General features: G+C 36.8%; 4 protein-coding genes across 5 annotated transcripts; 1 reads left to right on the top strand and 3 right to left on the bottom strand.

Annotated features, from left to right (window-relative positions):
- Positions 1–28,454: 28,454 nt before the first annotated feature.
- Positions 28,455–68,271, bottom strand: LOC127137842 (uncharacterized). The gene is made up of 14 exons (XM_051064264.1): positions 68,146–68,271; positions 31,749–31,922; positions 31,367–31,651; positions 30,975–31,280; positions 30,767–30,883; positions 30,326–30,631; positions 29,974–30,231; positions 29,813–29,884; positions 29,485–29,732; positions 29,205–29,393; positions 29,004–29,114; positions 28,838–28,919; positions 28,654–28,749; positions 28,455–28,554 (listed from the first exon to the last, which is right to left on the bottom strand). Exons 1-14 carry the CDS (start codon positions 68,269–68,271, stop codon positions 28,456–28,458), a joined length of 2,469 nt encoding a protein of 822 aa, XP_050920221.1. The 3' UTR covers position 28,455.
- Positions 68,272–68,984: 713 nt separating this feature from the next.
- On the top strand, positions 68,985–79,363 carry LOC127075904 (uncharacterized). 2 transcript variants are annotated; one of them, XR_007786700.1, is made up of 5 exons: positions 68,985–69,785; positions 70,005–70,138; positions 72,741–72,842; positions 78,513–78,654; positions 79,040–79,363. XR_007786700.1 is itself a non-coding variant. In XM_051017412.1 (4 exons), the coding sequence occupies exons 1-4, from the start codon at positions 70,744–70,746 to the stop codon at positions 79,135–79,137; spliced, it is 420 nt and encodes a 139-aa protein (XP_050873369.1). In that variant the 5' UTR covers positions 70,326–70,743; the 3' UTR covers positions 79,138–79,363. The 2 variants fall into 2 exon arrangements, 1 of the variants encoding a protein (XP_050873369.1); XM_051017412.1 differs by lacking the exons at positions 68,985–69,785; positions 70,005–70,138 and adding an exon at positions 70,326–70,821.
- On the bottom strand, positions 79,355–80,890 carry LOC127075902 (16 kDa phloem protein 2). The gene is made up of 5 exons (XM_051017409.1): positions 80,638–80,890; positions 80,181–80,246; positions 79,968–80,094; positions 79,739–79,853; positions 79,355–79,647 (listed from the first exon to the last, which is right to left on the bottom strand). Exons 1-5 carry the CDS (start codon positions 80,702–80,704, stop codon positions 79,579–79,581), a joined length of 444 nt encoding a protein of 147 aa, XP_050873366.1. The 5' UTR covers positions 80,705–80,890; the 3' UTR covers positions 79,355–79,578.
- Positions 80,891–107,979: 27,089 nt separating this feature from the next.
- Positions 107,980–109,562, bottom strand: LOC127075901 (16 kDa phloem protein 2). Its single transcript, XM_051017408.1, has 5 exons — positions 109,294–109,562; positions 109,077–109,142; positions 108,860–108,986; positions 108,391–108,505; positions 107,980–108,299 (listed from the first exon to the last, which is right to left on the bottom strand). The coding sequence occupies exons 1-5, from the start codon at positions 109,358–109,360 to the stop codon at positions 108,228–108,230; spliced, it is 447 nt and encodes a 148-aa protein (XP_050873365.1). The 5' UTR covers positions 109,361–109,562; the 3' UTR covers positions 107,980–108,227.
- Positions 109,563–144,179: the final 34,617 nt, after the last annotated feature.

Below are 144,179 nucleotides of genomic sequence, written 5' to 3'. Positions count from 1 at the left end.
TGGAAAACCTTGAGAGACTGGGTTTTCCCCTCGGAAAGGAACTTGCGACTTATTTGATCTTGCAATCGTTTCCAGATAGATTCAGTCAATTTGTCCTAAATTTCAATATGAATGATATGGACGAATCACTTCCTGAACTACTAGCCATGTTAAGAACGGCCGAGCAGAATCTGAAGTCAAAAGGGAAGTCCATTCTGATGATCGGAAATGGAAAGAGACAGAACAAAAGGCCCACCAAGCAGGGTGATAAAGGGAAAGGCAAGGAAGTTGCCAAACCCAAACCCGTCGTTGCTGCTTTGAAGCCTAATGGAGGCATAGCAAAAGAAGGCACCTGCTTCCATTGCGGTAAGACCGGGCACTGGAAGAGAAACTGCCCAAAGTACCTGGAAGATAAGAAGAATGGAGTAGAGACTTCAACTTCATGTATTTTTGTTATTAAAATTAATTTATCTACTTCTGCATCATGGGTATTAGATATTGGATGCGGTTCTCACATTTGTACAAATGTGCAGGGGCTGAAAAGGAGTAGAGATTTGGCGAAAGGTGAAGTTGACCTACGAGTTGGCAATGGAGCAAAGGTTGCTGCTTTAGCTGTGAGAACTTATGTGTTGACTTTACCTAGTGGTTTAATAATTCAGTTAGAGAACTGTTATTATGTACCTGCAATTAGCACGAATAGTATTTCCAATTCTTGTTTGGACAAGTTTTGTTTTTCATTTATAATAGAGAACAATTATTGCTCAGTTTATTTGAATGATAGATTCTATGCTACTGCACAAATGAGCAATGGACTATATGTCCTTGATCTCGAAATGCCCATTAATAATATTAATACTAAAGGGTGAAACCTAACGAGTTAAAACCAACTAGGTAAGAATATTAAAACTCTTCGATCAGATCGAGATGGTGAGTATTTAAGCCTAGAGTTTGATGACCATCTAAAAGAGTGTGGGATCCTATCCCAACTTACTCCTCCTGGAACACCCCAATGGAATGGTGTATCTGAGAGAAGAAATCGAACCCTGTTAGACATGGTCCGATCCATGATGAGTCATGTCGATCTTCCAAACTCCTTTTGGGGGCGTGTACTATTGACAGCAGCTTACACACTTAACTGTGTTCCATCCAAAAAGGTTGAGAAGACACCATATGAGATATGGAGTGGTAAGAAACCACATGTCTTACATGAAGATTTAGGGTTGCGAAGTTTATGTGAAACGACAAATTTCAACTAAGCTTGAGCCCAAATCTGATAAATGCTTATTTGTGGGGTATCTTAAAGAAACAAGAGGGTATTACTTCTACAATCCTTCTGAGGGAAAAGTGTTTGTCGCTCGAACTGGAGTTTTCCTAGAAAAGGATTTTATTTCCAAAGGAATCAGTGGGAGGAAAGTAGAGCTTGAAGAAATTCAAGAATCACAAAGCATCGATACACCTATGGAGGAATTAGAGCAGGAAACACAATTAGTTGTGGAAGAGCAACCTGCTCAAGTAGAACAAGACTAGCGTAGGTCAAGTAGGAGACGTCACATACCTGAAAGATATGGATATCTCATAACAGATCAAGGTGATGTATTACTTATGGATCAAGATGAGCATGTGACCTACCAAGAGGCCATAACTGGTCCCGAGTCTGAGAAGTGGCTAGAAGCCATGAAATCTGAAATGGATTCCATGTACACAAACCAAGTTTGGACCTTGGTAGAGCCTCCTGTAGGAGTTAATCCTATAGGATGCAAGTGGGTCTTCAAGAAGAAGACTGGCATGGATGGTAAGGTACATACCTATAAAGCAAGACTGGTTGCAAAAGGATATAAATAAATTCATGGGGTTGACTATGATGAAACCTTTTCACCAGTTGCAATGCTTAAATCTGTTCGGATTTTACTTGCTATCGCTGCATATCATGATTATGAAATATGGAAGATGGATGTCAAAACTGCTTTCCTTAATGGAAATCTTCTTGAGGATGTGTACATGACACAGCCTGAAGGATTTGACATACCAGAAGAAGCCCAAAAGATATGTAAGCAACAGAGATCAATCTATGGATTGAAGCAAGCTTCCAGAAGCTGGAATCTTCGTTTTGATGAAACAGTAAAACAATATGGATTCATCAAGAACAAAGATGAGCCTTGTGTCTACAAGAAGGTTAGTGGGAGCATGATCGTTTTCCTGGCAAACTTCTCTCTTGTGTCAACTCTCACTACTTCATGATCTTAGCCATATCCTTACTACAATATTGGATTAACGTTTAACTTTGCTCCCACTTAATTCATCTGATATACCACTCAACATTAGTTGGTCACTTTCCTCCCGGAAACCATGACTTTCCTTCCTTGCACTAAGTTACACAAAACATAATTATGACATCTTATCTTTATTTGGTTAATCAATGCTCATTAATTATTCATAAGAAAACTTATTGATTCCTTGACAACAAACAACATTGTATACTCTTTTCTTATTATTCCTTCAACAAGTGTGACAAATTTTGTAATTCATCTATTGATAATCTCATAAACTTCACTTGATCTGATATTGTATGCGGCAAGCCTTTGCTTCTACTATTTCACTTCTCTCGTACTACTCCAATAGGATAGCACCATTAGCACGAGATTGTCTTACTCCCATTCTTATGAGTTACTATCTCTCTAATTCCCATAATCTTGATTGACCCCTTACTTCCATCACCTTCCATTGTGATACTCTGATTCCAACAGTGGAACACTTGGGATTCCTAAACACCACTTGTTAGCTAACAGTCTACATAAAAGATCATGCCTATCCTCCAGAGTGCCCACCACCCAAAGCAGTACTAGGACCTCACTGACATCCATTAGTAGAATAAATTTCTCGCTGACACACAAAGGTTTAAAATATGACCAACATCCTCCATAATATATATATATATATATATATATATATATATATATATATATATATATATATATATATATATATATTATATATATATATATATATATATATATATATATATATATATATATATATATATATATATATATATATATATATATATATATATATATAGGAGCCACGTGACTACAACCATAAAGGTGTATGACATCCAGATTCATCATGTGTTCGAAGCAGCTAAACCAAATTAGTTTGACAATCTTCGGTTCTGGTTACTATATTCCATATCAAATCCTCTTATAAGATTCTTATTCATTTAAGATTTCTACCGACACATGATCTCGACCAATAACAAAGTAACACCGTCAAAGAACTTTAAATCATCAACAACACACCATTTCTAAGGAACTTAAGCAATCTAGAACGTAACTATGAGTGTCCATACACCTCATAGAGTCACACACATCTAGAGATAACATTTCACTTCGTATCCAAAATCATTCATCTCAATCGTCATGTCTCATCTTCCATGATCTTAGCTCATGCTCTTACTAATATATAATCCGAGTAACATGTTTAACTTCAGGAGTATCTGATTCATGTTCCTCCTGGGAAGTATAATTCATGAATCCTTCAAATAGGGTAAAGTATCATCGTACACATACATTACCAATCTCAGGGAGTCTACATCTAAGGCTATGAATTCGAATGAATTAATCAATGTCATACCATGACCAACCACTTCACACTTTACCAATATATACAATATACCTAACTAATCTCTTCCAGATCACCACTTAGTAGGTCTCTTCCAACTCTGTTCCTTATAGTTATTCATAATCATAATAGTGGTACTTCTAAGACTTACTTAAACTGAGCATGGTTCACTAGGTTGGTTTCCCCAAACGTCTGACTTCCATGATATCTCTACAGGTGACCAACTACACATTACACCTTTAGAAATCCCAATTTCAAAACTACCAATCTGACTTGTGGTGACTTGTAACTCCATCCTCAATTTGTACATCCACAATGGTACACTTATGACCTTTAAGACACCCTTAGCTCCAACACAGTGTGAATGTTTATACTCCGTGATCAACCAACCAAACACTCCTAAAGAAGATAAATAACAACCAGACTTCCAATAAGCCACTATTACTCTTGCAATTCAAATAAAATGCAGTTAAGATAAACCTTATCATTTCCACACACTTATGACTGGAATTTTTCTTCTAACCCAATACCTACTACACACTTCATAATACTGGGGTTACTTGTCTAGATGACTTGCCACGGACAATCCTCATTGTCTCCCCATAAGCTTTTACAACATAACATATTTCACATCCTACACCTAGTCCCCATGCTACAGCTTGACTTATCTTTCATTGTCTATCATCAACTCAACTTCTTAGAATACAAGACTCACTACTCAACAAAATGTATGTTACTTTACATCCATCTCAAGACAAGGAATCCATTAAACTTACTTGTGACCATAATGCTGGTATCACATACTTCTCTTAATACCAAGGTTTAACTTCTTCCATTCCACTACATACTCTAGAAATCCTCGATGCGAACAATCATCAACTACACGCCCATAACTTCGTCTTGATGAATCTTAATGGTCCCATTGTTCCTTTATCTAAAATGTACCCCATTACAACAATTGTATTGCAACATTCATACTACTTTCACACTCGGTGTTCACTTGTCTTCCTATGGTAATTCTCTCAGTTCTAATTACATAACCATTCTACTAGAATTCCTTAAATCCAACTTACTTGCTCTTCTCCTCAACCAGATCTACTACAACCAAAACTCACTGGAGCTTCCATTACTATATAATGTGCGTTCTCTCTCTCCACACAAACTCTTATAATTGATCCTTAGGTAACTCAACATTCCATAATGGTCTCTTACTAACACTGAACTGCTGACGAGCTATCCCAAATCTGATCTCCCTTATAAGACTGAACATACTTGGTTTATCTACTAGCTTCCATTTGGCCCATACCTGTTTCACTTGAAATAGGTAGGCATGTCCTTGAGTCTCTCCTTAAACTTCACCATTACCTTAGGCTCCCAACAAAACTGAACGTCCTTATCCCTCAAGTCCTTAACCACTTGCAAGATACCATTCCAAATATATACTCCATGAGGTACTCTCGTTCTTCCAAAATATTTTAGTGGCCTTAGAAACTAAAACACGGATACACTACCTCACTTCCAGACCTTCTGGCATATGTGTAACATAACCATCCTTTCTCCTTCACCATACAGAATTACTCGCAATACTTATTCCATATCAGTGTGTATATCTTACTCCACTAGTAATTCACACCTTTCTCAAAGCTCTGACAATTTATCCAATAGAGATCCTCAACTTCTCAACTCCGTTAGCACTGTAGAATCGCTTGAACAATACACTACTCTTCAATTCCATAATACCCAAATCACAACTCCTCTGAAACTTTAATTGGGTTATCTAGTTCTCCTTACTTTCTAACTCTTGGCTTGAGCCTATCCTCAAAGCACAAGTTCAACTCACACTTTGGAGTACTCGTGGTCTCTCAACCATGACCCTACCTACCATGCACATAACACTAGGTTGATCAGGCCCAATACTACATATAGTGATAGTAAGAATCATGTTGGCTAAACACACATATGAGGCATGAATAGATTTACTTATGATGTTTCAAGGTTAGGTCGAGAACCGACCTACTCTGATACCAACTGTAACAACCCGTATAATATATATCTAGAATAATATCATACAAGTATTAATAATTGGTATTGATCCAACATAAGTGCCTAATGACATCAATATATATACATGTCCAAACTAAAAACATCAATGGAACATTGTAATACCCCAAAATTTACCCTTCATTTTTTCTGGAAGCATACGCTTTACACCTCATGCATGCATTCATTTTTAGGTCATTCAGCATTTGCATTTCATCATGGCAATCGGAATCGGATCCAAGAAGCTTTATTAAAAAAATGAAAAAAAGAAAAGAAAAAAAAACGAGAAAAAAAAACGAATAAATAAATAAATAAATAAATAAATAAATAAAAGAAAAAATCTCAGACTTGGACCTCTCTCAAAAGCCCACTAAGCTACCAATATTAGGCTATAAATACTAGAGTTTCAGTGAAACAAATACATTCTATTCCTATTACCCTGGCAAGGAAAAAGATAGTGAGAGAAGAGCTAACAGAGCTCAGAGCAGCCTCCAAACCCTGAAGGGAACTCAACTATACAGAATCACCTCTGCCTCACATAAACCCTAAAGATTGTTTTGTAAACCTCACGGGTGCAACTCAATTTCAATCAAGCTCTCCAATCAGGTTTGCCTTATTCCCATTATTTTACGCCTTCAATTTGAATGTTCTAAATGTGTGATGTATTATGTATGAATGTATAAATAATACCTTGAATGCTTAATCGTTTAATTTCTAAAGTGTATGCCACAGGGTTTGAGGTTTCTGAAACCATACTGTTATCCATGAAAAAAACCATATTGTTTTGCTCTAATCCGACTTACGTTTGTCATAGCATGTTTTCTCCCAATCTTTATCTTGTTTCACTAACCCTTTTGTTGAGTTTTTGTGAAGGCTCACATGACTTTTGCAGGGATAGCTCGTTGGATATTCCACTTTGCTTGTGGGATACCATTTGGGAGATTTATTCTGATTACCCTGTTGGCACATTTACTTTATACATGTTTGTATCATACATGTTCGTATCCCCGCAGGTAGCGCGGTTCCTTCGTCAATGACTGCCTTTTTGCATGAGCATCCCAAACCCTAACCCTTCATTGATTTTTCTTCTCCTAAACACACGTTTAATCCTTCTACTACAGGTGAGTAAGTCTCCAAAGGTCGAGCATCCGGTAGATTGCGTAGTAACGTCGTTCGTCCAAAACCCAATCCATAACCCCGTAGTCAGCCGAACTACGACCTGCTCTTATTCTCATTCCAGATGAGATACGTAGGCATAAGACGCGATGTCTTAGCGAGCACACATCCCCCCAACCCATAGGTCAGCCGAGCTACGAAGACTCTGATTCTCATATTTAGATGAGATACGTATGCAGTGGATGCGACATCCGCGCGAGTCATTTTCATTTAACCCCTTTTTTGGTAAACAGCACAAGATAAACTCACACCCTTTAGACAAGAACTACCAAAGTGGATCCCGTAGAGTACTACGGATGCGTAGGGGTGCTAATACCTTCCATTTGCATAACCGACTCCCGAACCCAAGATTTGGTTGCGAGACCTTGTCTTTTCCTTTCCTCTTTTCAGGTTTACTTCGAGCGTTTCCTTTCCCTCCTTTGGGATAAATAACGCACGGTGGCGACTGTTCTGTCATTTTCTTTCGTCGGTTGTTTTTTTCGCACACTGTATTTTTCAGGTTGCGCCAGCTGGCGACTCTGCTGGGGACCCGGTTTCCCTAAGCGAGTCCCTCCTAGCTTTTGTAATTTGTTTGTTTATTGGGTGTTCATGCTTTTTACAGTTATTTATTTACCTGCTTTACCTTATTGCATTGTGTACATATCATTGCTGTATCTGTATGCTGGTTATGGCTGCTTGGTGATCTTTGTGAGATGAGTTCTATACCCGAACTCGAGTGCACTTAGGATAGGAGAATGGCATAGTCTTGTCGACTTGTGTGGAGTTATTCCTTAGCAAGTTGACTTGCAAGCCCATTCACTTGGTGGAGGTCATGTTGAGATCAATAATGTCACACAAGTAAGTTGTGGTTAGACATTACTTTTTCCAATATAGACCTTAGAAGCCGAGGACCTTAGTTAACCAAACCCATCTTGGCCTATTCGTAGGACGTAGTGCGAAAGTCGTTCAAGTGTAAGATTTGATACGATTGTTACGCGATATTACACTCATAAGAGTCTCTCTTAAGAATATTTTTGGAATACGAGTAGTCGTTCCTCCGATAATATCCGAAAGATGGGATTATGACTATGGGAACCTTTTGTAGAACATGTTTGGCAGGTTTAGACCTTAGTACACTCCTTTTGGGTGGTTCTTAACCTAAACTCCATGCTCGTGACTTGCAACAAACCCTTGATTCATGGTTGATCCGATCAGGTATCCTTAATATCAATGAAACTTGGGTGTTGATAAGGTGTAAACCATAATCCACCAAAATGGGTGGTTGATATTAAGGATAACATGATCCATCCCATGACCTTTGTTTGGTGTGCTCTTAATTTCTCTCCAGACAGTGCAACCTGACAGATGTTCAAGCAAATACAGCGATCCTGATTCCTATGCCACTGCACTGCATTCACATCATTTTGCATCACATCATTTTGCATTCATAATCATTCACACATGTTTATCCATTTCTGTGGGGTTTATATCTTCTACTTGATTCTAGTCGGAATTTCCTTGGTTCTCATCAACGGCTTAGTCTTTTTTTTACATCGTTTAGAGACTGGAATCAAGGGGGTAGAATACCTTTGGAATTGATAAACATGTCATGGCATTTACATATTCATTAGCATGTCTTGCATAACAGGTCCCGCCACAGTGTTCTCAGTTTGTTTGGTGTTCAATCAGCAGGATAGTTGACCCAGGCATTCACCGGTACGGTACCCGCAGAAACCAACAGAGAGTAATGGAAAGCCTACAGGCAGAGTTCGGCGAGATGAAAATCCACATGAATCAATTCATGGATGCGGTTCAAGGGGTGGCTCAGGGACAGCAAGAGCTCAGGCAGATGATATAGAGGAATCCCCCTGCTCAACCAGAGACGGTGACTGATCCTCCAGCTGGAGAGGCTAATGGACCCAATGGACCGGGGCCTATCCCAATCCTACATGTCACCTCCGGTCAACATCCCGTTCATGATGATCAGGACGATCAGTTCCCCCTGCTGCAGGAAGACTTTGGTATGGGTCATAGTGTGGACCCCATGTTTAGAAGATTGGAAGAGAGGTTGAAGGCAGTGGAAGGACAGAATCCTCTGGGAGTAGATGTTGTTGACTTGGGGCTGGTCCCAGGTGTGAGAGCGCCACCTAAATTCAAGGTCCCGATATTTGACAAATACAATGGCAACTCTTGCCCGAAGACCCATGTGTAAGCCTATTTCCGTAAAATGGTTGCATACTCCGATGACGAAAAGTTGCTTATGTACTTTTTCCAGGACAGCCTAGCTGGGGCATCCCTGGAATGGTATATGAGGCTGGACAGAGCCCACATCCGTTGCTGGAGGGATTTGGCTGAGGCTTTCGTGAAGCAATATCAGTATAATGCAGACATGGCTCCGGACAGAACTCAACTTCAGAATCTGTCTCTTAAAGGCAATGAGTGCTTTAGGGAATACGCTCAACACTGGAGGGAGACAGCTTCCCGTGTTCAACCTCCTATGTTGGAGAAGGAAATGGCTAACATGTTCATGAACACTCTGTCCGAACCTTACTTGGAGCGCCTGGTGGGTTGCAATGCCTCCAATTTTGCTGATGTAGTCTCTACCGGAGAGAGGGTGGAGAATTACCTGAGGACATACAAGACCCAGAGTGGAGGTGGATCCTCATCAGGGGTGAAGAAGCCGTTCATTCAGGGACAAAAGAGGAGAGAAGGGGATGCAAGTTCCATATCTTCTTATCAGAACAGGGATAACCGGAGGAATAACTTTCAGAACTATCATCAGCAACCGTATGTTGCGGCTGTGACCATTCCAGCTGCAACACCACTACAACAACATCAACCAGCTCAGTACCAACCACAACAACCGGGTAACAGACCCACCTATCAACCGAGGCCAAGGACGATGGACCGGCGTTTCGACATTCTTTCAATGTCGTACGCTCAGTTGCTTTCTAGTCTTCAACAACTACAACTTGTGCAGTTGTGCACTCTGGCTCCTCCCGTTGGTAGGCTTCCGGTGGGTTATGACGCCAACGCTAGGTGTAGCTTCCACTCTGGGGCACCTGGCCACAATATTGAGAACTGCAAAGCTTTTAAGCACGTAGTTCAGGACCTCATTGATTCAAAGGCCGTTAACTTTGCACCAGCTCATAATGTCGTCAACAATCCCATGCCCCAGCATGGTGGAGCCAACGTTAACATGGTTGAAGGAGAAGTCAAATTAGTCTCTGCGGTCAACAATGAAGATGGGGATAGTGATTGCGACATCAATAACTGGGTGCGTCCGAGGGTCACGGGTGAAGTTCTCAACAATTGGTCTTCTGAGGAGATTGTCCAAGCCACTTGTCTGGAGGAGTAATTTTCTTTGTTTATTCATGTATATCCAAGTCTTACGTTCCGTCAGGGCGTAATGACTCATTGTAGGGCTCATCTATGTGACACTTGCATTTTTTATCATAAATAAAGGACGTCTTTTTGCATTCAAATATTTCGTTCCATGTCTTTCTATTTTTGCAGTTTTTCAAAAAAAATGGCAATGTTTTGTTTAGTTTCAACTTCTTTTTTTTTCTCACACTCATAATCACATACCATCACTCATGCAGATGCACATCACCGGATCCTATTGATAACGGTTCTGCTATGGCTCGCTTCGACTTTGAAAATCCAATGTTTCAAGCTGAAGAAGAGGGTGATGAAGACTGTGAACTCTCTGAAGAACTTACCAGGTTATTAAAACAAGAGGAAAGGGTCATTCAACCGCACCAAGAGTCTGTTGAAGTGATTAATCTCGGCACCGAGGACGCCAAGAGAGAAATCAAGATAGGGGCTGCTTTGGAAGATAATGTGAAGAAGGGGCTGATTGAATTGCTGCAAAAGTATGTTGACATCTTCGCCTGGTCTTATCAGAACATGCCCGGACTTGACACAGATATCGTGGTACACCGTTTGCCTCTCAAAGAGGATTGTCCTCCGGTCAAGTAGAAGCTCAGAAGAACAAGACCAGAGATGGTTGTCAAGATAAAGGAAGAAGTGCAAAAACAGTTGGATGCAGGGTTTCTAGCAGTCACAAATTATCCTCCATGGGTTGCAAATATCATTCCAGTACCTAAGAAGGATGGAAAGGTACGGATGTGTGTTGACTACCGGGATCTGAACAGAGCTAGTCCTAAAGATGATTTCCCATTACCTCACATTGACATTTTGGTGGATAACACGGCTCAGTTCTCGGTATTCTCCTTCATGGATGGCTTTTCTGGCTATAATCAAATTAAGATGGCACCAGAAGACATGGATAAGACAACATTCATAACCCAATGGGGCACCTTCTGTTACAAGGTGATGCCGTTTGGTCTGAAAAATGTCGGAGCAACATATCAGCGAGCGATGGTGACTCTGTTCCATGATATGATTCATCATGAAATCGAGGTTTATGTTGATGATATGATTGCCAAATCTCAGACAGAAGAAGAACATTTGGTGAATTTGCAAAAACTGTTTGAGCATTTGAGGAAATTCAAGCTGAGGCTTAATCCGAACAAGTGTACTTTCGGGGTGAGATCCGGGAAACTGCTGGGTTTTATTGTTAGTGAAAAAGGGATTGAGGTGGATCCGGTCAAAGTGAAAGCGATACAGGAAATGCCTGAGCCAAGAATAGAGAAACAAGTCCGTGGTTTCTTAGGGAGGTTGAACTACATTGCAAGGTTCATCTCTCACCTAACAGCCACGTGTGAGCCAATATTCAAATTGTTGAGAAAAGATCAGGCTATCAGATGGAATGATGATTGTCAAAGGGCGTTCGAGAAGATAAAAGAGTATTTGCAAAATCCTCCTATCCTTGTGCCTCCGGTCCCAGGGAGACCGCTGATTATGTATTTGATAGTACTAGACAATTCCATGGGTTATGTTCTCGGTCAACACGACGAGACAGGTAGGAAAGAGCATGCCATCTACTACCTGAGTAAGAAATTCACAGATTGCGAGTCGAGATACTCAATACTTGAAAAAACATGTTGTGCACTTGCATGGGCTGCTAAGCGATTGAGACAATACATGCTGTCTCACACAACTTTACTGATCTCCAAAATGGATCCAGTCAAGTATATATTGGAGAAGCCGGCTCTCACCGGAAGAGTTGCTCGTTGGCAAATGGCACTGATAGAGTACGACATCCAGCATACTTCCCAGAAAGCCATCAAGGGGAGTATTCTGTCAGACTATCTTGCTCAACAGCCTGTTGAAGATTATGAGCTGATGAAGTTTGATTTTCCAGATGAAGACATCATGTTCCTCAAGATGAAAGACCGTGAAGAGCCAGTTGTTAAAGAGGGACCTCATCCAGACGAAAAGTGGACTTTAATGTTTGATGGGGCCGTCAACGCCAGAGGAAGTGGAATTGGTGTCGTCATTACAACTCCGAAAGGTGCCCACATGCCTTTCACCGCTCGTCTGACTTTTGAGTGCACCAATAATGAAGCTGAGTATGAAGCCTGTATCTTGGGTATTGAGCAAGCCATTGATTTGAGAATCAAGACTTTGGACATCTTCGGAGATTCAGCTCTGGTAATCAATCAAGTGAATGGTGATTGGAACACTCTCCAGCCTACTCTAGTCCCCTACAGAGATTACACGAGAAGACTGTTGACTTTCTTCACAACAGTAAAGCTGTACCATATACCTCGTGATGAGAACCAGATGGCAGATGCTCTTGCTACTCTATCCTCCATGATCACGGTGATCCATTGGAACCACGCTCCCATGATCGATGTGATGCGCCTCGACAGGGCCGTGTATGTGTTTGCTGCTGAACTGGTAGTTGATGACAAGCCCTGGTATCACGACATCAAGTGCTTTCTGAAGAATCAAGAGTACCCTGCAGGGGCATCCAACAATGATAGAAAGACTTTGAGAAGATTGGCAGGCAGTTTCTTCTTGAACAAAGACGATGTGTTGTATAAGAGGAACTTCGACATGGTTTTGCTCAGATGCGTGGACAGACACGAAGTAGACATTTTAATGCAGGAAGTTCATGAAGGCTCCTTCGGTACTCATGCCGGCGGACATGCAATGGCTAAGAAATTGTTGAGAGCAGGTTATTACTGGATGACCATGGAATCTGATTGTTTCAAATATGCTCGGAAGTGCCATAAATGCCAGATTTATGCTGATAAGGTGCATGTGCCGCCAAATCCTCTGAATGTGATGTCTTCGTCGTGGCCTTTTGCTATGTGGGGCATTGATATGATTGGAAAGATTGAGCCGACTTCCTCCAATGGGCACCGCTTCATCCTTGTTGCCATCGACTATTTCACCAAGTGGGTCGAAGCAGCATCGTTCGCGAATGTCACTAGACATGTGGTTGCCCGTTTCATCAAGAAAGAAATCATCTGTCGCTATGGGATTCCCGAAAGAATCATTATTGATAATGGTTCTAATCTCAACAACAAAATGATGAAGGAGTTGTGCCAGAACTTCAACATTCAGCATCACAATTCTTCCCCTTACCGTCTTAAGATGAACGACGCTGTTGAGGCAGCAAATAAGAACATAAAGAAGATTGTGCAGAAGATGGTCGTTACGTACAGAGATTGGCATGAGATGCTACCCTTCGCCTTGCATGGGTATCGTACTTCAGTACGTACATCGACCGGGGCAACCCCTTACTCCCTTGTGTATGGTATGGAAGCAGTCCTACCTGTTGAAGTGGAGATTCCTTCTATAAGAGTCCTGTTGGATGTCAAGTTAGACGAAGCTGAATGGATTCGGACAAGGTTCAATGAGTTGAGTCTTATCGAGGAGAAGCGAATGGCAGCCAATTGTCATGAGCAGTTGTATCAAAGTCGGATGAAGAGAGCCTTTGATCAGAAAGTGCGTCCTCGATGCTTCTAGGTCGGAGATTTGGTGTTGAAAAGGATCCTTCCTCCTCAGACAGATCACAGGGGCAAGTGGACTCCTAACTATGATGGACCGTATATTGTCACCAAGGTTTTTGATGGTGGGGCCTTAATGCTTGCAACGATGGATGGTGAAAACTTCACTTCCCCGGTGAACTCAGACGCAGTTAAAAAATACTTCGCATGAAATAGACCCGCTGGACAATAAAAAGAGTAGTCCAGGCAAAAATGGGCATCCCGGCGAACCAAGAAAATGAAAAAGGTTCGGGCAAAAATTAGGGATTAAAAGTGAAAAGATTGTACACCCGGTAAGTTGAAAACCTGAAAAGGCAACTTAGGCAAAGATGGGTATCATGGTGGATTGAAAACCCGAAAAGGGCGATCCAGGCAAAAGTTAGGGATTAAGCGAATGACTGTGTTCTGAGTAGTTCTGAATCTCATCTCGTGTCAATGACTGGAAACTTTTGAAGGATAGGAAACTGTCCAATCACTCTTTTCAGAAAGCTGATCATCTGGAGGATCTTGAAGACGAGCAAGTCATAGCAGAATTGGAACCCAATAGAAATCCATTTCACATTGCCATTAGATTAATGTCTGTTTTTATCTGTTGTGCGATTACCTCTTTCCAGGGATTGCTTCCTGATATAAATGCCTATTCAGAGGTCGTTCAATCAATAAAATCATGTTATTCAGTATATCTCTGTTTTCATTTTCATTTTTCTGTTTTGTTTGCAAAAATGATGTCCGAGTTTTTTGATAAACATTGCATCATGACACATAAGAGCTTTACAGGTACATGCTTAATAAACATTTAAAATTGCTGTAAATTTTAAGTGCTTTGGATCGTCTATTTAGAACAGGTACCCTCGGGGCATTTCCTTAAAATCCCCTGCAGATGATCATGAATGTTTTTTCGCCAACAGACGAATTCGGTATCTTATCCCTGCAGAGCTGATCAGAGCGTTGGATTCTTCAATCCCCAGCAGGTTCTCACCACTGTACCTCCCCCTAAGCGGTGGTTTCAGATTATACACTCCCTAGTAGAGTTGACAGTGTCAGACTATATACCCCCAGCGGAGTTGACAGTGCCAGATTGTATCTTCCCAGCAGAAGCGGCTGCTCCTCAGAGTTCGAGGCCAGATCGATAATCCCAATGCCAGATCCATGGTTTCTTTCCTTGAAGCAGAACCTCGGTACCGTATCGGTGCTTGCTTCCCCTGCTGAGTCATCTCTCACAGATCGTGGTTGCTAGAACCACTATCGCTTTCCCCAACAGCAGGTTTTCAGTGTCGTTCTCTCCCCAGTCAGAATCTCGGTATTTTGTCATTGCTAGAACACCATGTGGCGGGTCATTTCCCCACAGAATTCTTTGCGCTGTGCATCTCTAGCAGCCTTGCCAGGGTCCAGAAGATGGTGATCATTTCCCCAGCAGATCCCCTTGCCTCAGCTTGGCATTTTACCCAGCATTTCGCATCCATGCATGTAGAATCATATTGCATTGCAAATCGCGTAGCATTTCCATTTTCATGGAGCATTACGCCATTGAAAAATTCAAACATACGCATGTAAGCATAAAACATTCTCGGTATCCCAAGTGATAAGCCAGAAGTTGTTTCCAGTACTCAGACTGAAGATTGTTCATGACTTACCTTTGTTATCCCCAGCAAGTGTCATTGGCTCATGTGCCGCCTCTATTATCGTTCCCTATTTCTGCCGATGCTGACAGGCATGAAGTTTCCGGTATTCAGACCGAAGTGGCGTTCAAGCCAGTTTTCCGATGTTCAGATCGAAGAAGTTTCCGACGTTCAGGTTGATGCAACTTGTGGCGTTCAGGCCAGTTTTCTGATGTTCAGATCGAAGAAGTTTCCGACGTTCAGGTCGATGCAACTTGTGGCGTTCAGGTCAGTTTTCCGATGTTCAGATCGAAGAAGTTTCCGACGTTCAGGTCGATGCAACTTGTGGCGTTCAGGCCAGTTTTCCGATGTTCAGATCGAAGAAGTTTCCGACGTTCAGGTCGAAACAACTTGTGGCGTTCAGGCCAGTTTTCCGATGTTCAAATCGGAGAAGTTTCCGACGTTCAGGTCGATGCAACTTCTGACGTTCAGGCCAGTTTTCTGATGTTCAGATTGAAGAAGTTTCCGACGTTCAGGTCGATGCAACTTGTGGCGTTCAGGCCAGTTTTCTGATGTTCAGATCGAAGAAGTTTCCGACGTTCAGGTCGATGCAACTTGTGGCGTTCAGGCCAATTTTCCGATGTTCAGATCAAAGAAGTTCCCAACGTTCAGGTCGACGCAACTTGTGGCATTCAAGCCAGCCTCTCGATGTTCGGACCGATATCAATAATCTCATATCTCCCGATGTTCAGATCGAAGTTATTTCCAGTATTCAGACTGATGAGCAGCATTCAGGCCATGGTTATTTCTGTGTTACCATTTATTTTGGTATCCAAGTTAGTATTCTTTTTCGGTATTCAGACTGACTCTCACCGTACCAGACGGATTCTTCTTTCAAGACCACCTCTTTGCCGATTCTGACAGGCATTGTTACTTCACTTCACTTCAGTGCAAATTTTCGGGCTTTTATTGGATTCAATCCCTTGATACCTCGAAAGCACGAAAGTCGCTGCTATCTTCTTTCCAGGTCTCCAGTTGATTGAATAGGGACAGCTGTAATACCCCAAAATTTACCCTTCATTTTTTCTGGAAGCATACGCTTTACACCTCATGCATTCATTTTTAGGTCATTCAACATTTGCATTTCATCATGGCAATCAGAATCGGATCCAAGAAGCTTTATTAAAAAAATGAAGGAAAAAAAAAAGAAAAAAAAAAGAAATAAATAAATAAATAAGTAAAAGAAAAAATCTCAGACTTGGACCTCTCTCAAAAGCCCACTAAGCTACAAATATTAGGCTATAAATACTAGAGTTTCAGTGAAACAAATACATTCTATTCCTATTACCCTGGCAAGGAAAAAGATAGTGAGAGAAGAGCTAACAGAGCTCAAAGCAGCCTCCAAACCCTGAAGGAAACTCAACTATACAGAATCATCTCTGCCTCACATAAACCATATAGATTGTTTTGTAAACCTCACGGGTTCAACTCAATTTCAATCAAGCTCTCCAATCAGGTTTGCCCTATTCCCATTATTTTACGCCTTCAATTTGAATGTTCTAAATGTGTGATGTATTATGTATGAATGTATAAATAATACCTTGAATGCTTAATCGTTTAATTTCTAAAGTGTATGCCACAGGGTTTGAGGTTTCTGAAACCATAATGTTATCCATGAAAAAAACCATACTGTTTTGCTCTAATCTGACTTACGTTTGTCATAGCATGTTTTCTCCCAATCTTTATCTTGTTTCACTAACCCTTTTGTTGAGTTTTTGTGAAGGCTCACATGACTTTTGCAGGGATAGCTCGCTGGATATTCCACTTTGCTTGTGGGATACCATTTGGGAGATTTATTCTGATTGCCCTGTTGGCACATTTACTTTATACATGTTTGTTTTGTATGTGTTCGTATCCCCGCAGGTAGCGCGGTTCCTTCGTCAAGGACTGCCTTTTTGCATGAGCATCCCAAACCCTAACCCTTCATTGATTTTTCTTCTCCTAAACACACGTTTACTCCTTCTGCTACAGGTGAGTAAGTCTCCAAAGGTCGAGCATCCGGTAGATTGCATAGTAACTTCGTTCGTCCAAAACCCAATCCATAACCCCGTAGTCAGCCGAACTACGACCTGCTCTGATTCTCATTCCAGATGAGATACGTAGGCATAAGACGCGATGTCTTAGCGAGCACACATCCCCCCAACCCATAGGTCAACCGAGCTACGAAGACTCTGATTCTCATATTCATTTGAGATACGTATGCAATGGATGCGACATCCGCGCGAGTCATTTTCATTTAACCCCTTTTTTGGTAAACAACACAACATAAACTCACACCCTTTAGACAAGAACTACAAAAGTGGATCCCGTAGAGTACTACAGATGCGTAGGGGTGCTAATACCTTCCCTTCGCATAACCGACTCCCGAACCCAAGATTTGGTTGCGAGACCTTGTCTTTTCCTTTCCTTTTTTCAGGTTTACTTCGAGCGTTTCCTTTCCCTCCTTTGGGATAAATAACGCACGATGGCGACTCTTCTGTCATTTTCTTTCGCCGGTTGTTTTTTTCGCACACTGTATTTTTCAGGTTGCACCAAACATGTTATACAATAGTGCCTAAACAATAAAAATCTAAGAACTATGTGCAATATCTTCATTGCACACAACTCCACAGCGGAAGATCATGATAAGCAACATCCCTTGAAACATCCATAAACGACTTTTCTTAGATTCAACCTGCAGCGATTACCTGAAAAATAACAACAATAATGGGATGAGATAATAATATTGTCGCTCCCTGAGGATTTCCCGAATCCAGGTACTAACGCGAAAAGAGTGGAGTCTCCAGCTATGTACTTTTATCCCAAGAGGAGGGAAAGGTAGTACTGCATAACCAAAAGGGAACAAATAAAACAAAGTCTCGAACCAAAGAAAACTGAGTAAACGGGTCGGTTACGTGAAGGGAAGGTTATCGCACCCCTTCACTTTTGTGGTACTCCACAGGATCCACACTTGCTATTTATGTCTAAAGTGTGTGTATAAAAAGTCCTATATGCGATGCGAAAGAGAGAAAATCAAAGTAGGGAAAAGAAAGAGTTATTGCTCGCACAGGCCCTACCCTGCTGCATACGTATCTCAAGAAGGATTGAGAATCAGAGCACCGTAGCTCGGCTAACATATTTTTGTTTGTTTTGTGTTTTTTAGATGAACGATGTTACTACGCAATCTACCGGATGCTCGACCTTTGGAGACTTACTCGCCTGTAGTAGAAGGAGTTAACGTGTTCTTAGGAGAAGAAAAATCAATGAGTTTTTTTGTGTTTTAGGAATGCTCATGCAAAAAGGAAGTCCTAGATGAAGGAACCGTGCTACCTTAATTGACATGCAAATGAGAGACTATACGAAGCCTAGTAATCTTATGGGGAAAACGATCACACCACACAAAACATATAGCATAAAATGAACACACCAACAAGGAAGCTCCAACATACATGGGTAGGGCTTTAGTCAAGAGGGGTCATATCAACCTCGACAAACAAGCCATGGAAAGGTAATCAAATGGGCTCTTAACCACTGACATTGAACGTCAGGGTGAGCAGATCAAAAGGGTAATGAGGATAAGACCTCATAGCTCTTAACCCTGGACAGGGTGAGCTCATGACAAAGCGTGGGGGTTCAGAAGGATGGAACCCTCTCCACTGACTGACCGGACAAAAGATCTTGGGCTTTTGTTCTGGAGCATCGACACGTAGTGCGGGCATAAAGAACGACACACTGAATAACGGGGGATTGGCTACTAATCCCTTTTATCCGTCAATTGCCTCTTCATGGAGGTCTTTAGCACTGGTGCCTCTTCTTGGAGGTCTTTGGGGCACAAAAGTAAACACACAAAAACATTGCCTCCTATCGAGGTCTTTCAGCTAAGAAAGCGGTAAAATGCGGGAAAATGTAAAAGGGATCAAAAGATCTACCACACGGATAAAGATCCGGAGTAACAGCAACTCAAGAGACAAGAAACCCAGAGATCTCTCAAGCTAGCACCATCAAAGAAAGCAAGTCAGCAAAGCAATCAGAATAAATCTCCAAGTGGTATCCTACAAATAAAGTGGAATACCAAGCAAGCTATCTCTTCAAGAGTCATGTGAGCCCTCACAAAAACTGATTGGAGAGATCGATTGAAATTGAGTTGCACCCGTGGGGTTTGAAAAGCAATCTTAGGGTTTATGGGAAAGGGAATTGGTAGAGGTGATTTTGTGCAAATGAGTCCTTTCTTCCCTGTCTGGAGACTGCTCTGATTAGTTAGGCTAGGGTTTTGTTCCAAGGAAAAATCAGAATTTATACTCTGATTTTCGTGGCTTGGTGGGCTCAGAATGAAGGCAATTCAAGCCCGTGACTTTTGTTATATATTAGTATTATTTATTTATTTTTTTAAAAACACGTGAGCTTCGCCTAGCGAGCATGACAGTTTGGGACTCGCTAGGCGAACCATCCTGCTCGCCTAGCGAGCATGACAGCTCAGGAACGAACTTTTGCTGAAATGCAATATGAGATGTTAAATGAACTAAAAATGAATGTATGAATGAGGAGGGCAAATTTGAGGTGCTACAAATATCAATTGTCGCAACGCGAAAAACAACCGGCGGAAAAAATAAAGATTTTACTGAGCCGCCACCGACGTTATTCATCCTATGACGGAAAGGAAGCACTGGACTAACCTAAGAAAAGGGAAAGGAACAGTCATACGACCAGAGATTGCAAGGTATGGGAGTCGGTTACGCAAGGGGAAGGTATTAGCACCCCTCACGTTCGTCGTACTCGACGGGATCCACGCTCAAAAGATAGCTCAAAAGGATAGGAAAAGGGTTGCTAACAAACTGCTCAACAAAACTGCACAAACTAGAATAATAAACAGGTGAAAGAGAGACGGAGGAAATGGACTCGGCAGGATGTCGCATCCTGGTCCTACGTAGTTTATCAGAAACAAACATCAGAGTCGACGTAGTTCGGGGAACGGGATACATGCTCGCTAGGACATCGCATCCTATGCCTACGTATCTTCTCTATCCAGAGAAGAATCAGAGCACTCGTAACTCGGCTAACGCACGCCGAAACAAAACAATAAAAGAGACGCTGAGACGTTAAAAGAAACACACAAAAGGAAACATAATGCCAATACATGGACTTACATCAGACTCCTAACAATAACGAAAAGAGGAAACAGAATTCCAAAACATGGGCTTACATCCGACTCCTACCAAGCCAACGCTAAACAGCGAAAATGAACCCCAAAGTGACTACCAATCGTCACAAATGAACTCTGAAAATAAACCCCAAAGATGATAACAATCATCAAGAATGAACCCCAAATGTGATAACAATCATCAAGAATGAACCCCAAGATATGGACATACAACACTCACCCACGCTAATCAAATGAATACTCACACCACAGAAGGCAAATACTAAAAACAAATAAAAGATTGAACACACCCATACAAAAAGACAAAGGATGATACAACATACAAAAAAAAAGGTTGACCAAACACACGCAAAAAATAAAAAGGGTGCCCGGAGAGATCTCGCACGATCTCCTGCCTACGTATCTCATCTGGTATGAGAATCAGGGCGACGTAGTTCCCCTTAACAGGGGACACACAAAAAAAAAGAAAAGGTTGACCAAACACATGCAAAAAATAAAAAGGGTTGACACAACACACACACAAAAAAGAAAAGGTTGACACAAAACACACACAAACAAGAAAAGGTTGCCCGGAGAGATTTCGTACAATCTCCTGCCTACGTATCTCATCTGGTATGAAAATCAGGGCGACGTAGTTCCCCTTAACAGGGGGAAAAGCACTCTCCTAACCAGAGACCAGGGAAGCAACAAACTAAAAGGGAGACTAGACTCGAGCCTAATAGTTGTCATGCAGTCACTATCCCTAAGTCAAAGTCTCTAACCTAACTCATCCGAGAAGGGAGAATAACACAATCATCACAAGAAAACAAAACATCACACACTATATCCATACAAGGGGCTCAAACAATGTGTGGGCTTTAGTCAAGAGGGGTCATATCAACCTCGACAAACAAGCCAGAATGCAAGGGTAATCGGTAGCTCTTAACCACTAACATTGAGAGTTAGGGTGAAGCTGATCAAATAGGAAATGAGGATGAGACCTCATGCTCTTAACCCTGGCCTGGGTGAGCTCAATGACAAAGAAAGTGTGGGGATCCAGAAAGAGGGACCTTATTCCACTTGACAGACACTATACAAATGATCTTGGGTTCATGTTCAGGAGTATCAGCACGTAGTGCGAGCATACACAGAATAACGGGGGATTGGCTACTAATCCCTTTTATCCGTCAATTGCCTCTTCACTTAGGAGGACTTAACAAGTAACATGCCTCATTTAGAGGTCTTTGGCACAATTGTAAACAAACACACAAAGAGCCTCTTAAGGAGGACTTCAACCAAATGCCTGCCAAAAAGGTGACAGGACTTCCAGACTACATGGAGAAAGAGGCTAACTACCTCAGTGGTGTATCAACCACACTCCAAGGCTTAAGCAAAGCAAAAGCAAGCAGAGCAAAGCAACTAAGGTACCTGTACAAAAGCTAATAAGTTAGTATCTCAGACAACCAATCAGAAAAACAGACAGTGAAACCAAACAACTGTATATACAACTCAATGCACAATGGTCAAGGACTCAAATGAGCTCAAGCCTATCACTTAGAATCCTACAAAACAATCAAAGGTTAGAATTCAAATCATTTGTATCTCACAAAGTGAGACCAAACCAAACATCAATGCCAAATGCCCAAACTTGAAACACAAAGCACAGTTAGTTCATATACAAAACACTAGTGCAAAGACTAGGTTCAAAACCACATCAAATGACCAAAACAGAAGTCAATCTTTCACACAATGCAAGTTCAAACACTCAATGAAATGTCCTCAAAAGGACCAGCATCAAATCACAAGGCAAGTAGCTCAAATGATCAATGTAAAGCAAAGGCAAGCAAATGTGCATATATTGGACATCCAAATTAGAAAATCCAAATCAAAACAGAAAAGCATGCAAAGGCTATGAAATGTTTTATGCAAGCTACTCATGTCACGAACAAACAATGTACAAAAAATCAAATCCAGAAGAGTTCAAATGATAGGTGAACAAAAATGTACAAATGCTATGCTAAAAATGTGACACAAATTGTCACACCATATCTTCATGTGTCAAAAATAGTGATAGCATATGATAAAAAATTCAAACCAGTGCCCAAAAATCCATATCATGAGTGAAGATCAAGCATGCAAAAATTCAGATCAAATGGATCAACACATAGCATTTCACAAAGCAATGAATGTAACATGTCCAATTAGCATGAGGTTCAATCAAAAATTCCAAAATAAAAATCCTGAAATAAACAAATCATGAAATTAATACTAAAAAAACTAGACATTAAAACAAACACATGAAAAAAAATTGGAGTTGATTTGAACCATTTTACTATTTTTTATGATTTTTTAAAGTTGTACAAAATAAAAGGATAATGCATGAAAATAGGAGGCAAATAACAATTCAAATAAAATCAGCCATGTGCATACATCAGAATCGAACTCACGCACGCCAGGGAAATGAGAATATCAAAATTTAATTCAGGAAATGCGCACGCCAGGAATTGAACTCACGCACTGGAGGATAAAAAACGCTTAATGAGTTGCGTGGCGTCCACATCACCAAGTCAGCATACACAAGGCAAGTGAAACAATCCATGGCCAATGGTTCACAGACGCAAGCAGCACAATCAGCACACACATGGAAGCCACATCACTAAATGAAATGATGCGTTTCATTAAATCTAGTCATCACGCCACTCAGCAAGTCAAGGCAAGCGTGGCACGGTCAAACAAGTCTCAGCCAATCAAATGGACAGGCAAGCATACACGTCAGCACACAGCATGGCAAACCCTAGGTAACACGCAGAGACGCCGGAACAGTGGTTCCGGTCGTCTTCTCTGACCAAACCACGGCGGAGCAACAAGAAAAATTTCCAGAATCCATCGTGCCACACATGGTTCGAAAGCTCTTTCCACGTAGAGCTCAAATATGCTAATGGTTTTCTCTAATTCCTCAAGGATTTTGCAAATCGAAGAGAATAAAATCCTAGATCTAAACTTATATTCCACATATCTAACTCAGTTCTTAACCGTTTTCAATTCTAAGCACATACTCGTGCTCTACATCACAAGATCTACACAATTATGGCATGAAAACATCAAAAGGAGAGGATCGATTTGAAGTCACCTTGAACTTGAAGTTTCTGAATTCGTGTCCTTAAGGTCTCATATGCTCCAGATCTTCTCCAATATCCTTGACTTGAAGCTTTGTACACAAAGGATCACTTGAAACAACTTGAATCTTCTTCAATTTTCAACTTCCATTACCATGCTCATGTACATGAACTGCTCCAATCTTGCTTAAATTATCCAAACCAAGGGATGAATCTTGCTCAGAATTGCATGATGAACAATAATTTACAAGAATCTTGAAGAGTTGTGTGAAAAAAAATGAAAATTAAAGAGAGAGAAAATTGGAGGGAAAATGAAATTCTAGATCTAAATTCTGTTATTATGGCAAATGAGGTTAGGGTTTGGCTTATATATGGTGTGTTAATGACATTGAAATTGGGATTAGGCCTTGGCTAAACATGATTAAGGAAATATGAAGCAAAGTGTAAAATTGCAAATGTGAGCTAGCATGCACATGCCACACGTGAACAGTGCCCATGCAAGCTTAAACTTCACTTAAAACTAACCAATAAACATGATGGAAGTGGTATTTTACTTGTAGTTTAAGCCAAATTTGAATTATGAAGTTTCCCTCCAAAATGATCACATGAGGAATGATGATCATATGAACTCCTTCCATGCAAGGCAAGGCTTGATTTGAGAAATATTGGTCATGAGGAGCATTTTGCAAAAAGAATGGACCAAATTGGAGTTTTGGATTAAAAGTTATGACACTTTGAACTTCCATGCACACCTTGTGATCATTTGACCATAACTTCTCAACCATTCATCATATGGATATGAAATAGGACTTTTTGGAAAGGGGAGAGAAAGACCTTCAACCTTCATGTTCAACAAAAATCCATTTGAAACTTATTTGATGTTGTAAAGTCAAGTTGAATGTGGACCAAAAACTTGCCATTTTTGGAAACTTTCAATTACAGGTCATTTTCCATTTTTGGAAACTTTTGACATGACCTCAAAATCTTCAAGATAGATGTTTAAAATACCAAATAGACTTCTTTTGAACATGAATGAGGTGTTTCAAATTACTCCCCCACCTCAAAGTCCTAGTTGACTGCACAGTTGACTTTTTGGTCCTCAAATGACCTTGCAATGCCTTGATCAATTTGAGCCTCTAACACTTGGTGAAATTGATCCAAAATGAAACCCTAGCTCATGTAAGCTCCTTATGATAACCAAATGATCCTCAACCTAAGAAATAACCTCATCTCCTTGAGAAACCCAGATTAGAAGAATGCATTGATTAGGGTTGACCAGAGGTCACAACCCTAATCCATAGGAACTTGAGAATGAATAATGAAACCCTTGATGATGATAAAACCATGATGATGGTGATATATCCTTGTAGACAATATAATGCTCAAGACCTTTGAAAAATCAAGAATCCCTGATGAGATGCAAAACCCTCAGATGGTTAATGATCAATTCAAAGAGACCCTCAGGCTTGAATCACATAACTTCTCCATCTTTTGTAAAGACTTTGGAGGATGACTTTCTTATTTTCATATGAGATGCAAAATGCAATGCTTAATGCTCTAAAATATGAAATGCAATGTCTCAAACTAGTCTCAAGCAAAGGAGGGCAAATTTTGAGGTGTTACATCAGTGAGTTCTCCTATCATATGGGTCCACTCGGCTCTACAGGGTTTTCTAATCAATATTCAACTCATATCCAACTCAAGTCAACAAGGGAACGAAGACTTGAGCGACGGGGAAACTATCTCGCAATTGTATGGCAACATGCATTTGAGTTCTTATAACTCAACCACGATCATTATTCAGATCACGAAACATCAATTCCCGAACGGACTTACGTCTAAGCCAGGCCCGGTTCATGCATGCTCATATGATTCTACTTTCATGGTGGATATCTGGTTCCCCTATGCGACTCAAACCCACTATTAAGAACCATCACTCGTATGGGACTCAACCCACTTTGAGTCTCTTTCACCGTATGGGCCACATCCCACTTTGGTGTCCATCTCTCCCCCATGTCCGTCATGGTTGGGGCTCAAATCCAATTGCGGCTCGAATCATTGGTCCCACATCCCAATTCTTACTCGTATAAGCATACCAATAAAGATGTATACCATCACAGAAAATGCACATTGTGAATACATGATCGGTTCCACAATCATTGGTTCCACAAACCATAACAAAATCCATCAATCACAGGTGACTTCATTCACCACAATACACAAACAATAACATGGCATGTTCCATACAATGCGTCTCATTCTCAATCATGGCAACAATTCGTCCACGACCTCCACATAAGCATCGTACGAATGAATACCGTATTCTCATACTTATATCACACATGTTCCATAACCTAGATTATCTTTCTAAGTTATTAGTCAAGTTGTTCTCCTAGGTTTCCTCACTCACCTTTGTAAGGTTTTTAATCATGTTATTTCACAATCAAACATATCAATAATGTTTAACATTCATCATAATATAATTCATAGAATTTGTAAGACACATAAGATATTATAACATGGTATAATAATGATAGCCTTTTTCGTTATCTTACTAACGCATCTGTCCGCGTCCAAAATGAAGTTATAACACTCAATTAATTCATTAATCTATCTTAATCAAGATTTAGATTAACATTTATTCATTGCATAAGTATTCAACAACAAGATCCTTGCCCTAGTGGTAAGGCTTGTACCATATTAAGGAGGACCCGGTTCAAACCCCATTGGTGACATATTTTAATTCATCAAATAATTAAATCATGTCAATAGATTGATCAAATGAATCAATTGATTGAATGAACTTTGTACTCACAAAATACAAAGGTTCTTCTTTTTTCTTCAAAAATTCATCTGTTAACTCCATTTATACCATCTCTAACCATCTTTAATTCATCCCATCAACCCAACCAACATGAGCATCATGTAAACAAGGAACGACACCTTAATCCATCACAACATAACATCCATTCATATGGCAACATGAAAGATCACAAACAACATACAACTACATGACACCAAAGGGAGTATAAACACAACAACTTCATCACAAATTCTCATAAATCCTAACCCCCAAACATGGATTATTTCCCCCCAAATGCTAAATCTATCTAAGAACTCACCTTGGACACATGGAGATGGTGAAGATGGTGAGTAGAAATAGAAAGTGGTGATGATGATGATGAAGATGACATGATGATGATGGTGGTGGTTTCCTTCCTCTTCTTCCTCTTCCTCTTTTCCTCTTTTCCTCTTTCTTTCTTTTCTTTTCTGATATCTCTCTTTCTCTTTTACCTACTTCTTCTTATCCTTTTCTTCTTCTTTCTCTTATAACCACACAAATATATATATATATATATATATATATATATATATATATATATATATATATATATATATATATATATATATATATATATATATATATATATATATATATATATATATTATAATATTAGGTAGTAATAAAATATCCCAATTGATATTTTATCTTCCAGTACCAATTGACCAATTATTAATGTTATAAAAATTCCTCTCTGTAGCGGTGTATTCGTCACTTTAGATTTATTGATTAAATAAAAAGCAAAGCATACAAGATAGAGTCGCCACTGCACTTCTATTTATCCAAAGGAATGGCTAGAAAGCGAACAAAAGCCTAAGAAGTTTTATGCAAAGAAAACTAATAAAAGGTCAGAGATCTGGGTAAAGGGGGTAATTATGTTGTGGGAAGGTGTTAGGCCCCCACAACATCCTAGGTACTCCTAGGGAACCTCTTTTCACAACTTGTTGCAAAAATATTTGTCTATGAAATTTTTATTGTGCAAACATGATTGAAGAGATGAGAATAGAATGTACAAATTCACTATGCCAAACAAGGGATTAGACAGCGCTTTTTTTGACATTAGACAGCGCTTAAAAGCGCTGGCTATACTGGCGCTGGTATAGGTCTTAGACAGCGCTTAATTTACTAAAAAAGCGCTGGCATAGGGGGGGTTTAGACAGCGCTTTTTCAGTAAAAGCGCTGTCTAAAACCCCCCTATGCCAGCGCTTTTTTAGTTAATTTCATGTTGAAATTAACTAAAAAAGCGCTGGCATAGGGGGGGTTTAGATAGCGCTTTTACTGAAAAAGCGCTGTCTAAACCCCCCCTATGCCAGCGCTTTTTTTAAAAAAGCGCTGGCATAGGTGGTTAATTCAACAAAATATAGTGTAAAAAAGCGCTGGCATAGGGTGGGCTATACCAGCGCTTTTACAGAAAAAGCGCTGGTATAGCCCACCCTATGCCAGCGCTTTTTTACACTATATTTTGTTGAATTAACCACCTATGCCAGCGCTTTTTTGATAAAAGCGCTGTCTAAGGTCAAAATTAAAATGCCTTTACCAGCGCTTTTTGCCTAGAAGCGCTGTCTAAGACTCCAAATTTTGGAGGATCTTTTTATACGTTTTCACCACATTATTTAGCACCTGTAAATTGCAAATTTCAGCAGATTTTCATAAATTGGAGCTTGAATCCAATCTATATGCACCTTATAGTTCAACACATTGTAGTTCTATCTTCTGAATATGCACATATACTTGAAAATCTATATGCATTATAAACACATTATAGTTCAACACAATATACTTCTAATTTCAGCAGTTTTTTGAGTATTTATATATATACTTGAAAATGTTTGCCTTTACAAAAAATCTACACATTTCTAATAACCTCCAAAAATGCTAATCAAAATGTATTTCAACACATTCTAGTTCTATCTTCTAAATATGCTATATAACCTGAAACAACACCAAATAAAGATTGTAGTAAGCAAATGGAATTCACTCAAAGTTATTCAGATCACATTCAAAATTAAAGTAAGAGTTCAATACCTCACAAAACCTGTAGCTCGATAATGAATTGACACAATTCCTCTTTAATTTCATCCAACTGATCTTTTGAGTAATAAGCACATCTATATTCATCAAAGTACTACATAATAATATAACATAGTATGATTTAGTTAAATCTATTTAATTATGAGAAATATGTGTTAAATATGAAAATAACTCATAAGTTAGAAATCCATACATCAGATGGAATATCTGTTCGATCCATAAGAAGAGTTTCTTTCATAAACCTCAACGTGTAATATCCACAATCTATATTATTACGCTGTCGAGGACACTACACATGGAAAAACAATATGGATAAATATCCTAAGTTTTATCATGTGTCATCACTAATATAATCAAAATTGTGATAATTAATATACCTCCACTCTATTCCATGTAATGTTATTGGCTTTTCTCTTTGGTACTTGAATTTTTCTTTGTGCTCGAACAGTTTGTATAATGCTATAATGAAATATAAACGAATATTTAGAACAATTCACATAAATAAATAAGTATACACACGAATATTGGGTTATTTGCACTTACGTGTCAACTATCGTCTTCATAGCAGGGTATGTTGTCCAATCCTTGTGTAAAGAATCCAAATAATACACAATTTCTTTAAAAGGATTTATCGCGACCAACAACCAATGTCCACTGTAATAAAACAAATGTTAGATGGAAACTTTCTACACGACGTCAAAATATGAAAAATTATAACAGATGAATTTAGATTGAAGAACTAACCCGTCGCCGGTATTAAACGGTAAAAAGAACAACTTTTCTCTATCTGTGTCGGCCATAAAGCGCTCGACTACATACGTCCTGACTTCATCTGGTTTTCTTATCATTTCGGTTAAGTTCGTTTTCATGGGATTTAAGAATGAGAATCTTTGCTCCAACCCACGCGGACCCATCAATTTGTCATATAAATACCTTATATAAAAACATCATTAACATTTAGACTATTCATATGAAACGAGTAAATAACTTGTTCAAGAATTTAAACAAAGTAGATCGGATATACCTCATGTATGTGTTGATAACACCAACGCTTAATTGCGTATGATACAAAATTTGATCAAAATCCTCTTTACCCAATGGCTCGGCATACTCAAAACCAAAAATAGCTCCATCCATAGGTATTAAACGAACACATCCATCCGAAATATCTGTCGTTTCTAAATATGTATGGAGGCACGCTCTATACTTGGAAGGATTTTTCTTTTTAGCCCCGGTCCTCTTGGAAATTTCAGTCTTCTTAGCAACAGGAATCTAAATATCATATAATTAGTAAGGTGAAGTGTAAGATGACGAATTAACAGGAATCTAAATAGCATATAATTGTGATGTACCTCTTTTTGCGATGCAACTGACTCGATTTCCCGCGCAATCCCCTTATCTTTTGCTTTGGATTTTGTGGGAGTCTAATTAACATTAACATGTAAAAAATGTGTACGTAAAATGCGCGTAAAAAATTTGAATACCTAAAGGTTCATAATGGTTTTAAGCATACCTCATATCCTACGATAATGAGGTCTGTCGGCCATGCAACAAATGAACCTATGGCATCTCCCAATAAAGTTGCATCCGAAACATCGTCAGGATGTGGTAATAACGCATCCTTCTCCAAAGCAATATCAACCGAGACTTTCAAAGATCCAGTAGGGAGCGGTTTAGTGTGAAGTAATTCACCCAAATTGTTATGAACTTTCCCCTTGCCAACCATCCGATAAGTCGGTCTCGCTAAGTAGAGGTGACAAGGTGAAATGCCCTAAAACCAATAATAAATATGACATTTTTAATGTGTATATATGACAATTAAATAAATTAAGCTAATTTAATTTCATAATAAGATATATAATTACCTCTGGAATAGTCGGTTGAAAATTACAATTGATACTATCTTTGTCACTAGTATCTTTAAAACCCGCTGCTCGATCTCTTTCTCTTTCCTTTCTTAATTCAAGAACTTCAGCTTTTAATGCTTCCAAAGTTTGCTGCAGTTCTTTATTGCTAGGAGTCTTTTGTTTTTTAATATTCAAGGATTTTTGAGTGATCCCAAATCCCTTGCCCCTCACCCGACCAGAATACTCGGGAACATCTAATGCTCGACTCAGTATGCTCCTGCAATCAGTGTCTTCATATGGAACTATAGATTGAGATAGAGTCTCCTGAAAATCATATGAACATACACACAATAGTAATGTTATTGTCTTAAGTAAGTGTCAAAGTCAAAGTGTTCGAAATTGGACGATTCAAAAGTGTCAAAGTCAAAGTGTTATTGTCTTAAATAATGCTATACTTACACATTTCTCAAATATTTGTTGAACGTCTTCTTTAATCTTTCCATCCTTACCGACACGGGCTTCCTTCCACAAAACATGTGCCGGAAGAGATGTTTCAGAACTATTCTCCTTTGTTAACTACACATTAAGCATAATATGATCAAATATAACTCATGACAAAATATGATCAAATATAACAAGTATATCAATGCAATTTATAGATACTTACTATAGACTGCTCTAAGCGTCCATATCCAACACGCCCTTTTCTATAGGGATACGCCGGACTTGATGCTCTTTGCCGGTTTGTTTCACTTACACTCTTAAATTCTTGGGTTTTTCGTTTGGATTTAAACGTTTCCCATTCTTTAGGTGAAATCAAACTTGCATATTTAGATGGAAGCTCTGCATCAACAAAAGTACCTTCCGTATCCCTAAGAAAGGTGGTTGATAAAAAGGTTCTAAACCCTCTTAGTAACTTTCCGGCCAATTTGAGACAATGATCTCTTCTGTTTTCTTCGATGTCGAAACACCTCTACGAAAAACATACACACATTGCGTTAGTACAATTAATTTAAAGACATAATCGTCATTAAAAACAAATAACATCACATATGGTACCTTTATCTCACTCCATATTTTGTCTTTAGCTTCGTTCAATTGTTTATTTCTCCAATTATCACAAGTAATTGGAACTTCATTCCTTACCAATGCACCAATAAAACTTGTCAATGTTGAACCGTTAGGCTCAATTAGTTGTCCACCTTCGTTCCAATGCACTTTTATTAAAACGCCTCGATCTCTATCTCGAATAACTTTCTTCATAACCGTTATTCCACGTTTAATTTCCCTTTCCGCACCACCAACGGTCTCATCACCATGTGGGTGATCCTCGTTACTAGCCATCTGTAATAAAGAAAAACATAAACACAATATTAAGCAAATATGAATACAAATCAAGTAAGTGTCAAAGTCAAAGTGTATTGAATTGGACGAAAATTACATGGTAGCCTACAAACGGGCCAAAGGACTCAAAAATGAACTCGATTCGTCCAAATTCCGAGTGGAAGCATGTTTTTTGTAACAGTACAGCAACAGTAAAATCAGGGAAAAAGTTGTCCGAATCGAAAAACAAAGTATACCATTGGCTCCGGAATCGTGGAGAAAGTCTATTTTCCTAAGATAAACACTTTCGCGTCACAAAAAGAAGATTATTACAAACTAATAAATTATATATATATATATATATATATATATATATATATATATATATATATATATATATATATATATATATATATATATATATATATATATATATATATATATATATATATATATATATATATATATATATATATATATATATATATATATATATATATATATATATATATATATATATATATATATATATATATATATATATATATATATATATATATATATATATATATATATATATATATATATATATATATATATATATATATTCTTCTACTAACTATGAAGTGAAGTAACTATAACTATGTTGTAGTTATGCTATTAAAATCATGACAATTTGGATATTTATTATGATTGAATGTCAAATGATTGGAAATAATTTAGAGGACTAACACCCTATATGAATAAACAACTTATTTCCGCGTTTATCATATAATTGCTTATATTATAAGTCATTTCTATGAAAAAAAGAAGAAGAGGCAATAAGTTACTACCTTTTAATTGTGGATGTCAACAAAGCTTGTTAGCAATAGTCCTCAATTGAGTCCTAAGGAAATGAACACCCTATAAAATAAACAACAGCTTATTAGACATTAAACAGATCAAGCAATGTATCAATCAGTCAGTAAAGTAATCAACTAAAGTACAAGCAATTCAAGTAGGGTAATATGTCAATCCAAAACTAGTTCAGCATTGTCAAAAACCAATTTAATACCAATCCAACTTAGCAAAATATTTTCCAAACCAGTCCAACACATTCAAGCAAATAACAAGTGTAGTTCAAATGTGCAATATAGTTCAGCAGTCCAACATAATTCAAGTTTAATCAGTTCAGTTTCATGGCATCAGAAAAAAAACAATTCAACAAGGTAAAATCACAAGCCAAGTCAATGCAGTTCCATTCAATTAACTTTGACTCACATCATTCCCATTCTAACAAGCTAGCCTTTCTTTAACTGTCTAACAGCTGACCTGCATTTTCTAAACTTGCATTTCAGTTTTTCATTCTAACACTAACCACACTAATTAACTATTTCATTAACACTAACACCATCTCCCTTTAACAGTTCTATCTAATCCTATCCAACTTACACGCCAATGCTAACAATCACATTTAACACTTGCTACAATTCATCATCAGTATAATAGAAACCTAATGGAAGCTAACACAAACCATCTCCCTTTGACATGGTGATTAATATCAAAAATATATACATTTGTTAACATACCACAAAAGAATCAACTGCCCTAACACACAAAAGAATCAACTGCCCTAACACAAGAGAATCAACGGCCCTAACACATGAACCACAAAAGAATCAACCCAGAAGCAAACCTTTATCACTAATAAACTGCCCTAAATAAAGAAAGATGAAACGAACAGAAAATGCACTTACAAAAATGTAAACGGTGATGAACGAAGTGAGTGATGAACGCAGGAATCAAGAATGGAGGTTTTGGGAGAAGCAGTGATGATGAACGCAACGAGTATGAACGCAGTGAGAAGAAGGTTGTGGGAGCGAGGGAAACAAAATGGGTCTTAACGTACTAAATGAATTCATATATTATAATTTACTAAAAAAAAATTTGGTAAATAAGGCCTTAGACAGCGCTTTTATGAAAAGCGCTGGCTAAGCTCACAAATTAAAATGGCCTTAGACAGCGCTTTGAAGGAAAGCGCTGGCACAGGAGGGGTCAATAGCAGCGCTTCTAAAAGCGCTGTATAAGGTAGGCCTTATACAGCGCTTTTTTTAAAAATTTAAAAGGCCTTAGACAGCGCTTTTGGGAGAAGCGCTGTATAAGGTGACCTTCTAAAAAGCGCTGTATAAGGTAGGCCTTAGACAGCGCTTTTGTTGTGATTAATTTAAATAATTTTAAGGCCTTAGACAGCGCTTTTGGGAGAAGCGCTGTATAAGGTGGACCTTCTCAAAAGCGCTGTCTAAGGTAGGCCATTTAGCAGCGCTTTTAAAAAGCGCTGTCTAAGACCATCCATTTAGCAGCGCTTTAAGCCATCTACGTATTCAGTTTCCTTATTTTTATTTTTTTTTACCGTGTAGCAGCGCTTTTGGAGAAAAGCGCTGTCTAAGGGGCGCTGCCAAAAACCTGTTTTGGCGTAGTGATTATTTACAATTTTGTGTTTGGATGGATGATACCCATTGCCTACGTACCTTTTCATGAAAGAATAAGGATCAAAACCCCGTAGTTCGGGTAAAAAAAATTCTAAAAGATGAGTGGATTGATTTTAAACAAAAGCCTTAAGGTCTTTCATTATCAACGGGAGAAAACTCAACCTGAAACAACAATCCACCATGTGAGAACAGCTTCGACACGCTAGTGAGGGATTATGCCATATAATAAGCATGGAAGTCTTACAATTCGATCACTAAGGATGCAGTGAGATTTACATCAACCACTAAGATAATTCAGATCTATGGCTAATGCATGAAAACTTGATTAAGAGAGTGGACAAGGCCACAAAAGCAATTGAGTGAGTGAAATTAGTCAATTATGAGTATTCACAAAGATAGTCAAAGTTGACATTAAAGTTCAATTCAGAAGAAGTATTATGAAAATGAAGTTTGAAAATCAAAGGCCTAAGGCCTAGGTTTATAGTTTTGAAAATAAGTGAGATTGTTTGCACAAACAAAAGATTTTTGGTTTTGGGTTAAAAGATGGAAAAGTTCAAGATTAAGCATGCAAGGTGAAGGTTAAGGGACAAAGCCACAGGCAAGGTTGCTTTCTCAAGATCATAGAAATGATCCAAGTAGGTTCCTTTGGAATGGGCAAGGCACAAAGCAAAATCAATGATAAAGCATGTATCAGAGATAACCAAAATAAATGGAAACCAGATGCCAATCAATGGACTTACACCAGACTCACAAAACAAAACTGGAAACCAGATACCAATCAATGGACTTACACTAGCCTCACAAAAACAAAGAGGAAACAGATAGCCAATCAATGGTCTTACATCTAACTCCACAAAAGAAACAAAATAGGAAACAGATAGCCAATCAATGGTCTTACATCTAGCTCCACAGAATAAAGCAAAATAGGAAATGGAGTGTCAATCAATGGTTTTATATCCAGCTCCCCAAAAGGAACAGGAAACAGATAGCCAATCAATGGTCTTACATCTGACTCCTCAAAAGAACACATAACAAATGCAAAACAAACATATAAATGATGCACAAATAAGCAAACAAGCAATCAATTATCACACGCTATACACAACCAAGAGGCTCATACAAGGTTGGGCTTTAGTCAAGGGGTCATATCGACCTTGACAAACAAGCCAAATATGTAAGGGTGTTTAGGCTTTTAACCACTGACATTGACCGTCAGGGTGAGCAGATGAAATGGGAGATGAGGGCTAGACCTCATAGCTCTTAACCCGACCTGGGTGAGCTTGAATCAAAGAATGTGTGGGAGTCCAGAATGAGGGACTCTATTCCACAATGACTGACTCTATATACAAGATTTTGGGTGTTTATTCAAAATGCATCAGCACTTAGTGCGAGCAAAATGAAAGACTCAACTGATTAGCAGGTTGCACATCCCTTCTATCTGCTAATTGCCTCTTCACTTAGGAGGTATTTACGTGTAACCATGCCTCATTGAGGTCTTTAGCACAAAATTAAACAATCAAGAACATGGCCTCTTAAGGAGGGCTTCAGACAGGTGCCTGCCAAAGATAGCAGGTCTTCCAGACTACATGGAGAAAAGAAATTACCTAAGTGGTATGCCAACCACAAGCAAATCAAAGCTCAAGTAATGAGCTAAAGCGGCTAAAGTACCTGTATGAAAAGCTAAAACAATCAGTATTCACATTCAGACAACCAAACAGAAAACAGACAAAACCAACAGTGGTTTCCAATATGTACACAAAACAAGGTGCAAAGTGCAATCAACTCAAATTGTTTCATCATTCAAGTGACCTACAAAACAGCAAGGTTAGTTAACAAAAGTAACTTGCATCTCAAGTAATGAGATCATATCAATCATTGTGGCTAATTGCTTGAACCTGAAATACAAAGCTCAAAAGATGAGTACAAACCACTAGCACAAAAGCTAGGGTCAAAGGCATAGCAAAAAGTCAAAACAGAAGTGGATATTCAACATGAAGCATCTTTAATCAAGTGTGAACATGTCCTAAAAAGGACCAAGTCTAAATCATCAAGCAAGGTCATCACATGAGCAAGATATGGCAAAGGCAATTTCAAAGCACACAATTGGACATTAAGAATCAAAATTCCATATTAAAATAGAAATGAATCAAACAATCATGAAAAATTTTATGTGCACACAACATGTCAGACACAAGCATCATGCAAAAGATTGGAATCAACAGAGCTCAATTGGCCTAGAAATGAAAATGCACAAGTATGACATCAAATTGTGTGACACACATTGTCACACCATACATTCATGTACCTAAAACAGAGATGAAAAATGATAAAAATGCACAACCAAGCCTCAAAGATCAAGCAACATGTTGGGAATCAGCATACCAAATTTCAAATCAATTGGCCAATGTATGAGCATTTCACAATAGAATGAATGAAGCATGTCACATTTGCATACATGTTCAATCAACAGTCCACAATCAAAAATCCAGAAATGATAAAAATCATAAAATCACATCATAAAATGATAGACACTTCAAGGAACATGTGAGAAAAAATTTGGAATTATTTGGAATCATTTTCAATTTTTAGTGATTTTTTGAATGTGATGAAAATATTTGAAATAAATGTGAAACATGTACATGATAATTGGAGGGAAAGAAGAAATGTGAATTAAATTTGAAAAAGTGTGTGCTGCAGGGATTGAACTAGGTACGGAAATTGGAAATGCGCTAAAACAAAATAAATCCACAGAATGCCATAGCCAAGGATCGAAGCGTGTATATGCTAAAACGTTGTAGTTTCACTAATGAAGTGGCAGGCCACATCATCAGTCAATGCCAAGCAAGCGCGATCAAAAGAAATGGGAGCCAATAGAATGGCCAACAGGAAAAGGCGTGGCAGCATGTGTGGACAAAAACCCTAGCCGGCTCAGCCTGTTACAGACGGCGGCGGCAGTGGTTGTTTCCACCGTCTTCTTCGTGAAGACGGTGGTGCTACAGTAGCTAGCGACAAATTTTTTTCCAGATTCACGCAAATTTTATATCAAACGAAAGCTCATGACATGTACATCACAAATCCAACATTATTTTAACCTAATTCTCCATGGATGATGTGAATCGAACAAAACCATTAATGACTTTCAAAACTTCAATTCCAGATATCTCATGCAATTCTTCACCATTTTTCATGAAATTTATATCAGAATGCTTAGCATGAATAGATCTACAACATTATGTGCATAAAAAGGAGAATTAAGAGGTTCAAATTTCACACCTCTTGAAGAGCAGTCAATGGAAACAAGCGATTCAAGTGTCAAAAGTGTCCAGATCCAATCCTGAGATGATGACTTGAAGTTTGATGTATGAATTGAAGCTTGAGATGGCTTGGGTCTAGCTCAGATTTCAACTTCCATCTTCATGTTCTTGAGCTTCATGTGCTTGATTATGGCTCAAATTCTTCAATCAAGAGCTTGATCTGCACTCAATGATGATCAGAGAACACGAATATCCAATAAAATTCAACTGTTATGTGGAAGAAATTGAAGTTTCAATTGAGAGAAAAAACGGAGGGAAAGAAAAATTTGAGATCTAGAATGTTCAAAAACTCCACAATTCTGTTAGGATTTAGCATTTATACCATGTGTTAATCCTACTGAAAATGTAATTAGGCATTGGTTAATTAGAGATTAGTGAGAATAAGGTGCATGACCAAAATTGGAAAGTGTGGAGGTGCATGGAAAATTGGACGTGAACAGTAACATGTGCATGAGTAATTTCACTTAAAATCATCTCATAAGCATAATGGCAATGGTATTTTGTTCATATGATGCACCAATTTTAAATTTCCAAATTTCCCTCATAAATGTTCATGAATGAGCAAATGGTCATGTAATGAAATTTCATGCAATGTGATGATAGATTTGGAAATTAGAGGTCAAGAGAAGAAATATGCAAAAAGAGGCACTCAAATTGGAGCTTTGGATCAAAAGTTATGGCTTGTTGAAGTTCCATGCACACTTGGCAATCGTTTGATCATAACATCCCAACCATTCATCAGATGCTCATGATCTTGGAACTTTTGGAAATTGGAGAGAAAGATCTTCAACTTTCATGTTGGATAAAATTTCATTTGAAGCTTCTTTGATGTTTGAAAGTTGAGTTGAATTTGAACCAAAAACTCGCTATTTTTGGAAACTTGAAATTATAGGTCACTTTCCATTTTGGGAAACTTTTGACTTGACTTCAAATTCTTCAACATAGATGTTTGACATTATGAATAGACCTTGTTTGAACATGAATGGGATGAAGAAATTCAATTCTCACACTTCAAAGCCCTTAGTTGACTTGCAGTTGACTTGCATTGGTCCTTAGATGACCTGAAAGTGTTCTGATGAACTTGAGCCTCAACCACTTGGGGAATTTGCTCCAAAATGAACCTATAGCTCATATAAGCTCAAAATAATGATCACATGATCCATATCTCAATGGAAACCTCATCTCTTGCACAAAGGATTCACTTGAATTGCCTTGACCTGTTGACTGCTTAAGCTGCAAGACAAATGTTATATGACATATTTTTGTACATTTTTGATTAGTGATTAAAAGAAAAGCAATGATATATAAATGCAAGTGTCGCATCCGCGAAAAACAACCGGCGGGCTGAAACAAAAACAACACAGAGCCGCCACTGCGCGTTATTTATCCCAAGATAGGGAAAGGAAACGCTTAGAGAAACCTGGAAAAAGCATGGTCTCGCGACCAAAGAGAAAGGGTACGGGAGTCGGTTACGCAAGGGGAAGGTATTAGCACCCCTCACGTCCGTCGTACTCGACGGGATCCACGCTCTAAGAAAAGAAAAGGTTGCTAAAACACCACACACACACGCACCGAAGACAACACAGGTGGGGTTAAGAGGAAGAGAGAGCTCGATAGGACGTCGCATCCTATGCCTACGTATCTCGTCGGGAACGAGAATCAGAGCTGCCGTAGTTCGGCTCACGCACGCCAAACAAGCAAACACAAACACAGTCAAACTGGGAGCCTGAATGCCAATCACTGGGCTTACATCAGCATCCGAACCAAAACACACACAAAAGGGCAAACGTGGAGCCGGACCGCCAATCACTGGACTTACGTCGGCATCCGAACCAAACATACACAAGAAGATAACAAGCAAACACACACAAAAAGAAAAAAAGTGCCCGGAGAGACCTCGCACGGTCTCCTGCCTACATACCTCGTCTGGCACGAGGATCAGGGCGATGTAGTTCCCCTGAAAGGGAAAGAAATTCTAGCCAGAAACCAAGGGAAGACACACTACCAGGGAGCTGTACTCGAGCCTAGTGTTGTCATGCATCATTGCCCTACGTTGTGGTTTCTACCTACTTGCACAACTGCAAGCTAATCCTATCCAGGAAAACAAGCATGCAAGCATCAACAGATCAAAACAAGCATTTCAAGCAAATATTCACATAGCACACACTATAACCAGTCAAGTGAGGCTCAAACAATGGGTTTGACTGCCGAAGCAAGTCATCTGTACATGGGTAGTATTCGCTCTTAACCTTGCCATTGCGGGGCTAAGGTGAAGCAGATGAAAGGTGAGTGAAGATTAGACTTCACAGCTCTTATCCCTGATCAGGGAGAGCTTCAGACAAAGGAGCGTGGGTCCAGAATGGAGGGACCCTTCTACGCTCAAGACTCTGACTCGATTGTGCAACAGCACAAGATCTTGGGTTTGTGCCCCAATGCATCTACACAGTGGTGTGAGCAGAGGGACGACTCAACAGAATAGCGGGGGATAGATTGCATATCCCTATGATCCGCCAATTGCCTCATAGAGGTCTTTACCTGCTTGGCGCAAAAGTAAACAATCACAATCATCGCCTCTTAAGGAGGACTTCAGACAGTTGCCTGGCCAGGTAACAGGCCAGGTCTTCCAGACTACATGAAGTATAGAGATTCTACCTCAACTGGTTAAAAAAACCAAGCAACAGCAAGCAAGTTCTTAAAGAACTGTAAGCGACTAAATGTACCTGAAATCAATCAAGTATCATCAGTACTCAGACAAACCAACAATAAACAACAAAAGTCAATCTATACAGACAACACAAGTTAATGCACATAAGTGCAAGCCATGAGCTCAAGCTCAAGCATCAAACCTACAACATAAAGTCAAGTTAGTTTATAAACATCAACCAAACTCAATTCAAATTGCCTTGAAGCAATCTCCTTAAGCATTGTGCATTTCATCCTGAAAATCCAAACCAAATGTGAGAAACTAGACCACTAGGCCAAGCCTAGGGTCCAAAGGGGATAAAAAAATCAAAACAGCAAGTGCAAACCAACCAAAATCACATTCAAACAAATTAAAAGCAAATGCAATTGGTCCCATGCTCATACCATTCACCATTATCATTTCATGCACAATTTAACATCAAACATGCAATTTGCAACTTCAAATGACCAAACAGAACTATCTCACTCAAAAGCATACCAAATCAATTCGATTAATTCCATAAAAATTCACACCTAAACAGGACCCATTCAATGTATAGCATGTCAATTTTCAGCTCAATTGGACAAAAGAAAGTAGGTCAATGAAAATCAAGAAGTCCAGACACAATTATACAAACCAATTCAAGGCATCCACATAAGCATCCACTTCAATAATTCATAAAACAGTGACAACATATTATAAATGAATGGGATCAAAACCATGATGTCCTACAATGTGTCTAGAATACTCACACCAAATTTCATCTTCATCCAATACCATATGAGAATTCCACAAAAGAAATACAAACATGTGTCACACAATGTTGCAAAATAAGCATACAGAGAAGAAAATTACCAATCAAATTGAAAACTCCATCAACAATTCCAGAAAACTTCTCATGTAATCTTGACATATCAATAATCATCCACACAAAATTCCAGCTCAAATCAACATCTCTAGGCATTTTAAATAAAATCAGAAAGTTGACCTAGCTTGGTGTGACACAAATTGTCACACCTCTATTCAAAAAATCATATCTCCATCACCAAGTATCCAAAAATCACAAACTCCACATGAAAATCACCATCAACATGTCCAAAACAAGCACAAAAATTTTCATCCATTTATTTGCAAGCATCACTATTTCATGAAGGTTTTGGTGAGACATACAAAAATGTGACACATTCAACAAACCCTAGGCCAATTATTTTTCTACACATGCAAAAAATCCACAAAAATAACCATTAAATTCTACACATCATCATGAGAATTATGCAAAAAATTGCACTCAATTTGGATGAAACATGAAGCCTTTATGATTTTTCTAAGATCATGTAATTAAATGAAAAACAAATGAAAAAGAAATAGAATAAATCAATTAATTAAAGGCGGAAATGGCAGTTTTGTAATTTTTTGAACAAGTGCCAAAACGGCGCCGTATCAGTAAGTGGCAACGAAATGTTTTGATTGGTGGAAGGTGGCGCCAAACACAATATTCAAACAGCAAGGCAATGGCATGGATCAAACAACACATTTTTCATCGTTCTTCACAAGAAACTTTCCAGAAAACGCAGAAAATTCATGAACATCCAACATCAACCAAAATCAACAAACATATATCCATTGGAACCGTCTTTCAATGCAGATTCCAAATATGTAACTCATTTCTCCTAATTTCTAACACACAATCGGGATCGAGCATTTAAAGTTATGCATCCAAACATTCAAAGCATGATACCTCACTCCACACTCAATTATTTTAAAAACTAAGCACAGCACGATGATCTACGATGAAGGACCTTTCTAAACCCTAGCTCAATTCAAGCAATGGAAGAATTCGAAAACATACCTAATGATGAAAGCAGCGCTTGAATCTGGTGTTTCTGGATGTATCTTGCCAAAACAGATGCAGAAGAAGCTTTAGGAAGATGATTGGAGAAGCTATCTCAACTCAAACACGATCCAGAAGCAAGAACTCTCAAAACTCCATTGTTGAGCAAGGTATAAACAGTCACGATCCAGCAAGGTTACGACAATGATTCTTCAAAACAGTCAAAGCTTATGCTTGTAGAAGATCAACCAAAGAAAAATCGTGCCAAATGATGAAGAATTGATGAAGTTTTGGTGAAAAAAGTTTGATGAAAATTTGGAAAGTTTGAGAGAATTTGATGAAATTCTGTTATGGATCTTGAGAATTGTGATTAACCTTTGCAATTCAGTTACAATTAGGATTAAATACTCATGCCTTAATCACCTCTTAATCACCAATTAGCAAAAAAATGCATTTGATTAGCATAATGTTAAACTTAAGGCAAGGGCAAAAATGACTTTTCACATTAGGCCACATGACAGCAATGTGACAGCTCAGACATCTTCTAATTACCATTTGGAATGTGTTGGCTTTTGTCTCATGTTAATTGGCTTTGTATTTCTCAATTTCACTATGTCATGCCAAAAATGCATTTTAAGTGAAGGTTCAAAAATAGCCTAGCCAAATATTGATCCTTGAAAACTCATGACAGTTCAAACCACTTCTATTTGGCATATGTGATGTGTTGCAAAAACTCCCATTCCAAAATTTCAAGTATTTCTCAAGTTGGACCATTTTGCCCTTGGATTTTCATTAGTACACTTGAAAATTGACCTTTTGCATTGACCATTTTTGATGAATTTTGATTATGCACCATGAAAGTACATGTTAAATGGAGTTTGCTCATAAAAATATCATCCATTTTGGACATTCCATGTGGAAGTTATGCCACTTTGATTATGGGTCTTTTTTGAAATTGAATGGACCATAACTTGTCAACCATACATGGGAATTTCAAGTTCTTGGACTTTTTGAAAAGGTGAGACCAAGATCTACAACTTTCATGTTGAACAAATTTTCATTTGAAGCTTCCTTGGACATGTAATTTTGTGGTCAAAAACTTTCCATTTTTGGAAACTTCCATTACAAGTCACTTTCTATTTTTGGCAATTTTTGTTCTGACTTTATTTTCTCCATTCTTGAGCTTTGACATGTCAAATAACACTTGTTCTAACATGAATGAAGTGTATCCAACTCTCTCCCACCTCCAAATCCATAAAATCAAGCACAGTTGACCACAGTTGACTTTTTCAATTGATAGATGAATTTGGCAATGCACTGATCAATCTGAGCCCCAATTCTCTGATGAAATGGCTCAAGGATGAAACCCTAACCTCAATAAGCTCCATGAGACCACATGATGATCCCCATATCCATTATAGACCCCATCTCTTTGTTATGCCCTGATTGGCCCAATGCAATTGATTAGGGTTGACCAGTGGTCAAAACCCTAATTCCAAGGTATCCTGATCAAACACTTGATGATGACAAACCATGATGATGATGTATCCTTTCCACCAAGATCAAGACCAATCTCCTTTGAGAATCACAAAACCCTAATTTGGACCTCCACATCCTCAGATGATTGATGACCAGTCCAATGAAACCCTAGCTTGCACATGACGTCCTATCTTCTGACCAAGACTTGGGAGAATGGCTTGCACAATGTACCCACATGATATGCAATATGCAATGCCTAATGACCTAAAAATGCAATGCAATATGTTATGCTAGTCCCAAGAGTGGAGGGCAAATTTTGAGGTGTTACAGCAAGCAATGCTTGGTGATCAAGAATCACTCTCAAAAAGATCCCACCCACAAGGAAGGAAACCAAGATGCTCAAAGATCCTTGAGGCTATGCAATGCTATGATATGAAGCCATGAGGGATCTTAGGGACAAAATTGGGGTCTTATAGATGCCCCTATTTAAGGTCATTCTAGCCAGAGAAATGAAGGTTAAAATCTTCGTCTCGACGCGGTAGAATGGGCTTAAATAACAACAATGAGACAAATTTTGGTCCCTAAGAGACCTCATGATGCAAATGTTATGAATGCAAAACAAACCAAACTCTGTGGGGAATATGGGTCCAGAAAGAAAAAAGAAAATCAGGAGAAAAGACAAATCCACAGGAATGATGCACTTCCTAATGGAACAGAGACTCTGACGGGACTCTTATGGGGATAGAAAAGGAAAAGAATGCGTGAGCAGGACACGACTTGAAACTGGAGACTATATTGGGGATAAAAGACTGACACTGGGGAAAAAAGAGTTTCCAAAGGGAACAAATCCATTGGAAAGACTCAAGCTGACTCAAAAATGTGTGTATTGGGGAAAACGCCAACACAGCAAAACTATCCACAAAGGATACTTCGGATAAAAATCCGGACTCAGACTGAGGAAAGAGCTGACAAGACAACTCTGCCGGGAAGATGCATGTATTGGGGAGTTATGCCAATACAGCAAAAAGCGAATGATAACAACAACCCCGCTAGGGAAATCTAACAAAGACTCTCCAGGGGAAGCAAAAGGAGTGAGGTGTTACCGGTTACTGGGTAACAAGCTCAAAGAGACATGTGATCTGAACACCGGTTACTGGGTGAAAGAACAACACGCTCAGGAAGAATGAATATCTAAGACCGGTATACGAGTGAGAGATATCAATCAACCAAACATCTGAGGAAGACCTGAAAAAGGTACATCAACTCAGGAAAATCTGACTCCGCAGGGGACCAAGGTCATAATAGGGAGCAGAAAGGAAGGAACACCAGGGATACCGGTTACTGGGTATATAATAGGTGACCAACCAAAGCGTGAATTGGGGTTTACTTCCAAAACACTCATCATCCAAAAGGAGGGCTTGAAAAAGTAAATCGACTTAAAGGATGCACATTCGACTCCGCCACGGGAAAACGAATCTTACTCAAATGGGGAAGGACGGAAGGCATCAACCAAAGAGCGCATGAGATATATTATCCATTACCGTCAGAACATGGATAGTATACTCGCATGGAAGGAACACCAGGGATACCGGTTACTGGGTATATAATAGGTGACCGACCGACAACGTGAATTGGTTTTTACTGCCAAAACACTAATCATCCTGAAAGAGAGCAAAACGCAAACTTGTTAAAGGATGGACATTCGATTCCACAAGGAATACGAATCTTACTCCGCTGGAGAAACAATCAAAAGATTTTGACCAAGGAGTGCATGAGGTATATTATCTATTACCGTCAGAACGTAGATAATATACTCGCGTGGCAGGAACACTAGGGATATCGGTTACTGGGTATATAATAGGTGACCGACCGAAAAGAGCAACAATCGTTACCAACAACAACAGGGTAGACGAAAGATAACTCGCTGGGGATAAATTGCAAGCATACGGCAATTATCCAGGAGACATATCACCGGTTACTGGGAGATACGCTCAAAAAGGGCAGAAATGAATATTCGATTTCGCAAAGGGAACACGAATCTTACTCAACTGGGGAAACACCAGGCTTCGACTGAAGAGTGCATGAGATATATTATCTATTACCGTTAGAACGTAGATAATATACTCGCATGGAAGATTATCCACAACCGGTTACTGGGTTAATAAAGGATAAATCATCCGAAAAGAAACGCATCAGGATACCAAAACTAGGTATATAATGATGACCGATCAAAGGGAGCAACAAACATTACCAACAAAAAGGGTAGATGAAAGATGACTCACTGAGGATGCATTGATAAAAATCAATGATCCGAGGAACAAATCACTGGCAAATGGTGAAAGAACCCGCTGAGGATAAAATTGCTAGCATACGACAATTATCCACAAGAAGGAGGGAATATCAACATCAAATACTGGTTGAAGATAACCACAAAGAGGGGATTACATCTACCGAATACTGGGTAGAAAACCACGGACGAGTAACCGTCATCGGTTAGGATGAACAACAAGGTTAACTCTGCAAAGGGAATGCAAGTAGGATTTATAACTACCTAATACTGGGTAGTAAACCACAAAGATAGGACTTATAACTACCGATTACTGGGTAGAAGCCACAAACTCTGCGTGGGGAGCGAAAGGATCACTACTCCGCACAGGGAAAAACAAATAGGGTTTATAACTACCAGCTATTGAGTAGAAAACCACAAACTCTGTTAGAGCAAGAAAATAGGATTTACAACTACCGAATACTGGGTAGAAAACCACAAAGGATATGACTTACAACTACCGGTTACTGGGTAGAAGCCACAAACTCTACTAGAGCAAGAAAATAGGATTTACAACTACCGAATACTGGGTAGAAAACCACAAAGGATAGGACTTACAACTACCGGTTACTGGGTAGAAGCCACAAACTCTGCGTGGGGATAAAGTGAATGATTGCCGGTTACTGAGCAAATATTCATTTATTCCCCAGGGAAGCACAAGAGACAGTCACAAAAAGGCCGATTTAGGATCAATCCAAAAAGGCAAACTGAATCAAGACTCATCCTAATGAGGATACAACTCAATAGGGAAAATCATCCCAATATATGTGTTGGGAGGAAACAGAAACAACCGTCATCCACGAGGATATATCTCAGTGGGGAAATGCAGAAGGAAAGACAGACACTTTCTGCTTATGGGGCTGACTCTATATTAAGAGATTAGACACCCGACATCTGCTTTGGGGAAATCTACTGGGGAGATCTACATCACCAATTAGCAGGAGGCAACAAACAAAAGATATATGACAAAAGATGCAACATGAATATCTGAATGTTGAAAGTATGCATGAATATGCGTGATTTATGTTTGATGAATGCTGACAAACACAGACATATCTAACACAAACAGGCCCAGGGAATCAAACGCCTAGTACTACACCACAAGAGAGAAAGCCAGGATCACCGGAGAATAAACCATTCTAACGGGATTAGGAAACAACAAGATCTCTGCAAGGATGAATCATCAGTCTCAGCTGGGAAAGAGGAGCTCACTACACAGGCGAAAACTGCCACGGAAGCAACTCTACTGGGAATCGGAGATATCAGGAAATCACCAAATCTCTACAGGGGAAGATCATCACAAATACAATCCGCCATGCTACCGATCTATTGGGGATCTATCTGAAGAAGAGAAGGAGAGTTGGGGATCAACCACCAAATACTGAACCTTCCACAAGGAAAAACCACAACTGCTGAGGAGGAAAGAATCACTGCTCTACTGAAGGGAGGGGAGGTGAAAACCTCAACAAGCGCTCTGATGGGGAGAGTCCTAACAAAGGCTCTGCTCAACAAAATCTGTTCGGGAGAAATCCCAACAAACACCCTGCTTGGGGGGAAAAACTCAACAGAAGCTCTGCTTGGGGAGAAAACCCCAACAACAATCTGGAGAAAGAGGATACAGCCATGCCAGGAATATGAACGAATGTCTTACCCTGTTGGAAATCATGCCACCCTTGGGAGAGCACTGAGAATTTCTTAAGTATCCTTTTATCATTGTGAATGTTCACTTTGTTTAAAACAATTTTGAAAAATTTGTTTGTTTAAAACAATGACATTTTATCAATTAAAACATGCAAAACATTTGTTGAATTGAAACAAATAAGAGTGCAAGTAATTGGATAAAAGCTCAAATTGATTTGATGGAATGGTAGTCTGCAAATGGCAAGACTCCATAGATCTGTACAAATTTGAAATCGGTGATATATATTGGAAGAGGGCTACATTGAACATAATGACCATTTCTCTACCAATTTGAATCCGATGTATTTGAAGCTTTAGTTGACGATGACTGAGCGAGAATCTCTGACGAAAAGACAGTTGTGAAACAGAAAGTCTTGTCAGGATGCAGTTACTTGCCAAATCCCTAATTTTTGCCTAGATTTCCCCAGGGTGAGGTACTCAATCTAGCGGGATGCAAAATCATTTTTTTTATGTCTCTAATTTTTGCCTGGATCGCCCTTTCGGGTTTTCAATCCACCGAGACGCTCTTTTTTGCCTAAGCCGCCCTTTCGGATTTTCAACTTAGCGAGCTATTCTTTTATTTTTATTTTTTTAGGCAAAGTATTTCTTGACTGCATCTGAATTCACAGGACGAGTGAAATTCTCCCCATCCATAGTTGTAAGCATCAAAGCACCACCTGAAAAGGCTAGCTTGACAACATATGGACCTTCATAGTTTGGAGCCCACTTGCCCTTGGAATCGGGCGCGAAAGACAAAACTTTCTTGAGCACGAGGTCACCTTCTCGGAACACACGAGGCTTGACCTTCTTATCGAATGCTTTCTTCATTCTCTACTGATATAACTGACCATGGCACATGGCAGTCAATCGCTTCTCTTCAATCAAATTCAACTGGTCGTAACGACTCTGAATCCATTCAGCATCAGTCAACTTGGCTTCCATCAAGACTCTCATTGATGGGATCTCGACCTCTACTGGGAGAACAGCCTCCATGCCATAAACAAGAGAGAAAGGGGTTGCCCCTGTTGAAATGCAGACAGATATACGATATCCATGCAAAGCAAATGGCAGCATCTCATGCCAATCTTTGTACGTGACTGTCATCTTCTGGATAATCTTCTTGATATTCTTGTTAGCAGCTTCAACAGCCCCATTCATCTTGGGTCTGTAGGGAGAGGAATTATGGTGTGCAATCTTGAACTCAGCGCACAACTCTTCCATCATCTTATTATTCAGATTAGATCCATTATCAGTAATGATCTTATCTGGCACACCATAACGGCAAATAAGCTGATTTTTGATAAACTTCACGACCACCTGCCTGGTCACATTCGCATATGATGCGGCTTCAACCCATTTGGTGAAGTAATCAATTGCTACGAGAATAAACCTGTGGCCGTTGGACGCTTTCGGTTCAATCATGCCAATCATGTCGATTCCCCACATGGAGAAAGGCCATGGTGATGAAATCACATTCAGAAGTGTCGGAGGAATATGAATCTTGTCCGCATAAATCTGACACTTGTGGCATCTCTTCACATATTTGCAGCAGTCAGACTCCATTGTCAGCCAATAGTAGCCTGCTCTCAGCATCTTTCTAGCCATGGCATGTCCATTGGAATGTGTACCAAATGAACCCGCATGGACCTCAGTCATCAACAGGTCTGCTTCGTGTCTATCCACGCATCTGAGCAGAACCATGTCAAAAATTTCTCTTGTAAAGCACTTCGCCATTGAGGTAGAAACTGCCTGCTAGTCTCCTCAAAGTTTTCCTGTCTTTCACAGATGCCCCAGGCGGGTAAATCTGGCTCCGAAGGAAATTCTTGATATCAAAATACCAAGGCTTATCGTCTTTGACTTCTTCAACTGCAAATATATGCGCTGGTCTGTCCAAGTGCATCACAGGGATATTGGGAACTTCATTCCAATACCTCACCACAATCATGGAAGCAAGCATAGCAAGCGCATCTGCCATCCGATTATCTTCTCGAGGAATATGGTGAAAGTCAACTTCTGTAAAGAACGTTGAAATTCTCCTCGCATAATCTCTGTACGGAATGAGACTTGGCTGATTCATCTCCCATTCACCTTTGATCTAATTGACAACTAAGGCCGAATCACCATACACATCGAGATGCTTGATCCACAGATTGATGCATTCTTCCAATCCCATAATACAGGCTTCGTACTCAGCCATATTATTCGTGCATTTGAAAGTTAGCCTTGCTGTAAAAGGAATATGTGTGCCCTGAGGAGTAATGATTACTGCCCCAATTCCATTTCCGTATTGATTTACAGCACCATCAAACACCATCGTCCATCTGGAACCAGGTTCTGGACCTTCATCAAGTGTAGGCTCATCGCAATCTTTCATTTTCAAATACATAATCTCCTCGTCAGGGAAGTCGTACTGAACAGACTGATGATCTTCAATCGGCTGATGTGCCAAATGGTCAGCCAAGATACTACCTTTGATAGCTTTCTGAGCTCGATACTCGATATCATACTCAGATAACAACATCTGCCAACAGGCAATTCTCCCTGTTAAAGCAGGCTTCTCGAAGATGTACTTGATCGGATCCATTCTGGATATCAACCAAGTTGTATGATTTATCATGTACTGGCATAAACGCTTAGCAGCCCAAGCCAAAGCACAACACGTCTTCTCAAGCATTGAGTATCGAGACTCACAATCAGTGAACTTCTTACTCAGGTAGTAGATAGCAGATTCTTTCTTTCCCGATTCGTCTTGCTGACCGAGTACACAACCCATTGAGTCTTCAAGAACAGTCAGATACATGATCAGAGGTCTTCCTTCTACAGGAGGAGACAAGATCGGAGGTTCAGACAGATACTCTTTGATACTGTCGAAAGCTTTCTGGCAATCCTCAGTCCAATCAAGAGATTGATCTTTCCGAAGGAGCTTGAATATCGGCGCACATGTGGCAGTCATGTGGGATATGAATCTGGAAATATAATTCAAGCGGCCAAGGAAACCTCGGACTTACTTCTCAGTTTTGGGCGCAGGCATCTCTTGTATTGCTTTGACCTTTGCAGGATCAACCTCAATACCTCTCTCGCTGACTATAAAGCCCAATAACTTGCCAGAACGGACTCCAAATGTACACTTGTTCGGATTCAGACGAAGCTTGTACTTCCTCAAACGCTGAAAAAGCATCAACAAGTGCTCAACATGTTCAACTTCTGTTTGTGACTTAGCAATCATATCATCGACATATACCTCTATCTCCTTGTGCATCATATCATGAAACAAGGTAGTCATAGCTCGTTGATACGTGGCTCCGACGTTCTTCAAACCGAAGGGCATCACTCGATAACAGAATGTTCCCCAAGGTGTGATGAATGTTGTCTTCTCCATATCCTCGGGTGCCATCTTGATTTGATTATATCCGAAAAATCCGTCCATAAACGAAAAGACTTTGAATTTAGCTGTATTGTCTACCAACATGTCAATGTGTGGTAGAGGAAAATCATCTTTCGGACTAGCTTTATTCAAATCACGGTAATCCACACACAATCGGACTTTTCCGTCTTTTTTAGGCACATGCACAATATTGGCCACCCATTGAGGATACGTAGAAGTCACCAGAAACCCCGCATCAATTTGCTTCTGAACTTCCTCTTTGATCTTTACTGCCATATCTAGATGAGTTCTTTTGAGCTTCTGCTTCACAGGCACGCACTCAAGCTTCAGAGGCAGGAAATGTTGCATAATATCTGTATCTAGACCTGGCATGTCTTCATATGACCAAGCAAAGATATCGGAATATTCTCGTAGCAAACTGATCAACCCATTCTTGACAGATTCTTCAAGGAGTGCCCCAATCTTCACTATCCGAACATAATCCTCAGACCCCAAGTTGACTGTTTCCAGATTCTCAAGATGCGGCTGAATGATCTTCTCTTCGTGCTCAAGGAGACGGGAAATCTCATCAGGAATCTCTTCAACATCATCTTCCTCTGCCTCAAATACAGGGAATTCAAAATTGGGAGATGACATTGGATCATTATGTTCAATGGGTTTTAGAATCAACCTGCATAATGATTTTGGATAATAAAAAGCTTTAGAATTTAAACAAGCAAATCATTATGCAAATGAAAAAGATTGTTTTATTTGTTTAGGGTTTTTTGTGATCACCGATTTCATGCAAAAAAGCAAAAAGTGAAAACAATTGGGAAAACAAATGTTTAACATGCATTAATTGAATGAAATATCATTGTATATATGATGCCAACAATGTCATCACTCCTCCTTTTGGCATGGGAGAAGGGTTTTCAAACAAAGTGAACACATTACGCTGACTTATGAATGACCGTAGGAACATCTACAGCGACCCAATTGTGGCAGATCCCACCAGGGATGACAAAATTGTCAGAGTCCTCTGCATCCTCTTCCAAGATAGCAGCAGCTTCCTCAGCTTGATCGGCGTGGATGAAACCTCCACTCTTGAACAACCCTTGCTCGTTGAAGACCCCAGAAGAATAGCCAATGCCAGCCCGGGACTTGTTGTCTTCAAGTTCAATCATTTTTCCTAATCCAGCAGTTGCACCATGCTCGATGGCCAGTTTAGCATCTCGATAGGAAGCAAATGAAGGAGTTTTCTTCTCACCAGGCTCGGCTACAGATAAAGCTTAGAAAGGCGTTCCAACTTCATCCTCAGCATCAATGTATGAGAAGGAAGACAAGTGGCTAACCAGGAATAAATCCACCAAAAGCACTTAGTTTGGCAAATTCCTCTTTGATTTCACGGTTCTCTTGTTCGAGATGATCCATCAATCTAGAAGAGTTGGCTCTGGTGTAGTACCGATGAGTCAGCTTGTCTTCAAAATAAATGAAGAGCACAGAGTTAGGCCACAGACAAGAAGACCGGAACAACACCTGCTTATGCGAATGATGCATGCAATGCTCGTGCATATGATTTGTTTTTATATTTCAAGGAACTTTTAGGGTTCTATTTGCAAATTTTGAAATATTAAACATTTTGATCGCATATGGAAAATATCTCATCAAATATATTTGAGAAAAGAAGTACAGCATTGTCAATCATTACAAGAGAAAAGGAAAATAAACATCCTATGGATCCCTAGAAGCTCGGGATGCCGGAAGATAAGCTGCACGAAGCCTCTTAACCTCTCTCTCATATGCTACTTCCATATCCGCTTTCTCTTTGGCGAGTCTGTCATACCTCCTTTTCCAGAACTTGGAAGACTGAGGAAGTAGAGAAGTCCATGCATCGTTCGGATCGTCAATGACCTGATGCTCGAGGAACTCAATCAAAGCATCCTTCTCCTTAAGCTGTTGAAGCAACTCTTCTCTTTCACGGATCCAGGCACGTGAAAGGTCTTCGTCTCTCAACTCCTCTACGCCTTGGTTAGGGAGGGTTGAAGGCCCAGCCACAACCAAAGGTGTAGGTCTCGGATAACCATAAGGCATGAGATACTCAGATGCTCTCTTCCTTACCCAAGTCGTATACGGCTCCAAAGCAATGCAGTTCTTCGGACCCAACTCACTTCTACCCTTCTTGTGAATCTTGCGCCAAGCGTGAACCATCCTGGCTTTCAAGCCTTAGAGATCTTTACCCTCCTGAAAGAACACACCTTCTAACAGAATGTTATGAGGTTTATCCTTTAAGGGGAACCCAAGCTGACGACGTGCTAACACAGGGTTGTAGCTAATTCCACCACATGTACCAAGAAGAGGCACATTGGAGAATTCACCACAAGAGTCAATAATCTGAACTCCATCATACACGCGATCATACCAAGAGATATCATCATTAGTGAGAGACATAAGTCTCGTAGACCACCGTAGACATCCCTTGTTCTCCTTGAAAGCGACCGTCTGAGGTAAGTGAGAAATAAACCACTTATACAACAGAGGCAAACAACACACAATAGCGCTACCCCCCTTTGCATTCCTCAGGTGCAAAGAGAAATAGGTATCACCCAACAGAGTCAGAACGGGATTAAGAGCAGAGAAGATCCTAATAGCATTCACATCCACAAATTTGTCGATGTTGGGGAACAATACCAATCCATAGATGAGAAGCACGAATATGGCTTCAAAGGCATCCTCACTCATGGCCTTCCCATAAACGGTAGCTTGAGCGATGAGGAAATCAGAAGGAAGACCTTGAATTCCACCTTTGGTAGTCATATGAGCTTTAACCAAGGATTCATCTATGTGCAACATGTCAGCTATCTCTTGAGAAATAGGAATACTCTCCAAGCCACTGAACGACAACAGATCCAGAATAGGAATACCCACAAGATGAGCATACTCCTCAAGGGTAGGCAATAGCTGAAAGTCTGGAAAAGTGAAGCAGTGATACAGAGGATCATAGAACTGCGCCAAAGTACTCATCAACCCTTCATCAACCTGAGTAGTCAGAAGAGGCAGAAGCTTCCCATAACGAGCTTTGAAACCCAAGGGATCTAATACATAAGATGTCAGATTCCTTAACTCTTTCAGATCGGGCTGTCGGAAGCTGTACTTCTTTGTATGCCTTTTTTTATCTTTCCATATCTGAAAATTTTGCAAATAAACCCCTTAAGTTCCTTGAAATTTTTCTTTTTATCTGATGATATGAATGCAGATGAATGCATGAATGCAACAATCACACTCAAGGATCAAGCAAAGCACACCAGACAAAGGTCATGGGATGGTTCATATTATCCCTAATATCAATCATCCATTTTGGTGGATTATGGTTTTCGCCTTATTGACACCCAAGTTCCATTTATATTAACGATATATGAACGGTTCAACCATCTTTAATATCAATCATCCATTTTGGTGGATTATAGCTTTCACCTTATCAACACCCAAGTTCCATTGATATTAATGATAGTTGAACGGATCAACCATGAATCACGGGTTTGTTGTGAGTCACGAGCATGAAGTCTCGGTTAAGAACCACCCAAAGGGAGTGTACTATGGTTTAAACCTGCCGAACATGTTCTACCAGAGGTTCCCATAGTCATCATCCCATCTTTCGAATATTATCGGAGGAACGAATACTCGTATTCCAAAAATATTCTCAAGAGAGACTCTTATAAGTGTAGCATCGCGTAACAATCGCATCATATATTACATCTGAACGACCTCCGCACTATGTCCTAAAAATAGGCCAAGATGGGCTTGGTAAACTAAGGTCCTTGGCTTCTAGGGTCTATGTTGAAAGAATAATGTCTAACCACCAATAACTCGTGTGACATTATTAATCCAACATGACCTCCACCAAGTGAATGGACTCGCAAGTCAACTTGCTAAGGAATAACTCCACACAAGTCGACGAGACTATGCCATTCTCCTATCATAAGGTGCACTCGAGTTCGGGTACAGAACTCATCTCACAAGGATCACCAAGCAAACAACAATTGATATATCAAGCAATTCAAGCATTACAATCAATACAGTAATCCCAAATAGCACAAAAATATGTCATAAACAAATAGACAAATATGATACAACAAAGTGTGAAAAGTAGGCAAACCCACTAGGAAAACAGGTCCCCAGCAGAGTCGCCACTTTTCTGTAACGGTGTATTCGTCACTTTAGATTTATTGATTAAATCAAAAGCAAAGCATACAAGATAGAGTCGCCACCGCACTTCTATTTATCCAAAGGAATGGCTAGAAAGCGAACAAAAGCCTAAGAAGTTTTACGCAAAGAAAACTAATAAAAGGTCAGAGATCTGGGTAAAGGGGGTAATTATGTTGTGGGAAGGTGTTTGGCACCCACAACATCCTAGGTACTCCTAGGGAACCTCTTTTCACAACTTGTTGCAAAATTATTTGTCTATGAAATTTTTATTGTGCAAACATGATTGAAGAGATGAGAACATAATGTACAAATTATTTACAATTTTGTGTTTGGATGGATGATACCCATTGCCTACGTACCTTTTCATGAAAGAATAAGGATCAAAACCCCGTAGTTCGGGTAAAAAAATTTCTAAAAGATGAGTGGATTGATTTTAAACAAAAGCCTTAAGGTCTTTCATTATCAACGGGAGAAAACTCAACCTAAAACAACAATCCACCATGTGAGAACAGCTTCGACACGCTAGTGAGGGATTATGCCATATAATAAACATGGAAGTCTTACAATTCGATCACTAAGGATGCGGTGAGATTTACATCAACCACTAAGATAATTCATATTTATGGCTAATGCATGAAAACTTGATTAAGAGAGTGGACAAGGCCACAAAAGCAATTGAGTGAGTGAAATTAGTCAATTATGAGTATTCACAAAGATAGTCAAAGTTGATATTAAAGTTCAATTCAAAAGAAGTATTATGAAAATGAAGTTTGAAAATCAAAGGCCTAAGGCCTAGGTTTATAGTTTTGAAAACAAGTGAGACTGTTTGCACAAACAAAAGATTTTTGGTTTTGGGTTAAAAGATGGAAAAGTTCAAGATTAAGGGACAAAGCCAAAGGCAAGGTTGCTTTCTCAAGATCATAGAAATGATCCAAGTAGGTTCCTTTGGAATGGGCAAGGCACAAAGCAAAAGCAATGATAAAGCATGTATCAGAGATAACCAAAATAAATGGAAACCAGATGCCAATCAATGGACTTACACCAGACTCACAAAACAAAACTGGAAACCAGATGCCAATCAATGGACTTACACTAGCCTCACAAAAACAAAGAGGAAACATATAGCCAATCAATGGTCTTACATCTAACTCCACAAAAGAAACAAAATAGGAAACAAATAGCCAATCAATTGTCTTACATCTAGCTCCACAGAATAAAGCAAAATAGGAAATGGAGTGCCAATAAATGGTTTTATATCCAGCTCCCCAAAAGGAACAGGAAACAGATAGCCAATCAATGTTCTTACATCTGACTCCTCAAAAGAACACATAACAAATGCAAAACAAACATATGAATGATGCACAAATAAGCAAACAAGCAATCAATTATCACACGCTATACACAACCAAGAGGCTCATACAAGGTTGGGCTTTAGTCAAGGGGTCATATCGACCTTGACAAACAAGCCAGATATGTAAGGGTATTTAGGCTCTTAACCACTGACATTGACCGTCAGGGTGAGCAGATGAAATGGGAGATGAGGGCTAGACCTCATAGCTCTTAACCCGGCCTGAGTGAGCTTGAATCAAAGAATGTGTGGGAGTCCATAATGAGGGACTCTATTCTACAATGACTGACTCTATATAAAAGATTTTGGGTGTTTATTCAAAATGCATCAGCACTTAGTGCGAGCAAAATGAAAGACTCAATTGATTAGCAGGGGATGGATTGCACATCCCTTCTATCTGCCAATTGCCTCTTCACTTAGGAGGTGTTTACGTGTAACCATGCCTCATTGAGGTCTTTAGCACAAAATTAAACAATCAAGAACATGGCCTCTTAAGGAGGGCTTCAGACAGGTGCCTGCCAAAGATAGCAGGTCTTCCAGACTACATGGAGAAAAGAAATTACATAAGTGGTATGCCAACCACAAGCAAAGCAAAGCTCAAGTAATGAGCTAAAGCGTCTAAAGTACCTGTATGAAAAGCTAAAACAATCAGTACTCACATTCAGACAACCAAACAGAAAACAGACAAAACCAACAGTGGTTTCCAATATGTACACAAAACAAGGTGCAAAGTGCAATCAACTCAAATTGTTTCATCATTCAAGTGACCTACAAAACAACAAGGTTAGTTAACCAAAGTAACTTGCATCTCAAGTAATGAGATCATATCAATCATTATGGCTAATTGCTTGAACCTGAAATACAAAGCTCAAAAGATGAGTACAAACCACTATCACAAAAGCTAGGGTCAAAGGCATAGCAAAAAGTCAAAATAGAAGTGGATATTCAACATGAAGCATCTTTAATCAAGTGAGAACATGTCCTAAAAAGGACCAAGTCTAAATCATCAAGCAAGGTCATCACATGAGCAAGATATGGCAAAAGCAATTTCAAAGCACACAATTGGACATTAAGAATCAAAATTCCATATTAAAACAGAAATGAATCAAACAATCATGAAAATTTTTATGTGCATACAACATATCAGACACAAGCATCATGCCAAAGATTGGAATCAACAGAGCTCAATTGGCCTAGAAATGAAAATGCACAAGTATGACATCAAATTGTGTGACACACATTGTCACACCATACATTCATGTACCTAAAACAGAGATGAAAAATGATAAAAATGCACAACCAAGCCTCAAAAATCAAGCAACATGTTGGGAATCAGCATACCAAATTTCAAATCAATTGGCCAATGTATGAGCATTTCACAATAGAATGAATGAAGCATGTCACATTTGCATACATGTTCAATCAACAGTCCACAATCAAAAATCCAGAAATGATAAAAATCAGAAAATCACATCATAAAATGATAGACACTTCAAGGAACATGTGAGAAAAAATTTGGAATTATTTGGAATCATTTTCAATTTTTAGTGATTTTTTGAATGTGATGAAAATATTTGAATAAATGTGAAACATGTACATGATAATTCGAGGGAAAGAAGAAATGTGAATTAAATTTGAAAAAGTGTGTGCTGCAGGGATCGAACTAGGTACGAAAATTGGAAATGCGCTGAAACAAAATAAATCCACAGAATGCCATAGCCAAGGATCGAAGCGTGTATATGCCAAAACGCTGTAGTTTCACTAATGAAGTGGCAGGCCACATCATCAGTCAATGCCAAGCAAGCGCGGTCAAAAGAAATGGGAGCCAATAGAATCGCCAACAGGCAAAGGCGTGGCAGCATGTGTGGACAAAAACCCTAGCCAGCTCAGCCTGTTTCAGACGGCGGCGACAGTGGTTGTTTCCACCGTCTTCTTCGTGAAGACGGTGGCGCTACAGTAGCTAGCGACCAAATTTTTTCCAGATTCACGCAAATTTTATATCAAACGAAAGCTCATGACATGTACATCACAAATCCAACATTATTTTAACCTAATTCTCCATGGATGATGCGAATCGAACAAAAACATTAATGACATTCAAAACTTCAATTTCAGATATCTTATGCAATTCTTCACCATTTTTCATGAAATTTATTTCAGAATGCTTAGCATGAATAGATCTACAACATTATGTGCATAAAAAGGAGAATTAAGAGGTTCGAATTTCACACCTCTTGAAGAGCAGTCAATGGAAACAAGCGATTCAAGTGCCAAAAGTGTCCAGATCCAATCCTGAGATGATGACTTGAAGTTTGATGTATGAATTGAAGCTTGAGATGGCTTGGATCTAGCTCAGATTTCAACTTCCATCTTCATGTTCTTGAGCTTCATGTGCTTGATTCTGGCTCAAATTCTTCAATCAAGAGCTTGATCTGCATTCAATGATGATCAGAGAACACGAATATCCAATAAAATTCAACTGTTATGTGGAAGAAATTGAAGTTTCAATTGAGAGAAAAAATGGAGGGAAAGAAAAATTTGAGATCTAGAATGTTCAAAAACTCCACAATTCTGTTAGGATTTAGCATTTATACCATGTGTTAATCCTACTGAACAAGAGGAAACATTATAGGTCATTTGGATCATTACCATTGAACAAGAAACTTTCCTCAACTTGTAAAATGCATATCTCCCTCATTACAAAACAAAATGAGGTCACATTTATGACCAAATTTAATATGATTTAAATAGATACAACTTTGATGAAGGAATGTTTTCCATTTGAAGCTCATAGCAAAAGTTATTCAAGGTGGAAGAAGTGGATATTTGACTTGGTACTTAGAAAATTTTCAAATATATTTGATTTCTCAAACTCCCACCTTAAAATTCGTTATGATCCAAGCTTCAAATGGAAAAATGTTCAACATTAAAGTTGTTCCCCTTGATGTCACCTTTCAAAAAAGTCCAAGATTATTTCATTTGGACAAGATTTGAGGGCCTTGCGCATGGTTACTTTGTTGGGTTTGTTTTGGCAAGATTTGGATTCAAATGATCATTTCCCTTTGCATGCTTCCATGTGATGACCTCAATACTCATTATTCACTAATTGAAGTTGGATTGCATCATTCTTTAGGCCCAAATCATTGCCCATGCATCCATGCACTATGACCCAAATCATTGCCCATGCATCCATGCACCACGACCTAAATCATTGCCCATGCATCTCAAGACACACATTTTTTCACATAGGCCTCAAATAAATTTGTTGATAAACCCTTATTCTGTTAATTTTTAGTTTAGATATGCATCTTCGTATGCTTTAAAGATTAATCCAGAGATGCATCTCCGTGAATACTCTTAGATAAATATTCTGTGAGCTTATTGGAGATGCATCTTCGAAATATGTTCTGTTAGGTCAAACCAAAAACAACCAAAGACAATGGATAAATAATGAAACAACAACATATATTAACTTCAAAATAAACATTACATAGATCAAAGTTAACACTAACATAAATTTAACATTACATTTAATTATAAACTGGTGGTTCAGGACCTTGAAGCATCCTTAGCATATCTTCAGCCGATCTTTCTACCGTTTCCATTTCAATCGAACCCTTTGTTGAGTAATGGTAAAAGGTAATGTAGGACCCCAATTTTGGCCCTAAGATCCCTCATGGCATCATGACATTGCATTTGCAAAGCCTCAAGGATTATGAGCATCTTGGTTCCCCTTGCCCTTGGGTGGGATCCCTTGTGAGTGGTTTGAGATCACCAAGCATGCTTGAATTGTATATTATTGCTTTTCTTATTTTTGTTTACTAACCAAAAGCACAAAAATATGTCACTAACATTTCTTGTTTGTAGCTTGAGTAATCACAAGGACAAAAGCTTCAAGGAGATCCTTTGTGCAATGATAAGGTCATGAGGAGATGAAAGAAAGCATGGTAATGGTTCCCAAATCTCTCATTCATAAAATATGCCTCCCAAGTATCTCAATTCATCATTTTGATCAAAACAAGTCAAAGGGTTTGAAGTTTGTTTCTCAAGGAAACCCTAATTCATCTGTGTACCACAATGCCTTGCTCATGAAGCAACCTCAGCCCATGATCAAATACACTCAAAGGAAGTTATTTAATTTATCATTTCATGCATATTTGAACTTATTTGAGTGTCCTCAATCATCAATTAATCAAGATATGAGTTATGGACTTGAGAAGTTGAGCAGTCAATTCATCTGACTATTTTGAAATACACTGAGACCTAACTTTTTATGTGTTGGTCAAATGGAGATGGTTCCAAAATAAAAAATGTTCTTAAGAACAATATGAACAACTTTCATGTTCATAAAAAATTGATTTGAAGCTTGGAAGGTCATCATCCATTCCAAGACATTATAGGTCATTTTGACTGAAACCCTAATTTTGGGACAACTTCCCAAGAACATAACTCATTTATATTTTATGATTTTGAGGTGGGATCAAATGCATTGGAAAGATTAAGATGTCTACTTAAAATGTTATGTTGAACAAAATTTCAAAATCTCAAAGGAAATACATGTGATAATACAAAACATTATAGGTCACTTTGGGCCAAATGCATTGAAATGTGAAAAGTCCAACTTCAAGTGCCCATAACTTCTTCATAAAAAATCCAAATGATGCAAAATTTAAGTCCATTTTGAGTTTCTTGAAAATATATACAACTTTTATGTTGGAGGTTTTTCCATTTGGAGCTTATATCATCAAAACAAAAGGGTTTAAAGTTGGACCATTTTGACAAAATTCTCAAAAACAATGTTTTGTACTATGAACTTCATGGCCTGTTTTCATAAATTTCCACACTTCAATTGAGTTTTTGCTCAACATAACATTTGTTTCTTACATTAATACCTTTCCAACCATTACCCACATGCTTATGTTTGGATTTGGCAAGTGGCATTTTCGAAGAGGAGAAGTTCTTGGTTCAATTATGCATAACACATCAAAACTTCATACCTAAGTCATTGCCTTGCAAACTACACGTCCATTTCAAATTGTTTGGTCATCAGCATGTAAATGCAATTGAGTTTGGGCCTTCTACATGATCATATCAGCCCATGCAAGGAGGATCCATTTGCCATGCACACACAGATTTCTCATTGCTTGCATCATGCTTGGCTATAAATAGAAGCTCCATTCCTCTTCAAAATCCAACCTGAAGGCGCCTGATATGCTGCACAATTGAATCCCTAGCCATACCTAAAGGAACTAGTTCACATTTCTTCAAAATTTTAGATTTAAAATTCAACTGAATTTGGTTGAATCTTTAGATCTAAAGTTCCTAGACCTTCATCATACGATCCATTGAACTTCTGTTTTGCAAAAGGAAGCAAGGAAGGCAACTCAAATCCTCACAATCCAAAGGTATGGTTCAACTGATTTTTGCTTCGAATCTCTTTGTTCCTTGATCTATTTGCATGGCCATTGTGTTTTCTAAAGTCCTCACTTGAGAGGCAAGCCAGTGGTGGCTTTGATTTTGTGTTTTAATGAACTGCAATTTATGTACCTGAATCTTCCAGCTCAGATTTCTTATTCCATAGAAAGTTTGAGTACAATTCAAGGTTACAGGGGTGATGTACATCACCCCAGCTTCATTTTGGTATAAGGACCGTGCAGTTTGGTTGAGGTTTGAAAACCTGCAACTGGTGGTCGGATTCTGGCTTCTCACCGGAGAAGACGGTGGTTTCCACCACCGTCCACACGTGGATGACTTCATAGCCCTTGGATCCATTGACCACGATCTAATCCCAACCTTTGTTTTATTTGACTTGTTTTAAAACGTTTTGCAACGCGCTTGACTCTTGCCTACCATGGAAGTGCGCTTCTGGACCATCAGATTTTGCCACGTCAATTAATGAGTTCCATCCAACGCTTCCTGATTTTTGCTATTTTCTAATTTCTGTTTTAATTTTTTTTATTTCCTTTATTTTCAAAAATTCATAACTTCTTTATTTTTAATCCAAAAAATATGGGACCAATTGCATTATTTCTCTTTTTAATTCTAGTTTCTGAAAATGATTTTTAATATTTTTTATCTTGTCATTTGATATTTTTTGTGAATTTTCTCTTTTTTGATTATTTTTAATTCATTTTAAATAGTTTTTGATATTCAAAAAATACAAAAATATTTCCCTAACCTATTTGAATGATGATGGATCTATGAAAAATATTCTCATCAATTTTTTAATTGGTTTGAGATTTATTTGAGATTTTAGTTCAATTAGGTTATTTTTATTCATTTTTAATTGATTAAAAATAGTTTCTGACTTTAAAAAATAATGAAATTTTTTGTCAAACTTTGTTTGACCTTGTTGAAGTTAGGATAAATCACTTGGACTTTTCAAAGTTGATTTGAAGTGATTTTGAAGTTTGACCTTTCTTTTTATTTTAATTCAAGTTTATTTTTAATATTAAAAATGCCAAAAATATTTTGTTTATTGCTTGACCTCTAATCTTCATCCCACTTCTGATTTCTCTTGTTTGACTTTGACTTTCAATGTCCTTGGTCAACATCATAGATTGGTACATTCCTTTTCATTTAATGCACTTTCTTTTATTTTTTTCATTATCCATCTTCTTCATCTCCTTCTTCTTATTTTCTTTTTAATCAATGAGTTAAAGGTTGATAAGTTAACACTGATTAGGGAGGTTTAATCTTCCTTGATTCAAATCTAATTCATCTTGATCAATTGATCAAGTGAATGGCTTTGCATTAAGGATAGGTTGCTTTCTAAATCATGCAAAAGGCTTAAACCAATACAAGATCATTTCTCCATTTTCTTTTGGCATGGCAAGTTTTGGGAACTTGGTTCACTAATCAAGACTTCTAACTTGTGTTTGTTGCCTATATTATTATTGACCGGCCTCAGATGGTTGTGACTTCTACATAAGTCCAATTACGATTGCTTAACATAGCGCTAAATTTGCCTTTATGGCACACTAACTATTAACCATTAACATTTAATTCTTGCTCTTTATCTTTATGCAATTTACTATTCTTGCACATATTATTTATTTGCTTTTTGCTTTGCTCACTTGAGCACATGTTTATGTTAATGCCATTTGCCTTTTGCTCACTTGAGCACATAATTGTGTATATATTTTGTGCTCGTGTTTTATTTGTTTGTTGTGAACCAAAAGAATTGGACAAAATGGACTTAGACTTTAGGACTTTACCCAAGCTATTGGAGTTTGAAGAGCAACTAGGCTTCATGCCTTTAGAGTGCTTAAGTGTCAAAGAGCAACTAGGCCTCATGCCTTTAGAATGCTTAATGTTGAAGATGACTTTGAAAGGGCCAAATTCTAAACTCCCTCTTGTCCATTCCTTGTTTGTTTGCTTGAACTTTTTAATGCGTGTGTTCTTGTGCTAGGGATTCCAATATTGAGCCAAATTGAGGAACCATTACCATGAGCTTCTAAGAGAGAGAGATCCAAGATACATTGGGGAATTTTCCAAGAATTCATTGATTGTTGATTGCTTGAGTTTATGCTTATGTGATTTCTTATTCCAAAGGATGAGAGCTACTTGGATCATCAATATGATCTCAAGAGAGGAACTCCATTTGTGGTTTTGTTTCTTATCCCTCACCTCTTGTATGATTAGGACTTTAGCCATTCTTCTTCTTCTCTCCACTCTAACCCAAGCCAAAAATGTTTGTGCAAACATTTAACACTTGTTTTCAACATTAGAAACCTAAGCCTTATGCTTTTGATTTTCAAACTTTCTTTTCATAACACTTATTTTGAATTGAACTTCTAAGTCAACTTTGACCATATTTTGTAAATACTTTTCATTGGTAAATACCACTCATTCAAATACTTTTGTGGTTTCAATGGCCACTTTCTTAATCAAAACTTTTCATAACCTTTAGCTATTAGGTTTGAGTTATCCTTGAGGTAGATGTAATACTCACCTATACCCTTAGTGATGAACAATGAGTCTTCCATGCTTATTATAGGGTTAACCCCTCACTAGCATGTCGAAGCTATACTCACATGGTGGATTTGTGGTTTTAGGTTGAGTTTTCTCCCTTGGATAACAAAAGACCTTAAGGCTTTTGGACCAATCAATTCACCAACTTGTTTTGAATTTTTCTACCCGAACTACGAGGTTTTGATCCTAATCTTTTTTAAGATGGTACGTAGGCAATGGATTCATCCATCCAAACACAAAATGTAAATAAACTTGTATATTCTTTTCTCATCTCTTCAATCATGTTTGCACAAATAAATTTTCACAAAAACACCAACCTTACAACAAATATGAAAAGGGCTCCCTAGGAGTACCTAGGATGTTTTGGGTGCTTAAAACCTTCCCATTGCATAACCAACCCCCTTACCCAGATCTCTGACATTTTTACTATTTTTTGATTCGATAAAACTTTTAGGTTTTTGTTCGCTTTCTAACCATTCCTTTGGATAAATAGAAGTGCGGTGGCGACTCGACTTGTATGGCTTACCTTGGATTTAGTCAATATCTCTAATGGTAACGAATACCCCGCTATAGGTAATCCCCAAAACTTTTAAATTATCAGTAGTCTTCACTTCAAGCATGGTAAATTGTATATTCCCTTCATTGTTAATCGAGGGTGAATGGTACTCGAGCTTGACAACTCTCCAATTTTCTAGATATCGTAGGAGAATATTCAATTTGGATTTCAGATCGACGAGAAGTATGTCATTGAAGATCCTAAAATGAAGTGAGGGATTTCCGCTACTGAAATACACAAATGCAAGATGGGGATATGAATTCATTCTGGTTTTTGTAAAGAAAATGGAATGAGAGACCCTGTTTATAGAAATTATAGATCAACAAGGACCTTACAAACCATATCATATAATCAGGACATAATTCATAAAGCATATTCGGATCCGCCCTTTTATTTCAAAAAATAACGATCTATCCTGATATGAACATCCGAATAATCCCCTGTTTTTTTTAATAATTAAAAGGTGTGTCTGGAGATGCATCTCCATATCCACACAAAAATTATGCAGTTCATAGCTAGTGTGTTTTACGGTGCAGAATTTAAAACACAAAAATTGTCCATAAATTATCATCCAACTTTATAACATTATTCAGTTTATTACTTACAAAAAATGTGTTACATTCTTAGATTAAACTAAAAGCATCAAAACATATGTCACTCCCTAAATGTTCATTCTTCGACCTTTCCATATTTGCTTATCTTTCAATGCCACTCAACTTGGTTAACTTTGCCATCCTTTATAGAAAGTGATTCACAAAGTTTCAACATCTTATGTAAATGTGTCGTCCACTCCAGTGATGTGTTTGGTATAAGACATCCCAATTTCAAATAAACCTGAACAAAGTGTTTTTTTATGGCCAACAAATACACATGATGCATTCAGATAGATTTTGAGGTGACTTACTCCAAAGTGGAAATAATGTTTTTGAGAAACCATAGCGTGTTAAATCAATACACATCCTATCATAAGCACTTTCTATAAGGTATCCCATATCTGGGAAGCACATCCCTTTTTTAAAACAGAGTCGGAGCAGTAAGACAAGGAACTAGAGCATTGAGAATTGCATCGTAATTTTCTTTGTTCCAATATAGCTTTGTGTATAAGTCCTGATGCATCTTCATCTCTTGTATAAGATGACGATGGAAAAATTGGTAGTCGTCATCTCCCTTACCGAGAAAACCAGAAACATATCGAAAAACGCAGTTGTCGTCACCTTCAACATGTACAATATGCTCAATGTATTTGTGCATAAAAAGCAACATCTCTTCAATGTGTTTGATTGTTGGTAACGATAATGGAGGATATGGTTTGCTAGTGCGAGCACCATTGAAAACATTTTTTTTGGAATTTCGGAGTTGGAGAATCCGGAAAATGTGAGTCAGCATGTTCAAAGTATGAAGGAAACAGACTCGTGGAGTTGTCACTTTGTGTCAGTTTGACCTTTTTAGAGGCACCCTTTGCTTTAACCGATTTCGAGAGTGGTTTCAAATCCGTTTATTCTGGATATGCAATATTCCTCAGTTGCTCTTTTATGTGCAATTTCATTATGTCATCAGCTTTCGTAAATCTCTCTTAGATCACTTCCCACTCAGTCATGATAGATATGTTTGATTTATCATCCTTTATCATACCACCACCACCATCATCATCAAAATAGAGCATTTTCCAGTGACTGCAAACTTCATCCATACATATTGGTTTTTTAAGCTTTATCTTCTTTGAAATTAAACAAGCACATAGAAGACCATACATCTTCCTAAGTATACATCCACACTTTGAGCTATCTAAACATGTTTTATCTACTCGTTGGGCTTCGTGATAAATAAAGTTTAATATCATCCGAGATACATTGCCAACCAACTATGAATAAAGGATGTTGTCTTTGAATCGTTGTTCTAACACACTAATGCTCCGACCATTCATAGTATTGGTTTTGGAGCATTTGGTTAACAGCGTCCCAATCTCTACAAAAATCACCTTTATTGTTTCCCAAACAATTCTCTAGTTTAACATGTGTAGATTCAACTCTATTAGTTACTGTATTGCCAAAGTGCCAAAGTGCCAAACCTGATCGGTCTAGGCATAAATAATATTCCCTTTAACCTTATCCAAAATAGTGCTCTTAACATATTTAAGCAAATCTAGATATGTCATATACACACACGCACGCACACGCACATGCACACACATGTAGAACATATTCAACATATAATTCTTTTGTGGAAGAATTCATTATAGAATTCCATGCATCTATTATATGTTCAACCACCACACCAGGTTTGACAATTTTTCCATCTTCACCTATGACTTGTTTTGTGCCAATCACATGTTTTACTTGACTTCTCACATATTTTGTTATGTGATACTTACATAGTAACACAAACGATTTAGGAAGCACTGTTGAAACTGAATTCATCAAGGCGGTATCGCGATAGGTGACTATTACTTGCAACATGTCCTATTAGTCTTTCAACATAGTCTTGCACATTCCCAGAGCCCATGTAACATTGTCCTCTTTTTCAGATTCAAAAAAATGAAAAACTCATTGAATACGTCATCTCCGTAGAAGCAACACCAACAATTTTTAGGAGTGGAAGTATATACTTGTTTGTTGAGTTAATTATGAGCACAATGAGAAACGTGTTGAACAACTCGATGGAATCAGGATGACTCTAAAATATATCTTGAACAATGACTTTATCCTCACAAACTATGTACTTAGAAACATATTTGTCATTCTCCAAAAGCTTTAACAGTTGTTACATCTTAGATCTTGGTCATCTTACCGCCTTGTTGTCTCAAGCGCGCACGTTTTATATTTGCTTGATATTTGAAACATTAAGCAGTCTTTTACGTTTCAAAGATGCGAGTATGTTTTTCGACGCACCATGTTTAATGTCATGTCCGAAACAAGTTCACTCTCCTTCGGAACAAGACGACATACAATGGGATGACAAGATAGCTTGTCGGTCAAGGCATGGTTATGTATCTCGGAAATCATATTAAATTTTCATGTCTCATCCAGCATACAGTATCCGCACAAGTTAAACAGACGCTCACATTTCCTCGTTACAGTGTCATCTCGTTTCAACTTCCTAATCCGTGGTTGATACGTGTCACTTTTTCCGCATCTCATTATTACAAATGTTTGTATTCTATTCTAACCATTGTCATACCTTTCGATTACAACACCAAATCCCAATCTGCGGGTCTCCCTACGAACATATTGTAGCATATGTTCACGAACAATAAACACTTCTTTATTTGTAATTGTGTACGAACATCTACCTCGACAATAATCAGCCGAGCACCTGGTTTAACATCATCATTCACTTCATCTGATTTAACACCATCATTCACTTTATCCAATTTAACATCATCATTCACTTCATCCGATTTAACACCATACTTCATTTCGACGAATTAAACATCCATACTCACAATAGCTTTAAGAAACATATATGGGTGCACCATATCTATTACCACCAACAACAGAAAAATAGTGTTAAAACTCAAACTACCAGGACAATCTGAATATGCACATTCGAACCACACTAAATTTTGTTTGGAGATGTATATTCGAATTCAACGTTCATGTTGTCATCACAAAAATCAGATTAATGTAAGAAACGAGGGATGAAATGAATGTATTTTACCAACAATTTCAACTTGTTTTGTCCATTTTAAAGTGATGAAATACACAAATAATATTTTGGTGTTTAAAAATTGATCGAGAATAAAATATATTTTTAAGGGTTTCAAATAGAGTGTTGTTCACTATGAAAAAGAAAATATGTAAAATGATGTTTTATTCTATTTCTCACTAAACATTTTCAGAAATGCGTAATTAAATCAATTTAGTGAATAAAGAAAGAGATTAATTAAAATACATTTTGAATGTAAAAGGGTTTTACACCACCACTTAATTATAGACGTTGGATATTAAAAGAAGTTTGACTTTTATTTTAAAAATATATAAAGTAATACAAACGGGTGATAGTGATGAATCGACGGTGTAAAACTTTTTAGACACGTAAAACTTTTTAGACACCGATAGTGTATAGTAATTAATATCTTAGAAAAATAATAAATGGTTGTGATTTCGAGTATCTCCCAAAATGGATCTCTATATGGAATGCACCTTAAGCATCCCATTATTTTAGTTTTGTTTTATTTCTCTGAAGAAGCGAATGTCTGGTTAACCATTTGAATTCAACAAAAGGGAGGAAACCTATATGTGAAACCATCATAATATCACCTTTTTACTTCCACCGCGATGAGCGGCCGCCTCCTCTCTCCGATATCGCTGCCTCACAGCTTTTACCACCGCTCCGCTGCCGTCACCATCTCCGCCTCACCTTCCTTTCATTGCCAACCCACCAACGCAGTCCAATATGTTTGTTTTACGTGATTATCTCTCTTTTTTTTTATATGAAAAAATTGATAACTATATCAACTCGATAAGTAGTTCATTGTCATAGATGATACCATTTTTAGCAACTATTTATGCTCATTGTATATTTGTATATCTTGTGTTTCAAATTACTTTGGATAATAAGCAAAATTAGGGTGAATCCTCTATTCTAATTAACCTTTTCATCATTATTAGGGTTCTTTATTTTCAATTTACTATTAATCAATTTCATTAGTTTCTATTTGTCATGATTTGTTAGTTGGAGTTTGAGTGTCTTATAGTTTTATTAAAAAAACAAAAATTTACCAAAAGTTAGTTGGTCCAGTGGTGATTGGCGCTCAACTTGGTATGGAGGAATGCTTTTCGATCCCCCGCAACTGTGATTGGGAGGAGGCTGAAGTCACTTGATGACAAAATTTACCCTGAACCGGATTAGTCGGTCCAGTGGGCCGGATACTGGTGGTGAAAAAAAACAAAAAATTTGGTATACTCATCATGCACATTCCAAAAAAAAGTTAGAACTCACCTGACTCTAGTTATTCCCAAACTAAAATTTGATTCTTAGTTTTACTATTACACTTATTTATCTTTATATTTTGTCACAATATTGTTAAACACTGGCCATTATTGTTGTTATGAGGTTTCTAGTTCTAGGTTAATATGAATGAAATGGTTTCTTGTGTTTCCTTGTGTGTCTCATTTGAAGTAATTTGATTTTGATTTGTTTTGTCAGGGTAGCATGTAGTATTGTAAGAGAAGTATACTAGAATGTCCAAAGAGATATATGGGTTATATGGTGTCTCCGTTGTGATCACATTCGAAATGAGATGACAATCATGCAAAAGGGTTGTTGCTGTCTCTCTAGAGGTAACCTTTTTGATTGCTTAGTGTGTTATGATTTTGAATGATACTAACAACTAAGCACCGTAGTATTTTATTTTTGCCGGAATTTTTCTTGGTGATGTTGGGTTCATTTGCATGTTCTTGATTTTAAAGATTTTTCGCACTCTTTTTTTTGGCTGTTGTAGTGTTACAACAATGTTTTTAAATTTTTTTTTTTTTGGATTACTGAATTTAAGATACTCTGCCTCTTACTTTTGATTTTTTGTGTGGTACTATAATCGATTTGTTAACGTAAATGGTAATATGATCTATTTTGGAATGTATTGCCCTCGGTTCATAAATCTTCCGGCTGATGGTAAATATTTCGTTTAGTACAATGCATATCATAGGTAATCCGAAAATGTTAAGTAAATTGTAAATTGGACCCTGATTCGATCGTTGACGATTGCACGTGCGAGAATGGGAGCACGTGAGAGAATGGGAACACGTGGCTTTGGAGGAGGCACCTTTTTATTTGCGGTCTTTCCCCTTTCCTTGTTGTCTACTTATCACAAATCTAGGTTAAAAACTATTTCAAACAAGGTGGGCGGAGGAATAGACCTTTCACAGTATATCGAGTGAGTCCACCGATGGCAGAGGAAAGTCTAGCAATTCCAACTGGATGGAATGTTAAGTCAGAAGTTCAAAAGAATGGTTCCATAAAAAGGGTACTCAAAATCTACTTTAGATTTTCTGTTTATGTTTAGGGTAAAATTATCGAAATCTAGTAATGATATTCAAGATTTTGATATTTATTGATATCGATTATGGCTCGAATCATCTTTTACGTGATTGCTGATTCTGTTTATTTCATTTTATGAATTCAGATTATGCTGCTGATTTTGATTTGCTTTGAAATCTAGTAATGAGATTCAAGATTTTAATATTTATTGATATCGGTCATGACTCGAATCATCTTTTACGCGATTGCTGATTCAGTTTATTTCATTTTATGAATTCAGATTATGCCGCTGATTTTGATTTGCTTTGAAATCTAGTAATGACATTCAAGATTTTGATATCTATTGATATCAACCATGTCTAGAATCATCTTTTACGTGATTGCTGATTCAGCTTATTTCATTTTAGGAGTTCAGATTATGCTGCTGAATTTGATTTGCTTTGAAATCTAGTAATGACATTCAAGATTTTGATATCTATTGATATCAACCATGTCTCGAATCATCTTTTACGCGATTGCTGATTCAGTTTATTTCATTTTTTGAGTTCAGATTATGCTGCTGATTTTGATTTGCCTTGAAATCTAGTAATGACATTCAAGATTTTGATATTTATTGATATCAATCATGACTCGAATCATCTTTTACACGATTGCTGATTCAGTTTATATTGATTTAAGGAAGGGAATGGAACGGAATTTTTTTAAGTTCTACCGACTTGCAGTTTGATTCTGACAAAATTGTCCTAGATTACCTCTATAGCCTCTGTTCTGTAGTCAATCATTGTTTAATCGTCAGGATACCCTTAATTTTTTTAATATAGTTAAGTTTGTGCTTCAAGCCTTAAACTACTGAATATATTTTTTGGTTTAAAGGACCTTTCTCTGTTTTCCAGTTTTTATGCCTCTAGCACCACTGTTTTCCTTCAATTGAGCAATATATTGCCTTTGCTTAGTTCTTACGAGGCACAGATAGAAACACAAACACCACACAACACTGACACAGAAATACACTGATACAAACAATGTATGCCCGGAACAAGATACATGATTGGCGTGGAGCTGTTAATTGGGAGCATTAGAATAGTTACTCTCAACCATCCATGTATGGTTATCTGAAGTATAAATATAAGTGGGACATGGTGAATACAGAATTTCCATTTCAAATGAAATTTGTTGGAATGACGGGTTGGCTCGGTCATTTAACGAGTTTGAAAACACATGATTTGTCATACTCATTAAATAATATGGTAACACATCATTGAATGCATATATGAAATATTTGTACATGGATAATGTATAAAAATTAAAGTAATTTTAGTTAAGCATTATTTAAAGTTATTTAAAACCAGTTTTTATAAGATTGGTGTGTTCCTTAAGCGTCAAGCCATTTTGTGTCAATTTAGTGTCCAAGAGGTTACTAGGCATGTTTGGTGTGTGTACAGGCCAATGTTGAAAACATGTGCAACATAAAGAGTGCCGGGCATGAGTCTAGAGTGTCGCATAGGTGCCAGTGTTGGAAACATGTGCGACATAATAGTGTATGAAGATATTAGATGTATTTATGCTTCAAAATAGCGTAGTTAAAAAATTGGGAAAGTTGCTCAAGAAGCAAACATAGTGTATGAAAAGTCATTGTATTTGAGATAATGTTTTGGAAGTATACATATCAGCAGACATGGAATTTGTATTTTGAATTATTATTTATTAGCAGACATGAAATTTGTATTTTGAATTATTATTTATTATTCTCATCATGGAAGTAATCATTGGAAGTAAAATGGCCATTTATTTCTATGTGTCTACTAAATAGCATCTATTATTCCTATAATCCATGATACTAACCAATGTTTCTTTTTTGTTTTTATGAATGTCTGTCACTGACTGTGTTGTATTTTTCTGTTGCAGTCTTATTATTGTCCTGACACTGGGCAGCATTTCTACACATATCCTAATCTCATTCGCTATGTGAATTATGCTAAGCGTAATCAGGTTGGCGTCTACAAACTGGTGAGTTGAATTTCATTTTTCCTGAATCATCATATCAACTGAATGTGTTGTTTATTAGAGTATATTAGTAATTGAGTTACTCTTGATGAGTTAGTTAGTTAAGTGTTTGTTACTGAACTGTAACAAACTCTATCCCGAGCTGTCAAATGTAACAAACTCAGTGCATCTGTATTTCTATAAATACTTACTGATGTAACTATCTTCATTAAGGTGTGTTACACTAAATACAACAGATTCACTCATCTCTCTCAATTATGCTCTCTTTATCTTTTCCTAATATGGTATCATGAGCTTGTGATCTACCATAGCCATGGCTTTCACTGAAACCTCTCAGTCCTCTCCATCGCAAGGTGGAACTCCTTTGAAAACTGTTGAAGCTTCTTCTTTGAAGAATGCTTTCAAGACTTTCGCGCAACAAATCAGCATCAAACTCGATAACACGAAATTCCTGTCATGGAAATAGCAGGTTGAAGGTATCATCAGAATTCACAAGTTGCATCGCCATCTCGTGAATCCTTCAATTACTCGCTTTATCTCAACTGAGGATCGCGCATCTGATACAGAAAACGCTGCGTATCTGCTATGGCATCAAGAGGATTCACTTCCCTTTACGTGGCTTCTGACTACGCTTTCAGACTCGGTTCTTCCTCGAGTGGTGAAATGTGTTCATGGGCACAAAGTCTGGTCTGTCATAGATCAATTTCAATGAACTCAGATCTATGTGAAATCACGACAGATGCACTATGAACTTCGCTGCATTGAGAAAGGAGAACGCACCATCGCACAGTACTTAGGTCGAATTCAACAGATTGTTGATATTGTTGAATCAATTGGTGATCCTGTTTCGCACAGAGACCAATTGGAAGCGATTGTGGATGGTTTACCTCCTGAGTATCAAGCCTTGGCCTCTATCATTCAGTATCGTGATCAACCGTGTGAGTTGATTGTTGCTGAAACAACGCTGCTATCACATGAAGCACGCTTGGACAGAGCACCTTGCGCGCCTGTTCAAGATACTCTTTCTGTTAATCTCACTCAAGGTAGTGTTATACCTACTGCTCACTCTACTGTATCCACAACTCAAGATGCACCATCACAGGTGTCAGGTCAAGAGATCATACCATAGTTTGATGGTTCAAGAAGTACTCGTGATGGTAGAGCCTCTAATTTTAGAGGAGGTAGATTTGGCGGCAGAACACGTGTTCAATGCCAAATTTGCTCTAAGGTGGGACATGATGCAAGAGTATGCTATTTTCGCCTTGCTCTTCAATTGCAACTTCAAATCAGTGGAGAAATCCAACTGTCCAACAAATACCTCAATCACACTTCATGGATCCTTGGCATAATGCTAGTCCACAACAACCTTTCAACAATCAGTGGATGGCTCCTCCATCTGTCTCATAGTGGCACACTCCACCTGAATTTGCTCCTACGACCTGCATCATCACCTTACTCATCAGTTTCATCCAAACAGCCTCAGGCCTATGTTAGTGGAACTGATTCCATCAGTGGTCAAACTAATATGTCTCATGGTATCTGTTATTTAAGAGTCCCACGTCGGACAATATATGACCTGGACATGTGTTTATAAGTGGGGGCAGTCCTCACTCTACCAACCGGTTTTGTAGGGTTGAGTTAGGTCAAACCACACATTCTTAACATGGTATCAAAGTCTCGTTTAAAATCCGGTGGGCCACCTACTATGGTTTCCGTTATCGGGCCACCCACCATTTATTTCCACGCTCCAGATGTCCAGTCCTGGGCGTGAGGGTGTGTTAAGAGTCCCATATCGGACAATATATGGCCTGAACATGTGTTTATAAGTGGGGGTAGTCCTCACTCTACCAACCGGTTTTGTAGGGTTGAGTTAGACCCAATCACACATTCTTAACATGGTATCAAGAGCTTCGTTTAAGATCTGGTGGGCCATCTATTATGGTTTCCGCTATCGGACCACCCACCATTTATTTCCACGCTCCAGATGTCCAGTCCTGGACATGAGGAGGTGTGTTAGTTAAGAGTCCCACATCGGACAATATATGGCCTGAACATGTGTTTATAAGTGGGGGCAGTCCTCACTCTACCAACCGGTTTTGTAGGGTTGAGTTAGGTCAAACCACACATTCTTAATAGTATCTGGACTCTGGAGCAATGTATCATGTGACTCTCTTCTGTACCTATGTTAAAACTCAGTTTAACTGTCAAATTAAAACTGTTCAAACTGATGGAGGAGGTGAGTTTCAACCTCTCTCTTCTGTATTCACAAAGCTAGACACTGTTCAACTTGCCCACACACTCACCATCAAAATGGTTCAGTAGAGAGAAAGCATAGTCATGTGATTGAGACTGGCCTCACACTTTTAGCTCAAGCCTCTCTTCCCTTGAAGTTTTGGGATCATGCATTCCAAGCAGCAACTTATCTCATTAACATAATGCCTACTACAATGCTAGGCATGGATTCCCCCTATCTCACTTTGTATCATCTTGAACCAGATTACAAGTTTTTAAAAGTGTTTGGATCCTCATCTTAGACCTTATAACAAACATAAATTTGCCTATCATTCCAAAGAATGCCTATTCTTGGGATACTCCTTTCATCACAAAGGGTACAAGTGTTTGGCTGCTGATGGTAAGATTTACATCTCTAAGGATGTAATCCTCAATGAGATCAGATTTCCCTATCCCTCCATGTTTCCATCAATTTCAGTGACACCTACCTCCTCAACTCACGTGTCCATTATTGTTCCCTTGACCTTCTCTTCTTTCAACACCTCATCTCCTACCTCATTACCTGCTACTCCTAGCTACACTCAACACAACACTCCTCTTAGTCTTCACTCAGGTACCTCTCAAACTCAGAATCTACCTTCAAACTCCTTGCCTAGCCCTGATTCAGTACCTGACAGTTCTGGTTCCAGACCTAACCAACCTACCAGTCCCATGTCCCCCTCCTCTGATAGTCATACTTGTAACACCTCTTCTTCCTCTGCCTCTACTCAGTTATCTTCACCAACAAGTTCTTCTGCTCACATTCATAAGCCTCCTTCACCCAGAGTTCATCCTCATAACACACACTCCATGATTACTAGGGCTAAGGATGGAATAGTCCAACTAAAACTCCACCTTACGCTACTTATCACAGAGCTGGAACCTTCGTCATACAAAACTGCACTCAAAAATCCCAAGTGGCTTGATGCCATGAAAGCTGAACATACCGCTCTACTCAACAATAACACTTGGACATTAACATCTCTTCCACCTAACAGAAGAGCCATTGGCTGCAACTGGGTTTTTAGGATCAAACAAAATCCTGATGTCTCTATCCTAAAATGTGAAGCAAGGCTTGTGGCTAAAGGATTTCATCAAGTGCAAGGCTTTGATTTTCAAGAAACCTTTTCTCCTGTTGTGAAACCTAACAGTCAGGATCATACTAACCCTAGCTATTTCTAAACAATGGCCTATCACTCAACTAGATGTGAATAATACATTTTTGAATGGCTTATTGGCAGAAGAAATATATCTGCAGTAGCCACCAGGATTTACTGCCACTGATTCTTCACTGGTTGGCAAGCTTAACAAGGCCATTTATGGCCTAAAGCAGGCACCTAGGGCCTGGTTTGAAAGGCTAACCTCTACCCTTCACAATTTTGGATTTCACACAAGTAAATCTGATCCATCACTATTTTCATGCACCCGTGACAATATGTTGATGACATAATTGTCACAGGAAACTCTCCAAGTCACATTCAAAAACTGGTTTCTCAAATTCATGAGCAATTTTCCCTCAAGCAGCTAGGTAACCTTGTTCATAGGTATTGAGGTTTCTCATATTTCTAATGGAGGTCTTTTTCTCTCTCTCAAACCAAGTACATTAGAGATCTCTTGGCTAAAACCAACATGAGTGATGCAAAAAGTCTGCCCACTCCTATGGCTCTAACCTCAAATTAAATAGACTTGGTTCTGACTAACTTCAGGATCCAACCTACTAAAGGTCCGTAGTTGGGGCATTACAGTATGCCACATTACTAAACCAGAAATTAGCTACTCAGTCAACAAAGCTTGTCAATTTCTGTCTCAACCTTTGCAGACCCATTGGGTTGCTGTGAAAAGAATTCTGAGATACCTCAGAGGGACCCTGCATCATGGTCTGCAAATCCTGCTACCTCTATGACTATCATTGTCTTTTCTGATGCTGACTGGGGGTCTGACCCAGATGATAGGAAGTCCACATCAGGGTCCTGTATCTATCTTGGTCCCAATTTGGTGTCTTGGTGGTCCAAGAAGCAAACCCTAGTTGCTATATCAAGTACAGAAGCTGAATACATGAGTCTGGCCAGCACAACAGCAGAGGTACTCTGGGTTCAGTCTCTACTTGCTGAGCTCAAAATTCACTCTCTCACACCAGTCCTCTACTGTGACAATTTGAGCACAGTTGCTCTCTCTCATAATCCTGTCCTTCATTCCAAGACTAAGCACATGGAGTTTGATATCTTCTTTCTAAGGGAAAAGCGCATTAATAAGACCTTCTATGTCAAGCATATTCCAGCTCATTTACAGAATGCAGATCTTCTGACCAAACCCTTGTCTGCACTAAGATTTCTAGCACTCAGGGATCATCGTAGAGTTGTAGATAAGTCTACTCTGAATTAAAAGGAGTGTCTTCCTAGGAAGAACTCTCAGTTTGAAGGGAAAATATTAGAGTATATTAGTAATTGAGTTACTCTTGATGAGTTAGTTAGTTAAGTGTTTGTTACTGAACTGTAACAAACTCTATGCTGAGCTGTCAAATGTAACAAACTCAGTGCATCAGTATTTCTATAAATACTGATTGATGTAGCTACATTTGTTCAATTCTGTTACACTAAATACAACAGATTCACTCCTCTCTCTCAATTATGCTCTCTTTATCTTTTCCTAATATTGTTCTTATCAGGCCTGCAATTTCCCATCAATTTTGTGAAAGTTTCTTGCATTTTAGACGTGTAGTATTTTAAATATGCCTCATGAATGTGTCAAATGATTTTGTTGAATGCTTTATTAAGTTTCAATGTGGTTACTGTACTGCTGGAGTCAGAGAGTGGCAAATTCTTGGGAACTTGGATCTCCTGCACTCACTGCAGAAATTCCACTGTAGAAAAAAGAAACAAAAATGTTTTTGTGTCTCTCCCACTAGTAACTAATGTGTTGTATATGACAAATACACTGAAGCATGGACTCCGACACGGACACTAGGACACGATACGTGTTGTATGAGTGTCATATGAGTGTCAGGCACTGATTCAAAGAGTGTCGAATCAAAGAAAAAAACCATTATTTTGGGAACACTTGTCTTACTTTTCCGACACATTGTCGTAGAGTGTCATACAAGTGTCGGACACCGCAACACGCCTACTCCTCGAGGTGTCCGTGCTTCATAGCAAATACATTTTCATTATGAGTTTAATTTTTTCAGTTGGAGTATACAATTACCTTAGTTTTTGTTTGTCTATTAGATTAGATACTAATTTCATTGTTTTTCAACTTGTGTAGTTGATTTCCATTTAGGTTTCGAAGTTCCCTTTGTGTAGATTTGTTCTCTATTCTTGAAATTTCTTCTGTTTATATTCGGTTTTGAGCTAAGTTATCAACGAAAATCTGGAAGATCAATTAATGTATCTTTCTATTTTGCAGTGTGCTAAATCAATTAGAAAAAGGGAAGACGAAGCGCTGAAGAAAAGTACTTCTATTGGTCGTAGGAAGACATCAGCTGCCCTGTCAATTCGTGGGAGACCACCACGTCTGTCAAACTCAGATTCATTAGCTGCTGCCAAGAGTAAGTTTCTGAACAGAACTCTTAAAATTGATAATGTTTGTCTATGATCATAGAAGGGTAGGTAAATCATAGGATTATACACCTGCTAAACAATTCAGAGTTTAATAAAAAGGAGCATTTAAGATGCATAGTTTCATTCAAGGTTTGAAATTGCAGTCACGGTGACGGCTGTGGCCGTGTCACAATATGTTAATATTGAAGAAAACTGCGGCCAAATACACCGCTAATGCAGCTTCAATAACTATCACCGGGACATCAAAAACCTTGATGCTACGACCCTGGTCGTGGTCTCAAACCATTTTTTACAACCTTGGAAGCACACTTCTATCATTTTATGCTTATTCGTAGTCAACAAGGCAATTGATTCAATATATGTTTCTTTCAGATGATGGTTCTAAACCATCCAGCTCAGGTGAAAGTGTTGATAAGGAGAAAGATGAGGATTATATACCCGACCGGTGTTTCTACTCACTTCGCAATTGATGGAGCGAGTGAAGTCCCAAAATAAAGAAAAAAGAAATAGCGACTAATTAATCGGCCATTTGCTGTTAACTGTTCGTCGCTATTATTCTGTTTACTTATGATAAACCATCCTTTTGGCAGTAGCTTTATTTCATATACTCTTATTTCACTGTTTCTGTTTTCGAATTTGAATAAGGTCTTGACAGTGTTTATTTGATTATATCTATACATTCAGAAATTTGTTGAACGTGTTCTGTTATCAGAATAAATTTTAGTGCGTACAATGTTATAACAAGGATAATATAGTTTATATATCAAATTGGTTGAAAGTAAAAACAGAACACTATCATATCATCACACCAGAAAACACATTGATTAAAATTCTTAAAGGGACTGAAGAGATTTTTTTGTAGCAGTAATTTTAGACCTTGGAAATCTGTAAATGCAAATCCTTGATTCACTTCAATATTCACTAGCTGATTCTTTCCATCCACCACTCTCCTCTTCATTGTAACCCTGTTCTTCATTTCTCTGCAACCAACAATTGATAATATGGACTAAAAAATAGGCACAAAACATGAAGAAAAATAGTAGAAGAAAAGTTATATAGCATTATTATTACCTCAGGTGTAAAAGTGAGAGCCACTTTAATCTCACCACAATATTCTTCTTCCTTCACAAGTTTGTAAACACTCTCCGGAATACTACCCTCTTCAAACACAGCATCCAAAGGAATTCTATACATATTGAAATCATATTCATCTTTAGTATATGCCAAAATTGCAGTTACAAAGTAGGTTTATCAGCCAAACCCGAGTTCTCGAATCGGTTTAGAGAAGAATTTAACTCACGTTACTTCTCCGATATTATCATCATTATTATAGTTGTCCTTTTCCATTATCTTTAGATTGAGCTCAGAAGCAGAATCAGAAGCAGTGAAAAGAAAGGTTTCATTCCATTGAGGGTTGGATCCAGCACCTAACATTTTCATAATACAATAATACAATAATCAAGCCACTAAAGAGAAAATTATACAATACTAGTAAGATTTTTCAGAATTTTACCTTCTTGAACATTACTCTTGTGCTCCTGTGCTCTGTAAGTAAGGATCACATAAGGATCTATGCTAGCTGCAATTTGAGAACAAAGATCAAGACTTTACAGAACCATATCTTTATGAATTGGAGAAGTTAACTTGGTAATTCAACATTATAGGATTATAGTGATAACTAATTACTATTAGCAAGGAAATTAGCAAAGAAAAAGTGACCTGAATTCAGTGAATTGATACTCAAGTTCAATTAGCAAAGAAAGATAGACTCAATTAACAAGCTTTTATGAACAACAAATATCTAGATCCATGATTCTAGATTAAATCCATTTTAAGTTATGATGAACTTCAGTTATCCAAAAATTGAAAGTCAAACTCTCGGATCTAATGATTTCAAGCAGAAATTTCAATAAAAAAAGGTGAAATCATTGACATTGCAATATCAAAAATTGAAATCTGCAATAACTTACATAGAAAATCATTGTCTTCAAGGCCTTTGGCACTGATCAAAACAACTTCAAGAGTTCCACGAGGCATGTTTCTTTGCTTTTGGAATTCTAAATGATAGTAAAAGACTTTTGATTATGGATTTTTCTTAAAGTTGAAGTAAAGGTTGATTTATAGTGTACCTTAAAGTATAATATTAAATTGACTTGGAATTTTTCTGGATCCAACTTTTTTCTATTTACGCGACATTTTTTTTTTGTTTTGTAATAAAACAAAATGTTGAGTTTATAATAACAATATAATATAATATATACATCCTAATCATTCGTCATTTTTTCTTCCGAATTTCATTTAAGACTTTAAATATTAACACATCTCTCAACTGAAATTCCAATATTTATTTATTATTATTTTGTAAATAGAATAGTCTAGGGCTCTAAACTCAACTTTTTTTTATGTATTATCTTTGTTGGGTATAACTTATATTAACATAAAGAAAAATATAACATGCGAAAATTAGAAATTAGGCCAAATTATTTATTGTGGGTAGGTGATCGGAAGTGCGAGACAGTTGCTCCTGTATTACTGTTCAAGGGTACTATTGTAAATGGACTCATAATATTATAGGTATTGTTTGTAACAATGTAATCCTGATTATTAGACATAAATTAAAGGAACCGTAGTTGGTATATAGTCATGGAGACATACACCTTTGGCAAATCTACGTTAACAAAGACCAATTATGTTTATTGTCTTTTATTTTTATTTATTTTTAATCATATATCGATTGTTGTTCTAACTAATGATATTAGATGACGATTAACCCTAGTGTGAAATTTGAGGTGAAAAAGTTTAACGGGATGAGTAATTTCAGATTATAGAAAATAAGGGTTAAAGATCTGTTGGCTCAACAAACTTTATATAAGAAATTGCATGAGACGAAACCGACAGACGTTCAGGATATTGATTGAGAAATTTTGAAGGAGAAGGTTGGGAGAATGATCCGCCTATGTGTTTCAGAGAGGGTGATGTATCATATATGGGATCTAATGACACTAAAGGAGGTTTGAAAAAAATTGAAGAGTCAGTATATGTCAAAGACGTTGATGAACAAATTGTTCGCGAAGCAGCGACTATACAGTCTAAAGATGCAAGAAGGATCCGATTTGCAATAACATGTCAACGTGTTCGACAATATAATCATTGATTTGATGAAACTTGTGGTGAAGAATGGTAACAAAGATAAGATAATTATCTTGATGTGCTCATTACTATGTTCTTATGACCACTTGGTGGCTACTCTTACCTATGAGAAATACACTACCAGTCTTGATGTGATTATTGTAACACTTCTTTTCTCATTCTCAAAGGAGACAAAATTAGAGGAAAGAGCTCAAGGCGAAGATTTGTATGTGAGTGAAGGTCAATATTGTACCTACAACAAGGGTAAAGTAAGTTCTGAAAAGAAGAGGTCTAAATCCAAAAATCGGAAAACACTTGAGTGTTATAATTACAAACAGATTGGGCTTTGGAAGACGAGCTTGCAAACAGAAAGCATGACTCATCCAATATTTGCAAATGTGGTTCAAATTAGTGATTTTGGCAATGAAGCACATATACTATGTGTTTCATCTAATAATCGTACATATGCATGGATTTTTTATTTTAGCTATTCTTACCACATGACACTGCACCGAGAATGGTTCATTACATTCAGGTAACATAATTTTGGATTATGTATCAGGGTGATGATAAAACATATACTATCAATATAATAAGTCAAATTAAAATTTCTATGAAAGATGGTTGTCATACCCTGAATTTTCCCCCACCTAAAATCATTCATTTGCATTTCAGTCGTCTGTATTCACTCACTTGTGTCCGTTCATTTGCATTCATGTTCACTAATATCTCATGTTGCATCATTTCTCATGACCATTAAATTTGGTCATAGAAATTTTCCATGCATAAGTTCAATAGTAAAAAACTAAGTAACTCCGGTTTGTGATATTTTTGCTAAGACCAACTCATTCTTATCATGCACCACACGAGTCTCTGGAACATTAAGATAATTCATAACTCTTGTGGATATCACTTTTGGTTGGATAAAGACTTGATTTTTTTTATCACAATTATTTTTAGTCATTTTTGAACATTTGTGATTCACTCATGCATACACCTATCATATATTATGTCATTCGTACATTTGTTTTTCCATAAATTTTCTATCATACATTACATGCCCATAATTGGACTTGTTGCATTACATTGAGTGCTTGAAGGTTTAGATATTTTTTGTCATGGATTTTCATTAAATATTTACTTTAATTAATTAAAGTTATATCTTTGCATTCCATTTCAAAAAAATAAATTATGTCTCAATTGAATTTGCTTTGATAATTCTTGTTGCTAGGATTTACCATGTTTGGAAATAAAAGTAATGAAAATTGTTTTACAAATTTGAGTTGAGAGATAAACTTAAGAAATCAAGAATTAAATCAAGCTTTAAATTTTCTCACCTACATCATGATTTTTTTTTGCATCAAGTTTTGTTTTTTAAAACTTTATTCCTAAAAATAAAATCCTCTCACATCAAGGATAAATAATTACATTTTATTTTTACATTAAAAATCAAACAAAATTACACAAAAAGTTATTTCCAAGTGTGGGGACCCTTCAAGCTTGCAGGCTTCTGTTATTGACCATTTTGCTTGCTTGTATGCATAAGACCATAACAACACCTTTGATTCTTTAAGCACAAGTTTTATCCTGTATATACCTGTATGTGCAGAAATAGTATAATTAGCATGCTATAAGATGATACAAAACAAAGAGTCAAAAGCAAGAGGGTAGACATACTACTGCATCAGTAAAAATCTCAACAGTAGAAAACAATTGTTTCACAAAAATAGGCAAGCTATTTTACACTAAGTTAAAACATTTTTGGTTCCTCCCCTTTCCATCAATAGGCATCTATTTTAAACCCTAAATCCCCATATAAAATCATCAAAAAAACAACACCAATAGCATAAAAATTATAGAGATAGGAAAAACTTAGAAAAAAAACCATAATCGAAAATCACCAAAATTTCAGCAGCCAACATCTTCAAAACACTCATCAGACTAAAAGTTCACATACAACAAAACCTAACCAAAACTTTTATTATCACAAAAGAAAAAAAAACTCAGAGACGCATTAGAAACTCTAACTAGCAATCACCATCATTCATTAATTATAGAAGTGTTACAAACAATAAGCAAAGCAAGGTTACCACAGAAGACATAAGGATGCATGCCTGAGATCGATTAGAGCGAGTTATCTTTGATAGGTACCCCTTCCTGGCTGTTTGTTTCTTATCGTGTTTTTTTCTTGCTCATAATTTGACCTTTCGTTGATGTTCTGCTCCATATGCGCGTGCTTCGGTTGATGTTTCGGCATGTCGTTTTTTTTCTCCTTCCAACTGTAAGACCCCAATTTTTCCCCCAAGATCCCTCATGGCATCATAACATTTGCATTACATAGCCTCAAGGATCTCTGAGCATCTTGGCTTTCTTTCCCTTTGGGTGAGGATCTCTTTTGAGTGTTTCTGATCGCCAGGCATACTTGCATTATATATCATTGCTTTTATCATTTTATACACTAACCAAAAGTACAAAATTATGTCATTAACCTTTGTTACTTGCAGCTTAAGCAATCACAGGTCAAGCACATCAAAGGCATCCTTTGTGCAATAGATGGTTATTTTTCTTGAGATATGGACCACATGATCATTTACAAGAGCTTATATGAGCTATGGTGTCATTTTGAAACAAAATTCCCAAGTGTTGGAGGTTCAAATTCATCAGAACATTTTCAGGTCATCTGAGGACCTAGAAAGTCAACTGTGCAGTCAACTGAGGACTTTGAGGTTAGGGAGATGATTGAGACACTTCATTCATGTTCAAACAAGGTCCATTTGACATTTCAAACATCCATATTGAAGATTTTGAGGTCATATCAAAAGTTTCCCAAAATGGAAAGTGACCTATAATTTTAAGTTTCCCAAAATGGCAAGTTTTTAGTTCACATTCAACTAAACTTTCCAACATCAAAGAAACTTCAAATGAAATTTTGTTGAAAATGAAAATTGTAGATCATTCTCTCCCATTTCCAAAAAATCCAAGATCATGATCATCTGATGAATGGTTGAAGAATTATGGCCAAGGGATCACAAAGTGCACTTGGAAGTTCAACATGACATATCTTTTGCTACAAAACTCCAAATTGGTCCCCTCTTTTTGCATAGTGCTTATCATGACCAATATTTTCCAAATCAAGCATTGCATTGCATGAAATTAACTCATATGATCATTTGTCCATGCATGAACATTTTGGACGGAAAATGGAGAATTCAAATTCTATTGATCATACATGAAAAATACCAATGCCATTGTGTTCCTTGGATGATTTTAAGTGAGTTTGAGCCATGCATGTGCACTGTTCACGTGTAAAATTTTCATGCACCACACACTTGCCAAAATTGGTCATTCACCTTACATTTCATTAATCCCAATTAACCAATACAAATTTTGATTAGCAAGGTGATTAACACATGGTATAAGTAGTAAATCATAACAGAATTTCAGAAAAGAAGCATTCTAGATCTGAAAAATTCACATTCCCTCTCAAATTTCTCTCTCTTCAATTTTCAAATTTCTTGATCCAATTCCACAAAATTCTTGCATATTCTGGTTTATCATGTATCATTGAGTAAGATTTGATCTCTGGTTTGAAGAAATTGGTGAAGAATCGTGCATATCCATAGCTTGAACATGAAGATGGAAGTTGAAGTTTGAGCTAGATCTAAGAGGTTTCCATTGCCAATTCCTACATAAAGCTTCATAACAAGATTGAAGAAGGAGATCTGGAGCTGGAGGAAGCTTGAGGACGAGTATTTTGGTCACTGCACTTCAAGTAAGTGGAAATTCGAATCTCACTATTTGCCAATCCATGAACATAAACATGTAGATCTTGTTGTGCTGATGATTCTGATAGTCTTAGAATTTAAAATGGATGAATTTTGATGAAGTTGTGTTGATTTAAAGTTTGATGTTCAAATATGTTTGTCTTCGATCCGCTCAATCCATGGAGAATTAGGCTTAGCTATTATGATATTTGAGATCTACGTTACAAGACCTTTCGAATGGTGTATAACATGTTAAATTCTGGAAAAAATTTGAAGTTTCTCCGCCTGGACGGCCGGAGAAGACGGTGGAAACCACCGTCCGCCGCCGTCTGCATTAATGCTTAGGGTTTGTGCTATGAATGTCCAGTGCGCGCGTTCGATCCTATCCTGGTGCATTTGTGAAATTTTATTTTCCAGCGCTTTTGATCCTAGCCACTCAGGTTCGATCCTTGGCGTATGTTTGTTTTGTGAATTAATTTTGGTGAGCGCCTTGAGCCTTCAAGTCCTTGGTTCGATTCCCTGCGTGTGGTGTTTTTGATTTTCCAACTGATTTTCATGCTAAGCTCTTGTGACCTAGCCGTCCTAGGTTCGATCCTTGGCCAATGTTGGTTTGTGGATTTAATTTTTCAAGCGCGCCTCATTATCCTGCCTTACCTGGGTTCAATCCCTGAGTTTAACACTTTTCAAAATTGCATTCAACTTTATTTCCCTCATATTTCTTTCATTATTTCATTTATTTTCTTCAACTTTCAAAAATCATAAAAAATACTAAACAAATCCAAATTGTTCCCAATTTTTTTCCACTTGATTATATTGATGTCTATTATTTTTAGATGTCATTTGTGTGAATTGATTGCTTCTGGTTTTTTTAATTGTGAATGTGTGTTTGAACATGTATGCCAAATTACCATGCTTCATTCAATTGATTGTGAAATGATCATTGTTTATCCAATTGCCTTGAAATTTGACATGCTTATTCATAACATGTGACATGATCTTTTGGCTTTTGTTTGACATTTTTACCATTTAATATCACTGTTTTGGACACATGAGCATATGTTGTGACATTTGGTGTAACATTTTGTACTTTGTACTTGTGCATTTTCATTCACACACCATTTGTTTGCTTCTGGACTTAAATTTTGGCATGACGCTTGTTCATAACATGTTAAAGTCATATAAAAAATTTCATGATCATTGGATTCATTTCTGTTTTAATGTGGATTTTCTATGTTTGATGTCCAATTTTGATCACATTGTTGGCCTTTGCCTTATCTTGATTATGTGATGGCTTTGCTTATTGATTTAGTTTTGGTCCTTTTGAGGACTCTTTCTTGTTTGTTTGAATGTGATTCATGTGAAATATTGACTGCTGTTTTGGTCATATGACTTGCCTTTGACCCTAGTCTTTGTACTAGTGGTTTGTACTCACCAATTGAGCTTTGTGTTTCAGGTTCAAGCATTTAGCTCTAATGGTTGATGTGATCTCATTACTTGAGATGCCAATTGCTTTGATCACTAATTCTTGTTGTGTTGTAGGTCCATTGATGTGATGAACTCATTTGAGTGCTTGCACTTATGCTTTGCTTGGTGTAACACTGTTGATTGGTTTTGTCTGTTTTCTGATTGTTTGTCTGAGTTCCTAATTGACTAGCCTTTTGTACAGGTACTTTAGTCGCTTTTAGATCTTTCTTGAGCTTTGCTTTGGTTTGTGGTTGATATACCACTTAGGTAACCACTCTCTTTCTCCATGTAGTCTGGAAGCCCTGTCCTTTATTTTGGCAGGCATTTGGCTGAAGTACTCCTTATGAGGCCATGATTGTGATTGTTTACATTTGTGCCAAAGACCTCCTTGTTGAGGCATTGTTACTTGATAAGTCCTCCTAAGTGAAGAGGAAATTGACAAATAGAAGGGATTAACAATCAATCCCCTGTTAATCGTTGAGTCGTTCATTATGCTCGCACTACATGCTGATGCTCTTGAACCTAACCCAAGATCTTTGTATAGAGTCAGTCAGTGGAATAGGATCCCTCATTTTGGATCCCCACACATTCTTTGTCTTAAGCTCACCCAGGCCAGGGTTAAGAGCATGAGGTCTAATCCTCATTTCCCCATTTCATCTGTTTCACCCTAACTCTCAATGTTAGTGGTTAAGAGCATCAGAACACCCCTACAGTTTTGGCTTGTTTGTCGAGGTTGATATGACCCCTCTTGACTAAAGCCCAACTTTTGTCTGAGCCTCTTGATTGTGTATAGAGTGTGATGCTTGCATACATGTGAACTTGTGTGATGTGTTTGCTTTTGATTGCTTACTTGCTTTGTTGTAAGGAGTGGGCTATAAGACCATTCATTGGCATTCTATTTCTTTTTTGTTTGTGAGTCTGGTGTAAGTCCATTTATTGGCATCTGGTTTCCATTTTGCTGTTGTGAGTCTGGTGTAAGTCCATATATTGGCATCTGGTTTCCATTTTGTTGTGAGTCTGGTGTAAGTCCATAGATTGGCATCTGGTTTCCTTTTTGTTTTGGTTCTCTCTGAGGCCTTGCTTTAATTGCTTTTGCCTTGTGCCTAATTCCAAAGGAACTTACTTGGATCATTTCTATGATATTGAGAAAGGAATTCCTGTTTGTGGCTTTGTCCCTTATCCTCTACCTCTTGCATGCTTAACCTTGATCCCTTTTCATCCAAAACCAAAAATCTTTTGTTTGTGCAAACTTCTGATTCTTTTTCAAATTAGAAACCTAGGCCATATGCCTTTGATCTTTTTCAGACTCTTTTCACTAATACTCATTGTAATTGAACTTTAAGACAACTTTGATCATGTTTTTGTGAATACTCATAATTGGTTAATTCAACCCACTCAATTGTCTTTTGTGGTCCTATATCCACTTTTTAAGCAAATTTTCATGCATTAGCCATAGATCTGAATTATCTTAGTGGTTGATGTAAATCTCACCGCATCCTTAGTGAGTCGACCGTAAGTCTTCCATACTTATTATAGGGTTAACCCCTCACTATTATGTCAAAGCCATCCTCACATGGTGGATTGTTGGTTCAGGTCGAGTTTTCTCCCTTTGATAATGAAAGACCTTAAGGCTTTTGTTTAAAATCAATCCACCCATCTTTTAGAAATTTTTTACCCAAACTACGGGGTTTTGATCCTTATCTTTCATGAAAAGGTACGTAGGCAATGGTTTTCATCCATCCAAACACAAAATTGTAAATAATTTGTATATTCTTTTCTCATCTCTTCAATCATTGTTTGCACAAACCTATTTCATAACAAATAATTTTACAACAAGCGTGAAAAGGGCTCCCTAGGAGTACCTATGATGTTTTGGGTGCCTAACACCTTCCCTTAACATAACCAACCCCCTTACCCAGATCTCTATTCTTTTGCTAGTTTTTATACAAAACTTCTCAGTTTTTGTTCGCTTTTTAACCTTTCCTTTGGATAAATAGAAGTGCAGTGGCGACTCGACTTTGTATGATTTACCTTGGATTTAGTTAATATCTCCAATGGTGACGAATACACCACTACACAACTTAGGTTTTAGTTTTCTCAGTCGTGTTTGGATCCAAGGGATTAAATATCAGTTTTTTACTTTATGGTATTTTCGATTCCTATTTTTTTGGCTTGATTGTTGGTTCTTCATGGCCATATTCACGTGAAGGGGTAGGGCAGCGAGAGAGAGCAATTTGAGGGAGGGAGGGGAGAGAGAGCAATTTGAGTGAGAACGCGTGTTGGCGAGAGAGAAAGTATGAAACACATTTTTTTCTCTGTTATGTTGTTTCGTTGAATCATAGCCATGGTAAAAGTAGAAATAACATTTCTGTAAGAAGGAGAGGCAACGGTCGAATTAGGGCTCATATGTTTTCTCCTTCCATGTTATAAGACACCGGGTCGGGTTGACCCAACCCGAGTCTCTCATCCGGCTGCCTCTGGGCATAACCCATGTTATTTTTTTAAAGATTTTCGGATAGGTTATTTTATATATATACTTATGAGTGTAAGCTTATGTCAGCTAGTCACCCATGACCGGGTGGTTCGGGCATTCGCTGCTTCCGACCAACCTTTATTTATTTATTTATTTTTACTCACTTATTTTTTGGGGATCTTTTTACATCAAGTTTTTTCAAGCATATCCAGTCAAATTTCATTGATTTCAAATTTCCGTACATTGATCATTTTAATTTAATTTCAAACCTTTGCTTTTTTTAATTTATTTTCTTAACTAAAATTGTAAGAAAAAGATTACCTGGGTGAAAGATCCAGTCGTAATCCCGAATGCTATGCCCAAGTTGTAAGAGCTTGCAAGTCATAAGTGTTCGCCTTCCCTCCCAAACACTTGTAAGTATTCAAAATTCTTTATTCAATAAAATTGAAAGAAAAAGATTACCTGTGTGAAAGGTTCAGACGTAGTCCCGAGTATTAGACCAAAGTTGTAAGAGCTTGCAAGTCATAAATACTCGTCTTTCAAGCCCCAAAATACATTCATTCGATCAAACTCTTTTTCCGCCGCCATGCGATTGATCAGAAAAAACTTTTCATAAACAAAGGACATATTGTCTTAAGGTGATGTAAAACAATGCTTCGTCCATAACTATTGAGTTGAGATATGTGACGTTTCTCCGAATATTGATTTGTAAATCCATTCGATGTGTGGTATAATGTAGCGGGAAATTCATGATCATCAATCTATGGATAAGCAAGAGATCAAATAACAAGAGTCGCCACCACACTTTTATTGTTTCCAAGGGAAAAGGGAAAAAGTACGAACAAAACTCAAAAGTAAGAAGTTTTCAAATCAAAACTAATAAAATGTCAGAGATTACATGTAAGGGGGTTGGTTATAAAGAGGGAAGGTATTAACACCCAAAGTGTCCTAGGTACTCTTAGGGAGCCCTTTTTGTGTGCATATGTACTTGGTATAAAATGATGTTTACAAACAAATAAAATGGGGGGATGAGAAAAGAATTCATTAATTATATTTTTGTGTTTGACAAGACCTTCGGTCTCGCGCCTACGTACCAACATAAAAATGAGGGATCAAAACCTCGTAGTTCGTGATACAAATTTCAAAATGGATGCATTGCTTTTAACAAAATTAAGTTGAAAGGCACAAAGGCCTAAAAATGGTTTGAATGAGTTAGTTCTTTTTGGCTTTTTGAAAATTTAAGTCAAGTATAGTTAAGTCTATTTACAAGTTTGATTTAAGAAAAGAAGTTTAAAAATGCAATGGCATAAGGCCAAAGTTTCTATCTTTTTGCAAAAGTGGTCAAAGTTTAGAACAAAATAAGTTCAATCAAAGAAGGTTTTGAAAAAGAGAGGGAGAGATTTTGAAATTAAATAAGTGGGGAGAAGATGAAGAGACTATCCTATGTACAAAATTAAAATTTTAGAGTTGAAAAGATCTGACCAAATGGGTAGCAATCCAATAGACAAGAATGTCAATAGAAACCCAGAATTCCCTTGGACTTTTAGAATCAAGCAACACACAAATGCACAATTATATTGTCTTGAGGAGCAAGACATCAAATAAAGATGGCTACATCCAAGCTTATCTAATCCATGATCTTCTTCAAGGTAGCCCATGTAACAGATGAATTTCACAAGTCACAGGTTCAGAATAACAGCTCCACAATGATCATGTTGCAGATGAACTCAGGAGGATCTTGAATGATGTATCAGATGAAGTTTCAAATTGCAAGCACTTGGTTCCTCAATAAGTTGGCATTGGCCAAGTCCTTTAGCATAGGAATGTTGCCTAAATTCTAAGTCCATTTGTCCAAGATCAAGCCAACAGTCCACACAAAAGTTTTTTAGGGTTTTTGTTGTTATTATGTACATTAATGGTCAAAGACCACACAAACAAACAAAGTATACACAAACAAAATGTATCACACAATATGGTCCAAGTGGACAAAGTGAAAATTTCATTAACATAAACAATTAGAATGATATGAACAATGGAAAATGTATAAAAGCTAGAATTAAATGGCATTAAAATAAATGGCTTGAAATCAAAAGTTAGTAGTTAATGGGTTAGAAGTTAGTATTGTTTTGCTTTTGCTTTTTATTTTAAGACATTCTTTGGAGAACACTCAACCCACTTATCACAAGCATGGATCCTTGAACCAAGACATCTTCCAAAGGAAGGAAAAAATGTCAAGTTTCCCCACAATACCATGAAAGAGGGGAGACTTACAATCTCACTAACTAGAATGCTTATGCCTTTTATGTCACAAATTTAACGCTATGCTAAGCAATCGTAATTGGACTTATGTAGAAGTCACAACTATTTGAGGTCGGGCAATAGAACTTTGGTGTTAATGCATGTTAGAGACATAGTATAATGGACTATGCTCATGAAACATACCACACACAAAAAGAATATGCTAAAGGGGTGACCTAATCTCATCCATACTTATGTTAATTTTTCAATCAATTAGCCTTAGGATCTTGAGACATCATAGGCCAAATGAAATGAATGAATGAAGAAAGGGAATGAGATGAAGTGGGAGGGGAATGGATCAAAATACAAATTGGTCAAATGAGGACTTTTACCAAATTAATGTCATCCATTCATTTTGGGAGATAGAATGTTCATTCCATCAATTCCCTAAATCTAATGATATTAACTCAACAAAGTCAAAACAACCTTGACCAAGGCCCAACAACAATAGTCAAACACAAACAAGTCATCACAATTGGTCAACAAAATCATTTGGCATTTATTCCAATTAAAAAAAACTAAAATAAGGCATTTAAATTAAATATGGTTTGTCCAATTCCTAAAACCTCATCAAAACACCAAAGAAATGATCATGACATTTATCATAGATCAAACTAGATCAAAGGACCTTGGAGAAAAAATTTCATAATTTTTGGACATTTAAAAGTATTTTTAGATAATTAAAAACAAATGAAAAATCAATTAAATCATGAAAAATATTAATAATGATCCAAAAAATAATTTTAATTCAGAATATGAAAGAGGAAATTATTTGAAATTTTTTGGTGAAACTCTCATTTTTTTGGATCAATCTTAAAATTAATATGAATTAATGAAAATAAAAGGAATAAAAGAAAATCAAAAAATAACCAAAAAAACGTGACCCACTTGATCTCCCTCATTAATTGAGGTGGCAGATCAAGTGGCCACCAACGCGCGTTCCTCTGTGGTCTTGAGTCAATGTGCCACAGGAAAGGTAATTATAATGCACGCTCGTGATTAAAACAATTCAAATGAGATCAATGGCTCAGAACCAAGCCAACACATCATCGGCGTCCAAAGGCCGGTCGTCTTCTCCGGCGACCCTGGCCGGACTGGTTCACTCATCCCCATCAAAAAAATGAAAAACGAGGACATGATCTGAAAGAAAAAATGGCATAGAGCACGAATCTGACCTCAATTCATCCTAACTCCAAGTATATTGAGAGATACATGGAGTTAAAATTTGAGGTACATGAACTGAGTTGCTTCGATTTGGCCTCAAAGCAACTCAATCTTCTTGCCTACATTGGTAGGACTTCAGACAACCAAAGAATCAAGAGCATTGAGCAAGATTGAGAGAGAATCAAAGAGATGAAATATTCTGAAAAATACCTTCAATGTAGGTCTGGATTCAACTGTTCTTGCCTTGGCTCGTGCTTGATCTCACTCCAAATGCTTGCAGAAGTAGAATGGAATGCACAAAAGGTCTTGGATCCATGGAGTTTTAAATCTCAAAACAATGAGAATTCAAACTCAATTTCAAGTGAAATTCTCAGGATTATCCTTTGGAATGAGAGGGTTAGAGGTTTGGGATCAAAGCTGGCGCGAATGTGTGTCAAATTCTGATGCTAGAGGTCTCTATTTATAGCCAATTCAATTTATATTTGCACACTTGAAGTGAACTTCCAAAATTAGCAATGTGTGATGCATGAGTGCATGGGCGTGTACAGGCCCACAAAATCACTCCATCTGATCCATAATTGAGTGTAAGCAAGGCTGAAGTCATGTTGGAATGCTAGGCAATTGTGCATGGATGTTTGAAGTTCAATCTTTCCAAATGATGATGCAATGTTCAAGCCATGCGCAACCTATTCAATTCTTGTCCAAAATGAATGAAATTAGACTTTTTAGAAAGGTGAGATCAAGAGGAACAACTTTCATGTTCAACACTTTTTCATTTGGAGTTTGTATCATGATGAATTTTGAGGTAGAAGTTTGGAAATTTTAACATATCACAATTTTTTCTAAGTGTCAAGCCATATGTCTCAATATTCCACCTTGCTTAACTTCTTATGTGAGTTTCAAATGAGAAAAGTGTCTTCATCAAAGTTGTATATTCTCAAATACCTTCAACATGGTCACCAATTTTATGTCATTTGGATTTTAAATGATAGAGTTATGAATTTTTGAAGTTTGGAAAAATCACTTGATCAATGGTATAGGTCAAAAGTGACCTATAATGTAGCCTCATATCACATGCTCATAAAAGTTGAATTAGCTCTCACTCCAAACATAAAAGTTGAAGTATAAATATTGAATTTAATTGTGAAACTTGGAAATATTTCATCTCATAAAAATTGAGCAAGTTATGGCCTTGGGAAGTTGACTTTCAAATTAGGGTTTAGACAAAATGACCTATAATGTTTCAACATAGAAAATGATTTTCCAAGAAAAACTAGATCTAGGTCTCAACATGAAAGTTGTTTGTAATGTTATTTAGAGTAAGTTTTCTCTTGGAATCATTTTCGTATGGTGAAAATTGTAGGAGATAGGGTCTAGGGAGACCCAGTTTTTATCAGATGAATCCATCTGGCCAACCACCATCAACCAACTTGCTAATCTTCAATTCTCTTGACTTTATAGGTTCATGGTATATCATATATGCATAAGATGATAAGTTTTGAAGTTCCCCTTGATAAACTTGATCAATTGGTGAGATAGCTTGTTGGAGAAGTTACTCAAGATGCCCAGTCAAACTAGGGTTTCCAAGGCAAATCATCCTCAAACTTTTGAAGAAAACTTGATCAATATGACATGTAGTAATCATTGGGACTCATATATGATGCTTATAACCATCCTTGAATCAATTCCTGGTTGTGCTCTTTGTTCATGAGGGTCTCAAACCCTAGATGTGAACTTGATAGATCAATGGAGATCATGCCCTACCTACAAAAGAGTTAGGCAAATGCAAAGACATATTTTTGGTATTTTGGTTAGTAAAATGATAATATACAAGTATGATACAATCACAAATTACTTGGTGATCTCTCCCAAAACAAACCCAATGAAAGAGGGGTAAGGAGGATGCCAATGTATAATCCCAATGCTTATACATATGATGAAATTGCATGAGGTATCTTAGGGTCAAAATTGGGGTCTTACATATACGTCCGCTCCTCATCTGTTTTGGGTAAAATAATATTTTTTGTCGATTAATACAGTATAACTTTCACTAAAGTCGACCAACCAACAAATGCTTTTTTAACCCAGAACTATGTGTGCCTTGAGTTCTCTATTAAGATACCAAGGAGCAAGATTGTGAAATCTTATCAGACCCATTAATAAGAAACTTAGGTTTAGTCCCCTTCGTTGCAAAAATCCAAAAATATCTCCTCATTTCTTTTGATCATATTCTTTTTTCCCTCTTAATAAATTCGAGAAGCCTAACATTTCAAGCTAACACTAACGCGCATAATTAACCTAATGGTTCCCGTTGATTACAACGGACATGAGGGGTGCTAATACCTTCCCCTTACTTAATCGACCCCCGAACCCTGATATTGGTTGATGACCATATCTTATCCTTTCTTTTAGGGGTTTTATCGATATTTTCCCTTTTCCATTTTGGGAATAAATAAAGTTCGGTGACGACTCTGTTCAGTCCATCATTGCGAGTGTGCGATTGCTCTTCGCTAAGTCGTGTTCTCATTTTTCGAGGTGAGATAATGGTGGTGTGCGAACATCAAATGATGTTAGATATAATCCAAATTTGAGGAAGAATTTGATTTCCATATGTAATCAACAGACAAATGATTTCTCCTACAAGTCTGATGGAGATAAACACATTATGAAGGTTAACAATGGTTTATTGACTATGATGAGAGCAAGAAGAACTGCATGTAACATCTACAAACTATTGAGGAATATTATTGTAGGTGATGTTGCATTATTTGAGTCTGATAATGATGCAACCAAGCTCTGGCATATGCGCATGGATCATCTCAGTGAGCGCAGGATAATTGAACTTCATACGAGAAATCTATTGAAGGGTGTTTGTAGTTGTAAGATAGATTTGTGCAAGTATTATGTACTTGTGAAATAGTGTTGTGTTAGGTTCAAGATTGAAAATCACAAAATATAGGGAAGTTTAGATAATGTGCATTATGATGTGTGGGGGCCTACCAAAGAGGGTTCGATTGGTGGTTCGAGGTATCTTGTGACTTTTAAAATGATTTTTCTTGCAAGTTTTCCATGAGTGGTACCCTATATTTGTAACTTTGATAAGTGAGTGGCATTTTTCCTATAATGTATATTTCAATTTTTACTTACCAATGTTACCTTATACACGGTATTGCTTTTGTTCCCGATTTCCTTTTTTTGGGATCCTGTTCTTCATCTGGGTTTTGCCGCGAGTTTGTTGGATGTCTATGGAGACCATGATCGGACAAGGGACGGTACCCCTTCCCAGCCCCCAAGTGAAGATCTGGTGCGGCATTGATGTATTCGCGGACACACTGCGACCTATAGAGTGACTAGCTCTGAGGAGGGGGGTAAGCTGGTTATTTTCAATTTTTGAGGCTTGCTTTCCTTGTGCGTGTGTTTGGACATCATAGAATTTTAATTTCTTTATTCATACGCATGGGGAAATTGTGAGAGCATCCATGAGTCTTAATGAATGGGCCCTAATCTCTCTAGTCACACCCGAATTTGTCAATAACTTTCATAATCATCAAAGCAAAGATAATTTAGTTAAATATAATTCTTTTGGTTTAATCAAGATAGTTCTAATGCATTGTGATAGCTTGATTTTTAAGAAACAAAAGAACTCGAAAATAATGTAACCAAGTGGCATGGCCATTGCTTGTTAGTCATCTCTGCTTGAACTCCATTCCGATTTATCCATACTCGTTTGTTCGTTTCGGACGACTTGCTTTGCTGGAAGGGGATTGAATGGCCATGCCTTTTAGTTTCCCAATCAAAGAGGCCACATTTATATCCATCTCCTTAGCCTCCCCTTCCTTTTGATATTGCTCTAAAGTTTGGTAAATTCATTTTTCTTCTAGAAGGTCGACATTGATCATGGCCAGTTCTCCATGTACATGGTATTTGAGCTTAAGATGGACAAGGGAAGACACTGCATCCAGTGCCAATGAAAAATGCCTACCCATGATGCAATTGTACACACTCTTGCACGGAACAACCAGGAACTAGGTGTTGATGTTCCTGGTGTCTCTCCCCCCCACAGAGTAACCATAAGCTCTACGTATCCCCAAGGGCGGGCCATAGTGCCATTGAAAACCTGCAGGCCAGACCCTTCATAGGTACACAATATTTCTTTATTCAATACCATCTCTTCAAAGATACATGATACACAATATTGAATAAACTTCTACCTTTAATCAATATCCTAGATACATCGAAGTTGGAGATCGCGGCCATGATGAATAGAAGGAAAATTTCATTGGGGATTCCTATGTCCTTCTCACTATCTTGGAGTTCGAGGGTAGGTATTTATGGGCTCTTGGTAGAGATACTCCCTTCTCTGTTGATCAGCTCCATAATCTTTATTTTTATCACACCATTGGAAGGATTACTTTCTTTAGGGGCGCCTTAAGTTATTTAAGCAATGTATTATCGCTTACCCTTATGCTCAACCTCTTCTTCTGCTGCTTGATTCATTTCCTTTGCTCTCAGACACAACCTCAACAACCTTGGTAAATAGGTTAATGTATGTATGCATGGCCTCCTTCGCGCCCTGTGTAACTTCACTAAGGACAAACATGTTGGTAGGTTGTATTTACCTAGCGACGAAGTGGGAAGATAAAACTTCACATAAGTAGGTCTAAGGGTCTATGATTTTGTATGGAAGCGACTTGAACAAGGCTTGGGTGAACTCAATTAGGGTTAGTTAAAAGAGTTTGCGCTTCACGTCTCTGTTGGCATGATGGTAGTCCAAGCGATTATCAACATGCTCAACATGTTCGTCCTAATTTCCACTTTCTTTATAACCTAGAGCTTAGGATGTTTCTATATAAATTTTGGGATCCTTCCATCTAATATGTGAACGAACAAAGGGTTCTTCTTCTGTGATTGGATGATGGCTTCTTTTTCGTACCTTTCTCTTCTCCTTGGTCGGAGGACCTCAGGAAGAGTGAGATCTGTGAGAGAAGTATGAGATCCGTGTCATCAATAACTTGAAGATTTTTGGACTTCTTCCACATATTTTCTTGGCTCAACGGTTTTTGAAGGGAATCATAATATCAAATGCAGCGGTAAATAAAAGTGTCCCTTATGTTGATCTTTATGAATGAGCATGATCGGTTAATTAACAATCTCCTCTTATCGCGATTAACACCATTGATGCAAAATCAAAATAACAATCACAAGCCTTAAATGAAGAACAACACCTCTATTTAGTTTACATGACCAAAGTGAATTCAATCTTAGTGCTAGCTATTCTGAATATATATATATATATATATATATATATATATATATATATATATATATATATATATATATATATATATATATATATATATATATATATAGATAGATAGATAGATAGATAGATAGATAGATAGATAGATAGATAGAGAGAGAGAGAGAGAGAGAGAGAGAGAGAGAGAGAGAGAGAGAGAGAGAGAGAGAGAGAGAGAGAGAATGAATATAACTAGGATTCAAAACCAAATTTCATCAAGTGTGAAAGCTTCTACATAAGAGTTCTATTTATAGAACCACTTGTATGGGTTGCAAGCTGAAAATGCCCACTTAAGTGCGTTGTAGCTTATAATGTATTATATTTCACTTAAGTGCACAATACCTTATGGTATTTCGCATTCCATTTTTGTTAACCTTACCTTATGATGTTCTACAATTAACTAAAGGGAACCGTACCTTACAATGTTATGTAATTCCCTTAAGTACATTGTACCTTACGATGTTCTGTATTTCACTTATTTATCCTATCTCTCATCAATCTTTTCTTTTGTGCGTGACATTGTAGGTTCTCGTGATTTTGATAATTATACTAAATCACGCATTTAATATAATAAATAATGAGCGATATCTAGCAACACATTACTTCTACCCAAGTCACAAAAAATATCCTGTGATCTGACAAAAAAATCATGTGATAGTGTTTATGTGTATAATTACCATTTTCCCATCATGTCTATATTGAACAAAAGACATAGACCGTGTCATCCTTGTCTAACTCAATATTGAAACCTTATACATTTATTTTATTATGCAGGATGTGCAAATTCCATCTAGGTCACTTATGTCCCTCATCATGATTTATCGACTATCCATCTACCATCTTTATGGTCATCTTGTTATGGACAATGTTTGATCAACAATAAAGTATCCAACTCCACATCTAAGGTCCATAGTGGTTTTAGGTCAAAGGGTAGTATACACCACTATCACCACGAGAATAACTTATGGCACTTGCATAACATTCCATGCAACATTCTTATAGCGGGTCAATCTAGTATAAATGATACTTCTAATATTCATACCTATGTGAAGACTTGATAACTCTTTATCCCTGATCCACGAGATGTGATCATTAGTCTATCCATAAGATATTATAAATGCTTTAATGTTATCAAACTTCACAATAAATCTGGACAACATATGCTTCACGAATAACTTTCTTATGTTTAATGGAAGCTCATGATTAAGTCACAATTAATGTTTCATTATACAAACCAGCTATTATATGAGACTTTATTATTTTGGAAAACCAAACATAACAAGGAAATGTATTTTGTTATTAACAAATAATTCGATATAAGTACCAAGTTATTAAAAAGTTATTGGCCTTTAAGTCTTACAACAACAGTTATATGTGATCCCGCATCCAGCACGGCGTTGCTCTTTAGAATGGCATTGCACAAGCTCCCTTCGATGTGAGTTAGCCTTTCATCAAAGACCTGTGAATTTTGCTGTTGAACCATGTGGTACATACTATACAACAACTCATTATCTCCTTGATGGCTAAGATTAGCCTGCATGAGCTAATAACTGGGAAGCGCTTCACATCCGGTCACAACAGGTGGTAACGTAGGTCTGAAGGAAGGCCCGCCTAGAAGGAATTGTGGATCGCTTTAGATGAATGAATAAGGTTGAGATTCTCTGGGATTTTCCCTAGGTTGGACAAGGCTTGGCGGTGGAGGAACAAAAGGATTTTTCGTCAGGACTTGGTCATTTGTCCCTCGAGAAGGAGGAAATAAAGGATTTCTGACCGCTTTGTCGGTCGTGGTCTCTTGGCGTTGAATAGAGGAAAGATTAGCTTTGGAAGCTACCATCGTCTGATGCATCAAAATAAGGGGTTTGGTTCCAAACTTGGAGGAATTGGTATGGAGATGGACATACACGCTTCAATCGAAGGAGATCCATATCTAATTTAGTTGAATCGAGAATCGATAAATTATAGAAATTCCAGCAATCAATTATCGACTTCCATAGTCGGCACCAATGTTCTTCTCTAGAACTGTGTGAAGATCGATGAATTAAGATCCATAATGAGTTATGGTGGTCCATATTTCCGATTTGGAGAAATAGGGGCTAACCTACAAGGTTAACACTTCAATGCTCAAGTTAGTAAGAGGGTGAGAAATGTAATTTGATTGGGGAAAATGATCGTACCTCGAGAGTGACGTGCGTTCTCCTTTAAATAAGATAGGTGGTTGATAACTAAATGTGAGTAAGATGTGGATGACCGTTGGATCATTTCTAGGGGATAGTGCATGGTGATTTCGTGAGTAAAACTCTATCTTCCAAGGAAAGATGAGGTGGCATGCTCTCTTCGTGACCACCCCTAATCCATCCATTGGACCTTATCTACTTGGTTGTGTGGCCGACCTAAAACATAAATAATGACTTAACACTAATTATCCATGGCTAGGTTTGTGACCGACCAAACTTTAATAGAAAAATGTAATACCCGATAATATATGTGTAGAATAAAATGAAGTTTGAATTACAATCATTTAATCATACATCAAGTTTTCTTGAATTTACAATACGCTTTAATGATTTTGAAATAAAACCTAATCCGACTTAAAAATACAATAGGAGTGATGAATGTCTAGTCTCCACTGCTTTTCCACCTCCGATCCATGGTTATCTATAAAGAAATAAACTATGGGGGATAATATAATAGTCTCAGTGCATTCCTTAGTATTCCTTAACTAGAACCATCAATTCTATAGCTTCCCTTTTATGGGTCTTACATAATTTGAACATCGTTACATAAGTCTTACACAAAGGAAAAAAAATATCAATATATAATATACATTAATTAGTAGTCTTAAACGACTTACTTTACTTGGTACACATGATTTGCCTAAATTGAACGTAAGCGCTATATTCATATGTGTCCTACAATACCCAAGTAGTTAGGACTTGCCTACACTGAATATAAACCTATCCATGTTTTCTCCACAATATCCCATATGCTCTTCTTTACCAAGTGTCATACTCCAATTTTGTTCGTCCATTTGTGGTTTACCCATGAGATCTCTTTGTTTCAAAGACCCATTTGCATAAGTGTGTTCATGATCTAAAATGTGGTTTGAATCTTTTTACATTACTAATTCAAAACCTATTTTTTCTATTAGTAAGTATTAAGAGTCATGTTATTATTTCTATGATCACTATTTACTAGTCCATTTACACATCCCAAATATTTATACCAAGTTCTAAGTTTTTCATGGGTTCCCAAATTAAATTTGCATTTTTTAGAAGCATGTATGTGTTGTTTTTTAAATTAAAAGTCCCATATTTAGATTTTTGTGTTTAAATTAGAATATGTGTTGTTTTTAAATTAAAAGTCTCATATTTAGATTTTTGTGTTTAAATTAGAATATGTGTTACTTTTAAATTAAAAGTTCCATATTTAGATTTTTGTATTTAAAATTGAATTGTGTTGTTTGTAAATTAAATCACTATACTTAGTTTCTTTGTACCTAAGTTAGAATTATGTTGTTTTTTAGATTAAGTCATTATACTTAAGTTAAAAGTGAATTGTTTTCAAAAAAAAAAGTTGAAATTGATTAGCATGAATAAATATTGAGTTAAATTTTGAAAGTTTAAAAGGTTGAATACATAATTATTAATGGTCATTAGACTTTTAAATCAATAAGTTACATAAGTCCAAATACACATTTTGTCCTTAAAAAAAAACTAAACTAAATAGTTACATTTTAACTAGGTGGAATTTGCTGCAAAAAGGTCCCTAATTCTAATGGCCAAGACTAGCGTGCCTCCAAGTGTACTGTCTTACAACCTACTTTTTCTTCCCATTCCATCAAAGCCACCTCAAAGCTGTAACCTGCAAAGAGAAAAAATAGCTTATTTAAAAAGCACTTTTTAGAAGCGCTTAAGAAACTGCAAAACAACAAAATAAATCACTCAGTTTGAAGCTTTATCCAGAAGATTAATCTAAACATCCAAAAAGCACTTTTGACATTAACTTAAAACAGAACAAACCAAATCCCACATAATCTGGGATGAGAAATTCAAGAAAGCAAGGAGTTTCTTAAGACTTAATCTGGTTTTAATAAATTTTGATGAGAGGTTAACAAAAACACAACAAGAACAAGATAGTATTTTTTTTCTAAAAAAACTTAAGCCAGAAACGCATAACAAGAACAACAAACACAGCAAGAACAACCTAAACACAAACAGAGTTTTTTTTCAAAAAAACCATAAAGAACACAACAGCAATAACAGAAACGGAAACACTCGGTAATCCTTCATCGACAATTCACGAATCAATCAGTAATCGAAGGAGAAAAAGAGAGATAGAGTTGGGAAAGAAAAGAAATAACATAAGCATAAGAGAGAAGCGAAAAAACTCGACGATACCTTTTCGGAATTGATTCGCTTCCGCTCTTCATCTTTCGACTCGAGCATCGTCGTTCTGCGTTCCATCTTCAAGCCACCACCACTCACCCTCCACCACCACAACTCAACGATATCACCCTTCTTCACCTCCGATCAAATCCATTCTACCGGACCACCACTGTTCGTTTCTTCTTCCGGCGTCACAAACCCTTGCATCCCCAACTAACCACCTCCGCTGGCGAATCCTTCCAAACCTCCAAACGCACACCTCTTCTCCTCCTTCGACCGCGAACCCACACGCTCTACACCCTCATTTTCTACCTCCAAGCGCCCTCGCAGAACCACAGTTTCTCCGCCGGCCACAATCGACCTTCAATCGCTCCTCATCGACGCAACCTCCACCATTCTGACAACCACTTGTCGCCGCCATTAACGGCCTTTACCACCGTATTCTTGTTCTACGTCGACCATGCACTACCGATTGAAGGTGATCCGTCTCCCTTATCGACGATGCACCGACGTCAACGATGCGAGGTTAATGCGAGCGACTTCAGTTAGGTCTCACAATCGCTCATTCTGGGGAAAGTTTGAAGGTACGCTCTGAAGCTTTTGTTAAACCAAATTATGTTGGTGAGACTTGGGCCTTTGGCCCAAGCGATTTTGGCCTGCGTGACGCTCCCTCAATGCTACTGCACCCCATCTGATTGGGCTCTGATATCCTTTGTTGAGCCTATTCTCAACTTCTTTGGGCTTATTTCTTTGTTTTTGGTTACTAGTTGATTAAGTTTAGTTAATGTAGGTTACTTAGCTTAATTAGATGATTAGGTATTAATTAGATTAAATTAGTTATGATTAGGATTAATTAGAAATAATTTTAGGATTAGAAATAGTATTAGAAATATTAGAAATAATTAGGAATTTAGGTTCATTAGAATTTTTAGATTTAGGTTATAATTTTTTTGAAGAGTTGGATTTAGAAATATTAGAAATATTAAATTTAGTTTAGAAATAATTGTAGATTAATTAGAATTATAAGGTGATTTAGAATTGTTTTAGAATTTTAATTTAATTTAGAATGATTTTAAAATTTAATCTTTGTTAATATTTTAGAATTTAATTAGATTTCCTTTTTAGAAATGATCGTAGATTAATTAGAATTATAAGGTGATTTAGAATTTTAATTTAATTTAGAATGATTTTAGAATTTAATCTTTGTTAATATTTTAAAATTAATATTTTGGATAATAGTTTAGATATTGTTTTGAGTTTTAATTTAATGATACTTTTATTAATTGTTTAAACTTTTGTTATTTGTTTTAGATTTAATATTTTATTGCAATTCTCTTGTTATTTCATGTTAATTTCAATTAACACCTAACATTTAACGATTAACTCTAATTTTTAATTTCCACAATTAACATCTAACTCTTTTAAATTCCGCTTCTAACATTTATTTTTTATATTTACTTTACTTCGCTTTATGCTATATCATTAAACATTCTTCATCTCATCTTAAAATGAACCTAAAAATGATAAAGACTTAAAAAATACAAAAAGATTGTAATTCCCATGCCATCAATTCAAACCAATTTTTAAAACAAATAAAAATTCTCGATTCAAAGTCGAGCCCATTTTCAAAACACCTATGTAAGTCGATCGCTTGTAAAAGCATCGCCATCAACCTCACATGGCTTACTCTTGGGCTTTCTTGCAATGAGACCTATTCGGTTTTAATTAATCGATTAAATGGATTATTCACCAAATAAATTCAATTCATTCACAAGAATGCAAATTTTGAAACCTCGATCCGAAATCGAAAGTTAAATTAAAATACTTAATCACATCTAAACAACACTTCATTTAAAAATGAAAAGGGGGATGGTTTTGAGTTTTCAACTCATCTCCTCGATTATTTGAATACGAGTTTTCTTACTCGGTTAGTCAAATGATCGTCATTTCTAATTCATTTAAGTACAAACAAATCAAATCCTTTTATAATAACAAAACGAAAAGGGAGATGACTTTGAGTCTTCAATTTTTCTCCTAGATTATTTGAATACGAGTTTCTTACTCGGTTAGTCAAATGGTCGTCATTTCTAACATTTAAGTACAAACAAATCAAATCCTTTTATAATAACAAAACGAAAAGGGAGATGACTTTGAGTCTTCAATTTTTCTCCTCGACTATTTGAATACAAGTTCTCTTACTTGGTTAGTCAAATAATTGTCGTTCCTTTACAAACTTCCAGACCCCGATTAAATCAAATTATTTTCATAGTAAGCTAAATGAAAAGGGAGATGACTTTGAGTTTTCAACTTCTCTCCTCAATTGTTTGAATACGAGTTCTCTTACTCGGCCAATCAAACGATTGTCATTTTTCCGCTAATTAATAAATCAATTAAAACTGTACGAAAAGGGAGATGGTCTTGAGTTCAATTCCTCTTCTCAAATGCTTGGATATGAGTTGTCTTATTCAGTCATTCAAGTACTTGTCGTTCATTCTAAAATATGTCAACCATACATAAACTTATTTTCATAATTACTCAGATGAAACAGAAAGTGGTCTAGAGTCTTCTATTCCCCTTTCCCGACTATTAGGATGTGAGTTGTCTTACTCGACTATCCGAGTATTCGTCATCCATTCAAAACACCTTAATTATTACCAAATCCTTCCTATAATTAAGGATGAAAAAGAAAGTGGTATAGAGTCTTCTATTCCCTTTCCCGACTGTTAGGATACGAGTTGTCTTACTCGATTATCCGAGTAATCGTCATCCAACCAAAAATATCTTAACCTATCAAGTTTATCCTTTCTCGCCCTCGTGCGATCGAAACCAATCAAAACATCCAACATATTAATCCAACTTGTCGCCCCCGTGTGACCAAAACTCTGTTCAGAAAGAACACTGTTTAATCCTTTCTAATGCGCACAACAAACCAATGCTTAAGCCTCCGCCGAGAGTAGACAAGTCATCGTTTAGCCTTTAGAACACGATCTAAACAACTGTTCGATAAAAGACACCAACCAACCGTAGTTCCCCGAACTACGAATGCTCTGATTTCCTTATCACGCCATAAGGATACGTAGGCAGGAGATTGCTGTATCTTCGCGAGCACACTAATAAAAAACCTCCCCTTTCCTTTTCTGAGGTTCCCATCCATTTCAATTTCTAATATTTTATAACCCAAAGATAACAAACAAACATAAATTAACACTCGAAACGCATATTAGAACTAAAAGGTTCCCGTTGAGTACAACGGACGTAAGGGGTGCTAATACCTTCCCCTTACGTAATCCACTCCCGAACCCGAATATGGTTGCGATGACCATTATTCTATTTCCTAAAGGTTTTATCGATATTTTCCTATTCCTTCATTGGGATAAATAAAGTTCGGTGGCGACTCTGTTCGAACATTAATTTTTTCCGCGACCATCGCGACGAATCGTATTTTTCGAGATGCGACACCAAGTATTCAGTATTTTCATACAATAGATATAAACTATTGGTATACCAAGTGTGAGTATAAGTTATAAATTGAATGAAAATACAGATGTTGAACACTTTATAAGTGAGAGGAACCATAAAGATAATTCCTTGAGGTATTGGTTTAAGATATGGTGTCCAACTTATTTTATGTAATTTTTAAAAGTCCAATGTGATGATCCTCAGATCCCCTCATGATCCAACAAAAACTTATCAAGATTTGTCTTGCAATACTCAACTTATCATACTCAGAATTTTCTTACATTGAATATAAACTTATCCATGTTCTACTCTACATGTTATGTTCCTTAAAGTTTCTATTTTTTATATTCGGTTTTGAGCTAAGCTATCGACAATCATATGGAACTTCATTACTACGTTTTTAGAATTAGCCTCAACCTTAAAATTTTTTGGTTTGTAAGAAGATAATTGCCTTCACTTATAAACAAATCTTTAGGTCATACATTTTCCGATATGACAATCTTAACATATCTCCTTAGGTCCAACACGAATTCTTAACACACCCCTCATGTTCATCTCCACTTGGCTTGGGGCGTGGATATAAATATTGGTTGATCTGATAACGAAAAACTGAAAGCAGATGATCTAAAGTCTCTTAAATGAGACTACATATAAGCACTTCTATTGTTCATAGGAAGACACCAAATACCTTGTCGATTCTCGGGAGACAACGTCCATCAAACTCAGGTTCATTAGTTGCTTCCAGAGTAAATTTCTGAAAAGAACTTTTAAAATTGATAATATTTGTCTATGATGATATAATGGTAGATAAACCATAGGATTATACATGGGCTAGTAAATTAGAAGTTTAATAAAAAAGGAACTTTTAAATTGCATAGCTTAACTCAAGTACACAACTAATGCAACTTCAATTGCGATTAGGGTCGGTCCAACACATTTTGAGGTCTGAGACAAAATTTTAAATTTAATATTTTAGTATGATAATTTTTTTTATTTTAGATTATATTTTAGTTTTAGGGTTTTTAGAATGGAAAATCATTAAATTATTCTAATCAATTTTATTTAATATTTTATTTTCAATTGATAATAAAATCAATACATCTAAGCACTCTTCTTATCAATTTAAAAAAACATAATTGAGAAAACATTACCAAAATTCTTTAAGAAAACTTAAATTTCAAATATTCTTTTATGAAAGAGAACTTAAAAGTTTATTATTTATAACTATGACTTTTATAGAGTCATTTTTTAGCACATGCAAAGCCGACTATCACACAAATTTTTTAAAAATTCACGATTAAGTCGTGACTAAAAAGGACTTCAAAAATATTGATTATGGTTAAACAACAACAAAACAGATTCACTTTCACCAAAATTAATTTTTATAATTTTTATACAATATTAAACTATGATAAACTACGAGGAACTCAAGACAATATTAAATTTTAAACTAATTAATTATACAATACACATCCTTTTATTATTATAAATTTTTAATAAATGTTATTATTTAGTTAATAAATAAAATAATTTAAAAATTATTTTTTTTATAATATAAATATAAAAATATAAAACCTCAGACGGTAATCTTGGTGGTCTACCTATAGGACAGACCCCGATTGCAAACACATAGATATCAAAAACCTTGATACCACCCGGTCACTAACTATTTTTTTGAACATTAGTAGCACACCTCTATCATTTTTGTGCTGGATTATAGTTAACAAGGCACTTGATTCGATATATGTTTCTTTCAAATGATGATTCTAAATCATCCAGCTCAGGAGAAACTACTTATAAGAAGGAAGATGCAGATTATGTTGCTGTCTGTTCTTAATATTTGAGGTGACTTTCTATCACTTTGCTAAATAGACGGATGAATTTTTAACCTACTTTGGTTAACTTCTTCAATATCATACCTTACATGCCATTCATACATGTGCATATAATATCATTTATTCAGCACAATGTAGTTTACATAAGAAAGAAAGAAAATCAAAGCAGAACGCTATCAGATCATCACACCAGAAAACACACTGATTAAAATTCCCAAAGACACAACAGATACTATTTTTTTTATAGAAGTAATTCTGAATCATGGAAAATTTTAAATCCTTGATTCACTTCAATATTCACTAGCTGATTCTTTCCATCCACCACAGCTCTCCTCTTCATTGTAACCCTGTTCTTCATTTCTCTGCAACCAACAATTGATAATATGGACTAAAAAATAGGCACAAAACATGAAGAAAAATAGTAGAAAAAAAGTTATATAGCATTATTCTTACCTCAGGTGTAAAAGTGAGAGCCACTTTAATCTCACCACAATATTCTTCTTCCTTCACAAGTTTGTAAACACTCTCTGGAAGACTTCCCTCTTCAAACACAGCATCCAAAGGAATTCTACATATTGAAATCATATGCATTTTATTATGTCAGATTTGCAAATTCCCTCTTTTGATCTCATTTTAGTGTAAATTTTCACACAATGCATCACCAAAGTTTTAAAAAATTGTCCCCTACAAAACAATATTGAAAGATGCCCACACCGTTATTCATAGTTTTTATGTTAAAAGATCAAATTGTCGTTAATTCATACTCTTTACAATTACAATCAGTGTCGCAACACTTGTACCGACCAAAATTGCAAAAGCCTTTACACGGCTATTTTATGCCGAGAAAAAACGCATCAGTATTAAACTCAAAAGAAGATCCATGAAAGCAAAATTTGCAAGTTAAAGAGTTTATTTAACTCACATTGCTTCACCAAGATTATCATCATTACTAAACTTGTCCTTTTCCATCACCCTTAGATTGAGTTCAGAAGCAGAATCAGAAATAGTGAAAAGAAAGGTTTCATTCCACTGAGGATTGGATCCAGCACCTAATATTTTCGTAATACAATAACATTATTAGGGTTTTTCAGAATTATAAATCAGCAAATTAATACTAGTAAGATTTTTCCGAATTTTACCTTGTTGCACATTACTCTTGTGTTCTTGTGCTCTGTAAGTAAGGATCACATAAGGATCTATGCTAGCTGCAATTTGAGAATACAGATCAAGACTTTACAGAATCATTGACATTGGAAGTCAAACTCTTGGATCCATTGTTTTTATGCAGAAATTTCAAAGAAAAAGGTGAAATCATTGACATTGCAATATCAAAATTTGAAATCTTGTATTACTTACAGAGAAAATCATTGTCATCGAGACCTTTGGCACTGATCAAAACGACTTCAAGAGTTCCACGAGGCATTTTTTTTTTACGAATTCTAAAGGAGTTTTGATTATGAATGGTTCTCTGTTGTTTTATGGTTGTTAAAGTTGAAGTAAAAGCTGAATTTGTTGTACCAGAAAATGCTTGAATCAGTTGGAATTTTCCTGGATCCAACTTTTTCCTTTTTAAATATTGACTCCAACTTTTGCACAGCTTTTTTTTCTTCTTGTAATAAACTAAATGTTTAAGTTTATAAATAATATAATGCTCTAAATAGCTTAGGTTATTTTTTATTTTTTATTTTTATTTTTATTTTATTTGAGATACTAAAATTCAAATATTTATTCGTCACGTTGTGAAATGCCCATCTATTGCGCCAGACTCAACGATACTCTCTAGATATTAATTCCAATTAAATTATGCGACCAATCAGGACAGTATTTAGTAAATGTATACTTTTTTTTCTTCTTAATATGCCTCAAAATTGAAAAAATAAATAATCAAATACACGCAATTTTTTTTTAAAAATTATATCCACTTTTTCAACACAACTCTATGTAACATTTTAAAAATATCTTTGAATATCTATTGGACTAGATTTTTTAAAGCAATTTTACAGTGTTATTTTGCAGGGTTTTAATATGCTATATTCTAAAAAAAAGCTTTAAATGTTAAGGGTTTTAAATTATTTTAATGGTTAAAAATTCTACATAATTAAAATTTCTGCAAAATGGCTTTAGAAAAATAGAAAATAAAAAAGACACCGTCTAATAGATAATCGAGAATCTCCTTTAAAATACTATATAATTTATTTATTTATTTTAACTATTAAATGGTTAAGTGAGAGTGTTAAAAAAGTAAGTACCTTAAGAATTTATTTATTTTAAATAAATTATATTAGACATTTTTTTCTTAATTTTGAGGTATATTGAGCAAAATGTTGTAAAATGCGAGGTGTAAGAAAATATTTTAAAAAAATATGTTATTAAAGCTTAAACTATTTTTGTTTTTTTATTTTATTTTCTTTATCTTTATTTTTTTTTATAAAAAAGTTTAATCTTTTAATTCCCTATTTAATTTTTATGGTTTTTTTTGTCCATCTAATTTTGTGTACTTCACACTTGAAATTAGGCCGATATGGTGTTATATCATTAAACTGTTTTATCAAAAAAATAAAATATAAATTAAAAAAATTATATTATACTTTTAAAGTTTAAATAGTCTTTTCTTCCAATCTTGTTTATGTTAGCTTTGTTATACATAGTCGATTTTAAGTTCGGATTAAAGAAGAGAGTTATGTTAGACAATTGACAACCAACGTAAAACTCTGTCGAATTTCTATAACATGGATCAACTATGAAGTAATGTGGATGCTAGGTCGTTGCTCTTAAGTAACACGCTGGATACCTCGAGTACAAGGTCAAAAGAGCGAGGGTCGTTGCAATAGTCGTATTTTCCTTACATTTAACTACTGATTCTTAGTCTCATTAAGCCAACTCAATTGATAGTTGTGTATGGACATCTTTAAAGGCAGGGGTGACAAAACGGGACCGACCTGTTGGACATGTTCCTTTTGTCCGCACTTTAGTGCAGGGTGAGCCAATGATTTAGGTCTGCATCCTGTAATGTGTTTGTCTGCTTCACACCGTTTTTTTGCGGGCTTTTGCGGACACGAACATTAACATAAATTTTAATTTTAGGCTTAAAATGTGGAGTGACTGCGGGCCCGTCTTGCCCCGTCTATAATTTTAGTGCGGGGCGGACCAAGGTTTTATGTTTGCAACCTCAACTATGCTCACCTCGACCCGTTCCAATTTTTTGGCGGGCTTTTGGGGAGTGAGCCTAAATGGGGTGGGTATGCCCGTTTGCCAACCCTAATTAAAAGTGTTCATAGGTTCAGATCAACGTGCGAACTCGTCGATCCAAACCCTATCAAACAATTAATTATCCGAACCAATTAGTTTACGGGTATACTCAATCCAATATGCGACAACTCGCATAACTTTGGGTCAGGTATTGAGTTTGAGTTTCTTAGTCCGTTAACACATTAATCTGAAATTAGTCATTTCTCAATTTTTTTTTAATTTTTTTAAATGAATAAAATTAAATTAATATACTACTGCAAATCACTATTTCCCCTTAATTTTTCATTCAACACTAAAAATTTTACTATACTAATATTGGACTAATAGTTTCATATAATTTTAAAATTAAGTGTTGTTTATTTGATTTTGTATTATTTTTAATATATATATATATATATATATATATATATATATATATATATATATATATATATATATATATATATATATATATATATATAATGAAAATAAAATGTTATAAAATTCGCTAATATTATTAAATGTTAAGTATATAGATGAATTTTATTTGATATTATATTATGTGTTTTAATTTCATTTAAGTTTTGAAACATGCGTAAATGTATTGAATTGTATTACAATCTTTTTTAATTAAAACAATAATATTCATTTTGTTATTTATTTTATTCACAACTTGCGAACTCCCTACCCAATCCGTAAATGAGTGGGTTGGTTTGGTTTAGTTTAGACAGTGAAATTACGGGTCTAACGATGAACACAATTCATTAAAATTTAAATGGGTTGGGTAACAAGTTATGGCAAATCTTGTCCAACGCAACTTGTATACATTCCTAAAAATCCTAAGAGCACGAGTTTGAACATGAGACATCTCACTTATTCATTTTTAGAAGGTGAAATTATAATCACTAGGCTACTAAACTAAAAAACTACCGATTCTTAATGTGTTGTAAATATTGAGTCTAAATTTACAGTTGAGCATCATATATAAACTTTAAATCAGATAATAAATAACTTTTTTTTTAGACAATTACAATTTTGAGTTGTCAAAATAAAGATGCAAGTAATATTAATCAAACAAAAGTGAGTGGAAGTATTGAAATGTTGTGATTGCCTTTGATGATGGATAAAACCATTAATATCATTATCTTATGCCTCAACGATAAAGTGTTGACGGAGGTCCCAACAAAGAAGATCACAACGCAAATATGAGTCAAGATCGAATCATTGTATATGATTATCATTTATTCATATGCTATGTGTGAAACAACAACTCTACTCATTTTGAAGATGGAGGAGAAAAATACATTTGGAGCAATTGACAAAATTTTACAAAATTATTGCTAACTTGAATAATATTGAGGTGAAATTTGATGATGAGGATATGAATACATTATTGTTAAGCTCAATACCAAGATATTTTGAGCATTTCAAGAATGCCCTTCTTTATAATAAGTAAGATATTATCACCTTGGAGGAGGTCCAATTGTCTATAGAACCAAAAAGTTAACTAAGATAAAAAAAATGTAAAAAGTAGACATGGATAAGGATTGAATGTATCAAGATTTTTGGAGTGAGAATATATAAACCAAAAGGGTAATAAATCTAGATATAAGGGGTTTGACATTATAAGATTCTTTATGATAAGCAAGACATTATCACCTTGGAGGAGGTCCAATTGTCTATAGAACCCAAAAGTTAACTAAGATAAAAAAAATGTAAAAAAGTTGACAATAATGGATAAGGATTGAATGTATCTAGATTTTTGGAGTGAGAATATATAAACCAAAAGGGTAATAAATTTAGATATAATTATAAGGGGTTTGATAATTCAAAGTAGAAGTGTTTAATTTTTCAAAAAAATAGTCACTTCAAAAGGGTTTGTCTCTAGAAAAGGATCAAACAAGACTTTGCTCATATTATGGTTCCCTAAGACGAGGATGAAATTGCAGTATCACTATTTAGTTTTTATTTTTTTGTGCCAATTTTGTGTGTAAAATATATCATTTGATTTCTCACTTGATTATATTCTATTCATCATGTGAATTATCTGTATTGTTGTTGTATCATAGAGTTGCTAGTGTAATTTGCTGGAACAAGTTTGGTTCTACAACTATCCTTGAGTTTTGATGATGATAAAGTGTAGAGAATAATTTTGTACTCTGACTATTGTTGTTAAGTGCACAGATAAAATAAACGGATTCAAATTCTAAAGAAGTCAAATCTGAATGCAGACGAAGTCTGAAGAAAGATGAAAGTATATTTTAAAATGAAGACACACTCTGAATAAAAGGAAAAATACAAAGGATGTTTAAAGAAAATTCAAAGATACAAGATTATCAAAATCAACATTTATGCAAGGAATTACTCAGAACGGTTATGGCAAAAGACTCTGATAGACCAAGCCTATGAACTCTACTAAAGCTTGTCATATCCTCAAATTTACCCGACCTCCACATCATCCTCTATAATCCTAATTTATGAGCATCCATACCACACATGTCATCTCATATGCATTTATACTTAATGTTCCACATTGTCCCACAAACCAGAGGCATGAAGTTCATTTATGAAGCTCAAGACCCTCTGATCATGTTGAGGTGTGCCCAAACCACCTTAACCCTAATCTCCATCCTCAAGCATCCAACAAGCTTGGAGGATCATTCAAGATATCTCACTCACTCTCCAAGTCCTAATTGGGTGGTGATTCTCATTTGAAGACACATGAAGGTTCATCTGGTCACTCAAGGACCCCATCCCTAGTGCTTGACCCTCTTTAGTTCATCTTGAACCTATATCATGCCATTGAGGACCCACAAAATCCAAAGTTTGTTCATAGCCCAATCCTTTGAAATATCTCAACACACCCCCTACATCACAAAACCTTAATTTGTCTGACCATGGTTCTTGGTGAAACTTGTGATTCAAGAAACCCTAGTTTGGGCATCCTTTGATCCTCGACCTTATTTCATTTGATCACCCTATCATACCACCATTCACTTACCATAAATTCAAGACAAACTCAACCTTAATTCACCATTCAAATATCCTTTTCATTCATGTTACAAGTCATTGGTTTGACCATGGTTTTTGGACTTTCAAGGCATTGGATTCACCCATGAACATGGCCTTTGGCACTACTTACAGAGAAAACCGTTGTCATCAAGGCCTTTGGCACTGATCAAAACAACTTCAAGCGTTCCACGAGGCATTTTTTTTCTAAATTCTAAATGAGTTTTGATTATGGATGATTCTCTGTTTTATGGTTGTTAAATTTGAAATAAAGGCTGAATTTATTGTACCAGAAAATGCCTGAATCAGTTGGAATTTTCCTGGATCCAACTTTTTCCTTTTTAAATGTTGACTCCAACGTTTCCACAACTTTTTCTTTCTTGTAATAAACTATAAAATCGCTTTGTTTTCTTTTTCTTTTTATTTTTATTTTATTTGAGATATTAAAATTCAAATTTTTATTCGTCACATTATGAAACACAACAATAAAAATCTCATATAAACATTAAAATATTGGCTTAACCACATTATTTACATAAAATAAAGCTTGTTAGTTATAGTTGTATTTTTCTTACATTTAACTAATTATTCTTAATCTCATTAAACCAACTCATTTGGTAGTTGTATATGGTCATCTTTAAAGGAATGAATGGTAAAATGAGTGACATGCATGTTTTGCCCATAATACAGGAAGTATAAAGGGTTTAAGCTCACACTCTCTAATGTGTGTGCCCCATTCCATCCCATTTTTTTGGGGATTTTGTAGACACAAATATTGATATAAATTTTATATTTTTAAGAATAAAATATAGAGTGTTCGCGGGCCCGCCCTGTCGCGCCCTCACTTTTACTGGGGAGCGGGCCAAGTTTTTTTTGACTTGCAACCTCAACTAAGCCCGCCCCACCCAGCTCTAATTATTTCGGGCTTTTGCGGGGCATGCCTAAACTGGGTGGATATGTCCGTTTGCCAACCTTAGTTAAAGATGTTCATAGGTCCTGATCAACTTGTGAATCCGTCGACCCAAACCGAATCAAATAATTAATCATCCGAACCATTTCATTTACGAGTATATTCAACCCAATCTGCAACAACTCACATAGCTTTGAATCGAGTGTTGAGTTTGAGTTTCTTAACCATTGACCTAACTCGTTTGACGTGAAATTAGTGGTTTCTTAATTTTTTTAAATTTTTTTTAAATGAAAACTAAAATTAATATACTACTATACTACTATTTTTCCTTAATTTTTCATTCAACACAAAAAATGTTACTATATTATATTGGACTAATGCTTTCATTTACTTTTAAAATTAGGTGTTGTTTGTTTGAGTATCATTTTTAATATATATATATATATATATATATATATATATATATATATATATATATATATATATATATATATATATATATATTATAAAAATAAAATATTGTAAAATTTGCTAATATTGTTAAGTGTTATGTATATGTATGATTTTTATTTGATATTTTATTATGTGTTTTAATATCGTTTAAGTTTTGAAAATATGGGCAAATGTATTGAAGTGTATTACAATCTTTTTTAATCAAAAAAAAATATTTTTTTTTATTTACAACCTGCGAACCCCATACCTAACCTGTAAACGAGTGAGTTGGTTCGGTTCGGTTTTAGTAGTGAAATAATGGGTCAGACGATGAACTCAACCCATTAAAATTTAAACATATTGGGTGACAGCTTATGCTAAATCCGATCCAACCGAACTCGAGTTTACACCCTTAGATATTGTAAGGCGCGAGTTTGAACCTTTAACATCTCACTTGTTCATTTTTGAAAGGTTGTGGTTGCCTTAGATGACGGGTAAAATCATTATTGTCCTTATCTCATGCCTCCGAGATAAAGTGATGAGGGAGGTCCCAACAAAAAAGACCACAACGCAAATATGGGTCAAGATTGAATCATTGTATATGACCAAGTCATTAATTTATATGCTATGTCTGAAACAACAACTATACTCATTTTCGATGATGGAGGAAAAAAATACATTTGGAACAATTAACCAAATTTCACAAAATTATTTCTAACTTGAATAATATTGAGATGAATTTTGATGATGAGGACATGACTCCACTATTGTTGAGCTTAATACTAATATCTGTTGAGAATTTCAAAGATGTCATTATTTAAGGTAAGTAAGACATTATCACCTTGGAGGAGGTCAAAGATAAAAAGTTAATTAACATTAAAAAAAATTAATGTATCAAGATTTTTGGAGTGAGAATATATAAACCAAAAGGGGAATAAATCTAGATATGAGTCTAAGGGGTTGGATAACTCAAAGTAGTGGTGCTTCATTTTCCAAAAAACAATCACTTCAAAAGGGGTTGTCTCGAGAAAGAGATCAAAGGAGACTTTCCTCATATTACAGTTCTCTAAGATGAGGATGAAATTGCAATCACCATCAGTATCACTGTTTAGTTTTGATTGTTAGAAAATTTTGTATGTTCAATATATATTGATTTCTTGCTTGATTGTATTTTATTCATCATGTGAATTATCTGTATTGTTGTTGTAGCATAACATTTCTAGTGCAATTCATTTGGAATAATATGTTATATCTGTATTTGTTCGCTTCAGGTATCTTAGTTTCTACCTTTGAGATTTTTTTATCCCATTATCTTAGTTGTTGTAGTCCATGTTTAAGTCTTTCTTTTAGCCTAACAATTGGTTTTATGTCAAAGTCATAAATATTTGTTGAATTATAAGTCATAACACTTGAATGAAAGATGCAAGGTTGTGTGATTCGAATCATACATAAGTGTGAGTTGAATCATAGAGCATCATGAAAAGTGATTTTTTGCTTCTGCCTCATTTGATTCGAATCATAGTAAGGTGTGATTCGAATCACAACCTCTATGAGTCAAATCATGAAGCACACATGACTCGAATCACGAACTTCCTCACTTTTTCAACCTTAGGTTCAAGATGATTATTTCTTTGATTTGAATCATAGCTTTATGATTTGATAAAAAGCTTTTACCTTTGTTAGTTGAGGAATAATTCCTAAGAGAGTGTGTCTATTCTCTTGCACCAATTTTCTTTCTTTCTTCTTTTTCCAATAAGTGTGTGTGTGTGTCACTTAAGAGTGAGAAAATCGGAAAAATGTGAGGGTTCATGATGACAATTTGTAATTATATGATTTTTATGAGTATTTGCAATGAATTCGATGAGATCTCCAGTTAAATATGAACTAAATATGAAGAAAATGCAGAATTTGAAGAAACAGAGCAAAACCAAGAAGTCGGGGAGAAATTGTGAAGAAATGAGCAATTTTCAGCATAATTTACATCTTGACGTCGTTCCATTAATTGATCATATATGGAGTCCTGTAACTCGTTTTGACGCAAAGTTTTTTGCAAAATGAAGCTAAAAGAAATATCTACATTAGGAATAATCATGCACACGATAGGAAGTATTGCGCATGATGCAGCGTGATTCGTATCGTGTACACGACGGAAAAGTATGACGCTCGATGGGCTATTTTCTGGCCTTTCCTGATGCGTTTTGACTGCTTTAAAAGGGGACTTTTTGCAAGTTTTCAAGGGTTATAATTTTAGTATATTGAAGCAAAAATTAGAGAGCACAAGTGTTGATTTTTGGAGCATTTTAAGCCATTGGAGGCCATCTTTTCAAGGGATTTCTTATGTTATCATTGTTTATCAATTGTGGTATTTTTAATTACACTATGAATAACTAAATTCTTCTAGGTTAGGTTGTGTCATGATGAACGTGTTTCTCAATTTGTTGAATTCTATGTTGATTTGACCACTATATGAACCTATTAATCTATAATTTTATTCAATTGCTTCTATTATTCTATGTTGATTTGGGCACATAGGAAATACTGACCATTAGTCTATGTGTTGGACCTAGGACAATTGTTGTACTTACATTGGTTAAATAAGAATAGGAGACCCCGAGTAGTGGAATAGAGAATTAACATTCTATACATTGGATAACACTACTTACGTTGGTAGACTAGGAATAGAAAGCTTCAGGTAGTGGTTAATAAGTTATTTTGTGAGGGATCGACTATAATAGTTTTGTTAATTCGCCGTGAGATTATAGTGATTAGATAATTCATACAGGGAATCAAGCATCAATAAGAGAGGAATAGAGGATTCTACAACATAACCAGACCATTTTTGTGACATTGTTTACTCGTTATTTACTTTTCACAGTGAAACTTGAAACCCCTATTTTACTAGTTTTTCTAAATTGCACATATCTTGTCTTGCTTGGAGGCAGTCCCCGTGGATTCGATCTTTTTATTACTACAACAATACATGTACACTTGCCGAGAAGTCATCAAGTTTTTAACGCCGTTGTTAGGGACTGTTGATTTTTCAACAAGGCACGCTTGTGCAACGTATAATTTTGTGTTTTGTTTATTTTTATTTTTATTTTTGTTTTCAATTGTAAATATTTTCATTTGTGAATATTTTATTTTTGTTTCTTCTTAATTTTTATTTTCTATTTCTTCTTCTTTTTAGTTTTAATTATTTTAATTTTTTTATCTAGTGCAGTGCTAGTAAGGTGTTCTTCTTTTTATTTTGTATGCGAGGTCAAGACAATCATGCAAGAGGACGTCTATGCTACCTTTTCAAAGTTTGAAGCTTATGCAAAGGAACTTGCAGCAAAAACTCTCATTCTGGAAAATGCTAGAAATTATTCAGAGCCAAAGCCTTACAATGTTCATTCATGGAAGGAGGATTCATCATCTAAGCTTGAATAAACCTTAACTCAGTTGATAAAGATGACTCAACTCAATTTTGAGAAAATCATCAGTCATCAAGAAACCGCGCGACATAACATGGAAACATCCTTCAAGAATTTAGAGATGCAACTTCGTCAAATATCCAGTCAATTAGCATTAAAGCTGAGATCTAGTGGGGATTTTAATGAAAATATATTAGATAGTCCTAGAGATGTGAAATTTGAAAGAGAAGTCAAAGAAGAATGTGAGGTATTCTATGAATGAGGAGTTGAAGAAACCTTGACTCAGTTTATAAAAATTACTCAAATCAATTTCTGGAAAATAAACAGACAGAAAGAAACCTTACAAAGGGACGCGGAAGCATCCTTCGAGAACTTAGCTATTACTTGGTCTAGTATCCATCTAATTAGCATTAAAACTTAGCTCTAGTGGGGAGTTTGATGAGAAAAATTTAGATAGTCCCAGAGATAAGGAAATTGAAAGAGAATTCAAACATGAATGTGAGGTCATGATGAATGGGGAATTGAAAAAGAGAAAGAAAAAGAAAAATGCACACCATCTGATAAAGAAATAGAAGGAAGAATAGAAGAAGCGAAGGTGAAAATTATATGTGGAAAAAAAAGAATGGAGTATGAAGATTATATAGTTCTGGATGAAGTTCCAAATGCAATAATTCGTTTAGACATAGACGTCCAACTATAAGATCTTCAACAAAAGAATAGTCTTACACCTAGTAACAAGGCTAATAAAAGAGGAGAAATAGATGAAGTATTGGATGATATTTATGCCTTATTCGTTACCATCAAGCTAAATAGAATATGGAAGAAAAACCTTCAACTCTTTAAAGTAATGGAATTCCTACCAAACAAAAGGAAGAAGAAGGATGATGTGTTTTTTGTGTCATATATGCCATCCTAACACAAAAATCGAAAGGTCAAGCTTAAGACCTTAAAGAAGCGCTTAATGAGAGGCAATCCATCTGATAAGTTTTTATTTCATTTGCAAAATTTAAATTTCAGTTTATTTTAATTAATTCAGTTTTTTGTAGCATGTCATATTTAGGAGTAGCAGGACAGAGACTTGAAAAAGGGATTAAAAGAAGAAAGAGAGTCTAAAAACTCTCTCTAATCCTATTTTTTCTAATCTCTTTTCACTTTCTAGTGTTGTTGTTGTTGTTTCAGGTCATGGATCCAAAGCGAAGCCACTCCTCTTGAGCATCGACATTAATCAGATGAGGGTAGAATGGACAAAACAGAACCAAGACTCCAACAACACCATACAACACCTGCATGACTTTTTCCGCTCAAATGACATGTTAATTTGGAGTTTTCTGAATTTGTATTAATTTATGTGATTCCCTTTTACGCCCAACAAGTCAATCTCTCAAGTCAATCTATAGTATTAACTATAATACTTGGTTCCACTTTGTACCAACAAATTTATGTTTGTCTTTAATAAACAAGTTTGTTACTGTTGTTTCTTTCAAATTTACAAAGTTGTAATTTTAGCAGTGAACATATGAACCATAAGCATCACCAAAAACAAAGGTGATCACCAAGAAAGTTCCTTGCGGATTGAGAGTTGAGGAAGAAAGGAACAACCAATTACCTTGTACTCAATCTCCAGATACCTCAACTAGTAAGGTTTTAGTCAAATATTCCATTGTTTACTTTTCCTTCTCATGAGAGTATTCATACAATTACTATTTTCTAGAATTTGCATTATTTATGATTGAATCTATTGGTTTTAAAATTAAGTGTTGTTTATTTGATTTTGTATTATTTTTAATATATATATATATATATATATATATATATATATATATATATATATATATATATATATATATATATATATATATATATATATATATATATATATATATATATATATTAAAATTTGCTAATATTATTAAGTGTTATGCATATGGATGAATTTTATTTGATATTATATTATGGGTTTTAATCTCGTTTAAGTTTTGAAAATATGTGCAAATGTATTTAAATGTATTACAATCTTTTTTAATTAAAAAAATTTATTAATTTAATTTTATTCACAACCCACGTACCCCTACCCAACCCGTAAACGAGTGGGTTGGTTCAGTTTGGTTTTGACAGTGAAATTACGGGTCATATGATGAGCTTAACCCATTAAAATTTAAACGGGTTATGCCAAATTCGGTACAACCCAACCCGTTTACACCCCCTAGACATCGTAAGGACGCAAGTTTGAACCTACGAAATCTCACTTATTCATTTTTAGAAAATGAAATTACGATCACTAGGTTACTAAACTAAAAAAAAACTATTGATTCTTAATGTGTAGTAAATATTGAGTCTAAACTTTAAATGAGATAATAAAATACTAGTACATTTTTTTAGACAATTAACAATTTTGAGTTGTAAAAATAAAGATGCAAGTAATATTAAGGGTTAATACCTATTCCTCCCTGCCATATGTGCCATTTTTGAAAAATTCCCTTGTAAAAAAAAGTTTGATGAATTTCCCAAACATTTGAAGATTCTCTCACTTTTGACCTTCGTCAGGCCAACTCATAAAAAAAGCTTATGTGACACTGTTTTTTTTTTGTTTTTTTTCATTAAAGCTAATTTTCACATGTGTATTATGGTGTGTAAGATGACAAAAATGTCCCCAATGTTAAAGCAAAACATTTAGAGAGTTGAGAGAAAGTGATTCTTCGGTTCATGAAAAAAATCCTAACATTTCATTCTTTCTCTTTCATCTTCATCATTCTTTCTTGTACATCATTGAAACACATTGAAGCATTAAATGAACAACATTTTTTGTATCTTTCACGTGCTATTTGTTTGCAGGGATCCTGTAGTGCGACTAAAAAGGTATGATTGTAATAAGTTAATCAAATTCGCAGTGGTCCTAATGCATGTTGCAGTAACTTTTTGTATTCCAAATTTAGGTTTTCACTACGTGGGTAAATTATTGTTGTTTCCTTAAACTATGAATGTTAAACTTCTTAATCGTATTTTAACTTATAGGTATATTTGTAATTTCAGAAATGAGGTTATTCAGTGTGATATTTCACCATGGGAGAAACTTTGTTCACGACAAGCACATGTTTTACAGAGGGGGGGGGGGGTGAAACCATTGTAGAAGGATAAGACTCTGATAAGTGGATTTTTTCAATGCAGATAGCTTAGTTAAAGACTGGGGTTATGATGGATTTAGACTTTGAAGAAAGATATTAGGACTTGATGAAGGGTTTATTCACTTCATTGATGATATACAACCTGAAGAAATGGCTAATCACAACCTTGGTAGTAATGTTGATGGGCATATATGGGTAGAATATGGTGTTAAAGACATGCCAAGCAAGGTGTTAAAGCCAGATGTTGATCAGTTCAGTGAATGTAAAGATTATGATATCACTAATGATGATGATATCAATGATGATGGAGGAATAAGGTTTGATGATAGTGAAGAAGAAATAACTTGTGTAAGAGAAGAATGATTTGTTCAAGTTGAAGTGGAAAGACCAATTTATGGTAATAGGGTTGAGATTAATGGTAAGTCTCTTAGATTCAAGGTTATGGGTTCCAAAAGTCCAAAAAAGATAAAATCCCCAAGAAAGATGAATATCTTTGTTCCTACAAGTGTTTTAAGAGTCATTTCAAAAAGGAATACCAATAATGTTGAAAGTCAAGATGTGGACTATGATAGTGAAGAATTAGAAAGCTCTGACTCTGATGATAATGACAATGAAAAACAACCCAAGCCTAAGTATGAGAAGTTTAGAGGAGAGCTGCTGAACAAGGACTTCCAACTTAAACTAGGTATATAATTTGATTATTTGTCTGAATTTAAAGATGCAATTAGGGAGTGGTTTGTTTTAAAAGGAAGAGAGATAACATTTGTTAAGAATGAAAGATATAGGGGTAGGGTAGAGTGTAAGGGTAAAGGTGGGTTTCTAGCATTGTGTAGTAAAATGAGTGACAAACACACCTACCAATTAAAGACATGGGTGGGGACCCACCCATGTGCAAGGGTATTAAGTAAGAAATCTGTCAATGCCAATTGGGTATCTAAGCTAGTGGTTGAAAAAAGGAAGTCACAAGGTAAAGTTAAAGTGTCTGAGATAATGTATGAACTAAGGATGAAGTACTCTATTGGTATAACCAAAGGGAAGAGATGGAGAGCTAGTCCATATCAGATGAAATTATTGAAGGAGATGCAACAAAATAATACAACATGTTGTGGAGTTATGCAACTGAGTTGAAGAAATAGTGTAATGGGAATACTGTGAAGATTGAAACTGAGAGGCCATTGCCAAATCTCCCACCAAGATTTTGGAGGTTATTATTTTTATTTGATTGTTTTAATAAAGGATTTAATAAGGCATGTGGACCTTTTATTGGAGCAGATGGTTGTTAACTTAAGATACAATATGGTGGGGAATTATTGGTGACTGTGGATAGGGATCCAAATGACCAGTACTACCCTCTGGATTTTGGTGTAGTGGAGACTAAAACAAAGATTAGATGGAAATGGTTTTTAAAATTACTAATGGAAGACATTGGTGAAGAAATAAAGTATGTTTTTTTATCTCAGATCAACAAAAGGTACATAACATTATGAATGTTAGTTTATTCATTTGTTTGACTATTTATTTATTTTTGTTCTTAGGGACTTGAGAGTGTATTTAAGGAGATGTTTGAAAAAATTGAGCATAGAATATGTATAAGACATTTATATGCCAATTTCAAGAATAAGTTTGGTGGTGGAGTTGCATAAGGGACCTATTTCAAGAAGAGATCTTTCGTACCTTTTTGGTCGCACTACAGGAGCCCTACAAATAGATAGCACATGAAAGATACGAAATATGTTATTTGTTGAATGCTCCAATATGTTTCAATGGTGGACAAGGAAGAACGATGAAGACGAAAGAGAAGGGATGAAATGTTAGGTTTTTTTTCGTGAACTGAGGAATCACTCTCTCAGCTCTCTAAATATTTTGTTTTAACATTAGAGGCATTTCTGTCATCTTACACATCATAATACACATGTGGAAATTAGGTTTAATGAAAAAAATAAAAACAGTGCCACATCAAATTTTTTGATGAGTTGGCACGACGAAGGTCAAAAGTGAGTGAATCTTCAAATGTTGGGGGAATTCATCAATCTTTTTTTATAGGGTTTTTTTCTTCGAAAAGGACTCATATGGAAGAGGGTAGAATATGTATTAACCCTAATATTAACTAAACAAAAGTGTGTGAAAGTATTGAAAGGTTGTGGTTGCCTTAGATGATGGATAAAACCATTTGTGTCATTATCTCATGCCTTCGAGATAAAGTGTTGAGGGAGTTCCCAACAAAAAAGACCACAACGCAAATATGGGTCAAGATTGAATCATTGTATATGACCAAATCATTGATTCATATGCTATGTATGAAACAATAACCTTACTTATTTTATATGATGGAGGAAAAAAATACATTTGGAGCAATTGACAGAATTTCACAAATTATTGCTAACTTGAATAATATTTAGGTGAAATTCAATGATGAGGATATGACTCCAGTATTGTTAAGATCAATACCAATATCATTTAATCATTTCAAATATGTCTTTATTTATGATAAGTAAGACATTATCACCTTGGAGGAGGTCCAATTGTTTATAGAACCAAAAATTTAACTAAGACAAAAAAATCTTGAATGTATCAAGATTTTTGGAGTGAGAATATGTCAAAAGGGGAATAAATCTAGATATAAGTCCAAGGGGTTTGACAATTCAAACTAAAAGTTCTTCATTTTACAAAAAAAAACGATCACTTTAAAAGGGGTTGTCTCGAGAAAGAGATCAAAGGAGACTTTGCTCATATTATGGTTCTCTAAGATAAGGTTGAAATTGCAATCACCATCAGTATCACTATTTAGTTTTGATTGTTTGCCAATTTTGTGTGTACAATATATATTTTTATTTCTTGCTTGATTGTATTGTATTCATCATGTGAATTATCTGTATTATTGTTGTAGCATAACATTGCTAGTGTAATTCATCTGGAATAATATGTTGTATATGTATTCGTTCGCTTTGGCTATTTTAGTTTGTACCTTTGATAAATATCTTATCTCATTATCTTAGTTTTTGTAGTCCATGTTTAAGTCTTTCTTTTAGCCTAGCAATGACTTTTATGTCAAAATCAAAATTGTTGCTTGAATCACAAGTCATAAAACTTGAATGGAGGCTGCAAGGTTGTGTGATTCGAAACATACATAAGTGTGAGTTGAATCATAAAGAATCATAGTAAGGTGTGATTCGAATCATAACCTCTGTGAGTCGAATCATGAAGCATACATGACTCGAATTAGAGGCTTCCTCGCTTTTCCAACCTTAGATTCAAGATGAATATTTCTTTGATTCGAATCATAACTTTATGATTTGATAAAAAGGTTTTGTATCTGTTAGTTGAGGAATAATTTCTAAGAGAGTGTGTCTATTCTCTTGCACCAATTTTCTTTCTTTCTCCTTTTTCCAATGAGTGTGTGTGTGTGTCACTAAGAGTGAGAAACTCAGAAGAAGTGTGAGGATTCATAACTCTTGTTTTGTTGTTCTTGTGTTCTTGTTGAAGACCAAGAAACCCAGAGAAAGAAAACATAGAGTTTTATCAATCAAGTTATTGGATTGATCAATCTTAGAACAACCACATAGAACCTTGAAACCCATATTTTTCCAAGAACCTTGAGAGAACATATAAAGTTTTCTTCATTCACCGACAATTAATTTCTTGTTGATATCTTATAATTAACCTCTTAGGATGTGGATCTTGGGAAATTTAATTGTGTGTGTAAGATTCTTCAGATACTATTCATCATCTTCAACCTTTGTCAATAATAATTTTTATGGACCTTCAACTCTAATATTTTTCTTTGAAGTTGAGTTTTGGTGTATCAGGTGGAAGAATCATTTATTGGATTATTTTGGTTGTGTGTTGTTCATAAAGAGAGAAAAGTATCTCTTTAATCCATTGAATACTTTAGTGAAACCATTTGAATGTTGTTATAATTTTTTTTCCGGAGTTATCCAATTAATTGATGCTAATGGAAATCGCTTAGACAAGTTTTCATCGGATTCGAGGGGAGAATGCTGCAGAAAGGAAGATTGGAGCATGTTATTATGGATAGCAAGATTCTTGGATCAAGATCGTTGAGGTACTTGTTGTGTAGTAGTCGAGTATCTACATCAATAAAAGGAATTGTCTTTGGATTCGTGTGTATACTAATGCAACATGGTTATTAGTATCCGGATTGATGATAGTTTGTTGTATCAAAATCTTTTTATATTAACTCTTGAAACAGTAGAAGGTGTGATTATTTTTTTTTATGGTTTTAAACAATTGAAGAGTGAAGTAGGCATAGTGAGACCGATTCTCGAACCAATATATATCTTTGTGGACTTCCTTCCACTATTTTAATTTTAATTTTTTAGCATGCAAAGATAATTCATAGCATAATTTGCATTTAGTTTAGGTTAAAGTATTTCTTATAGTAATTTATTGTATAAACATAGGCATGTGTTGCATCAAACTTATTGAATCATGCTTAGAGTGATTGTGTTAAATAACATGTCTAAATTAAGATACTAAGATTTCTTAGATTAAGAAATTTGAATTGTTCAAGTTGACTTATGTCATTATTTTGTCAATCTATTAGTGATGACATTGAAATGTATTGGTTAGGATCCATAGTGATGAGATTATATGCTTCCATCTTATCCTGTTTCAACTTTCTCCCATCAAATAATGATTTTTGTATTGAAAGTTTTTAAATCATTTTAAAATGGGAATTGTCTAATAACCTCCGGACCTTTTTCACTATATTTAATTGCATATAAATCTCTACTTGATTCAATTTCCTCTCCATCTACCATAGCTCACACGCACCTGTTAGACTATATCATGCACCTGGACAATAAGATGTTAGTTTTAAAATGATACAAAATAAATAATATAGTAAAGAAATATTAAAATCATAAACTCTAGCATATGAAAATATTATACTCCTTCTAACTTTAGTGATAAACAAAAGAATTATATTGTGTGTATCAATTATATTTAATCAGATATAAATTGACTACAATTAGTTACTATAAATTATTACTAATATAAATCATGATCTTTTATTTTTAAACATTAAAATATGTCTTTAACATTTGTGGCATGGTATATACATGACACTGTTGGATTCAAGTGTGGGTGGTTAAGTCCCACATCGACTAAAAATGGATGAAAAATTAGATATATAAGAGAAAGGACTCATACTTCCATTAACTTAATGTTTTGACTGAATATATGGTGCCAATGTCTCTTGGATCCTAATCCTTTAGCCTATTGACACTTCTGGCACTCATCAAACTCCCTAACAAATGACATTATAGCCATGGTTAGGCTCGGTGGGGAAGCAAAAATGAGATCCTAGTATGCATCAAGACTATTGTTGTGCATGAATCATACTTGTGGGGAGATTATTGGAATTCTAGTGTGGGTGGTTAAGTCCCACATCGACTAAAAGTGGATGAAATATTGGATATATAAGAGAAAAGACTCATACTCTCATTTCCTTAAAATTTTTAGTAGAAATTTGGTGTCAAAGTCTCTTGGATTCTCAAAGTTTTGTGAGAAAATTCTTTACTTTGAATTAATTTTGAATGATAGCAAATTGTGTGATCATCATCCAAATGTTAGCTGTGCATTACATTACATGAGACATTTGTGTTTTTATTGTGGTTTTATCCCATTCTATTGTTGCATAACTGTACATAAAGACCTACATTGACACATCTCTTAAAATAACACATAAAATCCATTTTGTGTCAGTATGCATCAACACATAAGCCTATGCATCGATACATACAGCATGTGGTATATCACAAAACTCTTTTTGTTCAGTATGCATCGATGCATACGAGTCATGCATCAACACATGAAAGGCAAAAGGCTCTATGGATCGATCCATACGATCCCTGCATCGATACATGATCAATTGAAACAACCTGTGTATCAATGCATACGCATTAGGCATCGATACATGTTAGTAGAAAGGTCATATGCATCAATACATACGAATTATGCATCGATACATGATTAATTTATTTCACCAAAAACTCACTTATCTTACAGTATGCATCGATGCATACTCTCATGTATCAATGCATATAGCTGTTTTGTGCTCTAACAGTTTCTGTTTTGCTGCATATATAAGACATGTTATGACAGCAGTGAAAAATACGAATTCTTAGAGGGAAAAACAATTGAACACAAGATCAAAAGCAGTGTAGCAGCAATTGTTTGAGAGCACATAGAAACCTGAAAGAGACTTCATCTTCTTCATCTTCTCAATCACTTTTCTTCAAGAACATCAACACATAACCATTCTTGTTCTCTGAATTAAAGGATTATTGAGATAACGTTCAGTGGTACGATCAAGGATCTAGCTGTGGTTTTCAGTGGAACGATCAAGGATCTAGCTGAGTGGAAGATTGAAGGGGGGTTCGAAGAAAAACCTACTGGTTTATCCTTCAAGAACTGGAGTGTTCTTGAGGGTTTGTGAGTCACGTTTGCAGAACAGATTCAGCCGCAGCGTTGCGTTTGGAGATCGGGGGATTTCGCAAGCAGGTCGTGGAACCGGTGAATTGTTTGCATTTTCGTGCAGGAAATTCTTGATCGTGCTCAGATCAAGTGAAGGTTCATACAAGAAGAAGTTCTTGGAAGTTAGAATTCTGTCTTTGTATCATAACCTTGTATCAACGAATTCGGCAATAATTGATAATCAAAGTTCTCAATTTCATTTGAAATTGAGAGGGAGACGTACCCACACGCGAGGACGACGTGGGGAACTTCCTTACCAAATCTCTGCGTATCGTATTCTTACCTTACTCCTCTTTACGTTTAAAACAGTTTTCGCAATTTCAGTTAGTGTGTTGTGATTGTTCCTTTTGCAAGAAAGCAGGGGCAAGAAAACTTTTTAATTAAACTCTACTGCTGTTCATCATTGATCACATACACACCAACTGTTTGACAAAATTGTTAGCTAGGTTTTATTCATTGGAAATAGACTTTAATGATAAGTGCATTCAATTAGCTAAAATTCTAGTGTTGATTGCTTCTGTCATTCTTATTCAAATCCAGCATTAAACTCGTGTGTCCGGTTTTCTAGTAGCGGTTCAGAATAGACGGAAGTCGATTCGGGACTGATATTTTCCGCCAACTTTAAAAACTCTGATAAAACTTTAAATCCGTTAAATTTCAAAGAGGTGATCTATTCACCCCCCCTCTCGATCACTAGCCACACCGTCTAACAAGTGGTATCAGAGCGCCGGTTCGCTGGTGCTCTGTGGCTGCCTGTAACAGTATGGATTCTGAACCAAAGGGGGCGTATAATAGAGCGCCTATTTTCAACGGTGAAAATTACGGCTACTGGAAAGACTGCATGCGATTTCATATAAATTCTGTGGATAGGTTAGTATGGGCTGCCATTGAAAATGGTCCGTTTCAAATAACTATGACAAATGCGGCTGGCGCCATAGTACCTAAACCAGAAGATGATTGGAATGAGAAAGATGAGAAAAAATGGTCGTGTGATTGGAAAGCTCGAAACATGCTAATTTCAGCACTTGGTGTTGATGAGTATTATCGAGTATCCCATTGCACGACAGCTAAAGAAATGTGGGATGCTTTAGAAGTTGCCCATGAGGGTACTACTGAAGTAAAACAGTCCCGCATTAACATACTCAATCAAGAGTTTGAGCTCTTTTGCATGAAACAAGGAGAATCTATCTCCGACATGCAAAAGAGATTCACTCATCTAACTAACCGATTGAATGCGCTTGGAAAACCTATTTCCAATCAAATTGCTACTAATAAAATTCTCAGGTGTCTTAGCAGGGAGTGGCAACCTAAAGTAACAACAATTAAGGAAGCCAACGATCTAACAAGACTCACGATTACAACTCTGTTTGGAAAGCTGGAAGAACATCAGCAAGCATTGGAAAGTCTTGAAAAATATGAGAACAAAAATAAGAAGGAAAAGGAGAAGAAAAGAGACAAAGAGGGAGAGAAGAAGCCAATAGCTCTTGTGGCCTCTAGCTCTAAGTCCTCACGAAAAGAGCAAAGCGACAATGATTCAAGTAGTGACAAAGACTCGGATGATGAGGAAATGGGACTGTTTGTAAGGAGATATAATAGATTCATTCGAAAGAATGGAGTCAAACATTCCGACAAAAATCTCATGAAGTTTCGAAGACAATCTGCAAATTCGAAACAAGAAGAGAACAAGAAGGGTAGGGGAAGAGGATCCTGTTTTAATTGTGGTAAATCTGGACATTATAAAACGGACTGCCCTATGAAGTATAAGGATCAAAGAAAAGATTCACCAAAAGGGTACAGCAAACAAAGAAGAGCGTACATTGCATGGGAAAGTGATAGTGATTCATCAAGCACACAAAGCTCAAGTGATGGTGATGAAGCCGCAAATCTGTGCCTTATGGCTCACACAAAATCTGTCCTACCACAAGAAGAAAAACAATGACAAAAAGGTAAAACAAGCCTATTACAATAATTTCTCCTCCATGTCATTTTCGGAACTAAAAATAGCTTTTGAAAAACTGCATAACGAAGCTGTAGATGCTTTTAAAAGACTATCTTCCGACAAACATATTTTTTCATTTTTGGAAGGTAAAGTAAACAAAGCTGAAATTGATTTAGAAGCGTTGAAAGCTAGTATTGCAGAAAATTCAAAAAATATTGACATTGATGGATGTAGTAGAGTTAGGTATTGTGACGCTTGTTATATTTGGCAAAAAGAGGTAAACACTCTTAAGGTCAAATTAAAGAAGGCGCTACAACCTCAAGTTACTTATGTCGTTGACTCTAGGTTGTTTAAGAAGTCATTAAATCCTCCATATGCAAAATACTCTTTTATTCTAAAGGATTCAATGAACAAGAAACAACAAACACATCATCATGGTTTATGTCATTATTGTTGTCATGCTGGCCATACCATTGAGAAATGCAAGTTTAGGAGATTTCTTGTCCCTAAAGGTATTTATCAATGGAAGCCAAAAGGCAACCATGTTAGCACTTACCCACTTGGACCCAATGAAAATTGGGTACCAACTTCTCTCTTTTGATATTGTAGGATGAGTGCCTTGCCTCCGCAGATAGAAGGTGGTTTCTTGACAGCGGCTGCTCGAGGCACATGACCGGTGACATATCGCTTTTTATAGACTTCAAGGCAAAGAAGAAGGGATATGTTACTTATGGAGACAATAACAAAGGAGCTATACTCGGCAAAGGTAGTGTAGGTAATCCCTCCACCACTACTATTTCAAATGTCCATCTAGTAGAGGGACTTAAACACAATTTGTTAAGCATAAGTCAACTATGCGACATGGACTATAAAGTTTCGTTCACAAAAACTTGCTGCATAATTGAACATGCTGAACAGAACATTGTGTTTAAGGGTGTAAGAGTAAACAATATCTATATGCTTGACCTGTTTGATGTACCTTTGACAAGTACTAAATGTCTAGTCACCTTGAATGATGATTCTTGGCTTTGGCATAGACGTTTAGCGCATGTTAATTTCGATTTGCTTAATAAGGTTGTATCTAAGGATCTAGTAGTCGGTCTACCAAAAATAAAATTTTCAAAAGACCACCTATGTGACGCGTGCCAAATGGGAAAGCAAACGAGGGTCTCTTTTAAATCTAAAAACGTAATTTCAACTTCACGACCCCTTGAGCTTCTCCATATGGATCTCTTTGGACCTTCTAGGACAAAGAGCCTAGGTGGAAATTACTATGGCTTTGTAATAGTTGATGACTACTCTAGATTTACTTGGACTATATTCCTTCATAGCAAAGATGAAACTTTTTCTGCGTTTAAGAATTTTGCAAATCTGTCCCAAAACAAAACGAATTCCAAAATAGTTACAATTCGTAGCGATCATGGTGGTGAGTTTCAAAATTATCACTTTGAGAAGTTCTGTGACAAGTATGGTATTGAGCAAAATTTTTCAGCTCCTCGAACTCCACAACAAAATGGCATTGTGGAGCGTAAAAATCGTGTTTTAGAGGAGTTGGCAAGAACAATGCTTAATGAGGGTGGATTACCAAAATACTTTTGGGCTGATGCTGTCAGCACAGCCTGTTATGTTTTAAACAGAATTTTAATTCGCCCTATTTTAAATAAAACTCCTTATGAACTTTTGAAAGGAAGAAAACCAAACTTGTCACATCTTCACGTATTCGGTTGTAAGTGTTTTGTTTTGAATAACGGTAAGGAAAATATTGGGAAGTTTGATGCAAAAGCGGATGAAGGTATCTTTCTTGGTTACTCACTGTCAAGTAAAGCATATAGAGTGTATAATAAGCGTTTACTTACTGTCGAAGAATCTGTTCATGTTTCTTTTGATGAGTCTTATCCGAAAAATGTCGGAAAAGGTATTTCTTTTGATGACGCAGGTGTATCTACAGAAGACATACTCAAGGAAGCTGTTGAGGAAACTGATCAGTCCAAAACAGCTGCCCATGAGAAGGAGGAAGATACTAGTCAGGAAGAAAATGAGGAAGAAAAGACAGCTGAAGTGAAGGATCTTCCAACAGCTTGGAAATCCTCAAAAGACCATCCCATTGACAACATCTTGGGAGACATTTCAAAGGGAGTAATGACCCGTTCTAAGATAAGTAATTTTTGTTCTCACTTCGCGTTTGTTTCACAAGTAGAACCTAAAAATGCCAAAGAGGCCTTGATTGATGAATTTTGGCTAATGGCCATGCAAGAAGAGCTTAATCAATTTAAAAGAAATGACGTTTGGGAACTTGTCCCTCGTCCGCGAGATCATCATATCATAGGCACTAAGTGGGTTTTTAGAAATAAGCTTGATGAAAACGGAGTGATTACTAGGAACAAGGCACGTTTAGTAGCACAAGGGTATAACCAAGAGGAGGGCATAGACTATGAGGAAACTTATGCTCCAGTTGCTCGCCTTGAAGCTATACGTCTTTTGCTTGCCTATGCGTGTTCTAAGGATTTTAAGCTTTACCAAATGGACGTAAAGAGTGCTTTTCTTAATGGTGTCATAAATGAAGAAGTATATGTTTCACAACCTCCTAGTTTTGAAAATGCTGAAAATCCAGATCATGTTTACAAATTAAAACGAGCTTTGTATGGTCTTAAACAAGCCCCTCGGGTTTGGTATGAAAGGCTTAGCAAATTCCTAATTGATCATGGATATTCAAGAGGTAAGGTGGACAATACTCTCTTTATTAAACACAAAGGGAAGCACATTCTTTTAGTTCAAGTTTATGTCGACGATATAATATTTGGTTCAACTAACATACACTTGGTCGAAGAATTTTCTAAGGTTATGCAGGGTGAATTTAAGATGAGTCTAATGGGGGAGCTGAACTACTTCCTAGGACTGCAAATAAAGCAACTTGATGAGGGTACAGCAGTATGTCAAACAAAATACTGCAGAGAACTACTCAAGCGCTTTGGAATGAATGACTCAAAATCAATTGACACCCCAATGCCTACTAACGGAAATCTAGATAAGGATGAGCATGGTAAGTGTGTAGATGTCAAAAAGTTCAGAGGTATGATTGGATCTCTCTTGTATCTTTCTGCTTCTAGACCTGACATCATGTTTAGTGTTTGTATGTGTGCACGCTATCAATCAAATCCTAAGGAATCGCACCTAAAAGCGGTGAAGCGCATATTTAGATATCTTCACGGAACACCTAAATATGGGCTTTGGTATTCCAAAGGAAGTGATTATAGTTTAGTAGGGTACTCCGATTCTGATTTTGCTGGCTGCAAATCAGATAGGAAAAGCACAAGTGGTACATGTCACCTGTTTTCAAATTCCTTGGTAAGTTGGCATAACAAAAAGCAGGTTTCTGTGGCTTTGTCAACTGCAGAGGCAGAATACGTTGCAGCCGGTAGTTGTTGCGCTCAGATTTTATGGCTGAAGCAGCAACTACAAGACTTCAACATTCAACTCAAATGTATTCCTATAAAATGTGACAACACTAGTGCCATAAACCTTACTAAAAACCCTATTTTACACTCACGCACTAAACACATAGAGATTAGACATCACTTTCTTCGCGACCATGTTGAAAAAGAAGACGTTGTATTTGAGCACGTTGACTCCAAAAATCAGCTTGCTGATATTTTCACTAAACCTTTGGCAACGGAACCTTTCTTCAACATTCGTCGTGAATTAGGGATCTTAGATCTTTCTCATTTGATGTATTAAGCATGTTGCCTCTTAATTATATTATGCCTCACCTTGGTTAATAAGATTCGTTTTAGATGACACTTATCCATCACAAGATTACGCCAACAGAGGTAATATCAATCCTTTCTACAATTCTCTTACTGCTAAGTGGTTGTGTATGTTAGAACAGATGTTCTTACTCTTGTTGATATAAATTTGATTGCATATATTGTTTGCCTATATTGCTTGCACATTAAAAATCTGACTTATGAATCTTTCTTGGGCATAACCATCATGACATAGTGCATAATGCATATCCATACTGCATCAAAATTCATTAAAATCTGGTTTAGCATCAGTATGCATCGACACAAAACATGTATGCATCGATCCCTATATTCTGGATTTCAATTTCTTTTAACAAACTGGTTCAGGATGCATCGATGCATCCATCGCATGTATCGATACACAAGCCTGTTATAAACAAATGTGAATGATAGGCATTGATCCATGGCCATTTGCATCGACACATACTGATGCTATTTGCTTTAAATACACTTTTTCTCTCTCATGCATCGACACATCAGCCAACCCTATCACTTCCTATCTCAAGACTTTATATCATCTGTCCTCAAAACCCCAAAACCAGTGGCTAACCCTAATCTTCCTCATCTTCACTCTCTCTAAAACCCTAAATCTCACATCACCATGCCTCCACGCACTATTCCAGCCAGAGCAAAAGGAAAAGGAAAGGGAAAGGAAACAGCCGGTACTTCTCAGCCACCACCAGATGTTCCTTCAAATGCCTTAGACTTACTTCATCCTGCTATTGCTGCTGAATTTGAGGAATCCTTCAAGACAAGGTTAGTCATGAAACCCCATGTCTTTGATAAAACAGATGCTATTCACCTGCACCTAAATGAGGTGGTTGAACTACTACATGCACAAAGACTCGGGTCATTTCTGTCTACGAAGGATGACTACCATGAGGATTTCATCTGGGCCTTTTATGCTGGCTTACAAACCGGTAGAGGCTATATGTTCCGGTGTTCTATCGGTGTCAGAACATATACCTTTGAAGCCTCTGATTGGGAAACGGTGTTTCAAATTCCGCATCCGTCAATGAATGTCAAGTCCTGGCATGACCTGCATTTTGATACTGAATTTGACATGAAGGACTTTACTCCATCTATCCTAAAGATAGACAGACCGCTGAGTGAGGATGAACACGTCACGTCAGGTATGATCAAGCAAACTCCGCGTATTCTTCACTGGATTATCACACACATTCTGCGTCCAACAAACAGTGGACATTCTCGGTTGGATAGGCCAAGCATAAATCTTCTCTACATTCTGCAAAATAAGGTTCTCTTAAATTGGGCAAACTACTTTGTAAAACGTCTATTTTTCGTGCGAGACAGCTCCAAGAATGTGGCTCTAGGGTATGCTTCTCAAATTATGAAAATTCTTAAGTTTTGGAAAGTTGCAATACCTATTGTTCCTCTCCTATCTCCATCTGCTGCTCAAGAGTTTGACTCTTCCACTCTATCGCATATGGGATATCAGTGGGACAAGGACCGCAAATGTTTCTACTTCTTTGAAAGAAAATCCAAAACCAGAATCTACAACTTTGATGTGCCTTCGGAACGAATCCATGTTGCTGAAGAACAGCCTGATGAAGAAATGCAGGATGCGCCTGAAACAGATGTGCCTCAAGCTGAGGCCAATGCCGGTTGGGGTGATTGGGTGCCACGAAGGTGGTCGCCTACCAACTACGTACCTGAACCTACAACCCCTCCATTCTCAGGTGGTACTTCATCCTCAATACCTACTGCGGACATCACTCATATGCTTCAACAGATGGAAATTGCCAACAAAGAACGCCATGAAGAAGCAAGGTATTGGAATGTACAACACTCTGAGTGGCACAAGGAGCATCGTGACTGGCATGATGAGCATACACGGATGTATCAGAATCAACACGCTTGGCACCAAGACTTGGTTAAATGGCACCAAGTTTTCTACAACGAAATGTCTGGCTTTATGGACGACTGCCGCGAAAATCCTGGTATTATGGACAGCTTTAGAAGCATTGAAGTTCAGAACCGATTTAGGCAATACTCCTTCATGGGCCAAAATCCAGACACAATGCCTCCTCCTCCGCCTCCACCAAGCTACAGAGATCCTGCCAGAGATGATGAAGAGTCCTGTGGTGGACACAATCCCAATTAACCCACCATCATTTCATCTCACTGCATTTCATCTCATATTGCTCAAGTTTTTATTTCTGCTGCACAATATATGGTTTAGCTTATGTAATTCTTAAACTCGTTCGAATCCTTAAACGCTTTTCAATTTCTGTTTATCTCTACGGTTATTGCCCTTATTCGTCATTCTTTGTGAATGATTCTTTACTTTGTGAATGATAGTCTTTTTATCAATATTTTTGCCATGCCCTGCTACAACATGCTACCTTGATAAACCTGTTTCTTCCTCTTTTTGATGTTGACAAAGGGGGAGAAAATGCAGACATGCACAAACTCAGGGGGAGTATCACACATCTTGCCAAGAATTTGCCATCATCAAAAAGGGGGAGTTTGTGAGAAAATTCTTTACTTTGAATTAATTTTGAATGATAGCAAATTGTGTGATCATCATCCAAATGTTAGTTGTGCATTACATTACATGAGACATTTGTGTTTTTATTGTGGTTTTATCCCATTCTATTGTTGCATAACTGTACATAAAGACCTACATTGACACATCTCTTAAAATAACACATAAAATCCATTTTGTGTCAGTATGCATCAACACATAAGCCTATGCATCGATACATACAGCATGTGGTATATCACAAAACTCTTTTTGTTCAGTATGCATCGATGCATACGAGTCATGCATCAACACATGAAAGGCAAAAGGCTCTATGGATCGATCCATACGATCCCTGCATCGATACATGATCAATTGAAACAGCCTGTGTATCAATGCATACGCATTAGGCATCGATACATGTTAGTAGAAAGGTCATATGCATCAATACATACGAATTATGCATCGATACATGATTAATTTATTTCACCAAAAACTCACTTATCTTACAGTATGCATCGATGCATACTCTCATGTATCAATGCATAAAGCTGTTTTGTGCTCTAACAGTTTCTGTTTTGCTGCATATATAAGACATGTTATGACAGCAGTGAAAAATACGAATTCTTAGAGGGAAAAACAATTGAACACAAGATCAAAAGCAGTGTAGCAGCAATTGTTTGAGAGCACATAGAAACCTGAAAGAGACTTCATCTTCTTCATCTTCTCAATCACTTTTCTTCAAGAACATCAACACATAACCATTCTTGTTCTCTGAATTAAAGGATTATCGAGATAACGTTCAGTGGTACGATCAAGGATCTAGCTGTGGTTTTCAGTGGAACGATCAAGGATCTAGCTGAGTGGAAGATTGAAGGGGGTTTCGAAGAAAAACCTACTGGTTTATGTAACACCCCGATAATAATAAAATAATTATTTGAATTGAGTTAATAATTTAATTATTAATTTAATTAAATAATTGGAAATTTTATTATTATTATTATTTTTTGAATTATTATTATTTTGGAATAATAATTATTATTTGGAAAATATATATATAAGTTGGAATTAAGGAAAAAGTCCCATTTGGAGTAAAAAGGTTTTCTACGTGAAAAACAGAGAAACTCGTGAAAAGGGAAAGGGCAGAGAAGAGGAGAAAGGAGCTGAAGAGCAAAGGTTGAAGAACGGAAAGGCTTGAAGCTCAAAGATTCGCCGGATTGTTAAGGTAAGGGGGGTTTATCGTCGATTAATGGGTATTTTGGGATAATATGTCATGGGTAGTGATAAGCCGTTAATTTGACCCTAATTGGGATTTGGAATGCTGAAAATTTGTGATGAATAGGTTGAGTGAAAACCGTAATCAAATTGATAATTGTGTGTGTAATCAAACCGATAAATTGGTGATGAATGGCGACGAGTAAGTTTGAGTGGGAAGGGTCTGGAATGGGCACATGAGATCCCTGCCCAAAGAAACGCGTCTGGTGAACTGTCTTGTTCGCCTAGCGAACATAACCTTCGCCTAGCGAAGGAACGCGCCTCAACCTCGCCCCAGCGAGATTGAGAGGTTTTGCTACTGTAATGTTCGCTGTAGACTCGCTGGAGCTTCGCCTAGCGAGTGAGTGCTAGCTGCGTTTCTCACCAAAACAGAATGAGTTCGCTATTACCTTCGCCTTGAGCTCGCCTAGCGAATTAATTTACCAATTTCCTGGAGCTGTTCGCCTTGAGCTCGCCTAGCGAACTTGAGCTTCGCTACTGCCTCGCCTAGCGAGCAAGGCAGAAGAAGTGTTTATGCATGTGTTGCTGAGGTGTTTCATACATGTGTTGAGGAAGTGTTTTATACATGTGTTGATGATGTGTTGATACATGTATTGATGATGTATGATGATATGCAAAATGTTGTGAATGTATATATATGCATGTATTTGTGAATGGACTGTTGTATGGCTTAGAGTGTGAGCATATGTCCATTGTGAGTTGTTGTTGATGCTGCATTGCTTGATGATTAGTGTGCATGGCATAGCCTGTGGGGCTGTAGCTAATTCCCATTGTGAGGAATTGGTGAGTGAATCGTTGTGAATTGTTGTTGATGTTTGCATGCTAGATGATTAGCTTGCATAGTCTAGCCTTCGGGGCTGTAGCTAATTCCCATGGTGAGGAATTAGTGAGTGAGTCACTAGGTCTCAAATGAGTGGGACTAGTGAGCTTAGTAGCCGTATCTGGAGGGATCGGTGAGCTTGAACTATATGTTCGCGAATAGTCGGTACCGCATGTGTAGAGTCTCATTGCATAAAAATATGTATGGCGTATAACATGAATGGATGTGTTCCAATATTATACGTGTGTGGTGTTGTTGTTAAGTAGGATTTGAGATTATACTGGTATTGTATATTGATGTTGAGTATGATGTTTAAGCCAATGAGCTATTACTGAATGTGTATTGCAATTAGGGTGATTGATGTGTTAATTACTTGGCATTACATGTTGTTTTATAATGCTTATTATATTGATTGAGGAACTCACCCTTACAACTATTTTTCAGGTAACGAGAAATGAGTTGAGTAGGAGCAAATGCTTGGAGTCTAGTGTAGTCTCCCTAGTGGGTCATGCTCTGATAGATGTAACATCGGGCGGGAACACTTTGATTATTATTGTTGTTGTGGTTGAACTAAATTACATGTGATGTTACATGTTTTGCATGATTGAGTTGATCTCTATCCGCTGCGTAATTGTGCAAATACCTTATATTAAATTAAATAAAAGAGCATGATTGTTATATTGTTTAAATGGGTGGAATGTTGGTGTGACACCCTTGGTGCACTATTACTCTGATTATATTGTTATTATTTTAATTAATTTTTGGGGTATTTTAGAAGGGTGTTACATTAGTGGTATCAGAGCATAGTCGGTCGTGTCGAGTCGTAATTATTCTGTTTTCCCTGTACGGGATGGGAGTTGTGTAACCCTATCAGTACTTATTGTTTTAGTTTGTTGGGTTTTCAGAATAGAGATGGCTGGAAGAGGCAGAGATGATGCTGCGATTGCTGAGGCTCTGGGTATGCTGGCTGGAGTACTTGGAGGGAATCCAAATGTTGTAGGAATGGGAGCTGCTCGTCAACTGAGTGAGTTCCAGAAGAACAATCCTCCAATGTTCAAGGGAGCATACGATCCAGATGGTGCTCAGAAGTGGTTGAAGGAGATCGAGAGGATCTTCAGAGTAACTGAGTGTGCTGATAACCAGAAGGTCAGGTTCGGTACACATATGCTGTCAGAGGAAGCTGATGATTGGTGGGTTGCTACCCGCACTGAGTTGGAATCTGCTGGGAATACTGAGATCACTTGGGCTGTGTTCAGGGAAAGGTTCCTGAGAAAGTATTTTCCAGAAGATGTCAGAGGAAAGAAAGAGATAGAGTTTTTGGAATTGAAGCAGGGTAACAGGTCGGTTACTGAGTATGCTGCGAAGTTCACCGAGCTGTCAAAGTACTATACTCCCTATAATGAGGCCGCTGGAGAATTTTCGAAATGTGTGAAGTTTGAGAACGGGTTGCGTCCTGAGATCAAACAAGCTATTGGATATCAGAGGATCAGGGTGTTTTCTGACTTGGTTGACTGTTGCAGGATTTTTGAACAGGATTCCAAGGCCAGAGCAGAGAGCTATCAGCAGAGGGTTGATAGGAAAGGCAAGAATCAGAATGATCGTGGAAAACCGTATGCAGCTGGCAAAGGTTTTCAGAAGCAGAGTGGGATGAAGAGGCCTAGTGGGGGAGACTCTAGTGCTCCTGTTAAGTGTTATAGATGTGGTCGGGCTGGACATCGTGTCCATGAGTGTACCAGTGCTGAGATGAAGTGTTTCAAGTGTGGCAAAGGTGGTCATTTGGCTGCAGAGTGTCGGTTGAAGACTGTAACTTGTTTCAACTGTGGAGAGTTGGGTCATATCAGTCCACAGTGTCCTAAGCCGAAGAAAAAGAATCAGTCAGGAGGCAAGGTCTTTGCTTTATCAGGTTCTGAGACTTCTGCAGATGATCGTTTGATCCGAGGTACGTGTTATATTAATGGCTTTCCTCTTGTAGCTATTATTGACACCGGTGCTACTCATTCCTTTATATCTTTGGATTGTGCTGTGAAACTTAAGTTAGAGATATCTGAGATGCTTGGAAGTATGGTGATTGATACTCCTGCGAAGGGTTCAGTGACTACTACTTCAGTTTGTTTGAATTGTCCTTTGAGTATTTTTGGTAGAGACTTTGGGATAGACCTTGTGTGTCTTCCACTAGTGCAGATTGATGTTATCTTGGGTATGAACTGGTTGGTGGTTAACCGAGTTTCTATCAACTGTTTTGATAAGACTGTGATATTTCCTGAGAGTGAGGAAGGAAAGAGTTTGTTTCTATCAGCCAGACAGGTGAATGAGGAAGTCGCAGATGGGGCAGAGTTGTTTATGCTGTTAGCGACTTTGGGGGCTAAAGATAAACTGGTAATTGGCGATCTAGCCGTGGTGTGTGATTTTCCTGATGTGTTTCCGGAAGAGGTGAATGAATTACCGCCAGAGCGTGAAGTTGAGTTCTCGATTGATTTGGTACCTGGTACTAGACCGATATCGATGGCTCCGTATCGTATGTCTGCTGTTGAGTTAGCTGAATTGAAGAGTCAGCTGGAAGATCTGTTGGATAAGAAGTTTATTCGTCCGAGTGTGTCACCGTGGGGTGCGCCAGTGTTGTTGGTTAAGAAGAAAGAAGGTACTATGAGGTTGTGTGTGGACTACAGGCAACTGAATAAAGTGACGATCAAGAATCGGTATCCTTTGCCGAGGATTGATGATTTGATGGATCAATTGGTTGGTGCGAGGGTGTTCAGCAAGATAGATTTGAGATCTGGGTATCATCAGATACGTGTGAAAACTGAGGATATTCAGAAGACTTCTTTCAGAACAAGGTATGGACATTATGAGTATTCTGTAATGCCTTTTGGTGTGACTAATGCGCCTGGAGTATTTATGGAGTATATGAATAGGATTTTCCATCCGTACCTAGATAAGTTTGTTGTGGTGTTCATTGATGACATTTTGGTGTATTCGAAATCTGAAGAAGAGCATGCTGAGCATTTGAGAGTGGTTTTAGAAGTTCTACGAGAAAAGAAGTTATTTGCTAAATTGTCCAAATGTGAATTTTGGTTAGAAGAGGTTAGTTTTCTTGGTCATGTGATTTCAAGAGGCGGCGTTGCTGTTGATCCTTCTAAGATAGAAGCGGTATCTGAGTGGGAAGCTCCGAAGTCTGTTGCTGAGATTCGAAGTTTTCTTGGACTTGCAGGGTATTATAGGAAGTTCATTGAGGGATTTTCTAAGTTGGCGTTACCGTTGACGATGTTGACTAGAAAGGGGCAAGCGTTTGTTTGGGACTCAAAATGTGAAGAAGGTTTCCAAGAATTAAAGAGAAGGTTGACTACTGCTCCTATTCTGATATTACCGAGTTCGTCGGAACCATTTGAGGTTTACTGTGATGCTTCATTGTTGGGTTTGGGTGGTGTGTTGATGCAGAATAAGCAGGTTATAGCTTATGCTTCGAGACAACTGAGGGTTCATGAGAGGAACTATCCGACACATGATTTAGAGTTGGCAGCTGTGGTATTTGTTCTGAAATTATGGAGACATTATTTGTACGGGTCAAGATTTGAGGTTTTCAGTGACCATAAAAGTTTAAAGTATTTGTTTGATCAGAAAGAGCTGAATATGAGACAGAGGAGATGGTTAGAATTTCTGAAGGATTATGATTTTGGTTTGAATTACCATCCGGGTAAAGCAAACGTAGTAGCTGATGCATTGAGTCGGAAATCATTGCATATGTCTATGTTAATGGTTAAAGAATTGGATTTAATTGAGCAGTTTAGAGATTTGAGTTTGGTGTGTGAGAGTACTCACAATAGTGTTAAATTGGGAATGTTGAAATTAACAAGTGGTATTCTGGATGAGATCAGAGAGGGTCAGAAATCCGATATGCTTTTGGTTGATAAGTTGACTTTAGTGAATCAAGGTCAAGGTGGTGAATTCAGAATTGATGAGAATGGTGTTTTGAAATTTGGTAATCGGGTGTGTATTCCGGATGTTACCGAACTTAAGAGGAGTATTCTGGAGGAAGGACATCGTAGCGGCCTGAGTATTCATCCTGGAGCTACGAAGATGTATCATGATTTGAAAAAGTTATTTTGGTGGCCGGGAATGAAGAAAGAAATTGCGAGTTTTGTTTATTCCTGTTTGACTTGTCAGAAGTCAAAGATTGAGCATCAGAAGCCGTCTGGGCTAATGCAACCGTTGGCTATTCCAGAGTGGAAGTGGGATAGTATCAGTATGGATTTTGTTTCGGGTTTACCGAGGACAAGTAGGAATTTTGAAGCCATTTGGGTGATTGTTGACAGGTTGACAAAATCGGCTCATTTCATTCCGATCAGAATGGATTATCCGTTAGAGAGATTAGCCGAGTTGTATATTGAGAAGATTGTAAGCTTGCATGGTATTCCGTCTAGTATTGTTTCGGACAGAGATCCTAGATTTACATCGAAGTTCTGGGAAGGTTTGCAGAGAGCTTTGGGAACTAAACTGAGATTGAGTTCTGCATATCATCCGCAGACTGATGGTCAGACTGAGAGGACGATTCAGTCACTGGAGGACCTTTTGAGGGCTTGTGTTTTGGAAAAAGGAGGCGCTTGGGATTGTTATTTGCCTTTGATTGAGTTTACCTACAACAATAGTTTTCATTCGAGCATTGGTATGGCACCGTTTGAAGCTTTGTATGGTAGGAGATGTCGGACACCGTTATGTTGGTATGAGTCCGGTGAGAGTGCTGTGGTTGGACCGGAAATTGTTCAACAAACTACGGAAAAGATTAAGATGATTCAGGAGAAGATGAGAATTGCTCAGAGTCGTCAGAAGAGTTATCATGATAAGAGGAGGAAGTCACTTGAGTTCCAAGAGGGAGATCATGTGTTTCTTCGTGTCACTCCGATAACTGGTGTTGGTCGAGCTTTGAAGTCGAAGAAGTTGACACCGCGATTTATTGGTCCTTATCAGATTTTGGAGAGGATAGGGGAGGTAGCCTATCGTGTCGCTTTACCGCCGTCGCTTGCAAATTTGCATGAGGTTTTTCATGTGTCTCAGTTGAGGAGGTACATTCATGATCCGTCGCATGTAGTCCAAATAGATGATGTACAGGTGAGAGATAACCTGACTGTTGAAACATCACCTATGAGGATCGAGGATCGAGAGTTGAAGCAGTTGCGGGGTAAAGAGATTGCCTTGGTGAAGGTAGCTTGGGGGGGGGGGGCAGCAGGTGGCAACGTGACTTGGGAACTGGAGAGTAAGATGAAGGAATCTTATCCAGAGTTGTTCGCTTGAGGTATGTTTTCGAGGACGAAAA

This window comes from Lathyrus oleraceus, chromosome 4 (assembly GCF_024323335.1).
Source record: "Lathyrus oleraceus cultivar Zhongwan6 chromosome 4, CAAS_Psat_ZW6_1.0, whole genome shotgun sequence".
Classification (NCBI taxonomy): domain Eukaryota; kingdom Viridiplantae; phylum Streptophyta; class Magnoliopsida; order Fabales; family Fabaceae; genus Lathyrus; species Lathyrus oleraceus.
The sequence above is the reverse complement of the archived record's forward strand: the minus strand, read 5'-3'. Positions and strand labels throughout refer to the sequence as shown.

Excerpts from the sequence above, each read along its gene's own strand:
- LOC127137842 (XM_051064264.1), bottom strand. The coding sequence starts at position 68,271 with ATGAAGTATGGTGTTAAATCGGATGAAGTGAATGATGATGTTAAATTG. Across the intron at positions 31,923-68,145 it reads CTCGGCTGATTATTGTCGAG|GAAAATAGACTTTCTCCACG; the intron begins GTAGATGTTCGT and ends TGTTTATCTTAG. Across the intron at positions 28,750-28,837 it reads TTACATGGAATAGAGTGGAG|TGTCCTCGACAGCGTAATAA; the intron begins GTATATTAATTA and ends TTCCATGTGTAG.
- LOC127075904 (XM_051017412.1), top strand. The coding sequence starts at position 70,744 with ATGGCAGAGGAAAGTCTAGCAATTCCAACTGGATGGAATGTTAAGTCA. Across the intron at positions 72,843-78,512 it reads AGGTTGGCGTCTACAAACTG|TGTGCTAAATCAATTAGAAA; the intron begins GTGAGTTGAATT and ends TCTATTTTGCAG. Across the intron at positions 78,655-79,039 it reads TTCATTAGCTGCTGCCAAGA|ATGATGGTTCTAAACCATCC; the intron begins GTAAGTTTCTGA and ends TGTTTCTTTCAG.
- LOC127075902 (XM_051017409.1), bottom strand. The coding sequence starts at position 80,704 with ATGCCTCGTGGAACTCTTGAAGTTGTTTTGATCAGTGCCAAAGGCCTT. Across the intron at positions 80,247-80,637 it reads TGAAGACAATGATTTTCTAT|CTAGCATAGATCCTTATGTG; the intron begins GTAAGTTATTGC and ends CTCAAATTGCAG. Across the intron at positions 79,648-79,738 it reads CTCTCACTTTTACACCTGAG|AGAAATGAAGAACAGGGTTA; the intron begins GTAATAATAATG and ends TGTTGGTTGCAG.
- LOC127075901 (XM_051017408.1), bottom strand. The coding sequence starts at position 109,360 with ATGCCTCGTGGAACTCTTGAAGTCGTTTTGATCAGTGCCAAAGGTCTC. Across the intron at positions 108,987-109,076 it reads CAAGAGTAATGTGCAACAAG|GTGCTGGATCCAATCCTCAG; the intron begins GTAAAATTCGGA and ends CGAAAATATTAG. Across the intron at positions 108,506-108,859 it reads GATAATCTTGGTGAAGCAAT|AATTCCTTTGGATGCTGTGT; the intron begins GTGAGTTAAATA and ends TTCAATATGTAG.